The 107,337-nt window shown below is 39.7% G+C and overlaps 1 protein-coding gene, 1 long non-coding RNA gene and 1 other non-coding gene across 7 annotated transcripts; 2 read left to right on the top strand and 1 right to left on the bottom strand.

Moving 5' to 3' along the window:
• Positions 1 to 11,081: 11,081 nt before the first annotated feature.
• On the bottom strand, positions 11,082 to 78,890 carry Wapl (WAPL cohesin release factor). 5 transcript variants are annotated; one of them, XM_038348664.1, is made up of 19 exons: positions 78,432 to 78,890; positions 74,992 to 75,512; positions 62,202 to 63,245; positions 58,811 to 58,929; positions 40,409 to 40,504; positions 38,506 to 38,658; positions 38,097 to 38,233; positions 37,318 to 37,429; positions 34,722 to 34,949; positions 29,897 to 30,008; positions 29,161 to 29,258; positions 26,851 to 26,927; positions 23,784 to 23,959; positions 23,061 to 23,176; positions 21,943 to 22,107; positions 20,540 to 20,747; positions 18,489 to 18,577; positions 13,616 to 13,711; positions 11,082 to 13,408 (listed from the first exon to the last, which is right to left on the bottom strand). In XM_038348664.1, exons 2-19 carry the CDS (start codon positions 75,488 to 75,490, stop codon positions 13,343 to 13,345), a joined length of 3,591 nt encoding a protein of 1,196 aa, XP_038204592.1. In that variant the 5' UTR covers positions 75,491 to 75,512; positions 78,432 to 78,890; the 3' UTR covers positions 11,082 to 13,342. The 5 variants fall into 5 exon arrangements, with proteins under 5 accessions (XP_038204592.1, XP_038204594.1, XP_038204596.1 ...); XM_038348666.1 differs by having other exon boundaries at positions 58,811 to 58,911; XM_038348668.1 differs by having other exon boundaries at positions 75,217 to 75,512; positions 78,432 to 78,889.
• On the top strand, positions 33,092 to 33,194 carry LOC119799645. Its single transcript, XR_005282921.1, has one exon. It is a non-coding gene; the product is annotated as a U6 spliceosomal RNA (small nuclear RNA).
• LOC119827232 lies at positions 77,949 to 79,792 on the top strand. Its single transcript, XR_005287567.2, has 2 exons — positions 77,949 to 79,357; positions 79,647 to 79,792. It is a non-coding gene; the product is annotated as an uncharacterized LOC119827232 (long non-coding RNA).
• Positions 79,793 to 107,337: the final 27,545 nt, after the last annotated feature.

Below are 107,337 nucleotides of genomic sequence, written 5' to 3'. Positions count from 1 at the left end.
TAATACAAGTACTGCAATTCATATCTTACAAAACACTCCAATATGAGCTGAGGTGTTTCAGGCAGGTGTTTTGTTTTGGTTTGGTTTGGTTTTGTAGGTTTTTTGTTGTTTTTGTTTGTTTTTGGCATTGCATTCATGAAACATAACCTATGCAAAGTGTGCATGTTGTGTAATCAGAACCAAGACTGCAATAAAGTCAACAGATAGGACACTGGCTAGTCAGAAACACCTAATTTGACATAGCGTGGCAGGAACGTTCAGGTCCCAGTGTCCCAGGGAAAGTCCCTTTGGAAGAATGTGCTCTCCCTTTCCTGGTTAAGTATCAAGTATCACTTTACCACCACCCACCTGCAACTTTTGGTCCACGTAGAAGAGATGGGAAAGCTATGATACCAGCACAGTCAGGAGCCTGTCTCTGAAACAACCATTCAGGGGAAATCCCCTACTTACCAACTTCTGTGCATACATGATAGGTGTGCATATATGTAAAATTATGGAATGTATAACCCAAGCCAGAGCAAATCATCCAAAGTGATGTAACAATCTAATTGTCAATCAGGGTAAGAATCTGCCCAGTTCCTGATCCTTGTATCAGCTCCACCCTCATACCTCAACTCCTAAGAAACACCCTGAAAGGATGTTAGCAGTCATTAAAGGGGGAGGGCATCAGCTCCTTCCCTCACAAGCACCCATGCTCAACTCTGAGGTCCTGCTGGCAACTAGCAACCTCAAGCAGCATGCCCTGTCCCTCCTTCCCAGATGTTTGCTGGAGTAGAAGAGGGCACCAGGCACATTGTCAGGCACTTGGTGTCCCTCCAAATCCAACAGTTGAGTTCAAGTCAGGCATTTATGCTCTGGGATATTTACATTCATAAGTTCACCACATCCTAGAAGAAACTAGGAGGCAAACCAGTAAAGGAAAATGAATTTTTTTTTTAGTTTGACTAAAGTGGGAAGACATAGACTCCCTGGTTGTACCCACTTCCTTAGCAGGGTTACAGTCTCATGGACAGGCTGGGGTTACATGCACGTACAGTTGTCAGAACTGTGTGAAACCCTTTCCCAGGAGGAAGGTCTCTTCTCTGGCTTCTCTGAAGGGATTACCCTTTTTCTTCTAGTGTGAGAACCGAGTCTCCTGTATGGAAAGGCAAGGTAGAGAATACTATGTCTTAAACATTCTACCAGGCTGATTGATTAGAATGCCCATGATTGTGAAGAGGTGGAATGTTATAAGCTGGAGCCAAACTATCTTGAGATAGCTTAATTCCCCAAATAGCCATTTAAATCATGTGTGTGTGTGTGTGTGTGTGTGTGTGTGTGTGTGTGTGTGTGTGTGTGTGACCTAATGTCCTTATGACCATTAGGTAAATTCTTGTGCAATGTAAGACCCCTAGCTTCCACCAACTCAAATGATAATATCTTAACACCTGAGACCTACAGACATCCCCCATTTTGCTGTACATGCCTACCTCATGTGTTTCCACCAGTCTATTTTTAACGTCTTGATGGCCAACAAGATGGCTCAGGGAGTAAAGGTGCCTGCCGCTCAAGCCTTACAATTGACGTTAGATGCCTAGAGCCCATGTAAAGAAGTCAGATGCACACATCTGTAACCCAGCACTCCTGTGATATGGGAGGCAAAAACAGGACTCACAGCTAGCCCAAAGCTCAGTGCAGCAAAACAAATGGAGGGGCACTTAGTATAAAGTGACTTTATGTTCTAATTTTGAAATCAATTTTTGTTAGATATTAGAGCATATGCTTAGAATATCTGTCTTTCTTTTTATTCTGAAGTTACAGCTGTCTCTGAATGTCAGGTGCATTTCTTGGGGCTAAAAACAGCTGAATCATGTTTAATTCAATCTAGCATTCCATCTTTTGTCATTGTTAATTTTTTACCATTCAGTATTTTCCCGTCCTCATTTGCTTAACTATTGTTCATGCATTTTACTTTTTTTCCTCAATGATATGTTTATCTTCTCTTCAGTCTGAAGGATTACTGCAAGTATCTTCTGTATTACTTCTGCTTAGTGGTCATGAATTCCTTTGGTCTACTTTTATCATAAAAAGCTTTTCTTCTTCAGTTATGATAGTTTTGCTGGGTATAGCAGTGTGGGTTGCCAGATACATGTTCTAGAGCTTGAAATACATCATTCCAACCCCTCCTGGCTTTCAAATTTTCTCTTGAGAGGCCAGGTGTTATTCTCATGGTTCTATCTTTACATTTGACTTGGTGCTTTTCTAAGGTTTCACTACTTTGTGTACTTAGTGTTTTCACTATGACATGGAAGGATGGTGTTATAAATGCTTCCTATACCTTAACAGGCATCTCTTTTAGACTTGAAAAAAACTTCAATAAAATTATATTATTGAAAATGTTTTCCATGCCTTCAGCATGAAATTCTCATTTTTCTAGGTCCAGAATTTTTAGATTTGGTCTTTTTATAGTGTCCCATATTGCATATTACCTTATTGCACTTTACCTTAGTCTGAACATTTCATCTACCTTGAATTCTATCCCCAGCATCCCGTCCTACTTTTGGGCCATGCTACTGGTGACTTTTTGAAACCTTTCAACTTAGCACTTTCCAGTTCCAGTGGGTTTTTTAGTCTTGCTAGCTCTATATTGACTTACTTTGTAATGCCTATCAACTTATTTCCGTCAGTCAATTGTATTCTTCCAGTTATTTGTTGTAGAATATTATTTTAAGGTGTTACTTTTGTTTATACTGCATCTGTTTAACTCAGTGAAGCTGTGTTACTCTGCCTGTCTAAAACACCTGATGGTCGTCTAATAAAGAGCACAACAAGCAATATTAAGATAGGAGAGAGGAATAGGAGGGGCTGGAAGGCAGAGAGAATAAATATGAGAAATCTGGGAGAAATGATAGGGAAACCAGAAAGGAAAGGGGTGGGGCTCCAAGGGCCTGCCACCCAGCTACACAGCCAGACATTGAGTAAGGAAAGTAAAGGTATACAGAAACAGAGACAGGTAAGACCCAAGGCTACAGATTCAACGCAATGCCCAGCAAAATCCCAGCAAAATTCTTCACAGACCTCGAAAGAATGGTACTCAACTCCATATGGAAAAGCAAAAAACCCAGGATAGCCAAAACAATCCTGTACAATAAAAGAACTTCTGAAGGCATCACAATCCCTGACTTCAAATTCTACTACAGAGCTACAGTACTGAAAACAGCCTGGTATTGGCATAAAACAGACAGGAGGACCAATGGAACCAAAAAGAAGACCCAGATTTCAATCCACACATCTTCGAACACCCGAGTTTTGACAAAGAAACAAAAAATATCAAGTGGAAAAAAGAAAGCATATTTAACAAGTGGTGCTGGCATAACTGGATATGAACATGTAGAAGAATAAAAACAGACCCTTATCTATCACCATTCACAAAACTCAAGTCCAAATGGATCAAAGACCACATCATAAAGCCAGCCACACTGAACCTTATAGAAGATAAAGTGGGAAGTACACTTGAACGCATTGGCACAAGGAAACCACTTCCTAAATATAACCCCAGCAGCACAGACACTGAGAAAAACAACTAATAAATGGGACCTCCTGAAACTGTAAAGCAAAGGACATGGTCAACAAAACCAAATGACAGCCTACAGAATGAGAAAAGATCTTCACTAACCCCACATCAGACAGAGGTCCCATCTCCAAAATATACAAAGAACTCAAGAAATTGGTCACCAAAAGAACAAATAATCCAATAAAAAAAAAATAGAGTACAGACTTAACAGAGAACTCTCAACAGAGGAATCTAAAATCTTCAACATCCTTAGTCATCAGAGAAATGCAAATCAAAACAACTCTGAGATTCCATCTTACACCTGTAAGAATGGCCAAAACCAAAAACACTGATGACAACTTATGCTGGAGAGGTTGTGGGGTAAAGGGAACATTTACTTCTGCATTGCTGGTGGGAATGCAAGCTGGTACAACCCCTCTGGATGTCAGTGTGGCGATTTCTCAGAAAATTAGGAAACAACCTTTCTCAAGACCCAGTAATACCACTTTTGGGTATATAGCCAAAGGATGCCCAATCATGACACAAGGACATGTGCTCAACTATGTTCATAGCAGCTTTGTCATAGCCAGAAACTGGAAACAACCTAAATTCCCCTCGACCGAAGAATGGATAAGGAAAATGTGGTACATTTACACAATGGAGTACCACACAGCAGGAAAAAACGACATCTTGAATTTTGCAGGAAAATGGATGGAGCTAGAAAACATTATTTTGAGTGAGGTAACCCAGACACAGAAAAACAATTGTCACATGTAGTCACTCATAGGTGGTTTTTAAATATAAAGCAAAGAAAGCCAGCCTACAAACCAGTCCCAGAGAATTTAGACAATAATGTGGACACTAAGAGAGACTTACATAGATCTAATTTACATGGGAAGTAGGAAAAGACAAAATCTCCTAAGTAAATTGGGAGCATGGAAACCTTGGGGGAGGTTTGAAGGGAGGAGGGAAGAGGCAGGGAGGGGAGCAGAGAAAAATGTAGAGCTCAATAAAAATCAATTTTAAAAAAAGTCCCAAGGCCAAAGATAGATGGGATAATTTAAGAAAATTTGACAAGAAACAAGCCAAGTTAAGGCTGAGTGTTTATAAACAGTAATAAGCTGTGTGATTTATTTGGGAGGCGGGTGGTGAACCCCCCCCCCAAAAAAAAGCCCAAAGAGTAATCAACAAATTTGTGCACCTTCTTTTGACTTCATTAAATATACTTATAATCATTCTGATTCTTTGTCTAGGATTTCTTCTCTCACTGGATGACATTTCTGTGGGACTAGTAACTTTTGGGTTATGTTGCCTTGGTTTTTCCATGTTTCTGTCATAATGCATACAAACGCACCTTTTCTTTTTTGACAGGGTCACATATAGCCATCTTGCTAAACACCTCCCACACTTGTCTTTTCTGCCTCCACCTCTCAAATGCCGTGGTTATACATGTATACCATGAACCCTGGCCTCATCTTGTCAGTTTTAAATTTAAAGCTTATCGCTATCTTTTTAACATTTTACTCTTTTGAATATCCATAGACCCTATGTTTCGTCTTCCATTCCTGATATATGGTAGGTTTTTGTTTAGTCCTGACAGCTTAACTTCAAAACAAAACAAAAAACTGGGTTTAAAAAATTTTATATTTTTATTATACTGACTTATGATTTTTTCTTAAAACTTACTTTGTGTTTTAATTATTTCATCTTTTTCATTTCAGGTTTATTACATGATAGCCTTTAACTACTGCTTCAGATGTGGGGGAAAAGACCTCTGATATTTTTTTGGCCAGGTTTTTTTCTTACTGTGATTTTTCACTGTCTGACCCATGTCACCCTGAAGTGTATTGATATCTGAATATTGGTTTTAAGTTTTTGACTGCTGATTTACAGGTATATTCTCTAAGACTTGAGTCATCTGCAATACATCAAAACCTGTTTCATGAGCCCTCAGAATATCTTGACAAAATCTCATGTGCAATAGAAAAATCATGTCCAATGTAATGTTGCATGAATATTAGATTAAGGTAATTCACCCACTCAGACTTCCTGTAGCTTCATACTTAATTACATACTTATTGAGACATGTAATTGTCCAAGTAGACCTTTTAATCCCCACAGCCTGAATATCTAGGATTCTAATTATGTGTCACAGCAACCAGCTTATATTTAAAAGCAAACAAAAAAATCAAAAATAAAAACAATCTGGCTGGAGAGATGGCTTAGCGGTTAAGAGCTCTAGCTGCTCTTTCAGTGGTCCTGGGTTCCATTCCCAGCAACCACATGGTGATTCACAGCCATCTGAAACAGGATCTAATATCCTCTTCTGGCATGCAGGCAAATATATATAAACATGCAAATATATATAAAATACATAATCTAAAAATCTATTAATTGCGGAAGCTGTATTAGAATTTGAAACTATGGTTGTGACCTCATCTACCCATGTTCTCATTAACATACTTATACAAGTTCTGTAGTATTAGAGGTACATTGTTTTCTTTTGATTAGGTACCATGTCTCTTGATTACAATATGCTCTTGGAGAGATAAAACACCATCTGCCTTAAAATATACCTTATATCCATACTTCATTAACATTTCAGTGTATCTTTTTTTTAACATCCATGTTGTATTTAAATTCAGTCTCTTGGTTGTTCAGTTTCATCGTCTCTACCTTGAACTAGTTTTTGGATACCTTCAGTTAATACAATTAATGATAAACGTTTATTGGACATCATTGGCATATTCCTCTTGCACAGAACTATTTGCTATTTGTTTTTGTTACTGTATGTCTTCATTTACTTGTGAGCCAGAGGATAACTGACTAGCCAATTCACTTCTTCCACCAAGTGTGTTCTAGAGATTGAACTCTCTAAAGCGCCTTTACCCAGTGAGCCACCTCATGGTATTGTTTTGTATTTCTTGCTGTTTTTTGCTACTGTTTTTCCTTCTCTGCTTTCTGTTGTACCACTTTGATTACACTACAAACTCAAACTATCCCTGCAGGTTTGCTGGCTGCTCTAGGATTGTGATGAGCATCTTCACCAGACTACTTCAGCACACTAAATGAACAAATCCTGCGGCGCTGTTCCATCTGCTATCTCTGTCGTTCAAATCTCTGCCTTTCGCTCAGTGTTTATAGGGTCTACACTTAATTGTCATTACCACTAGATTTTGTGGACATCTTTGACATATTAACTCTCTGCATTATGATTTTAGTCAGCAAGCTGATACTTAAGAGAATGTAGTATCTAGGTAGAATAAAAATGTGGTTTTCTATTTCTGCTCCTTAAACCAGTACACGGCATTCTGAGTATTCAAACTGCACATATAGAGAGGTTAAGACAGAGAAATAGAGCTCTGACCAAAACATTCAAGAGAATTTATTCAAATTCTGTGTGTTGGGGCAGCTGGCCCAATCCCTGCGTTCAGGGGCGTGGCTGCTCCAGCGGGGTAGCCATGCCCCTTAAATAGGATTGGGGAGCCGGAAGGCCCCCCGTTCGTTTACCCCGCGCTCACTCCGCTGGACCCTTGGTTCTGTAAGTTCCCTTATCTCCCTTTGTATTAAACTTGAATAATTATAAAAGGACTATTTTTGGTTATTTCCAATCTTCGCCGCATCATCTGGCGCCCAACGTGGGGCTCGAACCCACGACCCTGAGATTAAGAGTCTCATGCTCTACCGACTGAGCTAGCCGGTGTAAAGCTAGCCAGCTGCGGGTGGCGGGACGCAGCCCCGCCGTTTCACACTACAGATTGGCGCTCCAACGTGGTGACTAAATCCACTTAAAAACCTTGCCCGCTTGGGATCGGAAAGAAAGTTCTCTGAGACCATGCCAATGGCTCACTGCTCCCTTCCTGCACCTGGGCAGATGGCGGAATCAGGCTTAGGCGAGCGGGACAGCATTTGCGGATTCCTGCCGCCATAGAGAGAGAGGTGTTTTCAGACTGCTCTGTGCGTCAGATTCGGCTGTGACTTGGATTAAAAGAGTTTCTGTGCTGCACGCTCAGTCTCAGAATTAAACTGCTGAGTGCGGCTCCAATGTCGACTGCTGTGTGCCTGGAACTGTGTGCGGCTCAGGGGCACCAAATGACTGAGGCAGGAGCGGCTTTGGCTCTGCTCCGCCATGTTGAACTGTGCTGATCTCAGGCAGGAACTATCGTAATTACCATGATAACAGCGCAGTTAAGGTTTGGACTTGGCTGTAAACAGGCGGTACCATATTACCCCTACCTGGTGCAACTTAGGTTTTTAAGAAGTGGTTAACCTTTTAAGAAGTGCTCCTGGATATTAAAAAATTACAGATTCACAATAGGACAGATTCAGACATAAAAGACTTTTAAATGAGTCACAGTGTTGGATGAATGTATGTAGGCTTGAGAGAGAAGAAGAAAATATAAAAAAATAAGGTTAATGCCTAAAAAAAGGCTAAAGTCTTTAAAGAGACAGAATAAAGTAAAGTGATAGAATGAAAATAAGCCGCATAAAAATGGAAAATTCACAGAGAGTCTGGATTATGTATTTTGTTGTGTTTTCTTTGATTTTTTTGACTGTAAAGGAGCTAAATACAGAGAGACATTTCATTATATGGGCTGCCAGTCTAGACCAAAATGGACATCTTAATGGTATGACTTCAGGATTTGGATCTAAGAACATGATGCTTTGGAAAAGAGTTTCTTCTTTTGTTTTCACAGAGGACGAGACTCTGTGGATTGCTTCTATCCCAATATGGTATGATAGACCACGCCCTCCTGAAAGGTTGCTGTGAACACCCTCAAAAAATTACTTCGCTCAACTGCCGACTGGGATGAACCTAGCAGACAGGTTATACCATGAAAGACCTAAATAACAGCGCCCCCATTCAGCAGGAAGCAGTTTGGAGAGAAAAAACTGCGCCCATTTTCCCAAACATTGTTTATAAATGTTCTTTTACATTTAAAGGGGGAGATGATATAGATATGAATAATTTGCATTGGTATAGATTTTAAGGACAATTTGTTATATGTATATGTATTTCTGATCTTGATTAAGCTATTTTGATTGTGTAGTTCATTTTAAAAACTGTAATGTATAATTAGGAAATATAGGTTGTTAATGGATAATCATTGATAATAGTTAAGCTTGTAGTCATGTTATTAGATTTTCTAGATATGTAGAGATATATTTCAGTTAGATAGACATTCTTCATATCTTTCAAAGACTGCAGAATATGGCATTTAATGTTTTAATAACTTAGGGTTTTTCATGACAATGAGACACGTCTGCTCCTGGCAGCACCAATCTACTTCGAGAGGAAGATGGGCATCGAAGAGGCTACTTATGGAGTTTGTTAGCCATTTGGGCAAGAAAATGCTCTTGCCTGGACTGTTGCATAAACTGGACACAAGGAACCCACAGAAAGAGGACTGCTGAACTTGCCTAAAGGTGAGATGGTCTTTCGGGGTTCCTGATTCAGGAAAGAGTCTGCGAGACGTTCTGCAGGACACAGCAGAAAGTGACTGAACTGTCTTTGGAATTTCCTGCTTCATGAAGAAGTCTGCTGGACACTATGGGCCTGAAGGCTGAAGATGGATGCCTCAACGGTACAGAGGAACTTTGGGTGACTGTCCAGGCAGCGAGTTGTCTCTGTCATTTCTAGAGTTTTATAAGTTACTTATTTCTTATTTACTTAGGTAGCATTATATCCTTCTGGAGTCTTTGATGGAGTTGAAGAATAAATAGATAGTTATAGCTTTCCTTAGTTATGATAAAAGATAAAATAGATTTAAATATTGTAACTGTAATACTTGCTTGATAACTGTTTTGTTATATGTAATTTTGCTATGTTAAAGTTGAAGCCTTTCTTTTTTGTTTAAACAGAAAAAGGGGAAATGATGGAGGAGAGTTATCTATGTTTCTTTCATTGGTTAATTAATAAAGAAAACTGCCTTGGCCCTTTAAGAACAGAAAATTAGGTAGGTGGAGTAGACAGAACAGAATTGTGGGAACAAGGAAGTAGAGTTAGGGAGACGCTTCAGGCAGTCGCGTGGTGAGTCTCCATGCTGCTGCTCTCCGAGATGGACGCAGGTTAAGATCTCTCCTGGTAAGGCACACCTCGTGGTGCTACCCAGATTACTAAATATGGGTTAAAGGAAGATGTGAGAATTAACCAGTAAGAGGCTGAAACTATGGGCCAGGCAGTGTTTAAAAGAATACAGTTTCCGTGTAATTATTTCGGATAAAGCTAGCCGGTTGCTGGGAACTGGGCGGCGGGAACGCAGCCCGCCGCTTCACACTACATCTGTGTTCAATGGCATCCTACAAGAAGTTACTTAGCAATCTATCTACCAGAAAGCCACCAACAGTGAGTTGTTCAAACCTCTTTGGATCATTCTAATTTAAGAAAATTTTAGGGAGCCCTAAAGACTGTTCAATTTCCCCCTGCTTTATGACACTTAGTAGAGGTAAACAAAAGCAAGTTTGGAAATAGTAATGTGGAAAGTCTGGTGTTAAAAACAAAACCCACCTACTCCAGTGACGTGCGGCCCCAGCAGTACAGGTGTCCTTCATGGACACAAGCATTCAAGTTCACCTCCAGAACATTTTTACTTTCCGACAGTGAACACAGTGAAGTGGGGAAAAAAAAAAACCCGCCACTTACTGAACATTAACTTTGGAACAGAATAATAATGTTTCCTATACATCTCATCTTCACAAGAAGAAGGCGGGACTTCCACTTTTCAATTCTAAATTACAGAAACTGAGTAAATGACAGCTTCAAAAACGTGCTCAAGCCGGGCGGTGGTGGCGCACGCCTTTAATCCCAGCACTCGGGAGGCAGAGGCAGGAGGATCTCTGTGAGTTCGAGACCAGCCTGGTCTACAAGAGCTAGTTCCAGGACAGGCTCTAAAGCTGCAGAGAAACCCTGTCTCGAAAAACAAAAACAAAAAAAAAAAAAAACCAAAAAACAAGAAACAACAACAACAAAAAAAAAAAAACGTGCTCAAAGTTAGCAGCAAGTAACAGAGTTGGGATTCAAATTCCACGTGTGTGATTTAGGTCTTTACAAGTCCAGAACCTGCGGAGACCACTCTTATACATGGATGTGTGTGTGTGTTTGTGTGTGTGTAAATGGGGAGAGTGCATGGGAAATTCAGAATAAATCTTGAAATCTTTTGTAACTGAAACAAGCAAGGAAAGGTTGAGGAATCTAGTTTTACACGTGAAAATATTAAGGGATGAAAAGAAAATTTAAAAAGCTAAAAAGTGACTATAAAATCTCAAAAGTAAAGAAATTTGCAGTCATGTCAAAAAAAAAAAAACTAAAAGATTTAAAGCAATATAATAGGTATGCTAAGGATTTAACTATACACTCAGAAAACCACCACCCCTAACCAGCCCAAAGTACTAAGTGTTTTACATCCATTTGTATCAGTACTTAGAAGTACGTAATAAAATATCTAATAAAAACTGGACACTTATGCTCAACTGACAGTGTAGGCCTTATCAAGTTTCTGCGGCTTCTTCCTCCAAAAGAGGTCAATAGACTTATGTTAAAGACAACATGTGTATTTAAAGTAGCAATTTTATTTGAGTTAAAATTATTTACAAAAACCCAAAGACATACTTCATGAAACTGGTACAAACTATTTTTTTTTCCTGCCGTTGGCTTTTGCTCCAAAGATCACAGCTGAGAAATACTGTATAAAATAAAAATAGGATTGGATTCAGAAAAGTATCCTACTGTTCTAATATCCAACTGGTAGTATTTACAGAAATATTTACAATGGAAAAAAAGGTTACCTTAAAACTTTAGTTAATTTGCAAGTCAGCCTCAAGTACCCTAAAATGAGAGTTCTCCAGGGTTAAAGACACACAAACGCACTGCAGGTGGTCAGGCGGGCTCCTCACAGCCCACCCCCAGACCCTGCATCTCTATCAGTGCTTGACAATTAGTTAATATTTTTAAAACAAAACAAACAAAAAAACCTGTTAAACACTGAGGTAAATCAATTATCAAATGATTACCAGTGTAACAGAAAAAAATGTAATTCGCCCTGATTGATCTCACCCAAGTGTTTACTATTCCTTACCATCTGCCACAATCAAAAATCTGCTCCCCAAATCCAATGATTAATAAATATCAATGTATTTTAAAATAATCAAAAAAAGATCTAAGTAAATTTGTGGACATCATTTAGCAGTATGCTTCTTTAAAAAAAAGTTTGCTAAATTAGTTTGGTATTCAGGGCAAATACAGTCTCAATCTTTCCCACATTACACTGGCATACTGTGTTCTTAAACGGTGATGGGTAGGGGTTCGGGTGGGTAGAAGGAAGGAAACAATTTGCCTAGAGTCAGTTACTTCCTTATAGATTTCCCAACAATCTGCATTATCAAAAATAGGAAGACAATAGAAGGCAGCCACTGCATTTAAAAAACATTACAGCTGGCACTGATACAAGAGCCCCGGTTTGTTACTTTATACAAGGAAATAACAAAGTCTAAAATGAGTCAAAATTAGACTTTTAGCTATTTTCCCCAATACACACCAAACTAATATTTTTATGGCTTCAAGTTTTACAAATCCAATGAAGAAACATGATGTAACTATATGAAAGGTAATTAAAAGTATTAATGAAACATCTCTGGAAAGCCTGTGCTCAGGCCAATCAATGAAAAAGGGGAAAAAACCACAACCAGTGGTCTAACAAAACAAAACCTTATGAAATTAAACCTATAAACCATGTTCTGTGTGTTCCACAACTGTTTTTAAACAACTGTTCTATGAACAAAGAATCTGAATAAAAAAAGGGTCTTCTCTACACCAGCAATTTTAAGGCTTTGCGCTTATGCAATTGATCCTGTCACTCCATAGAAGAATATACACGCTATCTGGAAAAACGAATTCCACATTGGTGTTTTAGCTTCCTTATATTTACTGTACTGAACATTAGAAAATATATCTAGAGAACGTCCCTCAAAACGTAACAATGTTTCAAGAGCCTCTCTAGCATTAAGTGTAAACTACCCTGGGTTTGTCTATTTTTGCTTAATCCTGTAACAGGGCACATTATCTTATATAATATAATATTCCCTCAAACTGCTACTTGTTTTCTTGTGCCTATAGCTATGACACATTATGGTATGATATTGAATATGGTCATGGTCTCAGAAGTGAAAAATAGTTCAACACCCAAACCTAATCAAGAATAAAAAAATATACTATTAATCCCTTGTATCTTTGGATTCCATCTAATTTTAAATATAGACAGTAGTTCAGGGAACAACAACAAAAAAAATTCACAAAATTATTAAAAGCTTTATTTACGATTGGAATCATTCAACAAAAAGCAAAAGCAAATGAGCCTGAAAAAGGAACTAAGCTGTTGTCTAGAATGTCCTCAGAACATTCAATACCTCAGTAGCTAAGCTGCCTTTGCACCTGACTGGCATGACAACAGTGGCTCAACATACACAGCAGTTGCACTAACAGCAGCACAAATTTTCCCCTTTAAACCTTGCCCAAAATAAAGCAAGGCAACTAGGGGAGGGTATAGACTCTGCCAAGTAAGTGTATTTAAATACTGCATGGGATTGTTAACAGCCTGAACCTTTTCCCTCATTTTTGATAGCTGCAGATTGATGTAGTAACTGTCATTTAGCAAATGCAGAATGCATGATGAAGAAATCGGGTGGTCATAAAAATCCAAACACGAATGATACTGATGAATGTTCTTGGTTTATCTTCAAGGACTTCTTTCATGACTTTTCTTTGTCTAAGGATAGCTCCAGCATTACCAAGCACCTGAAGCAAAGGTAAAGCAGCTAGCAATGTTCCAAATACTCGATCACTCTAGAGATAGACTTCTGGCCTGTTGTTCCAACAGCACACTAAAAGGGGAAGGAAGGAAATGATGGTTATAATAACATACATTAGATTAGCCAGGTCCCACTATTAACACCTATTAATTTTAGTACTTGAAAGGCTGAAGCAGGAGGAGGATTGCCAGCTGGAGATAGTGAAAGATTTTTGTCTGAAAAATAATAATAACAAAAAAAAACTCAAATAAACTGCAATATGCAACAGAAGTTACTTACAGTAAGATTCATGAAGCTTAAGAATTTTTTAAGCATCTCTGTCATTATGGAGAAATCTCCGTCAGGAAGGTATTCCCTCACTGTAGTTACATTGATCTGAGGAAACAGATAAAAAACAGTCAGTTGGCAGAAAAAGATACTATAACCCACTCAATGCTGTTGGCCTGCTATATATCTTGTGGTAAATGTCTACAAGAACCTGAGAACTCCCGGGTTACTTCCATTCCACACTCAATTAACTATGTGCAAGAACATTTGGGTTCATCTCCCCACTCTATACCACCCCACCCACAGGAAGAAAGGGTAAAGGGCAAACTAACAAAAGCTACAAAGGAGTATCTGTGAATATTTATTTTTGGAAATGCAAAGAGAAATATCTGAAATAAACTGAACTGTCAGATGTGTAAACAGACTATACCACAGAGCTGTTTATAAAACAGATCAAAAATTCTCCATGCTACAAAGGTAAATTAGAAGAATTAACTATTTTTTATATACATCGCTTATAAATTGATAAATTATGGGCCAGTTCCCAGAGAGGTGTTTCCCTTGATTATTAGCAAAAAGCTAAAAAATATAAACAATCCTGTAAGAGGAAACTATTGCATATTCTAATTTAAAACTTCCATTTCATTATGTTTAAAAATGCTTAATTTAGATCAGTAGTGTTGGTGCATGCCTTTAACCCCAGTTACTCAGGAGGCAGAGGCTGGAAGACTCGGAGTTTAAACTCCTGAACAGGGACTACAAGAAGGCTCAGCAGTTAAAAACACTGCCTGTTTTTTTCCAGAAAACCTGGGCTTCACTCCCAGCACCCATCTAATGGCTCATAATTGTCTGTAACTCCAGTTCCACTGATCTGGCCTCCAAGCAACAGGCAAATATATGATGCATAGACATATATATATGTAGACTGTACTGGTTAGTTTTCTGTCAACTTGCCACAAACTAGAGTCATCTTGGAAGAGAAAACAGCAATTGAGAATTGCTTCCAGCTGACTGACCCGTTGACAAGTCTATGGGGTATTTTCTTGACTGATAGGGCAGGGCCCAACCCAAGCATGGGCAGCATCACCCCTACTCAGGTGGTCTTGAGTTGTGTAAGAAAGAAAACTAAGCAAGCCAGTAAAGCAGCATTCCTTTATGGCTTCTGCCGACTTCCCTTCATGGACAACTGTAAGCTGTAAGATGAAATAAACCCTTTCATCCCCAAGTTATTTTGGTCATGGTGTTTTACAATAGAAAGAAAACTACAATACAGGTGAAATATTCATTCACATAAAAATATTTTAAAGTAAAAAACACAAATAGTATCAATCACTACATTTAAACAAGCCTCCAAAATGGTTGTGGTAACTCTGAAGGATTGCTCAATAAAAAGTATACCTCTAAAATAATAAATAGCTACCATGACGGGGATGAAAGCCCTTCATTAGTTCAAATCCTTCTTTACCAACACACTATATAACTAAACATTTATAGTAACTATGGGAAGGATAGTTGCAACATTGATAGTACTAGAAGTAAAAAAGGAACATAGCATGGACTATTTGAAAAACTTAATAGCTGGGGGCTGGAGAGGTGGCTCAAAGCCTAAGAGCACTGGCAGCTCTTCCAGAGATCCTGAATTCAATTCCCAGCAACCACATAGTGGCTCACAAACCATCTGTCATGAGATCTGGTGCCCTCTTCTGGCATGGAGGTGTACATGCAGGAGGAGCATTATATGCTTAAGAAATAAATAAATCAAAAACAAACAACAACAACAACAAAAAAAAACTTAATAGCTATCCAAGACGGAGGCGGGGTTTGGTAACAGAAGAGCCAGGTTTAAAAAGTAGTGGGCTTGGGCTGGAGAGATGGCTCAGCGGTTAAGAGCACTGCCTGCTCTTCCAAAGGTCCTGAGTTCAATTCCCAGCAACCACATGGTGGCTCACAACCATCTTTAGTGAGGTCTGGTGCCCTCTTCTGGCCTTCAGACATATACACAGACAGAATATGGTATACATAATAAATAAATAAATAAATAAATAAATAAATAAATAAATAAATAAATAAATAAAAAAGTAGCGGGCTTTTAAAGTAGTAAGTATATCCATCATTCCATTGCTGTTGACAAGCCAGAGAGAGAGAAGATACATGATTAGCAAGAGCTCTGAAAAAAGCTAGACCTTGTGGCACTGTGCAAGAGTCAAAGAATGGAGAGGAGCAAGAACCTCCAAGAACAGTGAGGAGACTCACCACTGCCAAATACCAGGTGCAAACTGGTAGAGTGGTCAACAGAAAATGAGACCAGACTTTATTGGGTTTCTTAAGCATGGGGCCACAGAACACAGGCAGTTCTTACTGTACATGACTACATGCTTGCTTTATCTCTTCTACTTTCATAATGAGAAAAGCCAATTCACTTCATACTGTGGTGGCATCTTGTTTTCTAATTATAAAGATCACCAAGGAAACATATATAGATATAAAATCACATCTGTGGTTCTAAGAATCCACAATATTGTCCATAAATTGAGAACCTTCTTTTTAGGAACAAGAAAGCCATTGACACCCATAATCATGGCCATTTATCAGACTAACAGAACCTCAAGATCTATTATTCAATACAGTTATACAATACTAATATATTTTATCACGGCAAGTGGGAAAAAAATTAAGGTAACTATGAGCTTTCATTTTATCCACCTGTGTCACATATTTCAAAGGGAACACTCACAATGACTCCAAGATCCAATTGACAAGGTATTTTTACTGTTCATATTTCTTTTTCCAATGGCAACACACTATCCAATTACTATAACCTCCACTTCTGTGAAACAGTCTAATTATATAGACACTTGTATTTCTCACAGAAATTGTATTTCTCATAGATCCACTAATAGTAATCCCATTTTCCTAGTCTGAAATTGGTTCAGAGGGAAGCATGTAGTCCAATGTTCAACCACACAGAAGCTATGAAGTCTAAGAATGCTCTCTTAAAAAGAAAATGAGGAGGAGAAGGTTCTGGTAGTAATTACACCAAAAGGGACCTTTGGTATGATCATCTTCCCGTCTCCCCACCCCCTAAAATAGAGTTTCTCTGTAACTTTGGAACCTGTTCTGGAACTCATTCTATAGACCAGGACGGCCTTGAACTCGCAGAGATCCGCCTGCTTCTGCCTTCCTAGTGCTGGGATTAATGGCGTGTGCCACCACTGTCCAACTAGGAATGGTCATCTTATAGCCATGGCAAGTGCTTTCTACACACTTAAAAATATTTTGTTTTAGCCAGGCGGTGGTGGCTGGCATACATACACCTTTAATTACAGTACCCAAGTTACAGAAGTAGAAGGATTTCTGTGAGGCCAGTCTGGTCTACAGAGCAAGTGAGTACCGGGACAGCTAAGACTGTTTCATTGAAAAACCCTGTTTTGAAAAATAAAACAAAATTTATTTTGATGATTTTTAATTAGGTATATATGTGTTCATGCGGGTTTGTGCACAGAGTACAGGTGCTAGAGGAGGTCAGAGGCATTAGAGACCTTGGAGCTGGACTGTTGAGACACCTGACATGGCTGTCAAGAACTAAGTTTCCAGTCCTCAGAAAAGCAGCAAGTGCTCTTAACACCCAAGCCATCTCTTTTAACCAAGGAAAAGGACATCAACACATGTATGGGAGAAGTTACCCCTCCTGAGTCACTAAAATGGTCCAAATTTGACTTGGCCAGCTGAGCCCAGGTTTTACACTTGTCCTTCTTTTACTTCAACTACAGCAGGGACTCATTTATCCATACCCAGAACTCTGTTATATCTAATGCATTCTTAGTTTAGAATGTAAGCTTCAACAAATATCTTAAATAAAGCCTGATGGAGGAGTGAGTGTCTATGTTAATTTTATTGGTTAATAAAGAAACTGCCTTGGCCCTTTAATAGGACAGAAAATTAGGTAGGCGGAGTAAACAGAACAGAATGCTGGGTAGAAGGCAGTGACGCAGACGCTTCAGGCAGTCGCCATGCCTCTCCTCTCCGAGATGGACACAGGTTAAGATCTCTCCTAGTAAGCGACCACTTTGTGGTGCTACACAGATTACTAAATATGGGTTAGTCAAGATGTGAGTAAGAGGCTGAAACTAATGGGTCAGGCAGTGTTTAAAAGAATATAGTTTCCGTGTAATTATTTTGGGACACAGCCCGTCGTTCCATCTACAAAAGCCTTTAACAGCCCACATAATTTTAACTTCTAGTATATAAACCTTCCTTTTTTATGACATTAAGAGCATTCCCATTAGGTTTTTTTTTTGTTTTTTTGTTTTTTTGTCTGTTTTGAGGTTCTAATCTCAGGCTGGCCTCCCAAACTCACTAGTTAGGATGACTTTTACCTTCTTGATCCTCCTGCCTTCATCTCCCAAGTACTGGGATTCTAGGCATACACTGCCATGACCAGTTTAGGTAGCACTAGGGACTACAGCAGGGCTTCATGTATACTAAGCAAGCACTTTAGTAACTGAGCTTTATCTTGAGCGCACTAGCTTGCTTTTTAGTATCTTAAAATTTTACTCTGACAGGAATATATCGGTTTTTAAAAGAGCAAGAAGACCCCATCTCAAATGAAAGCCTGTATTAGAAAGAAAATTAAGATGTTCATTGTATTAAAAATAATTTAAGGTAAACCACTAGAAAGTTAGACATAGCCTTGGCATTTTCTTACACGGGGAATTAAATAAAATTGTTTAAATAAACTTATGATCAGCCAAAAGATCTTCTGAAATAAAAAGTATGTATGAATGGGGAAATTTTTTTAAAGTAAATAAATACATCAGTAATGGCATGAAGCTGTTAAAAACAATCTTTTAAAGATACATAAAACATTTCTGAACTATTTACTTACAGGACTTTCCTGGCAGAGACATCCAAGAAGCAGGGCTGTGTAGGAGGCCACGATGCAATCCTCCATGTGTTTGCCAGCATGTTGAAGGGCTGAGAACAGTTGAACAAGGAGTTTTAAGCACTGTACCAACTTCAACAATCGTTATCATCTTAAAAGCTATTATATGAACAACTCGGTACCCCAAATTAATAAAAACTAACTCAAAATAAATAGGGACCCAAATATAAGAACGAAACTCTAACAAACTTAAGGATACTACTAACAAAGTGAAAGTATGCAACCATTTATCTCATAAGATGTATAGAATATATAAAGAATTCTTTCAATTTAATAGCAACAAGACCTGACTAAAAACTAGGCAAGAGAACTAGTACACTATTTCTTCAAAGACACAAAAAGACCATAAACATTCCAAATGTCTTTAGAGAGCTGCAAATAAATCAAAAACTTTTCCATCAACCAAAATAGTTAAGAACACCTTCAAGGTAATCTTGAAGGTATAAATAACCTTGAACCCTCATAAAATGCCCTCAATACATCTAAATGAAATAAGTTTCTTAAAGTAAAAAAAAAAAAATGTACGATTCTTTTTACATGAAATGCCTGAAATAGGTAAATCATTAGAGAGACTAAGTAGATCGACTGTTGCCAGTGGCTAGAGGAGGAGGAAATGGAGATGCTGACTGCCAAATGATATACAGTTATTTTAGGGCTAAAGAAAACATGTTCAACGTTATATAATTGGAATGAATACACAATTCTGTGAACATACTAAGCTATAGCATTACTCACTTTAAAAGGGTAATATTACAGTACATGAATTATATATTATATCTCAATAAGCAGTTCTTTTTTTTTTGGTTTTAGCAGTTCTTTTTTAACAAGACCATAAAACAAAACTATTATCATAATATGCACAAAACTATCAAGACTTATCTGGATTGACCTGCAGGCCTCCAAGTAAGAGACAAATCCTAGTAGCTAAGTTTCTTGGAAGCAAAATTTTCTTAAGAGTATCAGAACTTAGGGGAGGAGTAGCCTAACAGAAAGAGAAGAGGCTCAGCATAAGTCTCCTAAGTAGAAAAGGTTGGACATACTACATTTCAAAACCTTAGCTGGGAGGTAGTGGTGCACTCCTTTAATCCCAGTGTGCAGAAGGCAGAGGAAGGGTAATCTCTAAGGTCATCCTGGTCTACAGACAGTCCCAGGACAGCCAGGGTTACACAGAGAAACCCTGTCTGGAAAAACAAAACAACAACAAAAAACAAAACCTTAGGGACACAGTTACAAATAACTATTTTGCAGAATTTGTATATAAAGCAAGTATCATAATTCCTGGAAATAGTAGATGGTCAATACATAGTTCATTAGTAAAAACAGTGCCTCTAGCTTGGTATGTATTCCTCTTCTTTACCTAGAAAGTTCAGAGAACTTTGTAAATTTCAACAAAATACCTCAGTTTAAGGTGAGGCTGAAAAAAGAAATCTGAAAATCCATCCCCTCCCCCTTAGTTATATGGTCTCATATAACCAATGCTGGTCTGCAACTCATGTTCCTTTGGCCTCAGCCTATCAAGGGCTGGAATTACAGATGTGCACTATCATGGCCAGTTCAGCTGCTACTCTTTTTTTTAAATTAATTAACTAATTAATTAATTTGGTATGCAGTGTTAGTTTCCATGTCTACCTACATGCCAGAAGAGGGCATCAGATATCATTTTAGCTAGCTGTGAGCCACTATGTGGTTGCTGGGAATTGAACTCAGGGTCTCTGGAAGAACAGTCAGTGTTCTTAACCTCTGAGCCATCTCTCCAGCCCTCAGCTGCTACTCTTTAAAGAGTGAAGGAGGGAAGGATCAAGAAAGAAAGGTGACCAACCTCCCAATGACAACACCATGCTCACTGATAAGAAGAATTATTCTAAGTAATGAAATACCAAGCTTAACTAGACATACTATAAAAACATTGTTAAATTATAACACTGTGAATCAAAATGTTTCGAAGAACAACAACATTCTCACTGTGAAAATACTACTACTCAAGATAAACATGCCTTTATTGAGGTCAAGTTCTTCATCATCCTCCTCCTTCTTATGTTTCTCCTCTGTACCATCAGTCTTTTCAGTTGACACCCACTGTATTTCTCCACTTGTTTCTTGCCATTCTCCACTCTTATCATGCTGAGTGGTGGGAGCATCTTTGATCAACTCATCTGTTTTACTCTCTGCCAACTGGGCTGCTCGTTCCCGTTCAAGAAATAGCTGATAAAAATTGTTTTTGAAAATCATTAAAAAGACATCAGTAAGTTAGTCAATCCAAAGGTCAGCACTAAATACATATAAGCAATACTAAATGATTTCAAATGATTGTATTTATAATGTAGTTATAAAGAAGTGGGAAGGGGGGCTGGAGAGATGGCTCAGCGGTTAAGAGCACTGCCTGCTCTTCCAAAGGTCCTGAGTTCAATTCCCAGCAACCACATGGTGGCTCACAACCATCTGTAATGAGGCCTGCAAGAAGAATACTGTATACTTAATAAAAAAATAAATGAATATTAAAAAAAGAAGAAGAAGTGGGAAGGACCCGGGAGGCTCGGGAGGAAGAAGAGGTACGGAAATTCTTAAAAAAATTAATCAAGTATCAACATGTACATATTCTAATATTTTGCTCTAAATAAGAATATCTTATTTTTAAAAAAAGCTTGTTCTATATTTTACCAAAAGACAAAACTAAAGTATAAATGCTGCTGAAATTTAAGTAATCTAGTTTATGTACTGTTTCCAATAATAAAAGACTCAATAATTGTTCTTAACCCAGTGAATTCTACCTAAAAATTTTTTTAAAACTACCATTTTTTTAAAATTAAAAGAAAAATCAACAAACATATGCACATATTGGATAAATTAGCCAGTAGGAAAGTCAATAATTACACTAGGAAAAGCAACATGACTTCTTTAAAAAAAATTAAAAGACAAACAATTAGAAAATATAAACGGTCTCAAAAAGAACTAGATTTTAAACATTATTGGCATTTTTATTATTGAAAGTACGTAAGGAAGACTATTAGTAGAGTTTACTATTTATTATGTATCCCATACAGTCAAGAGAAGCCACCAAATTCCTTGTCTTTAGTTTACTTTCCTTTTGTTACTGTATAAAACACCAAAAGCACTTAATATACCCACTCACACCATTTGAGAAATTCAACAAGTTACTATTAAGAATTACCTAGATATCAAATACTAAACAGATCTTAAAAGATGTGTTAAATAAACAGACTCTGAATACAGCATGTGTAAAATAAATAACCTAGAAAAACAAAAGAGCAGTTCTCAAAACCAGTCCAAGAATCCCAGAGGTCCTAGGGAAGCTGAAGACGGAAGAGGGCAGCTGACTGTCCATCTGACGAGTGGACAGAATTGACCTAACATGCAATGTGTCGTCACTGCTTCTCACCTGTACTAATGCCTGCACAGCATGGACTTGTCCAGCTAGCCTTAAACTCTGATCTCCTTCTCCGCTAGAGAAGGAGGAATCAAAAGAACAGGATGTTTCCATGTTGACAAGGCAGTGTCGATTCCGGGCACTATACTCCACCAAATTTATCAGTAGACCCAATCCCTATAATATATTAAAAAAATAAAATTATTACAAACAAGAACTTAATGAATTATATATATGAACTTTTTATTGTCAAACAAAACGTTAAACAGAATTCTTCCATTTGCAAACCTGTTAAAAACACGGTGTAAGACACTGCTCTTTTCAAAGACAGATAGATTCTTTCACCTGGTTTGGGTGGGCAGCAGAGGAACTGTTTAGTGCATTCTATAGTCTAGGCTGGCCTTGACTCACAGCCATCCTCCTACTCCACCATCCAAAGTGCTAGAGTAATGGACACAAGCCACACTTAGCTCCTTAGTTATTAACCACCATCTTCAGTTTAAACCTCTATTTTTATGAAGGAGGTTTCATTTATTTATTAAGAATACAGTATTCTGCCTGCATGTACACCTGCAGGCAAGAAGAAGACACCAAATCTCATCATATGTTGTGAGCAACCACGTGATTGCTGGGAATTGAACTCAGGACCTCTGAAAGAGAAGTCAGTACTCTTAACCTATAAGCCATCTAACTCCAGCCCTATGAAGGTTTTTAAGACAGAAATATATGGAGAAGTATGTTCATGAGGATCCATCAAAAAAAAAAAAAAAAAAACAAAAAAAACAAAAAACCCAGAATCTCAGAACCTCTGGAAGAGTAGTCAGTGCTCTAAATCATCACTCTAACCCAAACCAGACTATGTTAAACAACTGGTTTCTTTCTTTCTTTCTTTTTTTTTTTTTGAAACAAGGTTTGCCTGTAGCTTTGGAGCCTGTCCTGGAGCTAGCTCTTGTAGACCAGGCTGGTCTCGAACTCACAGAGATCCACCTGCCTCTGCCTCCTGAGTGCTGGAATTAAAGGTGTGGACCACCACCACCAGGCTAAACAACTGAGTCTTAAATCCAAACTAAAACAAAGGTTCATCATCTAAAGATAAGATACAATACCAAGTGGCACTTCAACTCACTCACCAGCACCCGAATATCAAATCTCTGCTCCTGAGGTAGGTACTTTGGAACCTGAAGGACACAGTTCATTGCTGTGCCTATGAGTCCATCTTGTTCTCCTGTCTTCGTGCTGCCCCACTCTGAAATAAACATAGAAACAAAAATCTTCCTTATGACACCAATAACCACATTTAGAATGATTTTCTTTGTTGGTTTTTGTTTTCTTTTCCCGAGTCCTGGTTTTACTCTGTAATACTGACTGACCTGGTAAGCAGCCCAAGCTGGCCTCCATCTCACGGCACACCTCTTGCCTTAGCCTCCCCCAAAGCTAGGATTATAGGTATCCACACCATACGCAGTTATTAAAATTAAGTGTTAATTTTTGCCGGGCAGTGGTGGCACACACCTTTAATCCCAGCACTTGGGAGGCAGAGTTTGAGTTTGAGTTTGAGGCCAGCCTGGTCTACAAGAGCTAGTTCCAGGACAGACTCTAAAACTACAGCGAAACCCTGTCTCAAAAACTTTTTTTAAAAAGTATTAATTTTAAATTGTGTTTCACTCCTTTACTGAAATATGTGCTTTTGATATTTCAAGGCTTATTTACTAGGCAGTTCTAAAAGAAACAATTCCTAAAAGTAGCTTATGACTATGGAAGTAGTTATGTATGGAATATTGTAAATTATTACATCAAATATAGAATATTTTTATGTGCAATATATAATTTTTCAATAAGAAAATATTACTTACCATTATCATTAGTTAAATTGAGCAACACCCCAATGATAGCTCTCATGCAGTCCTCCACTGCTTTGCCCACATGGTTAGTGACATTCTGGTAAGGCAAAGGTTTACTGTCTGCTATGCATATGCTGTTCTCAGCGCGGTTATACTGCTGGATCAGTTCTTCACAATGCTGTAATGCTCTTAAGAGAAAATAAAATGCATACTATAAACAGTCAAGGTTCTTGGTTTTGTTGTTTTTCTATTTTGGAAGTTATGTTTAATGTCTAATAAGGTACCATATGCCTAATAATCTCACTAGTTGTTAAATTTTTGATAAACTCTTTCTAAAGAAAATTAAAAGTTCATTCCATGATGAGCATGATGGTTCAGGTCTATAGTCCCCATACAGAGGAGGCTGACACAGAAGGACTGCTTTAGCCCAGGAGTGAGATCCCATTTCAAATCAAACAACTACCACCACAACCACCACCACCACCACAACAACAACAACAAAAAATCTCACAAGAAAAAACTCCTGTTACTTGCAGGAGCTGTCGTATTTTATTCCTATCTCAAACACAAAAAAATTCACAATGCATGCCCACCCCGCCGCCACAAAAGCCTTTAAGGAACAATGACAGGTCTGTTTCAATTTTACTTAGCTGTTTTTCACTTAGTAAATAAGGAAAAGAATGTTTTAGCAGTAAAGATGAGTATTATTAAATGCTTGATATACATTAAGGCAAATCATTAGTTTTAATTGTACATGATTCAAATTAACAGGTCTCCTGGCAGTTATACCCAGTAAGTCCCAAGACTGGACACATACTAACAAGGACACATAATATGTATATAGTCTATTTCTAAAGAATCTGTAGATTGTATTTGTTTATTATTACTATGTGTGTATGATGTGTATGGGGGTGAAGGTACCACGTCACTCATGTGGGGGTCAACTTTGTGGAGTCGATGTGCTCCTTCCACCTATGCATGAGTTCTACACATTAAACAAAGGTCAAGTCTACACTCCCAAGTACCTTTACCTGCTGAGTCATCCACTCCAGCCCCCCAAGGCCTCTTTAAACCATTAATTCCATTAGTTGTTTCCCTCCAAGTCTGACATGTATCAAGTAAGCTGATTTTGTCAATTTAATTTTTCAAGAATTACATACCATACAAAACCCTTAAAGAAAAATGTAGCATATTTAAGCTATTCCTGGTTTCTTCTTAATACATGATGAGGAAATTCTCTATATAAAATTTCTAGTATTCTACAATTCTTGGTTAGGAAGATGTTCTTATAAGGCCAAACCCAAATAACTTGTTCTTCTGATGTTTGAGGATATTGACAGAATTTCCCTGTTGTCATTAGTAGCTAAACTGTCTGTCTGAAGGATTACTGAGTATCTATGATGGTTTCCAGGTGAGTGCTACTTCCCATTCAATTCTGACTTTTATCATCACTTCGAAAGATGAAAATCCTACACAAGAGATGAAATCTGTCATACTAAACATTTCTTTACAAAGGCAATTCTCAGAGATTAGTCCCTTTTTAGGGGGTGGGAAGTTCGAGACAGGGTTTCTCTGTAGCTTTGGAATCTGTTCTGGAACTCACTCTGTAGACCAGGCTGGCCTCAGTCACAGAGATCTGCCTGCCTCGGCCTCCCAAGTGCTGGGATTAAAGGCATGCACCACCACTATCCAGCAGAAAGGACTTTTAAAATCAGAAATATAAATTTTGTTAATCAAAAAAATAATAAAACAAAATAAATAAAAACAAAACAGCAACTTGGACTGAATGATAAGAGTACTTGCCTGGTATATGTAAAAGTATAGGTTCAATCCCTGCTATTACACAACAATAAACCCATCAACCACCCACAACAAAAGCACAACTACCACCCACCAAATAAAATGGAATCAGAAAAAGATTTAACTTTCAAGAAAATTCTTTGGTAAGGAAGAATCACATGCTTTAAGGATAATAATGTCCTATAAACATAGTGTAGAGAACCCTGATGGCTGTTTGGCCTCAAGAGGGAGGGAGTGGGGGTGGGGGTGGAGGGGAGGGGAGGGAAGGGGGAGGAGGAGGGGAGGAGATGGCAACTTTTAATAAAAAAAATAAACTGAAAAAAAATAAAAAAATAATAAAAAAATAATGTCCTATAAAACTCACAAAAGCAACACAAAACATGCTATGGAAATGATACAAGATAGTATTTAAACTAAGGTCATCACACCACTATGTCTACAGTTCTTTCCAATTAAGAGGTTAAAACAGTTACACTGGACCATTCACATTGAAACATTTGTTCCTTTCATACGGAAATTTACAAAGAAAATAGAGGGTCATATAGAATTGCAATTCAAGATTAATTTTTCACAGCAGAGACCCAGAGAAAGTTAAATCCCGGTGGCACAATGCTTGCTAAGATCAAGGCCAGAGAACTAGGGCAGAGATAGCAAAAACTAGGACAGTGATACCAAGAAGCTGCTGTAATCAGACAGAACCAGGACTGGAGACACAGCAGACACTGAGGTGACAGCACTAGCCTAATTGTGATGAAGGGTAGACAAGGAGAGATGATACACAAAGATCTGGAAAATGTAAATAAAAGGCAGAAATGGAGTTACAATCCACTTCGAACAAAAGGACTAATATATTTACCATTCACTGTATGCTAAGCAATGTTCTAGGAGGCCTTACAAATAGAAAAACTTGACTGATTAACATATATTGTACATAAACCTTTAAATGTCTTATCAAACATTTGTTATCTAGACATATATTATATACCTTGGGAAAATATATCTATGATATATGTTAAGATATATTTACCTGATTGTGAAAACTACACTAGTAGCTAGGTACAATTCTTCCTTCCCCATAAGAACTTGCAACAACACAGTGACTTGTCCAGGATTATAGCTACCATGAAGGAGCTGAAATTCTCACCAAACTCAAGAATCTGTACTCCTAACTTTTGCTCAACAACGTACTTATTCACAAACCTAACAGACAACACATTTTAAGGAAGAATAGAATACAACTTTAATTCCTTTGTTAATAAGAGCGTTTATAAAAACTTACTTAGCTGATGAAATAATGAGTTGTGAATCTTTATATGCGATCAGGTAGCTTTGATTCTCTGGATTATGCACTGTTACCTAAAAGGAAAGGATATACAATGACTGTGACAATCTATAACTTTCATTTACATAAATAATACCACACTTTACCTGATGCTTTAAAATATATAAAGATGAAACCAATTTTGCCATCTAAGCATGCAACTACTCTAGTTGTGACCCACAAAGTTGTAATTAAAGGTGGGGCTGCAAAACCAACATAGATATTTCTCAATGTACCAACAACTAAAAACTAATTAAAAGTCAAATGCAGAATAAATCCAAAGTGTTTCTAGAAATGATTACCCATGACTCATTTCATGAATTCACTTGAACATGAGCATTTTGCATCATGTCTATTGTCATGCCACAAACTAACAAATGTTTCTCAAACAGTTAAGATTATTATAATTATGTTTTATGCTACAAATTATAATATACACAAAAATTTCTGGTCTTATACAGAGTCATTTGCTTAAACATAACAAAAACTTTTAATGGTTCCCTTGGTGTATATCAAATTAGTATACCTTTGAATCGTACATTTGTTAGAATGACTGACTTTAAAAATTGCTGTGTAATTGCTGGGCATAGTGATACACACCTTTAATCCTAGCATTCCTAAGGCAGAGGCAGGAGGATCTCTGTAAGTCTGAGGCCAGCCCGGTCTATGACACAAGTTCTAGGGCAGTCTCAAAACAACAAAGCAAAAATAAACTGTTGTTTAAGATTCTGTCTTTATTTTAATTTTAAAACCTTTTGTACTATGTACCCATTTAATATTGCAAATATATTGAGGGTCACATTAAAATTGACTGGGCAAAACCAGGTGCTGAGTGGCAAAGTTTATGAAGCCCTAACAGGGAATTATCTCTACAACCTGTGGGTGTAACCTATAAGGCCAGTATTTAAAATAAGAAAACTGCTACCCATAATAGAGCACACATCTTTAATTTCAGCATTCAGGAGACAGAGGAAGTCTTGTCTTTGAGTACAAGACCATCCTGGTCTACACAGTGATCATCCAGGTCAACTAAAGTTACATAGTGAGATCCCAACTAAAGACTATTGATTTATCATAAAATTAAGACACCACTGCCATTACTAATAATTAACATAGTTATCACAATTCATTTGCTACAATTAACTGCCAAATACTTTGAAATGCAGACAAAAAAATCAACATACAAACTTGATACTTTAAAACTCAAATATATTTTAAATATTTTACTTTTAAATTTCATGTCCTTATTTGTTTAGTATATACATATATATATGCACTTATATATGTGTGTGTGTGTGTGTGAGTGAGAGAGTGAGAGAGAGAAAGAGAGAGAGAGAGAAAGAGAGAAAGAGAGACGGGGGGAGAGGCAGACAGACAGAGAGACAGAGTCTCTACAATGCCGTGGCCATCCTAGAACTCACTATGAAGCTCAGACTGGCCTTGAACTCATAGAAATCGGCCTGTCTCTGCCCAAGTGCTGAGATTAAAGGTATACACCACCATACTCAGCCATTTAAAATATTTTAAATAAAGAAATAACATGTTACCTAGTAAGCAACACTCTAGAAGGAACAATTTCAATTTTATGAATGCCTAAAGCTCCTCCATGTTTTTAAAAGCTCCTGGTCAATCCACTTCATCAGCAATTATACATCCTAAAATTTACTAGCAGTAAAATTGTAGCCTACACTGAACTAGGTTAAGTCATTCATAACCAAAGAAAAAAATATAGTAACTATCGCCCAGCAGTATTATTTTCCAAAATCAAATATGTTTAGCTATGTTTACTGACTCATAATCTAAACAGACAAAAGCATACTAACTAAAGACAGAAAGAAAGACTATATCTTCTGTTTTCTACAAACAAGTATTTTTACCAGAAACAGAATTCTGTAATAAGAAAACTAGTTAGTTTATATACATATAAACAAACCTGTGTGCACCTTTCATTTGAAGCAATAATACACAAAGAGTCTTTTTGTTTTGAGAAAGGTTTTTATGTAGCTCATGCTGGGCTCTAAATCATAACCATTCCTCCTTAGTCTCCCAAAATTTTAGGATCCCAGCATCTATCATCATGTCCAGCAACCCAACACATTCTTAAAATGTAAGATGCTCACTTACTGACAATTGGTTGTGAAAAGAGCCCTTGCAACTTTAATTCAGAGAAACAAAGGTACAACTCCAGGGTATATAAAACATCAGGTGGTTATAAGTACATATAATCACAATTAGAAATAATTCCCTCATGCAGTTGTCCATACTTACACTCTCTAAAACTCGTAAACATCTCTCTGCTCCCCATAAAGAGGCTACTAGTTTCTCTTCATCCTCATCTCTACTTAAATGATCCACACACTCTTTTACTAGGCAAAAAGAAATGGACAAGTTAGTATATAAAACTTCAATAATTATTCCTTTGCTAACATCAAAATACACCCACACACATGCTATAAATATGCTGGAATGTGAACATCATTTTATGCTGGATACTAAGTGTAGTGGTTTGAATGATAATGGCTCTCATAGACTCAAACATTTGGATGCTTGGTCTTTAGGAAGAATTAGGAGGTCTCGGCTTGTCAGAGAAGGCCTATACTCAGGATGGGCTTTGAGGTTTCAAAAAACCTCAGGCCGCTCCCAGCTAGTTCCTCTCTCCCTCCCCTTCTCTGCTCAGTACTTATATATATTAAGATGTGAACTCTAGCTACTGCTCCAGCCCCACATCTGTCTGCATTACGCTCCCTCCATGATGGTCATGGACTTACCCTCTTAAACTGTAAGCCCTCAATAAACTCCTTCTTTTATAAGCTGCCTTGGTTATGGTGTCTTCTCTTTGTTGTTGTTTTCGTGAGATTTAGGTTTCTCCTGTGTAGCCCTGGCTATCCTAGAACTGGCTCTGTAGAACAGACTAGTCTTAAACTCAGAGATCCACCTGCCTCTGCCACCCAAGTGTTGGTACTTAACACGTGTGCCACTCTGTGTGTGTGTATTGTATACAGACCTTTATCTACAATATGATCCAGACCACCCAGAAGCCGGAGCTCTTCTTTAAACCAATCTCCTGCTCGCTTGGAAGTGAGGGACAGCAATGTCTCCATAGCTAAATGACCAGTCTAAAAAAAATCAAAAATAATTAACGAATACTGAGGTGATGAATATTTTCTTTTTTCTTTTTCTCTTAAAACAGGACTTCAGCCAAGCAGTGGTGGTGCACACCTTTAATCCCAGTACTCAGGAGGCAGAGGCAGGTGGATCTCTGTGAGTTCAAGACCAGTCTGGTCTACAAGAACTAGTTTCAGGATAGGCTCCAAAGCCACAAAGAAACCCTGTCTCGAAAAACCAAAACAGGGTTTCTTCTCTATGTAACTCTGGCTGTCCCAGAACTCAGAGAGATCCACTTGACTCTGCCTTCTCAGTGCTGGGATTAAAGGTGTATGCTGCCACCTCCCAGCTAGAATAAAATAATTCTCAAGAAATAATTTTAGAAATATTTTTATTAAAATGTATTTAAGTCAAACACAGTACAATAAATGTTTTCTTTTTTTAAAGATTTATTTATTTATTATGTATACAACATTCTGCCTCCATGTATGCCCGCCCGCCAGAAGAGGGCGCCAGATCTCTTAAAAATGGTTGTGAGCCACCATGTGGTTGCTGGGAATTGAACTCAGGACCTTTGGAAGAGCAGGCGGTGCTCTTAACCACTGAGCCATCTCTCCAGCCCCAATAAATGTTTTCATAGGTGAATTAACTTCCAATTTTATCAGAATAGTCTATACTGAAGAGTCTGTGCCTCAAATATATTGCTTGCTTTTAAGGAAAAAATTAAAAAGTAATCTAGTTCTTGTTAGTTTCAATAATATACAATGTCAGAATAGAGGCTCCAACGTGGCATTTTGAATCAAATCATCTATTCTTTACTATAAATAAATATATTGGATTAACCAAAAAGGATGTAGTAATATACATTTCAAGGAAGCAAGTATGAGAATGTCGGTGACCCTAAATGTTCAAATTCAACAGTCACTAATTTCAACAGCCTGAAGGTACAAAGTGGTAACAAACAATTTTGGTTTATACTTTTTCTGATTAAGTAAACATGAGCATTTTTCCATATATTTATCAGTGAACCATTTTATTCTTCAAGTTCTTTGCTCACCATTTTTTTATTTTCCAACAAAGTATTATCGTACTGTGTATTTAACTGTATTCTTTAAAGCTATTTAGCAGCTAGAAAATTCCATGTAGTCACAACGCTATATATTCAAAACCACCACTATATGGTGCACAAATAAGAATCACATTTACAACTAGGTTAGCATTTTTGTGAATCTATGGTTTTAAAGCCTAAAGTTACCTTCCAACAGAGTAGTCTAGTTCTTGGTGTAATAAAGGTAGTTTAGCCTAAAAGAAGTAATCAGCAGGATGGGAGGCAGTGATCTAATTACTCTTCAGCATACTAACCCCTGGTAACATACCAATGAACTACTCATTTAAAAAGAGAGATAGAGAGAGTATGAGGAACAATTAGCAAAGACCAGTAAGACTTTTTTGTACAGACACCAACCTGAACCAGAACTTACATACTTCAAAAGGGAAAACTTTTTACCTTGGCATGTATTATATTTAAAACTGAAGGGTTGGAGAGATGGCTCAGAGGTTAAGAGCACTGACTGCTCTTCCAGAGGTCCTGAGTTCAATTCCCAGCAACCACATGGTGGCTCACAACCATCTATAATGAGATCTGGTGCCCTCTTCTGGCATGCAAGCATACAGGGAAGGAATGTTGTATACATAATAAATAAATAAATCTTTAAAAAAAATAAAACTGAATATATACATATGTACAAAATGAAACAAGACTTACCATTGAGAATCTTAGTATTACCAATTTAGAAGGAGCTAAATACTATTTAAAATTTCTTCAGAAAGGAAATTTATGCTAGGGTAAATACAGAATTAGAATCCAATACAACAAAAGCATTGAATTGGGTTCATTCCTCATTCTAGGTTCTCCAAGAAATAATTTAATGACCAAATTTATTAGTTCATGAGTCTTAACAATGATGCTAAGACCTAATGCTATACAATCTTTGAGTATAAAAAATTTCTATTAGTAAAAACTATTTATTTTAGGTTATATGTAGCACATGATAAGCTACCATTGAAAAATAGCCTATAATTTTAAGCATTTTTATTTGAAAACTAAAATAATCATCTAAAGCAAAATTACTAATAAGACTTCTGTTAACTATTAGCATTCAGTTGTCTGCTGTTTAAATCTCTATTACTACTGTTATCTTATGTCTTATCAACAAAACAAATATATATATATAAAAGAATTTTTTTTTTAAATTTTATGACCTCTTTTTTGGGGGGGCAGGGGACAGGCCTTCAAGCTGGCTTTGAACTCAGAGATCCACCTGCCTCTGCCTCCCAGGTGCCGTGATTAAAAGTGTGTATCATCATACCTGGCTATAAATTTTATTATTTAAAAAAATTAATCAAAAAACTTTAAAATTAGTCAGGCAATGGTGGTACATGCCATTAATCCCAGCACTCGGGAGGCAGAGGCAGGTGGATCTCTGTGAGTTCCAGAAGATGGTGGTTACACACAGAAATCCTGTCTCAAAACAGAAACAAAAAAACAAACCCCATTTTAAAATATACAAAAACATCACACAAGAAAATTAAGCCAGACCCAAACAATTAATATAACAAAACCAGTGTGTGCAACTATTCTTTAAATAATTAAAGCAACTTTTTTGTTTTGGTTTGGTTTTTCAAGACAGTTTCTCTGTAGCTTTGGGGGCTGTCCTGAACTAGCTCTTGTAGACCAGGCTGGCCTCGAACTCACATAAACCCACCTGCCTCTGCCTCCCAAATGCTGGGAGTAAAGGTGTGCACCACCACTGCCCGGCTTTAAACAAAGCAATTTTTAAGCCTATTGTACAATATAAAAACAACTACATTTAAGAACAGTTGACACTGAGTTGAAGGAGCAAAGGCACCCTAACTTAGTCCTGTTTTCTGGTTTCAACTATGTAAATTATTTAAAATATTGTGAGCATTTTTCATACTGATACTTACTTACCCTAACAAACCAAACATATATTTCAAACTAAAATGCTGAATGGATGACAAAAAAGATTGGAAGAAAAAATTATAGGTTCAATTTAAATTAATTTTTCCTCGCTCGCTTTGGCAGCACATATACTAAAACTGGAACGATACAGAGAAGATTAGCATGGCCCTTGTACAAGGATGACATGCAAATTCATGAAGCGTTCCATATTTTTTTATCCAAGCAATTAAAATGAGAAGGAATAATTTAAAAATTTTTCTTTTATGGATATGTAAAATTCCACATCTACAGATAGGACACATTTTTATTTATTCATCTGTTCTTGGAGATCTAGGCTAGGTCTATTTCTTGGCTATCAACAGTGCAGCAGTAAACAGACACCCAAGTATTTCTGTGGTTGACTGAGAGTTGTAACTCTCAGTGTTGACAACACTGGGAAAGATGTTATATTAAAACAAAGAATGGAAGAAAATACCATGATGAAGCCTATACTCTGAATGTAAATTTAATAATTATTCTAAAAATTGGATGTAAAATTGTGGAGTGAATGAAAATTACTGGTTTTAAATGTATAATACTGTCCTACTTCCAAACCAAACTATAGGCAATACACAAACTGCAGTGATTTTCCACTTCTAGAAAATACAGAACACATATGAGTTTTGAACCTAACCTGTGTTTAAAATTGGCTGGCTTTCCTATTTGCTATCTTTTCCAGAAACCATTAATCCCTTAGTGAGTCTAGTATAATTAAATGGATTGACACTTCGGTTACTGAGACTAGCATAAGAGTCTAAATTTTTGCGGCAAATGTTGCAGTCCTTTCAGTTAAGTACGCAATAGAAAAAAGAAGTTTTATCTTATAAAATCAAGTTATACAACAATTATCTTTTCTCCTCTCTTCAAAACCATAGGTCAATTATCTTACCGGTCTTGTACCCATTAGACTATCATCATCAATTGAGGAATTGTGCTCAGAATAAAGATAAAAACTGTCCATAATCCTACAGTGAGTAGGGGAACTACTCCATAAAGGGCACGTGACTAGGGAATTTCCCCTATTACCTTCTAGAAACCCTGAGATAGTCTAGAAGAAGCAAATGTTTGCTTACAAATCCTTTACAAATCCTAATTCTTATTTCAGAAATGGAGAAAATAAAAATTCCAGTTGCAAATTAACAGCTTAAATGCAGAGGGAAGGAAAAGAAAAAGATTAGGCAAAATGTAACAACAGTTAAAATTTACTAGCAAAATCAAAACCAAGAAAGGCTCAAATACAGATAACCTAATTTAGTGAGTCCAGAAACATGCTGGTTAATATAATGCTAACTTGACACAAGCTACAGCTATCTGAAAGGGGACTTCAATTAAGAAAATTGCCTCCATAAGATCTGGCTGTAGGGCATTTTCTTAATTAGTGACTGATGTGGGGGAGGCCCAGTCCACTTTGACAGTCCTGGGCTCTATAAGAAAGCAGGCCTAGGAAGCCAGTAAGCAGCATCCCTCCATGGCCTCTGCAGCAGCTCCTACCTCCAGGTTCCTGCTGTGACTTCCCTTAGTGATGCACCTGTAAGTGTAAGCTGAAATAAACCTTTCCTCCCCAATTTGCTCTGGTGTTTCATCACAGTAATAACCCTACTTAGGACAGGAAATGATGTTCAGAGCTAAACCTTAATAGCCACTGCGACTAATCAGACTTTCTGAGCATAATCTTTATTTGTTATAGAAACAAACAACCTACCGTTATATTTTCTAGATCAAGATGCTTATTGTGCACAGTTTCACAGAGTCTTCGGATTTTTTCTTTGATCTTGTTCATGTCTTTTTCATTCAGTAGCTTAGCTGAAGAAGCATCCTGTTCCAGTTCCAAGAGTCGAATCATGAGATCTAGGCTGGCCCTATCAAGATCCATGTTCAAACGATCTCTACTCAATATGTACATGAGAGCAGCTGTACAGAGGGACAAATTCTTCAACAGATCCCAAAAGAGAAATAATCATGAAAGCAATTACTAACAATTTTAGAAACCAAGGGCATTACTAACATTTATAAGTTAAAATGTCTAAAATTCCTACTCTTTGATTCACTGTTCTTCCAAAATATTCTAGGAAAATGAATCTATTTGATAAATACATCCCTGATTAAAAACTGTTTTCTCCAGCTGGGCAGTGTTGTTGGCAGATACCTTTAATGGAAGCAGAGGGACGTGGATCTCTGGGAGTTCAAGGCCAGCCTGGTCTACAGACTGAATTCTAGGACAGTTAGGACTGGAACATAGAGAAACCCTGTCTCAAAAAACAAGCAAACAAACAAAAAAGTGTGTGTGGGGGGGGTGTTTTATTTTTCTCTCTCCATCATCCTTCTCTAATGAATATTCAACTAGAATATGAAGTCAACTACCCATTTCTTTGGGGAGCTTATAGAACATTTTTATGTATTATACAATATATAAATATTTCCTTTTACAATATACCTTTAACTGCTTTGCAACATAAAGACATGCCAATTTTTGGTTCAAATATAGTAACAAATGTGTTTATAATTCATATCAAAACACATTTTTCCCTCTGTAGAGTACAGACAACTGAGCTTACAACAATATACTGGGGACTGAAATAAATTTAATTAGGGGGGCTGAAGAGATGACTCAACAGTTAAAAGGCAAGCACCTGAGTTCTATTCCCAGCATACATATGGTAGTGGTAGCTCATCCACTATGGTCTGTAACTTTAGTTCTAGGGAATCCAATGCTATCTTTTGGCCTCTACAAGCACCAGGCATACACAGACAAGCAAGGAAATAATTTTTTAAAGGAAACAAATGTAACTGAACTAATTTCTTTTCTAAATATTTTATTCCAGTAACTTATTTTTTTTTTAGATAGTCTTATTATGTAGTTCTAATTGGTCTGGAACTCACTATAGAGACTGGAGACCCACTTGCCTTTGCCTCCTGAGTACAGGGGTCAAACAGAAGTGCCACCAGGCCTGAAAAGTCTTTGTCAGTTTGGTGTGTTTTTAGTATTATATTTTGAGACATGGTCTCATCATGTAGCCTGGAACTCACATGTAAAACTAGGTAGATCAGGGTAGTCTTGAACACACAGGGTTAAGCCTGATTCTGCATCCCAAATGCTAGGATTAAAGTTGTTTCATTATTTTTGTTTTGTGTTTTGATAGGATCTCATATAACCCAGGCTGGCCCTGAACTCATTATATAGGTGAGGATAACCTTGAACTTTTGGTCTTCCTGATTCTCTTCCCTAAATGCCAAAGTTACAGGCCTGCATAATACCTGGTTTATGTAGTGCTAGGGGTCAAACCAAGGGCCTCAGGTTTCCTAAGCAAGCACACTAGCAACTGAGCTACATACTTAGCACCTAGTAACTGTTTCTAATAAAGCATCAACAAAATGTGTTCTTCAAATACTCAAGGTGGTATGTTTTAGATTAACGTTAACAAAGTCAGTCTTTGGTAGACAAATGCCCTAAGAATACATGGATAGAAACCAAACTCAGATCCTTTACTGCTGAACCATATCTTCAGGTCCCTTGATTAAATGCTTACAAAGCATTTTTGGAAATTTGGATGCCAGAGTAAAGACCTGAGGGACTCATGAAGAAAAGAATGTCTTATGGCTATGCCTAACTGGATAATAAAGCAAACTATGCATTTCTTGTCTTTCTGTCCTCGTTATTCTGTGTCCAGTACAACCTGGGTACAGAGGAATGTTCACACACTTTAATTACATTTCTTTTGGTTTTAGAAAAACTACTATTAATTTTGTGTCACTCAATTTATATTTATAAAGTAATTTTCTTTCATACAAGGCCACCTCAATATATCACTGTGAAGTTTGGTGATGACGATTTTGATGACACTGGAACTAACTTTGGTTAGGTAACCTTTATTTATTCCTTTTCACAACACACCTATTCTCCAGATCCAACAATGAACCAAATTATTTTAAAATCATGGACATATTTCAAAACCCCTTTTCATACCACCAATATCAAACAGTATTAACAGATTCTTCTGAATAAAGGAAATAGGTTTTATAGCATAAAATATACAGCATAGTATGTTAACTAACAGATGAGTGAGATTTTAATAATATAAACCTTTATATTACAAACATAACAAAAACTTTTTTAAGAAAAATGTCTCCAGAAAATGCGATTTATGAAGCAAAATCATATGGCTATCATCTCTACTTATCAAGCAAATAAATTCAATTTTTAATTCACTTATATGGATATCCAGTGAAGGTATTTTCTGATATAGTGAAAGACTAATTTTTTAGTAATATCTCTCAACCTCAAACACTTAAAAAAATACCTGATGGTGCTGGGAATCATCCAAGGTTTTAAAGACCATCGCAACCATCCCATGTGCTCTCAGGTGCATTCGGAAACTGGGCATAGCACATTTAGTAGCTAAGCTAATAACACTAGAAGGAAACAGAGTACGTTAGAACAGCTTAAAATTGCTAGGACATTAGCTGTAGTTTGCGTAATTCCAAATAAGCAAATGAGAAGGAAGCAGGTTTAAAGTACAGACAACACAAAATATAAAAAAAAAATAACAAAACCAAAATTTTAAAATATGTACCAAGGTTTAGAGTGTGATTGAGCATACTACCTTTATAAAAATGAACAGCATGATATCTGTAGTGTATTCCTCAGGTCACTACAACCATTAAAATTGTAAAATTCTAGTTATCTTTCATAATACCACTATTATATGAAAACTAGAAGTGGTTACATTTGATTGGATATGTTCCAACTGACTATAGAAATTCAAGCCAATTCAAGGTGTACAATCTATTATCATACATAAAAGATGACCCAAGTCTGCTCAAATCAATCTATCACTTGAAGTCTGAAACCTTGAGGTAATTTTAAAAAACAAAACCTCAGATTTCTTAGTACACTTTTATTCTTTTAGCATCTGGAAACTGAAGCCTATACTATATTTAAAAGGGAACATTTAACACATCACTGATTAGCAACACACAATTTTTTAAATGCCTAGCTTTACTAACAAATTTAAAGCCACATAGGTGAAAAAAATTAATGACATAACACACACAACATAATGTAAAATTAAGATCTTACCTAAGGCAACGTGTGTTTAGAGGCTGAGTACTCTTTAAGCCACTTAACAAGTATTCAATGTCATCAGTGAACTCTTGATTTTCACCAAATTCCACCACATCATTGAAGTGCTTCACGTGCTGAACAACAGTATATAACTGCCAAGAAAAAAATAAGCCCACCTCTTTTTTAACTATAAACTAGAATATTTAAATCTATAGGCTTACTGTACTTAATAAAAAAAAAGCCTATACAATCATTCATTTGATGTCCACAAAAATGTTTTTAAATCACCAGTACTAGTAGGTCAAGGTACGTTTGTGGTTCAAAACTCTGACTATCAGTGTAGTGATATTTGTTTAAGACAAAAGGCTATATGTTACACATAGAAATCTATCCACGTGCAGTAAAACTGTATATGGCCGCTTACTTCTTTGTCTTCTTTTCTGCATTTCAGTGCAGTAACTATATCTTGGTAGGGCTGAGTAGGTATTGTCACAGTTTTTATCACTTTGAGTGGTGGTGCAGGAGCCTTAAAAACTCCATCATCTTTTTGATTTGGTTCCTTTGAAGACAGCCTCACCTATTGATAAAGGTATTAAATTAGTTGTTCTAAGCAAATATTTTAAAAGGTAACATCTTGTCTATGTGACAAATTTAGCTTTTAAAAAGTAAATGAAATTTTTTTCTTTTTTTTTCCAGAGGGAGAAGAGGGAGGCTGCTGAAAGGCCCTAAAAGGTAATTTAAACTCCATGCAATACTAAGACTTAAATTCTTCACACACAAAAGAACCACTTGAGAAATACTTCTAGCTTTTTTAAACTTCACATTTCACATTATCTGTTGCTTCCAGGACTGTTAAAAAAAAAAATAAAGAACCACAATTGCATGCATAAGTAGCCTTGATAAGCAGTTAGACAGAGCTTCAGAAAAACTATGGCAAAAGAATCATAAAAGCAAAGGAAACTAAAAGCAACATAAATCAAAAAATACTGTATGATGGTGACATCACAGTCAATTTAAGGAAAAGAAATATTTCTATTCTTGGAAATGAGAATGAATATTTGTGTATGCATGAAGGCCTTATTTAAAACTCTATCCCCAAATTTTTGTTAATGTTGTAATTCATTCCTTTGATAACTCCAGATGATGAAGGCTTCACTATTAAGCTAAGAGTTTTAATGTATAATACTACAAATCCCTTTACTGAAAATACATTTTTTTCAAGGAGTGAGGGGTCCTCACTATGTACATGCAGGCCTTCAATTTGAGATCTGAGCCTCCTGGTTGCCTTTTGGGTTTGTCACTATACCTAGGCAAGAATATTTTACAAAAATTTTGATTTGGAAAGTATTAATGCAATGTAATATCATCTCTATGAAAAGCAAATTAAGAAATAAAAGTCACTTAAGGATATACAAAGATTCAGATAAAACACATAAAGATAAAATAATTATTTTTAAAAAAGAGGCACCAAACTTTTTTTTAAAAATCCACTTTTTGTAGAATATAGCTTTTGGGAAAGGAATTAGACTGGGTCTTGCTATGTAGCTCTCGTTGGCAATGAACTGGTGATGATTCTCCTACCTTCTTTCAACTGCTGGGATTACAGGTCTGGACTATCATGCCTAGCTTTAAATTCTAAGGATCAAGAGGCTGGGGACAATGCTCATTTGGTAAAGTGCCTGCCATGCAAGCATAAAGACCTGAGTTTGAATCCTCGGTATATATGCATAAAAATAAATAAACCAATAGCTAATACAGCAGCAAAGCAGAAACACCACCGCAGCAGTTTAGGGTGAAAATCAGTGGATCCTTGAAGCTCACTAGTCTAGCGGTACTAGCCAAACTCAATGAGACCCTTTCTCAAAAAATTAGGAAGAGAGGGCCAGTGAGATTACTTAGCAGGTTAAAGGTATTTAACAAGCAAGTCTGACAACCTGAGCTTGATTCCCAGAACCCACATGACAGAGGACTCTTACAAGTTGTACACACACCTGTACACACATCCACACAAATACATGCATAATACCACACAAACAAAGGATCAATACTAATACTTCATATAAGGAATAAGTTTTCTTAAACCCTAAAAACTATAAATTCTATGAAACATCAGTCATGATTAAATGCTTTGCTTTAGTTTTTTCTTGTTGTTTTGTTTCTGAAATAGGGTCTCAGTATGAAGCCTAGCTTGGCCCTGAACTCTTCCTACAAAGTTTTAATTTGTAAGGCTTTTCAATTATAACCTTGAAAGAACAAAAATTAAGATAGTAACTATCTAGATTAACTTAAAATTGTTTTAAGAGAAAAAAATAAAAAGCTTTACTTACTGTGACACTCTGAGGTTTTACTACCGGTGGTCCAGGCAATTCTTCTGAGTCTGGATGATTCCAATGCCTGGCATTATACACAGCTTTTGTAGGTGACTAGTGAAATGAGAAAAAGATCAACTGCTTCCATCTCACTTTGTATCCCTTACAAAAAGGTGTCAATTTATACAGAATAACTGAAATGCATAAACAAACATCTTAGACCAAAAAAGATGCTTTTGTCAGTCTATGTCAGACATAATCACTTTGGTATTTCCATAGAATTGGCAATTGCTCTTCTGTGCAACCAATCAATCATAAGAAGAAAGCATGTGAAACTCTAACAAGCACATAGATTATACAGTGGTTGTCTAAGAAGAATATAAAGCACAGAGACCTAGTTTGTGCTTCATCTACTCTGTGCACATGGATCAGGTCATTGTGTGAGCTTATAAATTACTTAGAAATAATAAGAAATGAGTTATCACTTAATGCAAATCGACTTCCTAAAACTAATAGATATAGGAAATATTGGCAACGTGCTTTATTAGGGGTGAAGAAAATGCTCACTGATTTCAAGTTCTAGCAGTGCCAGAATGACAACTGGAGTTAAGTCTATGGAACCCACATAAAAAGCTGCATGTGGGAAGCATGCATCTGGAGTCCTAGCACTTCTACGATGAGACAGAACTGCCCAGAACCTTTGAATCGGCTAGCCTAGAGTATGTGGCATTGCAGTAGCAGGAAGAAGACCTGTTTCAACAAGGTAGAAAGCAAGAACCAACTCATAAAAATTGTACCCATGACATCCACAAATACACCTTGGTATGTATGTGCCTACACTCTCACATTCTCATATAGGAAAGATAGGTAAATGAATGTTTTTTAAAGTAAATGTTTTAAAAGTCTAGTTTTTAATATATTTAATTCAACATACTAATTAGCAAAACTTTATTCCTCATACTAGTCATTCTTGCTTAATAATTTTCTAACAACAGAAATTGAGCAGTTTGTGACAGGCAGAAAGAAGTTCTATACTCATTTCAGTGAAACCACTAGAGCCAAATGTATACCATAACATTGAAAACTGATCAGATTTTATAAAGGGAGCTGTGTACTACCTCAAAGATACAATAGAGTCTAAAGAAGTTCAGGGAACTAACAATTGTGAATTCTGTAGCAAAAATATACAAAATATTCAATGTTTCATAAAGATATATTTGTCCTGAATACAGGCCAGTGTGCTGCTCAATCAATTTATTTAAAATGAGAAGTCTCTTAGTTTTAACACTCTGAGTTTCAGAACCATGAATAACGAAACCAGTAAATGCAAACCCGTAAGATTAAATCTGTATTCGTACAGAAGGAACAAAACCTTTACTTACAAAGGGAAAACTGATTAAACAAAGAATGACAAGACAGAACATACCATTTTACCTTCAATCTGACACCAATTTTTGTCATTTCAAACCTCAAATTTCTGATCTGACTAGGGATTCTGTTTATGACTGCAATCTTTCTACATTTTAGTGCAATACACACAAAATTTGTATTTGTACAAAACCTACTTCAAGAATGGCCAAATATTCCTGTTCCCATTACTCTTATGAACTAGATTTTTATGAAGTACTGATTCATAATGATATCTAAAGAAGTTATAAACTCATGCAGTGACATCAGGTTTTCTGGGTCACATGTGCACAAAGTGGATTTAATATCAATTCTAAAAACTAGTCGTCTGTTCATGTTCATCTTAGACAACCACTGTTCAATCTGTGTACCTGTTAATTATTAAATAGCTGATTCTAGCAACCTCTAAAGTACAAGTACACTCAAGACCCAAGCTATGATTACAGGCTTTGGTGTAAACCTGTGTCCTGGGTTGGAAGGGTGGCTGGCAGAGTACCTGCCCAGCATGCACAAGGCCCCTTGTTCCATATCTAGCATTGTAATAAAGTTAGAAACCTAAAAAAGTGTTTTAAAACGCAAGCATTCTACTTATTTTGATTTGCTTTTAAATTCTTTTATTTTATGAATATTGGTGTTTTGCCTGCTTATAGATCTGGGTACCACAATTGTGAGTTTGAGAGTTGTGAGCTGCCTTCTGGGTGCTGGGAATTGAACCCAGGTTTTTTTGAGGAGCAATTAGTGTTCTTAACCACTAAGCCATCTTTCCAGGCCTGAATTCTATTTCTTTTAAAAATGCAGTGATTCTAGCTAATAATCTTAGGGTTAAGAAAAGGGTTAACTCTCCACAGAACAAAACAGGGTAATGCAAGGTTCTTAACTAAAACACTGTAAGAGCAGGCAAAACACTAATTACTATGTTAAGTACTAAATATTATCGATAGATATTTAATGTTGGCCTATACCCGCACCTTCAAATAAATAAATAAACAAACAAATAGAAGGAGGGAAGGGGGGAGTAGTTTATCAACTATACAGGGACTCAACCAATAAAAGGAAAGCTGGCATTGAAACATTCTATAATAACAGTTTGAAGGAACCAGGCAGTGGTGGCACACACCTTTAATTCCAGCACTAGAGGCAGACAGATCGCTGAGTTCGAGACCAGCCTGGTCTACAGAGTCAGTTCCAGAGCAGCCAAAGTTGTTTTACAGAGAAACCGTGTTTTGAAAACCCAGATTATTTATATATAGATAAACGTGATGGCTGCTATTATCAACTTGGAAAGATCCAGGATCAGCAGGGAAACAAGCCTCTATGCATGTCTATCTATGGGGGATTATCCAATTAGAGGTGAAAAGACCCACCTTGAATATGAGCAGCACAATTCCAAGGGTCAAGGATTGCATAAAAAGGAGAGGGTGAGCTGAGCACTGGCACCTAATCTCTGCTTCCTGAATGGGTATGCAGTGTGGCCAGCTGCCTGCTGCTAGGACTTCCCCATCATGATGGATTGATTGATTATACATTCAAAGTTGCTTCTTGTTGGAGATTTTCTCACAATGAGAAAAGTCACTAATACACTATATTTAGCATGCAATTTGATGAGTCTAATTTTAAAGATTTTGTATATGTTTACAATTTTAATGTAAATAGTGTAAAGAAAAATCTTATCAGAACTTTCCCCTGACATTTACAAATCTTAGAGTTATAAGGCTTTACAATTTTTAGATTTATGTGTGTGTATTAATGTTTTGCCTAGTGCCCAAGGAGGGCAGAAGAGAACAAATGTCCTAAAATTGGATGGCTGTGAGCCACTATGAAACTACTAAGCCATCATCTCTCTGACGAGTTACAGGGCTTATTACAGGGGAAGACAGCTACTAAAATTACATCTACTTAAATAACATATAGCTGATAGGGAAGGAGGGAGGGAAGGAGAAAGGAAAGAACACTAAATTGATCCTGAGCTCAAAAGGGCATTCGAAAAATGATACAAGAAATAAATGCCGGGCAGTAGTGGCACACGCCTTTAATCCCAGCACTCGGGAGGCAGAGGCAGATGGATCTCTGTGAGTTTGAGGCCAGCCTGGGCTACAAGAGCTAGTTCCAGGACATGCTCCAAAAGCTACAGAGAAAACCTGTCTCAAAAATGGAAGAAAAAAAAAGATACAAGAATACTATTTGTGCCGGGCAGTGGTGGCGTACGCCTTTAATCCCAGCACTCGGGAGGCAGAGGCAGGCGGATCTCTGAGTTCGAGGCCAGCCTGGTCTACAAGAGCTAGCTCCAGGACAGGCTCTAGAAACTACAGGGAAAACCTGTCTCGAAAAACCAAAATAGAATACTACTTGCTCGAATGTGAATGGTGTATATAAACAACGTATCATCTGATGTCACATTCTAATTTTACATAATAAGAGTGACTTGCAGAATAACTAAAAATGGGTTTCAAAAAGAACAGCTACAGAGCAATCAGCTTTTCATAAAAAATAAAAATCACGAATATCACGTAAAAATCTAGCTAAGTCTTAATTAGATTATTCATACTGTACAACCAGGGTTATTGTTAATCTCTTTTCTTTTTTTCAAATTCTAAAAGCAGATACACAGCACATTATCAAAATTCTTTTTTTAAAATTAGTTCTTACTGAGCTATATTTTTCCTTTACTGCCTTCTCCCATGATCCTCACTCTCTGAATTTACTCAGGAGATCTTGTCTTTCTCTACTTCCATGTAGATTAGATCCATGTATGTCTCATGTAGGCTCCTCTTTGTTATCTAAATTCTCTGGGATTATGAATTGTAAGCTGGTTTTTTCTTGCTTTATGTCTAAAAGCCACTTATGAGAGAGACCACATTATTAGATTTCATAACTTTACTCTTTGTTAAACAATTTATAGCTTCTGTTTGCTCTGCAACTTAAAGAGAAGAAAACTTAGAACAAATAGAGAAGGTTCTCATGAATATGCTAACATCCTAAAGATCTGGAACCAGGTAGTCATGGTTCAGAGAGTCATCTTACAATATCCTATATTCGTTCTTATTTAGTTCTCCAGGAGTATATGCAACAAAAATTCTACATGCAATAACTAACTACACTTAAGGAAAAACTAACCCAACATCTAACCCATTTATTTATACATGAGTGACAGTTTCAATGAAAACATAAAGAAAACTTTTTTATGATGACAATGTCAAGAGTGTAATTTAACACACGGTTTCACTGAGTTACAATTATAAATTATAAAAAAGTAAAGTTGAGGGGTTGAAGAGATGCCTCAGCAGTTAAGAGAATTAGACCTGAGTTTAATTCCCAACACCCACATGGCAGCTCACAACTGTCTGTTATTCCAGTTCCAGGGGATCCAACACACAGATAAACACATGAAGGCAAAACATCAATGCACATAAAATCAAATCGTTTACAAAAGAAGAAAGTATAGTTCCTTCCTGAAGAGCAAAGAATAAGAGTATTTTGCTATTTTCTATTGAGTTGACTTCTAAAAGTGTTGGGGGGGGGGGTCACTATTTTTATAGCATGACCTTTATTTTAACAAGACTAAATTCATGAGTTCTAAATAATTCTATAGTAAACACTAAAGCAGAAGCTATACTTCACCCAGATTTACCCACAAAGATTTTATGAACACAGCAATATATTCCCACCAGTAATTCAATCAGCATGAGTCCATTTAATAAATGTTCAAAGTGCTGAAATATATAACTGTGTCTGTCTGGGTATAATGCCTTAGTAGCAAAGAAAAGAAGAAGAAAAACAAAGCCAACACATTAGGGGATGTCTAGATCAACAGAAACTTGTGGGGGGCGGGCTGAAGAAATGGCTCAAGGGTAAAGATCTTACTGGCTTCTCTTCCTAACAACCCAGGTTTGATTCCTAGCACACACAACAGCTCCCAGCAGTCTGCCAACACCAATTCTAGGAGATCCAAGGCCCTCTTCTAGCCTCAATAGGACCTAGGCTTGCAGTGCACAGACTTACATACAGGCAAAACAACCATACACATAAAATACAAATTTTAAAAAATGTTTTTAAAGTAGTTTAAATATAAATGCTCAGCATATGAAAGAATGCAACTAAAGTAAAAAAGCAATCTAAAGCCAAGTTCTTACATTATTACTATTTGGAAGAATTAGCAAATGCTAAATGATTTCCAAGAGAGTTTACTAAGCAAAATAAGCAAAGTACAAAAGAATCTCTCTTATAACCCAGGCATGGTGACACCCACCCTTTACCCAGCACTCTGAGGCCGAGGCTGGCAGATCTCCAATGTGGGATGCTTTGAATAGGTCTTATTACCACTGGTAAATAAAGAAGCTGATTTAGCTAATAGCCAGGCAGGAAATCCAAGAAAAAAATAAAGGGAGAAAGAAAGCAGAGTCAGGGAGATGCCAGCAGTTGCTGGGGAAGCAAGATGTGAGGTAACAAGCCATGACCCTTGCAGTAAAATACGGAATAGAAATGGGTTAATTTAAGTTGTAAGAGCTAGTTAATAATAAGCATGAGCTAGTAGGCCAAACAGTTTGTAATAAATGTTAAGCCTCAGAACGGTTATTCAGGAACTAGCAGGCAGGAGAGGAGAAACCTTCAGTTACAAATGGCACCCAATGCAGGGCTCTCAAATTTCCACAGGGCCAGAGAAAGTTTAAAAACAAAAAGTTCTGAATGCACAGAAATGAGCTTCCTAGTCTCACAGTCTCACATCAGCAACAGTACAGAGATGCATCTCCCAACGGCGGATTGCAAGATAGAGCTGGATGCCAGCCACCATGAGCTAAACGTGTGAAAGGTTTCCACAGTCTCACACAGGCCTCTAGTTAGAGAGAGGCACACTGTGCGACAGATTTAGCTGCTGCTACCAGGGATGCTACACAGAGAAACCCATCTCGAAAAACAAAACAAAAATACTTTTCCACAGACAGCAGGAAGCAGTTTGGCGAAAACAATGTCCACATTCCCAAGAGTTTTGGATGCTTTTTGGTTATTTGGTAGGTTATGAATATTTGCTATATTTAGGGGAATATAGGATAAAAAGACAACTATTAATGGCAGATATTTTGCTTTGATATGGATTTTGGTATAGTGATACAAAATTTAAGGTTAATTTTGTTACACCATATATTTTTCTATTCTTTTCTCTTTTTTTTTGGTTTTGTTTTGTTTTTGTTTTTGTTTTTCAAGACAGGGTTTCCCTGTGTAACAGTCCTAGCTGTCCTGGAACTAGCTCAAGGCTGGCCTTGAACTCACAGGGATTCACCTGCCTATACCTCCTGTGCTGGGATCAAAGGAGTGTGCCACCACCTCCTGGCATTTTTCTATTCTTGTTTAAAGGACTTTTGTATACTGATACAAATTTAAGGTCAATTTTATGATACTATATGTATATTTCTAGTCTTGCTTAAGGTAAAATGTTTTATGTAGCTCATTTAAAAATATAATGTATCATTAAGAAATACAAATTAATAGTCATCTATAATAGTCAAACTTATAGTCATGTTAGTTTTCTAGAGATGCGGGCCTATTTCAGATGGATAGGTCATCTTCAAACACTTCAAAGACCTACAGAATATGGCATTTAAAATGTTTTAAGAACTTAAGACTTTTCTCGACAATGAGACACGTCTGCTTCTGGAAGCACTAATTACTTCAAAAGGACGATGGGCATTGAAGAAGCTCCTTATGAAGTTTGCTTTCAATGTGGGAAGGCTAGTCATTTGGGTAAGAAACTGTTCTGCCTGGACTGCTTGACTGCATGCTGTATGAAATGGACATGCATGACCCACAAAAACAGTCCTTCAGGGTTCCTGCTTCATGAGTCTGTCAGACATTCTGCAGGACACAAAGGAAAGTGACAAATTTTGCCAAAATAAGCAGGATAGTCCTTCAAATTTTCTGCTTCACTGAGAAATCTGCCAGATACTCTAGGCCTGTAGGCTGAATATGGATACCCCAAGATTACAGAAGAATTTTGGGTGACTGTTCAGGCAGCCAGATGTCTCTGTCATTTCTAGTTTTGAAAGTAATTTACAAAATATTTCCTATTTACTTAGGTAATATTATATCCTTCTGGGATCTTTGATGGAGTTGAAGATTAGATAGTTATGATTAGTTTCCCTTAGTTATAATAAAAGATAAATTAGATATAAAACTCACAAAATTTAGATGAGACTACTTTAATTTTGCCAAATACAAACAAACAAAATATTATAACTGTGATTCTTGCTTGATATCTGTTTTGTTATATGTAATTTTACTTTGTTCAAGTTAAAACCTTTCTTTTTTAACTAGACAGAAAAGGGGAGATGATGTGAGATGCCTCTCTGTATTCTGTGAATGTTTTATCATTGTTGGTTAATAAAGAAGCTTCTTTGGCCTATGGCAAGGTAGAATATAGCTAGGCAGGAAATGCAAGCAGAGATAGAGGGAGAAAGAAGGCAGAGTCAGAGAGATGCTAGCAGCTGCCAGGGAAGCAAGATGTAAGATAACAAGCCACGAGCCTTGTGGTAAAATATAGAATAATAAAAAATAGGTTAATTTAAGTTATAAGAGTTAGTTAATAATAAGCCAGAGGTAATAGGTCAAACAGTTTGTAATTAATATTAAGCTTCTGACTGGTTATTCAAGAACTGACGGGTGGGAGAGAAACCTCTACTTAGAGATCTCTATGAGCTCAAAACCAGTATGGTCTAGATACCAAGCTCTGGGGTAATCAAGACTACCTAGTAAGGCCCTGTCTCAAAAACAAACCACCACCAATAAAAAGACCATATAAGTAGGGTGTGGTAGCATGAGCCTATAATGTGAGCTCTTTGGAGATTGAGGTAGGAAGATTTGGGGGATATACAAGGTTTCAGTTCAACCTAGGACACAATCAGTAAGACCCTTTCTTAAAACAAATACAAACAAAAAACCAAAACAAAAAAAAAAAACCCTAAAACAAAAACTAACTTTTACTTTTTAGTAAAAAGTTAGTAAGAAAGCATCTGGTTGTTTTTATAAAAAGGAAAACAGAAAATAAAGCAGGGTCCCTACAAGTGCTAAGGAGGGTGGAACAAATCTCAAATGAAGTGACAAATATTATTTAAGGTGTGTTGCTTTTGTTTTTTCTCCATTTGTTTAACTCTTGTGAAGCTGTGATTCTTTGCCTGTCTAAAACACCTGATGGTCTAACAAAGTGCTGAACCACCAAGAGCAAAGCAAGAGAAAGGATAGGCGGGGCTGGCAGGCAGAGAGTTTAAACAGAAGGAGAAATCTGAAGAAAGGAAGGAGCAAGATAGAACAAGGAAGGGAGAAATCAGCGGCCAGAGTGAAAGTAAGAATTACAGAAGAGAAAAGTAAAAGCCCAGAGGCAAAAGGTAGATAAGATAATTTAAGATAAGAAAAGCTGGCTAGAAAGGAGCAAAGCTAAGGCCTGGCATTTATAAGAAAGAATAAACTTCAGTGTGTGATTTATTCGGGAGCTCAGCGGCAGGCCCCCCCAAAAAGCCAAAAGAATGAAACAACCAACTATAGTGACTCTTAACTAAATTTACTATATATATACATATATATATATACATATTTATGTATTTTACTTTTGTTAAAATGTTAATGTTCTACATACCATTCAATAAGAATGGAAAGAGCGTGTAAAAGACTAAAATTTAAAGAAACCAGAACCAAGAAACCTACTCATATTTCAAATAAATGAGGAAAGATAGACCAACTGACCAAGAGGCAAGCAGACAGAACTATGTATGTAACTCAAGTAATATGTGAAAATAGCAATCGACTTTACACTTTTGATCTTGGTGGGCAAGGTAAACAGATTCTGAACAACTTGTGTCTGTATGCCTACAGAGAACACAAACCAATGTTACTTTTTGAGACAGGGTCTTTGACTGAACCTGGAGCTCACCAATTGACTAGACTGGAGGGTAAATGAATTCCTGGGATCCATCCAACTCCTAACTCCACAATGCTAGGATTATAGGCACTACCATGAATGTTTTTAACATGGGTGCTGGGAATCTAAAACCTCATCCTTATAGTTGCCCAGAATGTATTTACCCATTGAGCCATCACCTCAATCCCAAACCCTGAGTATCTTAATGGCTTTACTGCAGTAAAATAAGCAAATAGCTTTTTTAGAACTGTTGTTACAAGTTGCTTATGCCAGGTGATTTATTTTACAAGGTGCTAATGCTTGCTGACAACAAAAGGCATGAAAAAATCGTGGGGATGGGTTGATACTGAAGATATCTGTGTGAACTCAAGATGTGTATGAATCTACATGAGTAGCTATATGTTACTGTATATAAGCATGTTTCCTACCTATGTCAAAAGAGCCAAAAATTAATGAGAGCATACCTAGTGCACAAAATTTTGTCTCTGGGGGTCTCTTGAACTAATTTCCAGTACCAAACCTTAGCAGATAGTACAAGATGAAACTGTATTATTCTGAAAGTGAGGACTTTCTCCAGAAAGACAGAAACATGGCACAGTGACCAAACAACCAGCACCTGGTATCCTAGAAGCCATAAGAGGGTCATGGAACTGGAGTCACAGGTAGCTGTGAGCTTCCATGTGGGTGTTCCAAAAGAAAAGCAGGTCTTCTGAAAGAGCAGCCAGTGTTCTTCGCTGCTGAGCCATCACTCTGGAGAGGCCTCATTTTTTTAATTTTAAAAGAACTTGAACTAGGGCTGGAGAGATGCCCTAGCAGTTGAAGTCACTGGCTGCAATTTCAAAAGACTGTATTCCATTCCTAGCACCCACGTGGTGGCTCATAACCATCTGTAACTCCCAGTTCCAGAGGCTCTAGCACTCCCTTTGGCCTCTGTAGGTATCAGACATGTACAAAATGCCTTTATATGCATGTAGGCAAAACACTCATATACACTTTTCTAAAACAGCACCCAAACAAAGGAAAACTAAGAGTAGTAGTACTTTAGTAGCATTTAAAATAAAACATAAAAAAGGGCTTATATAGAAAAATATTTTTCTTCATTATTTACATATTTTTACCTCATTATTTACATAGATCAACAACGAAGAATGATTAGTTTGATATTCAAATGGTATTTCTATAAGAGAAAGATAATGATAAAACTATTTAAAATTCTAGTCTGGAAAAAAAATTCCAGCAAACATTAAAACACATCCTTTTTATTTCTTCTGGCATCCCTGATCAACTAGCACAAAGATCATAAATTGAATAAAGCAACAAGGAAGAAAAGCCAAAAGAACTGACCTTCTTCAACGCTCAGAGTCAACCAGAACCCACTTGACTCTTATTAAACTACTCTGGACTGTCAAGCTGCCAATTATAAATAGATGGCCATGACTTTTAATTTTTTTTTAATTTTTATTTTTTGAGACAGGGTTTCTCTGTGTAGTTCTGGCAGTCCTGGAACTCATTCTATAGACTGGCCAGTCTTGAATTCATAACTCTGCCTCCTGAGTGCAGGAATTAAAGGCATGTGCCTCCATATCTGGATGGCTTGTAACTTTATACTCTGCAAGCATTTCCCACCATCACACTAGTTCCAGTCTATCTTTAATTCAGGCTTCATATGCATTAATATCTCAGGTTTCTAGTTTTTAGAAATCACCACCACCTACATGTCTGAATCCTAAAATGGTAGGTAAATCCCAAATACAGGACAAAAGCAAAACTCAGTAAATACACTGGACCCCCTCCCCCAAAAAAAAGGAAGGAAAAAAAGCTGTTTTGGGAAAGTGAGTTCTAACTGCTAAAACCAGCACTGTGTGAAGAAACATTTGTTCTTGGGTGGGATGTGGGAGGAGTTGTCCTTTAAAATCTCCTCAGTTAACAATATTCTGTTTTTAAATTGAGAACTTATATAAATTAATTTCAGCAAACATAAAAGAATCTATAAAATATAAAGCTATATATAACTCTAAAATTGCAGGCTCAAATACAATTGCAATTTTCTAATACAAATTAGTATGTACTCGTGATTTATAATGAGAAGTAAATTTTAATCCAATTGCCCAGAAGCTTACTATCTAGTATCATATTGAATGACAGAAGGAAAGAAAAATTTAAGTCCAAAATGTTCCTTAGAAAGTCAGACCAAAGATAGGGCCAGATGGGCCTGGTATTAAACTAGAGAGAAACACTGAAAAGTAGTGGTAGAAATATTTGAAAATTGAAACAATTGATCTCATATTAGTTTTTAAAAATGCAGAAGCAGTCTTAATTATAAACAAGATAACCTCAACATCCCAGGAAAAACGCAACTTTCTAAGCACAAGGTGATTCTGGCTAATTATAAAAACATTGCCCTAAAAGCGGACAGGAGTAAGGAAAAGTTGAATTTAAAGTGGGCAGAGCAAGCAAAAGAAATGATCTCTGTGACAGCTCCAAGTAAAGAAGTTAGGGAAATGGTAGCCAGAAATCAGAAACTGCTTAACATTTCATGAACAAAAAGGACCAGAATTTCCAATGATCACCAATAAGACCTAACCAAGGTTAAATACAGTTATGTTCAAATTCAATTCCTAAAGCCCTTTTATTTTTCTAACTACAAATGACTCTTTGTTTTCTTTTTGGGTTTATTTTTTAACATGTGTATGAATGTTTTACATCCATATATGTATATATCTCACATACATGTCTGGAGCCTGCAGAGGTCAAAAGAGTTTCAGATGCTGAACGAATGGTATGAACTATCATGTGGGTGCTGGAGATCAAACCTGGGTCCTCTAGAAGAGCAAGAATGCTCTTAACCACGAAGCCAATTCTCAAGTCCGGCAAATGACTTTTTAAAGCCATTACTTCAATCAGTTTTTTAACCAGTTTTCTTTACCCTTCTTGTTTTTCTGTAGCATGTAACCTCCAAGCAACCCTAAATCCTAATATAACAAGTCCTTCCTACACTCCTGGTAAGGCAAAAACTGCAATAATGATGAACTTAATAAAATTTATGTGGGGCTGGAGAAGATGGGTCAGCCGTTGAGAGCGCTTACAGAGGACCTGGGTTTGGTTCCCAGCAACCATATGGTGGTTCATAGTCATCTATAACTCCAATATCAAGGAATCTGACAAACTCCTCTGACCTTAGAGAACCAGGCATACACATCTGTGCATATACATGTATGTACGCATATTTAAACACAAAATAGTAAGTTTCTAAAAATGGTTCATTTTGTAAAGAAAGTTAATGTTTCTAATATGAGAAGGTGGAGAAAGGTTTAAGACCATAGTCATTAACAACAGAAAGAGTGTACATTTTTTACATGTTTCATAGCTCTGTGTACTTAACAGGGTTTCAAAGCAATGACAACACAGTATCTGCTCTAGCATTCCTACCAAAAGCATGGCAACTAAATTGAATCAGAGGAAGCACTAGACAAATGCAAATTGAAGCCATTCTACAACTGCCGAGAACATTGCCCACATCCATTCACACTCCCTTCTCTCTATGGTATCTGAAAGATAGTCTACATAAAATTTACTTGAAAAATTTAGTTTTCTATTAATCCTAATTACTCATACAAAAGGAGGGAGTATTTCTTTAAATTCTTCAGGGAATAAAATATTGAAAATACTATGTTATGACAAGGTTTTCTTTCAAGTATGATGAATCCCATAATTTTTTTTCCTTTCTTTCTTTCCTTTTTTTTTTTTTTTTTTGGTTTTTCAAGACAGGGTTTCTCTTTGTAAATCACACTGGCCTTGAACTCACAGAGATCCACCTACCTCTGCCTCCCAGGTGCTGGGATTGAGGGCTTCCATCAACAACACACATCTTTTAATCCCATAGCTTCTTAAATTAAAAAAATAAAATCAGCAGTAATTTCCTTAATTTTTCTGACACTGTAATATTGTGTCCATATACCTGCAAACAGGTCGCTGCTGACTTGTTTTCCATGGCCTGATTTACTTTAGGCCGCATAAATTACTCCAAAATCAGGTCAAGTGCATGTACACCATAAACTTTTTAAGTTGTGTGAATAGCAAAGCACAATCTCTCAATATTAAATTTAAAACTAAATTTAAAAACTGAACACAAGGCTGCAGTGTATAGTGCTTGTCTAAAATGTATGAAGCCTTGAGTTAGATCACTAACAAAAGCAAAACAATACCAAAAATTAAATATAAATAAGAAAGAAAAAAAAAGAGGAGGGAAATTCCAATTATATGGTCCCAATTGGCCTAGAACTCTCTTTGGAGACCAACTGGCCTTGAGCAAACCAGAGATCCACCCGCCTGTCTCTGCTGGAATTAAAGGTCTGTGGCACTCTGCCTGACTTTTAAAAAGATTTCAGATTAAATCTTTTAAAAAGATTTCTGCTATGTAGCCCTGGCTGGCTTCAAACTCCCCACAAGTTTCCTGTCTCGGCTCCCCGAGTGTTAATTATTACAGGTGTGTGCTGCCACACCCAGCTTCTGGCCAGTCACCCTCAGTAAAACACTAAGGGCAAAAAGAACTGCAAAGTTTAAAAATCACTGCTTTTCCCAGTAATTATCATTAGTAACAATATAATATGGTTATTATGTGTACACAGGATGCTACAGCAAGCCAAATACAAAATTCTGTCACATCAGGGTTCCCAAAGTGACTCAGCAGGAAAAAACATTTACTATGCACATCTGATAACCTGAGTTCAATCCCTAGATCACATAATAGGAGAACTGACTCCAGAGGTTTGCCCTCTGGCCTCCATACAAGTACTATGGCATGTAAGTGGCCTCTCCCCCAACCCACTAATAATAATAAAAAATAATTTTTAAATTATGTTATGCTAAATTTAAAGTTATCCATATAAACTTATAAATTATTTTCCTGACTGTCCAATGACAGTGCCCATCAGCAATGAACATAGTTAAAACTAAGGTAGTCTAAGAGAACATAAGAGAAATGTATTATTTGATTTATTTTAGTTTAATTCTTTAAAGTACACAATGAATCTCAGTCACTTTACTGTGCAGAAAACAAAGTGCTCAAAAATGTTGGGTTTACATAAGAGGAACAAAAGAGCTAGAAACAGTTCCCAATAGTCAAATCTAAAATAACTAGGGAATATGAAGAAAAGTCAAAACCTATCATACTACATTTAACAGGCTTTTAAAATTATTATACATATTTAAGGAATACAAAATGTTTTGATAAGCAAATTAATATTTCCATACCTTCCATAATTATTTTTTGTAGTGTGGTTAAGAGGGTCTAAAATCTACTCATTTAGCAAATTTCCAATATACAATATTAACTATATTTCTGGGGCTGGAGAGATGGCTCAGAGGTTAAGAGCATTGCCTGCTCTTCCAAAGGTCCTGAGTTCGATTCCCAGCAACCACATGGTGGCTCACAACCATCTGTAATGGGGTCTGGTGCCCTCTTCTGGCTTGCAGACATACACACAGACAGAATATTGTATACAAAATAAATAAATAAATAAATAAATAAATTATTTAAAAAAAAAAAAAAAAAAAAAAAAAAAAAAAACTATATTTCTGTTACATACTGACTTAAGATTTACTAATTCTACTTCACTGTACCTTTTACACCAACATCTCCATTGCCTTTGCCTCTGTGCCATTACCTATTTCTTGACATTTTGCTTCTTTTAGATTTGCCAGAAAAGTGGTGTCATGCATGACTTACTTTACTATGAACAATACTAGTAAGTAATAATTATTTAATGCATCAATGAGGAGAGACTATTATACTATTCCATTTACTAAGTGTAGATGAAACAATTTGAAAATATTCACCAGTCAGCAACTGTTAGTGTAACAAAAGATGGTGATACGGTTTGTGATGGTTTAAGAATGGTACCAACAGCTTCATATACTTGGACATGTGAGTCACCAGGAACAGAACGGTTTAGGAAGAATCAGGAAGAATGGCCTTGTTGGAGTAGGTATGACCTTAGAAAAGGTGTGTGACTGGGAGTGAGCTTTGAAGATTCAAGTTTGTGTGTGTCTCCTTCTCTTCCCCTCCCCTTTTTTAAGCCTGCAACTTGTGGATCAGATATGAGATCTTAGCTTCCACACATCATTCCCACGCACCTGCTGCCACCCTGCCAGTCACAATGATAATGAACTAACCCTTGAAACTGTAAGCAAGTTCCCAGTTCAATGCTTCCTTTCTGTAAGTTGTCTTAGTAAGGTGTCTCTTCACAGCAATAAACCGTAACTAAGACAACATTCAATACTAGATTCAAACAAGTTAAAACATACAATGCAGAATAAGATACAAAGTGTCAGAAAAGACCTAATTAGATTATAAAAGGAAAAAAAATGTGTCTTTGTTTTGAACAAAGCTCATGATTCCAACTTTTGCTGGTTGTTTAAACAATATTAAAGGCCAAGAATGCATATACGGGGCCCTAGATTCAATCCCCCATACTGTGGAAAAGTAGGTGGAGGTATAAATGAAAATACATTAAAAGTGGAATAACCAGAAAATATACAACTTCAAATGCAAACAAAGACAATTATCATCAACCAAGGTCTGCAAAATGAAAAAGAGTTAACCTAAATCTAATCCAGAATATAGATGTATTAATTTACAGACTCCTAAGCCAATAGTGAAGCAAATTAAATATCAGGGAGATCATAGAGAACTTCTAAACGTAGAAAAGCCCTAAAGACAAATATCACAGTCACTTAATAAGTGAAAGGGATTATTTTAAATAAGAATCTATTTAAATAAGGTATACTTAAGAACTAAATATACCAAGTTGATAAAAGGCTCTAGTTGGAAGGTGTGGGGAAAGGAATTAAAAGACATTCTGAGAACTTCTGATAAAAACAGAATATGAATTAGACATTTACATGAGATTGTATGACCTCAGCTAATATTACACATTCTAATCTAAAGCCATCCATTTTCCTGCAAATTTTTATTACGTTTTTCTCTACAGCTGAATAGTATTCCACCACACACACACACACACACACACACACACACCAAACATCCATTCATCTTTTGATGGACAACCAGGCTTATTCCAAATCCTTTGCTTCAGTAAATAAAGCAGACTATGGGGTACTTCGTGTATACGCAGGAGTGAGACAAGTAGGTCATATGGTGGTTCTACTTTTAATTTTTTGAGAAATCTAATGAACTACAACTAAACATTAAAAAAAAAACCCTCAATTCTTAAAAAAGGACAAAAGACTCAATTAGACATTTCTCAAAACACAGACAAGTGGAGCTAGGGAAATAGCCATATGAGTGTAACCACCTAAGATCAATTCCAGCATCTACATAAAAGCTGACAGGCAATACATGCTTGTAATCCTAGCACTGGAAAAGTAGAGAAAGGAGGATTCCTGAACCTTGCTGGCCAGTAGAAGTTTAGCTGGATCTGAGAACTCCAGGTTGAGTAAGCTACGGTCTCAAAAAAAAACAAGGTAGGGAACAACAGAGAAGATACCTAATACAATCTTCAGGCATCCATAGGTACATGCATACACACCCACATGAAAACAAATACATGATACACACACACACACACACACACACACACAACTAGTAAGCATATGCAGAGAGTTTTCTAATTCAGTAGTAATTATAGAAATGAAGATTAAAGCATAACTATTCCATAGCTATTATGGTAACTTTTTTTTTAAATGCCATTAATTTCGGAGGGACACACTGTATTTTTTTTAAATATTTTTATGGCTTATTTAATTTTATATTATATGTATTGGTGTAAAGGTGTCAGATCCCCTGCAACTGGATCTTCAGACAGTTGTGAGCTGCCATGTGGGTGCTGGGAATTGATCCTCTGGAAGAGAAGTCAGTGTTCTTAAGCACTGAGCCATCCCTCCAGTCCCTATTATGGTAACTTTTTTTTTTTTGAAACAGGATCTCACTATGTATCCTTGACTGGCTTTCAACTCACTATGTAGACCAGGCTGGCCTCAAATTCACAGAGATTTGCCAACCTCTGCCTCTCAGCTGCTGGGATTAAAGGCATGCGCCACCACACCTAGCCTACAGAAGCTTCTGTCTAATTAGTAAATGGGGGAAATCAATACAGCCTGCACTGCTACTAAGAATCTAGAATGGAATGCAAAATAGTTTGCTATGGACAATGGTCTGACTGTAAGTAAGAACTGGGGAAAAAGGAGAAAGAGATTCAAAAAGACAGGCTCACAGAAGAATCCCTGACTTTAAAATGTTCCATCTGAGGATGCCATGAAAGCAACTGGAACTTAGTATTTTGCATGTTGGTCTTTATTTGGGCTAGCAATATGTGGCAGAAGACTATTATAAGGCAGAACAGCAACACGTCTCAGCTCGCAAACAACCTCTCAATTGTAAGTTTGAACAACCAATATTCTAGAGCATAGAAAAGTGATTTTTAATTATATATAGATATATATATAGCTATACATACTTTTCTTAAGATGGTATATTAAAAAAGATTTACAGGTATCATGTGAGAAACACTGCTACAATGGCTTGTTGATAACTTCTCAATACAAAAAAAGATTGAGTGGTGATTTGAAAAAAAAAAGGGGGGGTCCCAAAAGAGGTACTATTAAGACGTGTGTTTCCTGCTCCCCTCCACAACATTTCTTTGTATGTAGCCCTGGCTGTCCTGAAACTTGCTCCATAGACCAGTGCTGGTCTTAAACTCAGAGATCCACCTGCCTCTGCCTCTGTGCGCCACTACCACTTTAGGCTTTAGGAGGTGTGGCTTTGTTGGAGCAGGTATGGCCCAGATGGATGAAGTGTATCACGGTGGGGGTGGGTTTTGAGGTCTCATATATGTTCAAGCCAAGTGCAGTGTCTCAGACCACTTCTTGTTACCTGCACAAGATGTATTAACTCTCAGCTACCTCAGCAGCACCATTTCTGCCTGTACACTACCATCCTCTCTATGATAATTGACTGAACCTCTGAACTGTAAGTTAGCCCCAATTAAATGTTGTCATGGTGTCTCTTCATAGCAACAGAAACCCTAAGACATGAGCCCTCTAATATAAATGAATGATAAAATAATCACCAAGAGTAGAGCTTTACTTACCCGTTTGGGGCCACTAAAAATCTTTCTGGTATTTTCCTTGGATTTATCTCCTTGTTTATTTATGGGCTTCTTCACACTCTCAGGCACACCAGGCAAGTCCTCTGTAAAATCCAAGTTTTCTGAAATGGTAATCAAAACTAGCTAGCTTTCCAGTATTTCAAGTTATCAGAACACTTAAGGCCATTTTTTTAAACGTAATATTGGGGGTAGAGGTATGAATGAAAGAGTAAAAGGAATAATGGCTGGAAAAGTACTCTAACCCTCACCCTCTACTTCAAAACTACCTGTTACACATGTATTCTAGTTTTATTTTGTGTTAAAAGAAAAGCCAAATATTTTCTCTTTTACTAAGAATGGTCCTTTGTAGCTAGCCCAGGCTGGTCTACATCCCAAACTGGCCTCAAACTCATGGCAATACTCCTGCTTCATTCAGACTCCCAAATACTGAAATTATAGTCATGCAACACCACGCCTGGCTTAAAATTTTTTCCAAAATAAAATTTGAACTTCACAGATCACAACTGCATGATATATACAGATGCTAGATATATAATTTATACAAACTCATATAAATATCAAATATTATCTAAGTTTTACATTTTTCTATATTTTAAGTTCATGAAATTATGTTGCCTTAAAACAATGCCTGCTGGAAGCCAATTAGGTGGATGTAACAGAGCCAGAATCTAAATCCAGGTGGTCTGCCCTCAACGCTGCATGCTTCCAATACCCACTGTAATAGTTCCAGGGCCCATTTGTAATAGTTGGGGGTAGAGAGTGCTTTGATGCAAGATAAGTAACTTTTGGTGTGGCTCTCAAAAGTCAAGGACATTATTCAAGCTGTGTAAGAGGCTGCTGGCTTCTACATAGATAACCAATTTTAAAATTTTTTAGATTAATTTTATGCATTTCAGTGTTTTGCGTACATGCATGGATGTGAACCACATGCTTGCTTGGGAGCCTGCAGAAATGAAAAGGCATCAGATTCCCCTGTGAACCACAAAATGGGTGCTGGGAATTGAAACCAGGCCCTCTGCAAGAACAACAAACACACTTAACTAGTAAGCCATCTCTCTAGTCCCATAAAGGAATAAATTTTAAAATGCAAAATCTCTGGGTGTGGTGCAACAGGCCTATAATCCCAGCACTTGGAGGGTTGAGTCAGGAGGAAAACAAATAACAAATATTCCTGGCTAGTACAATGCAATTCAATGACTTATGAGTCTTCACATGAAACTACTAAAGAATTAGATTACTTCCTAAAAGTTAGGTTATAAACATTTTCTTCTAACATAGAATAAAGGGAAGACATTTCTCCACCTCAACTTTCTTTTTTAAAGATTTATTAATCATGCATACAGCATTCTGTCTGCATGTATGCTGCAGGCCAGAAGAGGTCACCAGATCTTATTATAGATGGTTGTGACCCACCATGTGGTTACTGGGAATTGAACTCAGGACCTCAGGAAGGGCAGTCAGTGTTCTTAACCTCTGAGCTATCTCTCCAGCCCCTCCACCTCAACTTTTAAAATTGATTACTGGTTCACACATTATATCAATATTCAATTGCAACTTGGTATTTCTCATCCAAGTGGTCTCTAGTTTTAAAACATTCAATGCCAACTTCATTTCTCAAAGTAAGCCTATTTTTCACATTTCAGAATTAAAGTTGTATTATTCCAAGATGTAAAAACAGATTCTAAACTGCAAATAAGAAAAATTACTTCCTATACAACTGAGCCTAAATATCAAATAAACTGCAGCAGGACCTGAGAGCAGGTACTGCACAGCATTGTCTCCGATCTAGTAAAACTGCTGCAAACTGCGATCTTCTCAAGAGGCTGATAACAACACTGGATAAACGTTGACTATACTTCTTTGGAGGGTAAAGAGGCTCTAGAAGCTCCTGCTTTAATTCCAGTTTAAAACAAAGGGTGAATCTCATCCGGATGAGGGTGTAATTCAGTGGTAGAACCTATCTCTCCTGTACAAATCACCCCCAACAACAGAAATAGTAATTTTAATCAAACTATTTCTAAGTCAAAAAAAGCTAAGTAGCAGGTAATGTCAAATATGACATACTGTATTTAAGAATCTAAACTCACAAATACAATGGAAATTCTAATTCACCACAATTACAAACTTAGGACAAAGATTTTTTTTAAAACAATTGAACCAATATAGAAAAGATTTATTTGATTGAAAAGACCAGTAGCTTTCACAAGTTCTTCCTCACTAAACAGTGAATCCTCTACACATAGCCCTTGTCAAATAAAGGCTTAATTATCGCAGAGCTACCTAGTGTATTTGTATCTATCTCTCACTAGAGATTCAACTCCTCAGAGAACCTTATCATTGGGCCTACAATCTAAAGAGACAAATTTTCATTATTAAAAGAGAATATTTACCTAGTACTTTTCAATCTTCTGTTTTGTTTTTCCCAGACAAGATTCCTATGTAGCCCTGGCTGTCCTGGAACTCACTCTGTACACCAGGCTGGCCTCCAACTAACAGAGTCACCTGCCCAGCGTACTTCTCAATCTTATGAAACCACAATTTAAGAGTGTTTGAGAATGTTTCAAAAAAAAAAAATGGTTTTTTTTTTTTTTAGTTTTGTGCCACTTACAAAGGGTTTAATTTCTTTTGAGTATTTCCCTTATTAAAACCATCTGTTACCAGTACAGTTCTAAATGTCCAAAATCTATCCTTATGTCTCCACTACATTTGGATTTTCAAACCTAAACCAAGATGTTTGATATCTCTGTCCCAAAGACTGAACAGTTTAAAATTCTCACATAAATTTAAAGGTGCAGGCCCAGGGTTATATTTCAGTGGGAGAACTTGCCTATTATGTGTGAGGCCCTAGTTTGGAACCCAATCTGAAATCAAAAACCTTAAATGCTAGTCACTGATGCAAAACATGTAAGACTCCCAGTCTACCATAATTTAAGATCTAAAAATTTACATGTAAAATACTATAGCTTTGCATAACGCAATGTACAGGTTCTAAAAAGATGCTTCTACTTAAGTGTAACATAACACTAAGGCTAGAGAGATGGCTCAGTGGTAAGAGAATCTGCAGCTCTCCCAAAGGATCTGAGTTCGGTTTTTTGGCACCAAAATCAGACAGCGCACATCCCTAACTCCAGCTCTAGGGTACCCATGTCTCTCTGGTCTCAGAGGGTATTTGCATTCACATGCATATACACACTCATGTAGGCATACACCTACATATAATTAAAAATAAATCTCATATATATATATATATATATATATATATATCAAACTAATACTAAGATCTAGGGAAGAATTAGACTTTGATTAAAGCCTGAAAAGAAATCATCTATTAAGTACATATTATCCTATTATATACACATCTTACAGTTCTTACCTGCATTAATAGTACTAGGCTGACTATCCTGGGAATTGTCGCTGCTTTCAGGGGGAGGCTGCAGGGAAAGCGATGGGGTTGCTTTAGTTCTTTTTTTGTCTTTCTTTCTTTCCATTTGACAGTCATCATCATCTTCTTCTTCACTTTCACTGAGATCGTCAAAGCCAAAATATTTAATTTTGTAATTAGAACTTCCAGAACCACCTTCATCACCTCCTGTCTCATCATGATCTTCAAAACCAAAAAATTCAAGTTTAACATCCTTTTTGGATTTAGTATTACTAGGTCGAAATCTAGTAGTGGTCTTGGAAGTCGCTATGTCTGCCTTTTTCCTGAGCCGGCCAGCCTCTCCTAAGTCTGCAGGAGTGGATGTCGTGAACTCATCCATACTCCGCTCCATTGTATCCTGGATGGTAACATTACAAACTGACAAGCAAGATGGATGTAAAACAGTGTAATCTCTAGTCCGTCCGACTGCTCCTCTAAAGCTGGTCCCACAACTTACACCACCTTTCTTTGCCTGATTCAGGCCATCTTTACTTGATTCACTGTTTGCTTTGGCTAAGGCCTGACTGGTGCCATCCATTAGCTTATCGAAATTTGATGCTCCCTGTGAGGATTTCGCTTTATTGGCCCTACAGTACGTCCTACAGTTGCTTGGCCTAAGAACACTTTGTATGATATCTTCTTCAATGGCTTCATTTATATTTTCCAATCGGTTTTTTAAATCCTCATCCTTCACCTCCAAAAGAGAATCACTATCCAAATTCATAATACAGTCTTCTGATCTGATATCTTCAAAATCATTATCCCACTCATATAAACCAGTTCTTACAGGTCCTTTGACTGGGCAACTTTCAGTCGGAGACTCTGATCTTTTCCCAGACTGGACATTCCAAGTATCATTTGTTTCCTTAATTTCATCAGCTTTATATTCAGAAGCCACTGCCATTTCTGTGTTGGGTTTCTTAGTACTATCTTCAGCATTTTTATGAAAATGGTGACTATTTTTCTCATGTTCTTCACTAAAATTTTCCACTTTATCTATAAAAATAAAAAATGTCAGGTTAAAAACATAAATGTCATCAGTTATGCAAATTAACAAGGCTCTCTGTACAATCTTCAAATAGCTGCAACAATTTCAAATAGTAAAAAAAAAAGGTTTACACACATGACATTTGCTCTCCTACTGTCAATATGTTAGCAGTGGTGGCACAAGCTTTTAATCCCAGCACTTGGGAAGCAGAGGCAGGCAGATCTTGGAGTTCAAGGTCAGCCTGGTTTACAAAATTCCAGGAAAGCCAATGCTACACTGAGAAACCCTGTCAGATGAAGAAGGAGGAGGTGGAGGAGGAAGGGGGGGGGGGGGAAGAGAAGGAAAAATAAACTAAATCATGTAAATCATGTGAGGATGACGGATGACATAAGAAGGCATTTAAGCTTTCAAGTAACTATGTTTAACTTAGAAAGTGTTTAGTAGAACCTAAAATTCATGTAACAATGAATGAAGACCTTTCAGGGGCATTTGCTTACCTGGAATAGGATTATATATACAGTACAGTATTTTTGCCTAGAAACCTGCTTGCAGGAAGCTTCTCTATCTTTTTCTATATTTCTTCTAGTCCTAAAAGTCACGTAACAATATGTCTATTTTTAACAGTGGCTCTGGTATTTATGACCCTATAGTGCCTATTTATGCATTATCAGCCAGCACTGCAAACTCAACATGACTGTTTTTTAAGGTTTACTTACTTATTTTATGTATATGAGTACTCTATCTGCATGTAAACCTGCACACCAGAAGATGGCATCAGATCCCACTATAGATGGCTATGAGCCACCTTTTGGGTGCTGGGAATTGAACTCAGGACCTCTGGGAGAGCAGCCAGTGCTCTTAACTGCTGAGCCATCACTCTAGCCTTTAACATGACTATTTCATATGTGGGAATTTATTTTTATCAGAAACTATATTTTTAACCTTCCAAGTAAAAGATGATAATGTGATTCAAATTAATATGATGATTCCCTAAGCATTTATCAACAGGTAAACACTGGCAAATATTTACTCTATGCCAAACAATAAAACTGCCACATTAAAAATACATCTACATAAGCTGGGCGGTGGTGGCGCACGCCTTTAATCCCAGCACTCGGGAGGCAGAGGCAGGCGGATCTCTGAGTTCGAGGCCAGCCTGGTCTACAAGAGCTAGCTCCAGGACAGGCTCTAGAAACTATAGGGAAACCCTGTCTCGAAAAACAAAAAAAAAAAAAAAAAAAAAAAATACATCTACATTTAAGAAAAACTATTTATAAATCTTTTGTTTTGTTTTGCTTCACCAAGGTCTCACTATGTAGCTTTGGCTATCCTGGAACTCATGATGTAGACAAAGCAGTTCTCAAACTCACAGCATAGAGCACCGCCTCTGCCTCACAAGTACAGGAATTAAAGGCATGCACCAGGATTTTACATTTTACATTGTATTTACAAATTTTAGTAAATACACTTTCAAAAACAGTCAAAAGGAATGTTTTACATGAATAAATTCACTATGTATCTTTGATGCTACTTAATGAGTTTAAATATAATTTAACTGTATCACAGGCCTTTAATCCTAGCAAGAGTATTCCAAGTTCATGGCAAGCCTGGGAAACTTAGACACTGGTTCAAAAATATAGAGTACTAATTTAACTCAGTAGTAGAGTACCTGCCTAACATGCATGAGGCCCTAAGTTCAATCACTAACAATCAATTAATCATTTAGCTAAGATTTGTATTTGCTTACCTTTAGGATAAATCTAATAAATAAGGTACTTGTTTTATTTTTATATACTTTCCTCACTAGGGACAATAAACTATAGTGTAGATGGAGCACCACCCGGCTAGCTTTACCCAAAATAATTACACGGAAACTGTATTCTTTTAAACACTGGCTGGCCCATTAGTTTCAGCCTCTTATTGCCTAATTAACCCGTATTTAGTAATCCGTGTAGCACCACGAGGTGGTCACTTACCAGGAGAGATCTTAACCTATGTCCATCTCGGAGAGGAGAGGCATGGCAACTGCCTATGGCGACTGCCTGAAGCATCTGCTCACTGCCTTCTACCCAGCATTCTGTTCTGTTTACTCTGCCTACCTAATTTTCTGTCCTATTAAAGGACCGAGGCAGTTTCTTTATTAACCAATGAAATTAACATAGACACTCCTCCATCGCTATAGTTTTCTTACAATTCAGAAATACCAATTAGTAGTCCTAAAAAAAAAACAACTGGGCATAGTGGCATATCTATAATGCCAGCACTGGGATCCTAAACTGATTAGGAAGATCTTGTATAACAATGAGAAGCAGCACCACAACCACCACTTAGCAGGCTCACGACACAAAACAGCCGAAATTAAATTAACTTCCTATCATTTCCATCAACAAAAAAGCCTTATCCTTAGGCTTACACATGGTTCTACCCGCAGAAGCTGCTGCTCCCAGCAGGACAACAGAATTCTGTTAAAGCTGGGCTTCCTTTGTCCATGCCCTCTACTGCTCCTCTTAAAGTAGGCCTCTTCTGCATGGCTCACGTAACTCCTAATCCATTTGGGTCAGGGTGATAATAGCTTCACTGTAAAGAACCAAGGTTGGGGCCCCGTGCTCGTGACTTTCCTACACCCCTCCTATCTCTTTGTAAATAATTCCTCCTAATATTACCTAATTTGGGCATGGCATCTGTTTCCAGCTGTCCTAGGGTCTTCTCTTTAAAACATATACAAATCTTCTCACTCTTCAGGCCACTACAACCACTCTATGAAATCCTCATTTAGTTAACTATTGCATCAGCAATCCATTTCAATTCAGTTGACAAATCTTTCATGAAGCCTTCTGAAGCACGTCACCAGCTATATTTCCTTCATAGCTCAGACTATTTCATATTAGCTTTCTTTTTCAGTCTCTCCCTTTTTCTCTCCACACTTTAAGTATAGGAATTTCTTCACAGCTCAATTCCAATACTTAATGACTTCATATAATTCTGCATTTTCAAATATTTATATACTTAATCTCACATTTATTATTTCTAATCAAGGATACTTATTTAAGTTCAATCCTAGATGTCCCTCTCAAAAGTGATGACTCATGCTTTTAAACGGACTCTACGTACTAAGAGTAGAGAATACATGAGGGAGAAAAATGTTCTGTGAAGTACTATAAATATTTATCTCGGGGATGGAGAGGTGGTTTAGAGGTGAAAAATACTGGCTGCCCTTCCAGAGGGACCAAGTTCAATTCCCAGCATCCACATGACAGCTCACAACTGTCTATACTCCATGCTAGGGGATTTGGCTCCTTCACATGGACATACCTGCAGGCAAAACACCAATGCACATAAAAGATAATAAATTATTCTAAAAATAAAATGTATATATGTATATCATTGTGTTGAAAGCAGTAATTCATCATAACCAGCACAAATTAACAGCACACCTCCTGAAGAGCACCCAGGACAGTAGGTTTACTGCTTTTATTTATTACCACACAGCTGGTAGGCTCCTGCATCTGATGGGAAACTTGCTAGTGGCCTACTGCACTCTTGCTAACTCTTAATTTTGAGAATACTGAGTTTCTAGGGGGCAGGGGGAGGATAAAAGTGTGACTGCACATGCTGTAACCCTTGCACTTGGGAGGTGGAGGCAGGGAGGAATCATCAGCTGTATCTTGAATGGGAGGACAGCCTGTGCTTATCTCCAGACAGAAATAGAGACAAGATCAAAATCTACCTAATAAACGAAGGCTGGGGATGTGGTAGGATGTACAAGGTCCTGCGGTACAATCGCCATTAACTACAACAACAAAAACAGCACTTAAAAATCTGTCTCAAAATTTGCACATTGCTGAGTTTTTCTTTATATACAACACAAAAAATTAAAATGTATTACCTACAAAAATAAGGTCTACTTTATTCAGTATGTATTAAAAACTCTTATTATTTTTGTCAAAAAGGTAATTATAAATAGAAACAAAGAGGAATTTGTAATTTGCTTCAACATCAAGATAAAACTGATCTTATGACAGTTTTAACTTTAAGATCATATTATCAATTATTTATTAAGTTCATTCCTACCAGAATACAACAACATCACAAAAAAAAAAAAAGAACACTTCAGATGTTTCATAGCTATTCCATCTAATTCAAGTTATCCAACTTAGCTATCCTGGAACTTGCTCTGTAGACTACACTGGCCTCAAACTAACAGAGATATGCCTGCCTCTGCCTCCAGAGTGTAGGACTAAAGGTGTGTGCCATCACCACCCAGCTGTTATCCAACTCCTGAATGATGCTTTATCCTTTATATAATGGGAATTAAGCCAGTTTTACAAGGTTATGACTGCTATATATAAGGCTTAGCACAAAACTGGAACTGAACAAAAGATTTCTTACCCACTTTTCTTGAAACTTGAGATGTCATGTTTTATACAAAAAAAAAAATTACTATCTAAAGGCAAATAACTTCCCTATACTAATTAGGTTAGGATTATCTAACAATCCTCACTAATTTGTTCTTTATCCAATAAACACAATATCTCAGGTAAGTTTCTAGATCACTTTTTTAAAGTATTTTAAGTATGTTCATGTGTGGACCTGCCTGCACATGAGTATATGAGCAAGAACACAGGTGCACTTGGAGGTCAGAGTTGTTGGACCCCTACAACTGTAGTTACTGGTGAGTGTTGGAAAGTCAGGTCTTCTCCAAGAGTCATATGCATTCTTAACCACTGAGCCATCTCTCCAGCCCCATTTGTAGCCCACTTTAAACTGTCAAGAGTAGAACTATGCACTTCACTTTCTGAAAAATCACCTTTGGTTCTAAAATCAAAGTTCATGTCCTGGTAATACCCCTCAACAAGCTCACACATTGACTACAGCTTTAAGCAAAGGAAAAAAATGTATTGGCTATGAAACCAGCCATGCAAATTAAGAGCCCATGCTATAGTTATCTCAATATTTGGCAGAATATGTAGACTGAATCCCAGCTGGCTGGCAAGGAAAGTGTGCCAAAGAGAAATTAAGTCTCTACATACTCTTTTTCACGAGTCCAGACTAACAAAGAGGAAATTGGAAATAATCTCATATAAAAAAAAAGCAACCTTTTTCAAAAGTCCTGGGGGGTGCCAGGGGCTGAAAAGATGGTTCAGTGGTTAAGAGCACTAGCTACTATTCCAAAGAATCTGAGTTCAATTCCCAGGACCCACAAGGCAGTTTCTAATTCCAGTTCAAGGGTCCACACCCTTACACATATATGCAGGTAAAACACTAATGCATGTTTTTTAAAAAAATGGAAGGAGAGAACCCACTTCATAAAGGTGTACTCTGCCTTCTACATGTGCACCCTATCATGTGATGCACAAGGAAGGAACTCAGTAAGTCAATCAGTCAGTACTGGGGCTGAGATAGCTCAGAGGTACTATCTGCTCTTCCAGAGGACCCAACTCCCACCTGGTGGCTTATAACTGAAGAACCCCCTATTCTGGTCTCTACAGACACTGCACACATATGGTGCATAGGTTACATGTGCAGGTTAAAACACCCATACAAAGATAAATGGTAGGCCGGGCGGTGGTGGCGCACGCCTTTAATCCCAGCACTCGGGAGGCAGAGGCAGGCGGATCTCTGTGAGTTCGAGGCCAGCCTGGTCTACAAGAGCTAGTTCCAGGACAGGCTCCAAAGCCACAGAGAAACCCTGTCTCGAAAAACCAAAAAAAAAAAAAAAAAAAAAAAAAAAAAAAAAAAAAAAAAAAGATAAATGGTTTTTTGTTTGTTTGTTTGAAGGGGGTTGTTCTGAGACAGAGTTTCTTTGCAGAGCACTTGATGTCCTAGGACTAGCTAAGTAGACCAGGGTGGCCTCAAACTCCGCGATCCGCCTGCCTCTGCCTCTGGAATACCGGTATTAAAGACGTGGGCCACCTCTTGTATGTATAGTCCTGGATTCCAAATTTTAAAGACTACCGGTTATTGATAGAATGCTTGCCTGCCATGCAAAAAGTCCTGGATTCCATCTCCAACACCATGTAAGCCAGGTATGGTGTCAAATGCCATATCCTTGCATTCGGGAAGTGGAGGCTGGAGAATCTGAAGTTCAAGGTCATCTTTGTTCACATAGTAACCTCAAAACCAACCCAGGATACACAAGATGATGTTTCAACAAAACAAAACCTCCACAGGGTGGGTGAGATGAGTTAGCTGGTAAAAGTGCTTGTCAAGCAAGTCTGACAGTGATTTGCTGGAACCCAAGGTAAGAGAACTGACCCCAAAATATTGTCCAATATATGTCCAACCATGCTCATACACACGAATTTCTTTAATTAACAACAACGAAAGAGTATGGAGAGGTGGCTCATTGGTTAAGAGTAAAGAATAAATACTACTCCCACAGAAGATATGACAGAGTTCAGTTCCCAGTATCCATGTTAGATAGTTCACAACAGCTTCTAATGCCTCTGGCACCTGCACTCATGTGCACATAACACACACATATACACACATTAAAGATAAATCTCTCTCTGTCTCTCTGTCTCTCACTCTGAGACTGGCTGGCCTCAAACTTGGAGATGTGCCTGCTTCTGTATCCTGAGTGCTGGGATTAAAGACAAATGCCACCACCGACCAGCTTAAAGATAAATCTTAAACCAAACATGGAGATGCATGTCTTTAACTCCAACACTCACAAGGCAGGGGGCATCTTTGGTCTGTCTACACAGCGTGTTCTAGGACAGCCAAGGCTACTGGTCAAAGTCAAGTAAAATGATTCTTAATAGACTATTATAGATGTCTTACTTAGAAAGATGAACTCTAGCTCCTGCTCAGTCATTTTAGTGCCACGCCTAAGAATTGACTAGTTTTAAAAGCCAAATAAAATCAGAATGTTTTGTTTATAAAATTAAAGATACAGAAGAATTTGCAAATAAAAACAGAACTTCTGAATTTATTTGAAAATACACAGTGGAGGTAGAGAGTGTACTATGTCATACATGCACTAAGGTAAACTCAGTGGTGGATGACTACCCAGCATGTGCAGAGTTCACAAGAGGAGAAAGATGCCTTGCAAATAAACTGACTAGTGAGTACCTAAAATGCTTTCACTATTCTATTTTTGTGTGCTGTCTTCTTTTTGTTCTTTTCAATTAAAGGCTAGAGTATTTTATGAACTCAAAACTTTCCCTGGAGTTCTTAGGCAGTCTGTAATTCTTTCTGCTCTTGTCCTTATCTATTAGGCATCTGTTTAGAAAATGGCAACCATTTTTTAAAATTATTAATGTACTCACTTTTATTTAGTGCATGAGTATGTGCATATGAGTGTAACAAGGTCAGAAGACAACTTGGAGTTAGTTCTCTCCTTCCACTACGTGGTTCCCAGAGATCAAACTCAGGTTTTTAGGCATTTCCCACTAGGCTCTCTCTCTAGCCCAACCACCACTCTGTTTTATCATGACTTTATCATTTCCTCTTTAAAGAGGTGTGGAACAATCATCTATATTCTGTCAATTATATTTTAAATAAACACTAATTGGTCAGTAGCCAGGCAGGAAGTATAGGCGGGACAACCAGACAGGAAGTAGAGGCGGGTCAATGAGAACAGGAGAATTCTGGGAAGGAGGAAGCCCATTTCTCTGCAGTCCTGCCCAGACACAGAAGATGTGATTGCCTCACCGAAAAAGGTACGAAGCCATGTCGCTAATATAGATGTCTACATTAATCATAAACTGATTGGCCCATTAGCTCAGGCTTCTTATTAACTCTTATAACTTATATTAACCCATTATTTTTATCTATGTGTTTAAGTTTTTGATATTATAATTCTTTGTTTTAAATATTTTTTAATGAGCAATTCTTTCTGCTCTTTTCCTTATCTATTAGGCATCTGTGTAGAAAACGGCAACCACTTTTTAAAATTATTAATATACTCACTTTTATTTAGTGCATGAGTATGTGCACTAAATCAGTCAATACATAATTTTCAAAAGTAGTACTCATTAAAAAATATTTAAAACGAATTATAATATCAAAAACTTAATCACATAGTTTTATACAGACAAAAAGATGCACTTAATATTAGAAAAAAATAATAAAACCCTAAGAATGCATAAGCTTTTCTCACTAGTGTGATATAATTCCACAGCAGAAAATGGTGTGACTGAACAGCTATCTCACTGAAAGATAATACAGAACTTGAACTTTCGCACTTTGAACTATTGATAAAACATTTAATTGCTTTCTGAGTGAAAGTAAAGGCACTGACAATAAGACAAGGAGATGCAAAAAAAACAGAAAATCCTAAAAGTCTAGACAAAGAAGCAATGAAAAGAAAATCTATAAAGCTCAGTATATTAACTTATACATCATTTATAAAAATAATTTATCTACACATGTAGGATAGGTTAAGACCACCAAAAAATTAAAAGACTTCCTCAAAAAATTAAAAGACTTCCTCAAAGTTTGCTTCCTACCCTATAGGAGTTGCCAGAGTTTACAGCTTCAGAAAGTCAATGAAAAAAAAATTGGGCTGGAGAGATGGCTCAGAGGTTAAGAGCACTGACTACTCTTCCAGAGGTCCTGAGTTCAATTCCCAGCAATCACATGGTGGCTCACAACCATCTATGATGAAATCTGGTGCCCTCTTCTGGTGTGCAGGCATACATGCAGACAGAATGCTGTATAAATAATAAATAAATCTTTTAAAAAAAAGAAAAAATCATACTGCTATATTTTTCCCTTCACACTAAGTGTGTTTTTGCTTTTTTGTTGTTGCTTTTTGAGACAGGGATTCTCTGTAACAGTATTGCACAGAAATCAATGTGCCCCTGCCTCTTAACTGATGGGATTAAAGTGTGTATCACCACCCAGGTAGGTGTGCCTTTGTAACAAGAAAAACAAAGTAAGATTTTTCTTCCTCAATATCTGTTTATCTGTATTTTAGTATATAGTTTCTCCTCAAAATTCATTATAATGGAATGTGGATACAGGGTCAATACAAGCACTACAACTTAGCAACACTGGAGTGGGAAGCTTTATCAACCCACAGAAAACTGCACTAGCTAGTTTCTATCTAGCAACTTCCAACAGTAATATGGACATATGTAAAGACACATCATCACCAAAGGGTCATAAGCAATTAATTCCTATAAATGCTCCTACCCCCTTATTAAACATTTATGTTTTTCTCAACCCTCTACCACCAAGGCCTTTTCCACCATTGGGTGCCCCATATTCCAAAACAGTATCCTTTGGTCTTCCATGACAACTTTAACAACTTGCCACCTTCCTCTTCCATCTCCAGGCTACCTGCCTCATATGTAAAACCACTATCAGAAATCCACAAGAAATGACAGTGAGAATACCACATACTTCAAAATGAACAGTATTCTCAGAGCCCAGGCCAAATCTGAACAAATAGTAGGGTCAGCAACATACTGATAAATCTCATTTGGTGGTTAAGAGCACTGGCTGCTCTTGAAGAGGACCTGGGTTCAATTTCCAGCACACACACGGTGGCTCCCAACTGTCTGTAACTCCCAATTCTAGGGGTTCAGATGCCCTCTTCTGGCTTTGGTGGGCAGCAGGAATGCATGTGGTATGCATACATAAATGCTGGCAAAACCATTTTAAAAAAATTTTTAAAAATGAGTATTTTAAAAATCTCATTCTGATTTTGCTACTAGCTTATCTTTTAAAATTTTTTAAAGCTAACCTGGAAGCCGGGCAATGGTGGCGCACGCCTTTAATCCCAGCACTCAGGAGGCAGAGGCAGGCAGATCTCTGTGAGTTCGAGACCAGCCTGGTCTACAGAGCTAGTTCCAGGACAGGCTCCAAAGCCACAGAGAAAGCCTATCTCCAAAAACAAACAAACAAACAAAAAAAAAACCAAAAGCTAACCTGGAAACAGTTTTAGGCTGCTTTTGTCTTGCTTATTTATCTTTTTAATGATAATCTAAGCTTAAGAACAATGCTTCAGGAGAAATATGAAGAAAGCAACAACAACCAAATGAGTATTAACCCAGAGATCAAGGGAATGACAACAGCTGGCTCACCAAAGGTGAGAAAAAGTGGGGAAAATGTTAAGCATTTTTAGCATAACTATGCAAGTCACCCTCCATTATACTACTTGATGTGCCTTACACTAAATCTATCAAATTCATTGTGGATCATAGTACCAGCATTTCTATTTATTTCCTTCAAAATAGGACAGTTATGTGGCCATCACAAAAATCTGTGAAGACGATAAAGACCTAAGGACAATTTTGAACTGTAATAGCCATCCTTAACCTATTGTTGACAGAATGCCTGCACGATTCAAATCATATCACTTTCACCACATCTTAAATATTCATTTAAGTAACTCCATCTATATCATTCACTAAGTCTCAAACATCTCACAGAAGACTGATGTAATATTGACCCAAATACAAAAAGTTAATCTCAGTTTATGTAACACTCCATGTCTCTATTCAATAATTTTGGAACTACTTTTAAGAGAAAACTAATTATCCTCAATGTAAATTACCATCTTGTTATTATCAGTAGCCAACCAATCTACAATACAAAACACTAACAAATACAAGGTAAGAAAGACTTCTCAAAATACACCAGGTCTGGCTGTAGGATTTACTACAGCACTACCACAGGCATCTAGTTTGAACTTCTGACCTGCAAAACTGAGTCAGGACTAGGAATATAGTCTAGTGGAAGAGTGTGTGCCTAGCATGCATGAGTCTCTGGATTCAATTCCCCAAATCACAAATGAGCTTTGGAGAATAATAAAGGTATATCGTTCCAAGCCACTAAGGAAAAAAAAAAAAAAAATACACCAGGTCAAGTCTCTAAGAAGTTATTTGAATGAAAAATTCAACCCAATTGAGTTCTTTAAAGTTTTAAAAATCTTTGTAAGGGGGACTGGAGAGATGGCTCAATAGTTAAGAGCACTCACTGGCTGCTCTTCCAGAGGACCCAGGTTCAGTTCCCGGTACCCACATGGCAACTCACAACTGTCTGTAACTCCAGTTCCCTGGGATCTAACACCTTCACACCAATGCACATAAAATAAAGTTAAAATAAATTCTTTTAAAAAAAAATTTTAACAGCCGTGCAGTGGTGGCGCATACCTTTAATCCCAACACTTGGGAGGCATAGACAGGTGGACCTCTGTGAGTTCAAGAGCTAGTATAAAAGAGCTAGTTCGAGGACAAGCACCAAATCTACAGAGAAACCTTGTCTCAAAAAACCCAAAGGGTTTTTTGGGTTTTTTTTTTAAGGGGGCTTTTAACGGGGCTGGAGAGAGGGACGAGCACAGCTGCTCTTCCAGAGGACCTGGGTTCAGTTCCCAGCACCACAGTGACAGCTAACTCCAGCAGCTCCCCTTCTATCTAGCCTGAGGGCATCAAGCGTGCACAGTAAAGATATATTATGCAGGCAATACATCCATACATATGAAATAAAAATAAATTTAAAAAAACCTTACCAATAGCCCCTATTGATCATAAATGAAGGGTAGAAAACAAGTAATAATACACGAGTGTGCATGCACATGCACCTTGTAAGGTGCCAGTAACATGTCTCAGCAGGGGTGCTTACCATGCAGGCCTGGCAACCTGAGTTTGATCTCTGGAACCCACAGAAACAAGGAAAGAAACAACTATACAAATTGTCCTCTAATTTCCAAACACATGCATACACACACAAATAATAAAATTTTATTATCACATAATGGTTTATAAAAAGCTCTCTTGGCTTATAAAGAACATCAAAACTTACCTGAAGTTATTAATTTAGAACAACTACTCTTGTTTGCATGGTCTTCCGAGATTCTATTTGTGCTCTTTTCTTTCCCAATCAAAGTATCCTCCATAAGTAAGCATCTATCAGAAGCAAAACTGTCTTCACCCACCACATGACTAAATTTGCTATTAGTTTCAAGTACAGAAGTGACTTCGTCGAGCTGAGCAGCGTCACTAGATTCTGAGTAAGAGGAGCCCTTACCCTGGGGTAAATTTTTGGAAGAAACAGGTAGAGACTCGTCATCACTATCAAAACCAAAAGGATCTCCAGTATCTTCTTCTTCTACTTTAGGTTTCTTCGGAATTTCTTGGATATCTGGTTTAAAATTGGGCCTCTTCTGCCCTAATTTAGCCATAAATGTGGTCTCTCCCCATTTTGTACTAAGAGTAGTCCGTTTGTTGGAAAAAACTTCATCAAATTTTGAACTGCCATTTCCTCCTTTCCTACTGTAAGTTTTTCCAAATCTGGATGTCATTTTGACACCTGTTTCATATTCCCTGTGGAAAAGAGATTTAAGAAAATATAATCAACAATCTCTTAACAAGTTTTAAGCATTTTATAAAAATAAGATCCTAGGTCTTGCTTTTAAACTAGTTTAAACGAGTAAGTCAAAGAGGCTTGTTTTCCATCCTATACTTCCATCCATCAGGCTTGGTGGTGTTTTGGTTTGTTTTATAATAAATTCATACTCATATGAAACTTAGAGTAAAAAAGTTTACTAACCAACTTGTAATGCAGTATCTACAAATCTAACTTAAGACATTTTTCATGTTCCAAATGAACTATTCTAAATACACAATTTAACCAGAAAAAAAAATAATCTCAATAGAGTACCCAAATACAAAATCATTAACCACAACATATTAAGTTTTCCAGGCTCTAAATGATGTCAAATGACTAATTTTAGTTCTTTGAAATTTTACTGCTCTTCATATAAAGGGTCAGAAAACTGCTATTTTCTCATATAGTACAATCTGTAACTTCTACCTCACCTTAAAGACTGATTTTTAGACTAAAGTCATTTGAACTGACTTTTAAAAACGTTCCTTTAGTGATCATCTCATCTTCCTTATCGCTATAGTGCTGCACTCATTTGCTGAGTGACAATTTTCTGAAGTTGATGAACTCCATTTTACAAAGGTACACGATTTATTAATATAAAAATAGAAATAAACCGGGTGGTGGTGGCATACCCCTTTAATCCCAGCACTTGGGAGGCAGGCGGATCTCTGAATCTGAGGTCAGCCTGGTCTACAAAGTGAGTTCCAGGATAGCCAGAGCTACACAGAGGAACCCTGTCTAAAAAACCAAAATAAATAAATAAAAATAAAAAATAAAAAAATAGAAACACATAGCCTTTATTTTCCTATTCAATTTACAAACAAATCAATCTACTTGATTTACCTAAAAATATACTGGAAAAAAAATTTCCAAGTGAAGTCAAAGGTCAAACATTTTAAAACTACAAGTTATGGTACTTTTACAGCACAATCAATCCTTATCCATTTCTTAACACTTTGACCTGCAGTTTAAATATCAATTTATCAATTCTGGGGGGTGGTAAGCAATGCTTAAGTTCTTGAAAAATCTTCATTACTTTGAAACTTACAATGGGAATATTTAACTTATGCTTTCAAATGTTTTCCATCTACACTTTTTGTATTTTTATTAAGTTCTTACAACTTAATGAATCACTATTCAATTTAGTTCAGCAAATATTCATAAAAACTCACCCCCACTGCACAACTAATGGTTGAAACCAATTCTGATTGGACAAAATAATAATTTAGTCATCCTACACATCTGGGCTAAGAGAAAATTTAGCTTTCCTCAGAGAGTTTCCATTTTATAATTTGGAACACTAACAAGCTTTATTGTCTTTCTTGTTAAGTATAGCCTATTAAACAAAACAAAGTATAATAATTGGGCAGCTACCAAAGACAGGAAAATAAAGTCATTTCTTGAAGCTGTGATCTGCAGTCCTACATTTATATATTCCAACAAAGCTGGAATGTTTTAGACACACATACATGGCAATCATCTAAAAATGCTGACTAAAGGTCAAACCAAAAATCTAGACTTGATCTCCTCTATGGCAACATCTGAAAACTCTCCGTAAAAACAGTCAAAACCACAAAGCATTCATTCACTGTTCAAAGTTTAAGGTCTGCAAATGAATATTTGATACTGAGTCAAGTGATAAAGACAACTGAGCTTTTTAAGAGATCGTGTCTCACAAATACACACTGATGTATTATAACATCATTAAATACTGAAGAAATAGTGTCGGGCGGTGGTGGCACACACCTTTAATCCCAGCACTCGGGAGGCAGAGGCAGGTGGATCTCTGTGAGTTCGAGGCCAGCCTAGTCTACAAGAGCTAGTTCCAGGGCAGGTTCCAAAGCTACAGAGAAACCCTGCCTCGAAAAACCGAAAAAAAAAAAAAAAAAAAAAATAACATCAGTGGCCTTTTAATATTAAGCACTGGGAAACGTGTACATGAGGCAAATATGATTGAGTTACTGTCCACTGAATCCAGTAGAGATGAATACAAGAGAGTTCATTGTATGATTGTTTTTACTGTTTTCTATAACGCCCATTTAAAAAAAAAAAAAAGTCAGCAGACTCCTGCGATGGCATTATCTAAGCATAGCACATGTACAAATTCCGGAATGGACATATATCTGGTATGACATTTTACACAAATTTCAGACACACAACCTTGTTCAGGCTCCAAACTTCACCAACAGTCCTAACTAAATAGCAAAGAAGGGGTCACAAGTGTTTTCCGATCTTTGGGCCTCTGCCCAAAGCCCAGTCGACTTCTGAGGGAAGGGTGCAGGGATTTAAATTAGGGAAGGAGGGGGGAATCCTCACACTTAAACTGCACAGAAACCTAGCCTCTCCCACGCCCCCAAAGTGCATTAGGGGCTTCCATTAAGGGAGGAACGTGGAAGGGGGAAATAGACGGAAGCAGGAATTCTCACCTGGGGCGGCGAGTACGCCCGGAGGCTGGAACCCAGACACCCCTCCGGCTGGACGCTCCCGCAACTTTTCTCCTCCCAACCCCCACCGCCCAGGAAAGGGATGTCGCTTCGGACGCCCCGGAAGCTTGTGCCACCGAGTCCCCTAAGCAAGGCCTCGGTGACGGCTAGAGGCGGTGGAAAACTACGGGGCAAAGAATTCGGCACTGAAACCAACTGGACCGCGTTCGGAAGACAGAAGTCAACCAGCCGGCCGCCCGGAAAAAGAACTCAAACGGGAAATTAAGAGGTGGAGGGGGAAAGAGTTCTTCAGATCGGTCAGTGCCCAACTTCCTTAGAAGCCAGGTGAGCAGCGAGACTCGCACCGCCCCTGCCTCCTCCACCCAGCCCGGCTCACTCCGGGCCTAGGCAGCCGCCCGAGACCTCACTTACCCTCGGCGCCTGGCGGGTGCTTTGGCCTCGGGCCGCCTCCGCCTCCCCCGCTCCCAACGGCCCACGGGCGGGCGCGGGAGCCCCGCGCGGGAGAACAGTGCCGACCGGTGCGCCCAGAGAGACGAGGGGGCTCTGCTGCCGTCTCCGCCAGCGGCTCCGCTTCGGTAAATAGGAAGCCCGGTCGAGGAGGGGGGGGGGGAGGAGCGGCGGCTCCGCAACTTCCCTCCCCAGCTTAGGCGCGCCGGCCGGGCAAAGCCTAGGCCTCCCTGACGGCCGCCGCCGGTGCCGAGCCTGCTACGTGCCCCCGCTGGGCCGCCGCCGCCTCCTGCGCCGCCGCCTCCGCCGGTGAATGGTCAGCGCTGGAGTTTGAACAGGGCCCTGAACCATCTCAACGCCATTTGCGCTCCCGGCCCCCACCTCCTTCCTCCAACAGCCGCTCGCTCCGTCACTCCGCTTCCCACAGGCCCCGCGCGGCCACCCGACCCCGCAGCCAATCGTACGGCCGCTTACTCAAACCGCCGCGCAGGCGCCGCGCCCCGCACGCACCGGCTACCACCATTGGTCGGGTCGCGAAGCCCGACGGGAGTTGTAGTTCTCTCCCGCGAGGTCCTGGTGTCTGAAGCCGGGTTCCGGAGCAGAGTTCTGGCTGCGGGCCTGAGTTCTGGCTGCGGGCCTACTGGACCTCACCGGCTCGGGAGCCAGTTCTAGTTCCTGGCCACGCGACAAGACGCAGGTGCGGCGCGGGAAGGCACGGGGCCCAGTGCAGGCAGCTGTGTCAATCGTTTCCCCTCCAGGGACCCTCGGGTGTCTGGGGACAGTGGATTGTGCAGCTGCGCCGAGTCTGCTGGGCCACCGCCCGGACCTTGGAGGCAGGGAGCTTGGGGCCGCCCTTGACCCAGTCTGGTGGTGCGAGCGGGCCTACGCAGGTAACGAGGACCGAAACCAGGAGGAGCCGGGTGCCGGTCTCTTCACGGCCACGATCCGCTTCAGCCCGGCCGTTCATCCTCTTCCCCTCTACTCGTCCCTACTCCAAAGTCTGTCTCCTGTCCCCCACCTGTTAGCAGTGGCACCCCCCCCACACACACCCGGGGTGTTGTATGTTACTAAGGAATTATCGTCATCTTTATTGAATGTGCTTACGGTAATGTGACTTTAAATAAAAAAACATACTGAAGTGTGGACGGGTAAAATGATCCGTTGTTTATTTTGCTTTAGACTACGCCTGTGAAAACTGGAAAGAGGGAATAAATAAACCGAGGATGTTCTTCGTTGTTGGAGCTGCGGGATGTGTACACACACACGCTGTCCTACCAGTATTTATATCTAAAGTTGTTCATAATAAAGTTCTTTTGTTTGGTTGATTTGGAGGAGTTGCTTGTTTTTAACTAACTAGTCGGGGCAGGAAGGTAGTGGATGATGGGCGGAAGTATTATTTTAAATTTTCCAGTCTACCGAGACTTTTTTCCATGACAGTGTATTACCTAATTGAGAAATTTGGAGAAGCTTCATTTTAAGCCTTCCATGGGGAAATAGCTTTCTAAAACTTAGCACAATCAGTTTCCCCTGGGAAAAATTTGTGTGTGAGTCATCAGACTTGGTGTTTGATGGAGACTCACCTGAGAAGTTAGAAAAGTACTAAATGTGTTTAGGGAGAAGGGCACCTCTTCTGCCAGATTTACCTTTAAAGTTCTCTCAAGTTGCAAGACCCCTCCAGTGTAGTCAGGAAAATCCTAGAGGGAAAATAAAAACTTGAGGTTGGGCAGATAAATAAGTGGCAGAGTGCTTCTCCAGCATGGCCTTGGTTAGATCCCTGGCACTCCCTTCTACCAACCTGGGGGGTGGGGAGGTAAATGTGCCCCAGTAGGTGGGGATTTTAGGTGGATTTTAAACACACTTGAATTGTTTTCATTTTGATGCCAAGTCCCATAATTTACATCTTTGCGTCTGCAGTTTCCCTGATACTGTGTATTTACATTCTCATCCTGCTTAACTTCCCCTAAGGAACCTGTTAACACTACATATGGTCTTGCACTATATATGGTATACATAAATGACTTATTTGAGTCAATTTTGTCCTTTTTTTTAACCAGCAGCTTGGGATCTTGTTTTGTCATTTGTTTGAAGATGACTGGCAGTGGTGCAGACTGCATTTAGTTTAATTATTTAGATGGCATGGTGGTGGGTGCTAATTAAAGGGTAATTATCATCAGAGGCAAAGGTAAGATCAAACAGCCAAAAGAGGTAGCGAGAGGCAGTTGCAAGATCTTCCCGGACTCCGATACCAAGGGAAGTATCCTTCTGGCCTAACCCTGCTGGTGTTGGGCATTTGGCAGGCCTTGATGCTAAATGAAACTAAAGTGGAAAGGCTAACTATTTAAAGAAATGGTCTTCGGCACCTTTTTATGGGTTTTGTGTCCTTGTATTAAATTATGGAACTTAGGTGTGTTGAATTCCTGCTACTGAAAGAATGACCCATAGTCAGCATTTAGGCATAATCCTTGACCTTGTTGGGAAGGGGTAATTCCTGTCCCCAACCCAGCTCCAGCCATCAGAATAAGCAGGTTAGTTTGATTCCCCCAGGCAATTGGTTCACATATCAAAGTTTGACAAGCACTGGTTTATAATATAGCCACAGCATTTAGCAACAATATAATCCACCGAGTTTGTGTGAGGAAGAGGGAAATCAAGGGCGTGCACCTATAATGCCAATCCTGAGGCTGAGGCGGGAGCGTTGAGCATGCCAGGTCAGTCTGAACTGAGATATGAAAGGAGAATGGGGTTTGGCATATATAATTAGTGACAGATCACTCGCATGTCATATGCAAGCCCTGGGTTCTATTCCCAGCTCAGAAGAGCAGAGAACCTAATACATATGAAGAATGAGGCTAGGGATTTTAGAGAACTCATTTATACCCTAGACTCTTCTCCCTAATGTCCAGAAGAGGAAACAGAAAGGCTGGCACTTGCTTAAGATACTGCAACAAGGGAATATCAACTTTATTGGATGTGCATGGATAGTCCTAAATGTAGCAGAGTTACACATGAAACCAAGTATGGTTGCCCACACCTATGGCCCCTACGCTAAGGAGGCTGAAGAAGAGGGTTTCAGATCAGCCTGGGGTTGGGGAAGTGGGGAAAGAAGTACATGGTTTGGTTTGGTTTTTTGCGACAGGGTCTTGCCAGGTAGTTCTTGACTGTCCTGGAACTCACTCTGTAGACCAGGCTGGCCTCAAACTCAGAGATCAGCCTGCCTCTGCCTCCCAAGTGATGTGATTAAAGACGTGCGCCACTACTACCCAGCAGTTGTTATGTGAATTTTGAAGGGAAATAGCGAGCCTGGGTCCGAGGAGGTTAGATGCATGAATACCCAGCTGTGGTGAGCGAGGGCTCTCCACCTTCCTAGCCCTGTATCAGGACTGATAGAGATTGTGTCATATCCAGGGCTTATCTTGAGGGGAGTTGAGACTCTTCTGGACCCAAAGACTACAACCTTAATGTCTTTAGCTCTGTGGAAGATAAATGCTTTGTAAAAACCCTTGCCACGGTCCTGAGTGCCACACCTGAAGGGGATAATGAGTGGATGACATACAGGCCGCAAGCTGCCTATTGTATTCGCTTGAGTCCTGACCTATTTCTTGATTCATTTGTTTGGTTGCTTTTGAGACACGGTCCTACAGTACTCAGTATGACCTTGGACTCTTTAACCTTCTGCCTCTACTCCCAAGTCCTGAAATTACAGATGTGTACTGCTATACCTGCTAACGTTTATCTCAGAAACAGCCCTTTTCTCCTCCACAGTTCTCACCCCCGATGTCACCTGATCAAAAACCCAGGCATTTCCTTCATCTGATGCTCTGTTTCCCCTCGTATGTCTAAAGGTTTCCCACCACTGTCCTAGTTACATGGCTATAATCCTGGATCTGAACCCAGTCTGTGCCCCTTGATGCTACAGGCTGCCCTTCTGTGTGCTGTCTAGGGAAGGCAAGACCCCCACTACCTGGAACTCCCCCTGAGTGGGCTTATACTCTCTCCTGTAAAGAAAACTAGCAGGGTGCCTTTCTTCTGTTGTTCCTGTTCCCTAGTTCTAACTCAGGCATGAGCTGTGGCAGAACTAGCTTTTCTAAATAGACCCTCAGTTCTTTTCTGAAAAATGTGTCATAAAATATAACTTAAAATTCAGGTCAAGCACTCAGGAGGCAGAGGCAGGCAGGTCTCTGTGAGTTTAAGGCCAGCCTGGCCTACAGAGTGAGTTCCAGGACAGTCAGAGCTGTTACACAGAGAAACCCTGTCTTGGAAGAAAAAAAAGAGCCCAGTACCATGAAACCAGACGTGAACAACATTTTTTTTCCTTTGTACTAAGATGTGGGGAATAAATTATAGAGTGTACATTTGCATATTGTAGTGGTTGGTTACAAAGCACTACAAGATGTGTGCTAGACCCTGCCCTTTCCTGCTGACAAAGCAGCCCCTCCTCTTTCCTGTCCTACTGCTGCTGTTCTACCTTCTCCCTCCCCCTATGTGTGGCTCCTCTCAGAGGCCAGGCTGTTTCCATCCATTTAGATGGAATGAATGTTTAGGTTTTGATGAATCTCTCCCAGAGAGAGAGAGAGAGAGAGAGAGGAGAAAGAGCTGCTTGGGATTGAGTCAAGGTCCAGCAAATGGACCAGCACGTTCTCTGTCTGCGAGCTTGTACCCCAGCCCTGAGTAGCCTATTTTAACTGTTGTAGTACCTCACTCCCAAATATCACTGCCCCATTTTATTTTATTTCTCAAGGATGTCTCTCTCCACATCTAGCATACCCTATTTCACATATCTTGCATGTTTGTTTTCTCTGGGAAGAGAGGGCAAGAATCTTGTTTTAGCTCTTGTTAGGCTTGGTTTTAGAAACTCTTGTTTCCTGCTCTGTCCCTTGAAGGGCCCACACACAGTAGGTACTCATTAAATAACTGTCGACTAAAGCTACTCCTTGTTTCAGTCTCTTGTGTAGGACTATGCCGTGAAAGGAAAGTGGCAAGACACTAACGGTAGTTTCAGATAACTTCGTGGCTCCATAAATTAAGGTTGCCCCTGTGTCAGGGACCATTTTCCTAAGGATAGATTTGTCAGGGACCATCATCCTTACAGGGATAGCAGAGGTCATTGCCCTAAGGATGTTTACGGAGATCCCACCCCTCATCCCAAACTATCTTGAGAGCTATCCGTTAACGGAACCCACCCCTTACTCCAATGCTAATGGATCACATCTGCTAACGGAACCTACCCCTTACTCCAATGTTAATGAATCACATGCTTCGGCTTACACCAGGTGCTGGCTGATGACCTTCAGTTACCCCCGGCAGAGTTCCTGCCTACCCCTACCTCCACCCCATTCAAGGGTATATAAGCTGTAACTTTCACCCCAATAAACGGAGACCTTGACAATAGAATCTTGCTTGGTCTCCATTCCTCTTCTTCAGCCCATGTCTTGCAGGTTAGCGCCCCTTCAGAGGACCCTGAATAGCTGACCCTGCCGGCGGGGTTACACCCCTGGAAGGGGGAGACTGAGCTATCTAGCGTTACCTTTGGTCCTTGTGGTTTTTCATCGTGAGAACTGACAAGATGAGTACAATCACAGTTCCAATTACCTTGTTTTCCAGGATAATTGGAATATATTCTCTGGAGATGGTGATATCCCTTGGGGAATAAACTACCCTCTAGGTATTTAAAAAAAAAAAAAAAAAAAAACAAAGCAAGGGGGATTACCTGGACTGTGCTGTCTAACAAGGCTTGGTATCCAGCAACCTCTAAGAGGTCTTGATTTCTGACTTTTGCCTCTGAAAATGGCCTTTCCCTGAGGTCCTCACCACTAAAGCTGCATGATACCTTGTCAAAAAAAAATCTAGATGCTTCCCCATCACTAAGACAACCTCCCAAATCCTTATCATGGCCCAAGGACCCTTCATGATGGGCCCCTGACAACCACCAATTTCTCCCACTTTGCCAAGCCTGCCTTCTGTTTGCTAGCTTTGAGCTGGTTTTTGCTTCAGGCCTTCATGCTAACTGTAGCCTCTGCAGCTCTCCAGACACGTATGACTCTCTCCACCTCTACTGGCCCTTCTGCCAGCGTTCTCTAATTCCTTTCCTGTCATTTTTCTCCGTGATTATCATTGTGTTTTTCTTACATATTAACTTAGCATGCTTTCTTTCACTACAGCATAAGGAGGGAAGAGACACACAGACACAGTGCCACACACACAGATATAAACATAAATATTTGCTAACCAAGCACTAGCATTACATTATTTCTAATTCTGCTCAGCTTCTATAACTTGACTAACTTGTTTGTCTGTTTGGTCAATCAATAATTGCAAAAGATACATTAAAATCTTTGGCTTGGAATTTTTTTTCAGACCATCCTGTTAGTTTCGGGTTTGCCTTTATTTTCCGAGGTTATCTTGTTGGACACAGAAGTTTAGCGGTTTATGTGTGTGGCACTAGAACTCCAACCTTCCATGAGCCGGGCAAGCACTCCACCACTGAGCTGACATGCCCAGCCCTGGCTGGATTAGGATTTTCACAGCTAGGGGAGTTGAAAGCTTTTCTCATAATTGAAGTGATTGATAACAAATATTGCCGGGATTTGTTGCCCATTTCTGTTGTCACACTTTTTGTAACGTGACTGCCTCTACAGTTCCTCTTGAGAATCAAAGCAGGCCCTGTAAGTCCCCTTGTCAAAAGAAAGGGGCAGAAGTGATACATTTCACATTGGAGGCTTAAGAAACCTAAAGCTTTCCTTTTGCGGATCTGCTGCCTCTGCCCAGAGAACAGGTCCAGGCTCGCTTGTTATTGGTGAGAAGCCACATGGAAAAGAGCTGAAGTCATCCTGTTCCAGTCAACAGACAGCAGGCCCCAGAGCTGTCCTACAGAGCCACAGAGCTGACCTGCAGCTGTCCTGGTACATGCATGAGCCCACCTCGGGCTAAGAGCCGCCCCACTGACTTGTAGTCTCACATGCAATAATGACTATTTGTGCTAAGCTGAATTTTGGAGTGGCTTGTTACCTAGCACCAGTTTGATCCAGCTGTGATTTCCCCCGTATTTAATTTGAAGTCTCGGCATCCACAGAGCTCTCTGGATTACTCAGGCAGTCTTCAGCTACCTTCAGATCTCTGTGGCAATATTCCCATATTCTTTTCTTAATAAAGTTCTCCATAAGTATTTGCTTGCTCTTTTGTTCCACACCAGAATGTCACTATGAAAGTGAGATTCCTGTCCCTTTTGATCTCTGCTGTGTCCTCAGCACCCAGCACAAAACTGCATCTCCCTTGTCCAGTGTGGCAGTCACAAGCTGAGTGTTGGATGTGGCCAGTCTACCCTGAGGTGTGCTAGATTTCAAGGGCTTGGTACAAAAAAATATATAATTATTTAAAGTTGCTCCCTGATTAAATGTTAAAATGATATTGTATGCATTGGGAGAAATAGAATATGCTGTTAAAGTTAATTTCACATTTATTCATTTTTTGAGGTATGCTGTCATAAACTTGAGGCCAGCCTGGGCTATTAGAGAAGCTCTGGCTATATAGGAAATCTATGAAATGAGAGAGCAGAGTCTTAAATGCAACCAACGCAGTGCAAAAACCCAATCTAAAGGCTGAATGCTTTATGATTTTCTGGAAAAGACAAAACTACAAAGACAGAATTTTTTAAAACTCAAGGGCTAGAAGTGAGAGAGTAGAGGCAGGGTGAGTATGTGATACACAGGAGACTGAGGAGGGTGACATTTTTCTATAGTGCTGTGACCATTCACATCTGTCAAAACTGTAGGACTATGTGCCCATAGTGTGATGCTAGTGTTCACTATAGACTTAGTATTGCCTCATTAAAAACAAGCATAGCTGGCCAGGCGGTGGTGGTGCACACCTTTAGTCCCAGCACTCAGGAGGCAGAGATAATAGGTGGATCTCTGTGAGTCCGAAACCAGAGTAAGTCTACAGAGTGAGTTCCAGGACAGCCAAGGCTACACTGACAAACCCTGTCTCAAAAAACAAACAAACAAACAAAAAAAGCATATCACACTGATTGATTCATAATAGGAGCATTTGGGATGGGGTTAGGAGAGGGAGGTTTGTGGAGACTCTGTATACTATGTGCTTAATTTTTCTGTGAGTCTAAAACTGTTGTAACTGGGAACATCCTAAGTGAAATATGCAAGGCACAGAAAGACAAATGCCTCATGTTCTCATTTCATAGGGATGTGGCTCAATAGTAAGAGGACAGATTGCTCTTGTGAAGTCCAATTCCCGGCACCCATGTTGGGGGACTCACAACCACCTGTAACTCCAAGCTTTTTTTGAAAACCACTGAATTCCTAGAATAGAAAGGGGCCAAGAGAAGATTGGATGCCAGGTCGATACCTGCAGTTGGATAAAAAAGCCTGTGCTCGGAAGAACAATTTGTGGCCATTGTTTACAGTAATTTCTCTATAGAAAGAACTAGAGGAGAGAAGATTGAAATTTCCCGACCTAAGTAAATGTTAGATATTTGAAGAGAGTTCGGAATGTTAATTACCTTTGTTTGATCATTGCATATTTCATACATATATCAAATTGTCACACTGTGCTCTATAAACCTTTCAGATTATTGTGTGTCAATATAAAGAAGTCTGTGACTAAATATATAACCTTCCTATCTTCTCATGTGACTGATGGTCATGAACCTGAAGAGAACGGTGAAAAAAATTTGATTGGAAGAAAATAAATAAAACAAATTAAACTCTTCTAAGAAAAGCCTTTTTTTCCCCCTTTTGCCCCAACAGGGAGGGTCCTGCTATATAACCCTGGCTGGCCTCAAATTTGCCCTAGTCCTTCTGACTTTGCCTGCTAGGTGCTGGGATTACAGGTATGTGCCACTAACCTGATTAAAAATAGCCTATTTAGGGCTGGAGAGATGGCTCAGTGGTTAAGAGCATTGCTTGCTATTCCAAAGGTCCTGAGTTCAATTCCCAGCAACCACATGGTGGCTCACAACCATCTGTAATGAGGTCTGGTGCCCTCTTCTTGCTTGCAGGCATATATTGTATACATAATAAATAAATAAATATAAAAAATAGCCTATTTAAAAAAATGAATTCACCCTTCCTTAGCCCCCACAATGATACTTCAAAGTCATACATTTGCTAAATCACTTCCCTCTGCTTCCAAATCTTTAATGACTTTTGGCTGTGCCCAGAAATAACTCCATATGGTTGCTTGTTACCTTAAACACCTTCATTTCCCTGCGCCACACTCCAGACAGTAAGACAGTGCTCAGGTATCAAGACACCATGCCTGGATGCCTGCAGCTCCCTCTGCCTGGAGCACCACTCTCCCTCTGCACTTAGGATGCCTTTTCCTAGATCACACAGCATACTCCATGTGAACCAATCATCCTATAGACTTGCTCCCCATATGATCTCTATTTTAAAACCCAGGCACACGGCATCGCTGTCACGTGTGGCTCTTTCTAGAAAGCATTTGGGAAAATGGATATGATAGATCTATGTATGCATAAATCTTGAAAATGTGGAAGAAGCGATTAATAACCTTCAGGTGGCAATATCAGACAAGGCAACTAAATGACCTCAATGCTCTGCTTGGAGCAGGAGCCCAGCAGGGAGGGTGAATCAGCTGACTCCAGATAGAGGCCTCTGGGGTGTCACCCGTTCCAGAAGTCAAGCTGCCTCTGCCGGCTTCCCTTACCCCCATGTCACAGTGGGACTTCAGAGAGCCTGTGAGAAGGCCAGCCACTTGCGCTGTTCTCAAAAGAGAAGCCCCGTTTTGTTGAGTCCTCTTTGCCATCTACAATGCAATCCCTGCATTGTCTCGGACACTGTCACCAGCATCTCATCGCCGTTTAGGGCTCAGTGTATTATCCTACCATTTCACTAAGGGGTACCTAAAGAAAGCTGTTCCGAGTAGCTGACTTTCCCAGGGCAGCAAGGTAACAACTCGGCAAGAGAGCCAGAGTTTTAAACCATGTCTGTCTGTCTCCCAAGATCAGAAGTGTGAAGCCTGCTGTCCCAGGCTGTGAGGTTTAAGCCAGGAGAAGGAACCCATCTTTCTGTCCCTTCCAAGTCACAGGCTTGAGTCTGCACGGAGAAACAAGGGTCAGGGGTTGAGACTTTCCTGCTTGTTTAAAGAGAACGGTCAGAGCTTTGTTAATCCCTGCAGCCTCATGGTAGGAGATTACCAACTGGCGCGTGTTGTTTTCCGACCTCCACAGGCACAGTAAAGACTGAAGAGGTCAAGTTGAGTCTGACTTGGAAGCCAGTTTATTTGTAAGCAGCAAGGATAGGGAAACAAACAGTCTACATCATGTTTCTCAACTGTTGGTCGCGACCCCATGGCACTCAAACGACCCTTTCATATAGGTCAGATGTCAGATATCTTGCATATCATATATTTACATTACGATTCGTTAACAGTAGCAAAGCTACAGTTCTGAAGTAGCAACAAAAATAATTTTATGGTTGGGGGGTCACCAGGACATGAGGAAATGTATTAAAGGGTCGCATCATTAGGAAGGTTGAGAACCGCTGGTCTACTAAAGCCAGGCTTTTGAGTTTGAGGCCACAGTCCTCTGTCTTACTTAGTCAATACTGCTGTCCCACCTGGCGTCTTGAGTCCTCCAACAGCACCAGGACAACTTAGTGCCACCGGCTTCCCACCCTAGCCAGTTCTCTCTGTGCCCAGAGCAAAAACAGAAAGGAACTGGGACCCTGAAAGGCTTATGAATATCCCGGTTTGGAGTTTCTTCCAGTGTGAAACTCCAGCCTTCGGGTGGTAAAAAAGCTCTTCTCTAGGTCCCCATCCCTCTGCCTGCACCCCCAGCTCAAGTCGTCCTGTAAAGTTCCTGAGCCTCTCCCAGGAGAGTGGGAAAGAACTCCGTCGTTTCTGTTATTCATGCCATCGTGTATGGGGGGTTGACTGCACAAGGTGAAAAATGACCATGCCTCTATTGGGTTTTCCCAGCTTGAGCCAAAACTTTTGAAAGATGAGGGTGTGATTTTGCTTGGAAAATTGAGTGGGTTAGAGAACACAGACGTTGGAGAATTGTGGGGAGCCTGGAAATGTTCCAGAACCAGGATGAAGCCTGCTCCTGTGCCACCCTCTCCAGCACCCAGAAACTCAGGGCCCTTGGCGGTCTAGCTGAGAAATTCCGATCCCATATCTAACCAGTAAGTGTGCCCCAATTTATTCTTATCCCGTGAGGCAAGTGAGAAACAAGTGTTAGAGCGCTTCTAGAAAGCCACCAGACGCGACGTTCGTCTCCTCCTGCAGAGCTAATATCTTTGAAAGGGTTGGGACAGGGCCTGGCGGAGTGTCAAAGCTCCCAAGGTGTTCCTGGGTACTGTTACCATCGCTAGCAGCTGGGCTGGGCAAAGAATCCGACTTGATAATTTTTGGCAATAACTCGACAAACTATCGAATGTGGACAAAGAAACACAGGCCAAAACTGGAGAGAGAGGGAGGGAGGGAAGTAGGGGGGAGCCGCTGTGTGACTTATCTGTTCTCCAAGGCGCTGTGGCTTCAACCCAACTCCGCGCTGGGAGGCGGGACCGCCTATCAGCACCTAGAATAGGCCGGCTACTTGGGCGGGACTTGAATTTGGATCACCCCATCCACCCTCCACCGGCGACCAGCTTTCTATCCTTCTGCGCAGAGGCTGGAGACCAAATGGCCGCCTGTCCCGGCCGAGCCAGTGGCAGGGACCCGTGCGAAGAAGGGTCGGCGGAGTTAGAAAACTTCAACTTTGAAATCAGTGCTCAAAGGAGACATTAAAGCGAGTGGTCTGGGCTATGGGCTCTGCAATAATTTACCCTCATTTGTCTACAAACACCTGCCTCGCTCCTTTAGGTCAACAAATGTTTACCGCTTCCTGCCCAAGCCCAAGGCGGTGCGTTCTTTAATCTCACGAAAGCTTTAGCCCGCTTTCAGGAAGACCCGCGGGGTCGGGGAGAAGAGAGGTGATTCAAAATATTAGCATTTCAAATGAATGCACCCCAGGTTGCCGGAATGGGCGGGGTGGAAGACCAGTGCTGGGTCGCTTCTCCCCGGGGAATCTGCTTTGCACAAGGGACCTGACCTAGAATTTACAAGAAAAAGGTGCCAAGTAAGGCCTCCTTTGTAGCGCCGATGACCTCGAGGACACTTCCTGGTCAGAGCAGAGGCCTAGCTGCTTTGCTGGGTAGTCTCGGCCTTGGCCAAAGCTGTGAAAGCGGTGCGGTAAGACAAGGCAGGCGCGTCGGTTCAGGACGCAGGCTCCACCAACCTGCTGGGTCCGGAGCCGCCAGGGTCCGGCAAGCCGTGGCAAAAGTAGCCCTCCCGCCCCACCTGGGCTCTGAACCCCTGACCTGAGGCCTTTGAGGCGAGAAGGGCTTAGCAGAGTTGGGGTTCCTCCATTTGGGAGAAAATGGGCGCCAGCTCAGCAGTCTCACGGCGAGCATTAGGTGGTGGCCTTTGCGAGGTCTCTACACTCGCAATAAAGTTGATCCACCAAGCAAACCCTAGGCCCTGAAGGCAGTGGTTTCATATTCATTCTCTCTCCCTCAATCCGTCTCTCCCTCTCTCTCCTACCTCCACCCTCTCAGCGGGACGGGGTGGGCGGGGGGGACATCGAAGTGCAAAGTTATGGTAATTGCTCCAAGTTTGGCTTTTCTTGAGGGCAGTATCCAGTGCTCCCCGGCGGGCTTCAGCGCTTAAGATATTTTACTTGAATGGTTGAACATTTTCATTCAGTGCTTTCCCCACCCGAACTCGGGCGGTGTACCCCTTTAATCTGACTGTATTTAGTTTGTTCCAGAAAGCCCTGGATATTATGCAAAAAGGGGGCGTCATGTTAGGTGATAAGAACAATTATAATGGATCTTCTCTCCACAAGGGCTTTGGGGACACAAGTGAGTAGAGGCCTGGGGACTTAGGGCAGAGTTGATAAGCTGCAAGGTCGGATTCCCCAGGCAGCCTTTGTACTATCTGGAGCTGCCAGAAGCCTAAGTGGTGACAGTCTCGACCTTCGGCAAACAACCATATATCTCTATTAACTCTGTGTCTAGAAAAACGTTCAGAGCCTTCCAATTTTGCACTGTTTAAGACTCCACGCGAACTCTATACAGGCCCAGCTTTAGAGAGACAGGCTCATCAAGCCAACCTCCTGGCTTTATTCTCCTTGAACCCGTTAAGGTGCCCTCGTTGCCATCCCTCAGCAAGCAGTGAAGATGCATTTTCGCTGAAAGTGAATTTGTGCACTGGAGTGCTCCTTTGCTCGTCTCATTACTCACCTCTTCCCCTTCCGTCTGCCCCTCTTGCAGCCACAGCTGCCCCAGCAACTCCTGAGCCTTCTGTCGCGTTTTTTCACTCGTTTATCTGAGTGCCTGCGGCTGACAGGATCTTTTCTGACCCTTTCCCTACTTCTTTAGCTCAGGTAATGAATGCATTCTCAGAATAGATTGCAATCACACTGACGATGAGGTCCCTAGGTGTGTGTGTATGTGTGTGTGTGTGTGTGTGTGTGTGTGTGTGTGTGTGTGAGAGAGAGAGAGAGAGAGAGAGAGAGAGAGAGAGAGAGAGAGAGAGAGATTTGCTTTCTTTCCAACCCCCTTTTCCTTTTCCCTTTTATTTTTTTATTTTTCGAGACAGGGTTTCTCTGTAGCTTTGGAGCCTGTCCTGGAACTAGCTCTTGTAGACCAGGCTGGCCTCAAACTCACAGAGATCCACCTGCCTCTCTCTGCCTCCTGAGTGCTGGGATTAAAGGCGTGCACCACCATGACCCGGCATTCCCCCACTCCACCCCTTTTTCATCCCTCCCCAATCTCCTTTTTTTCTATGGGCATTTTGCTTTGTTTGGAGACAAACTCCATCTAATAACCCAGGGATTCTCCTGTCTCTACCTCCTGAGTGCCGAAATTATGGGATGCTATCACCACTCCAGGCCCAAACATTCCTTTGAATGACAGTGTCTTCAAATATGGCTCAGAATCTTCAGATCCTGGAAGGCACTCAGAACAAATCCTCGTGGTCCATATACTTTACACGGGATAAGCAGCGTGGCTGGAGACTCTTTGGGCTGCCCACACCGAGGGCTCTACTATCTGGTGAGCTGTGTAGATACAAAAACATAGCTCTCATCTCAACACAAGTAAGAGTTTAGGGCCAAATATGAATAATCATGACCCTGCAACACAGATTCGGCTTACCCCAAATAACATGTTCCGATGTGCTAACCGTTTCACGACGTTTTTAGTTACAGAACAAAAGAAAGTCCTGAACTGGCCTAGCGAGATGGCTCAGCAGTTAAAGGCACTTGCTGTCAAGCCTGATGCCCTAGATTTGATCTCACAGGACCCATATGATGGAAAGGAAGAGTTAACTAGCAAAAGTACTCCCAAGCAGGCACCCTCGGCTATAAATAAATTTTAAAAATTAAAATAATAAACCAGGGTACCTTTCTTTCCTCCTTTCTTTCTTTTTTTCTTTCTTTTTGTTTTGTGTTTTATTTGTATTTTTTGTTTGTTTGTTTTTTGAGACAGGGTTTCTCTGTAGCTTTGGAGTCTGTCCTGGAACTAGCTCTTGTAGACCAGGCTGGCCTCGAACTCACAGAGCTCTGCCTACCTCTGCCTCCTGTGTGCTGGGATTAAAAGTGTGCACCACCACCACCCAGGACCAGAGTACTTTTCAAATATGTTGGTGGGTAACAGCAAAGTGGGGAAATCTCTGCCGCTATAGGTTTTAGACATCATCTGATTCTATCCTTAATTTGGGAGTTATTAGAAGCTTATCATCCTTAGTTTGAAGGCTATTGGAAGCTAATGGTCTGCTAATACATCCCCAATGCTGTCACTTGATAGTCACAAGAATGTTTGGTCAGACACCAGGGTAGGCAAAGAAAGACCAAGATAATTTAGCCCCAGATCTCCAACTTTCCAACTCTCCTGAATCTCAGAAGTTCTAATCAATCAGTCTTGTAGTATCTTTAACAAAAACATGACTTTTTTTTTTTACTTGCTCTCCAGTTCATAGCTGTCCCATAGCCACAGAGTGAGAGAGAGAGAGAGACCCTCTCAGTTGGCTGCAAGTTGGGAGTTGAGGCTCCAAAGAGCCTGACCTATAAAACAAAGATAGCATTCAATGTGCTGACCCTCCAGAACTTTCTTTGTTTCTGAACTGCTCCCAAGGCCTGGCGTTTCTTTCAGCTCCTTCACAGTCTTAGTGTCTCCTTTCTTTGTGTATCTGTACCTTTCTTTTTCTGTCTTTTTTTGTCTTTGAGCATTTGACATATTGTTTCATCAGTGTCTACCTGACCTAGCCTGGTAGTCAGCCTAGTGGTCAGTGTGACCACCTCCAAAGAATAGGAAGAAAAGGATTAGAGGATCTGCCATGTGTTTGGGTGACAGAATCTTGCAACATAGTTCAGGTTCACCTTGAACTTGGCAATCTTCCTGAACCAAATGCAGGTACTACAGGTGTGAGCCTCCATGGCCCGACCGTGGGTTCGCGCAATGGTTTGTTCCTGGTGCTGGGAATCGCATCCAGGACTTTACAGATGCACGGCAGCATTCTACCACTGCTACAAGTCCAGGCCTTTTTATTTTACCAAAATGTGAAGTTTTTTTTTTTTAAAAAAATTTATTTATTTAACTTTATGTACATTGGTGTGAAGGTGTCAGACAGTTGTGAGCTGCCATGTGGGTGCTGGGAATTGCTCTTAACCGCTGAGCCATCTCTCCATCTCTCCAGCCCCAAAATGTGAAGGTTTTATCCAGCTCTAGGATCTTAGTTGTTTTTTTTTTTGTTTTTTTGTTTTTTTTTTTGGTTTTTGGGTTTTTTTTTTTTTTATTGTTGTTGTTGTTTTGAGTCAGGGTTTCTCTGTGTTGCTTTGGAGTCAGTCCTGAAACTAGCTCTTGTAGACCAGGCTGGCCTCGAACTCACAGAGATCCGCCTGCCTCTGCCTCCCAAGTGCTGTGATTAAAAAGCATGCACCACCACTGCCCTGCAGGATCTTAGTTTTTCACACAAAGTGCATTGCATACCCTTCTCCTGGCTGTGACAAAACTCCTGACAAAAGTCTTTTGAGGGAGGAAGGGCTTATTCTGAGTCCGAGTTTCAGAGGCTACAGCTAGTGACATTCAGGCAGAGTAGTTCCATGGGTGGGAAGCAGTGCTCAGAGAAGGAAGCAGAGGCTACACCAGAAACAAAGAGGGCTGTAACCCTTTAACATCCACCCTCAGCCATCCATCCCCACCACCCAGGTGCCACCACCTAAAAGGCCCACAACATACCCAAACAGTATTGCCAGCCTGGGACAATCAGTTAAAATGCACGAGTCTTGGACCAGGTGGTGGTGGTGCACACCTTTCATCCCAGCACTCAGGAGGCAAAGGCAGGCAGATCTCTGAGTTTGAAGCCAGTCTAGTCTACAGAGCAAGTTCCAGGACAGGCTCCAAAACAGAGAAACCCTGTCTCAAAAAAACAAAAACAAAAAAAAACAACAATAAAAAAAACCAAACAAATGAATAAACAAGACAGGAGTCTTTAGGGGATGTTTCAGTTTTAAACTATAGTATGCAGCAAAAGGGCAAACCATCCCTAGAAGAATGGTTGATGCCAGGCCTGACAGGAAATAAATAGGATAAGCCTGAAGCATCTTAAGGTACCAGAAAAAATGACATTGCTTAGACAAAAGAAACAACAACAATGGAGACGTGTCCAAAAAATTTTTTAAAAAGACACAGAGGTTCACTATAAAAGGGCTCCCAGTCCCCAGAGCTAGGTCCATCTGAGCAACACAATAAAGCACTATTGAGTAAAAGTAAATGCCCATGGTTGCACACTAATATCAAGAAATGACTGAACAAATAAATGGGGAACTAAAGTCAAATTTCTCACACAGAAGAATTCCAAATAATTGACGTAGATAATGCACACACCCCCACCAGGGTGAACTTAGTGACATCCTCCTGAGACTACCTGTAGTAAGAGAGGGACCACAGCAAGGAAGCCCTGTGCTCACCTGAGGGCCAGGTGATGATGGAATGAAAAGCCACACTGAGAGAGATCTATCTACTCTTGATATAGGATGAGAGAAGGGGCTTTACCACAGTGATCATATTCCTAAGAATCCACCGGCCCTGCCTACAAATGAAAAAAATCAAATTTCCATAGAGGCGCATTCTACAGAACGCCTATGCTTTCTGATGGATTTTAAGGAGTGCTTAAAATTGCTGTGGTCGGCAAAACAAGGAAAAGTCAGAGAAACTAAGAGGAACCTAAAGCAGTATATGAGTTCCTCTCTCACTGCAGTGGCCAGATAGCTGACAAAAACAAGTGGGGAAAGGAAGGATTTGTTTATTTGGGGTTACAGTATGAAGGTACACCCCACTGTGGCAGAGAAGGCATGGCGGCAGGAACAGGTCGTTGGTCCCATTTGCAGCAGCGGAGCTAAGAAAGCTGACGGCTGGAAGCCAGCCTGCTTTCTCCTCTTTCCTTCATCTTGTCTCCAGAACCTCAGCCCACAACACGGTATCACTCATATTCAGAGCGGGGCTTCCTAATGCAGCTACATTCATCTAGAAACACCCCTACAGATACTACCCAGAGGTGTGTCTTCAAGGTAATTGAGCCCAGTCGTTATGACGACGAAGATTAATGTTCGCGCAGGAGGTGTAATGATTAATGTAAAATGCTATCCTGGAGGTAGGGGTGGGAGGGTGGAGTGGGGGAACACACCTGTAATCTCAGTCCATAAGAGGCAGATATTCCACGTTTGAATTTGAGGTCAGCTTGGGCCGTAGGGTGAGTTTAGGCCAGCCTTGGTTACGTAGTGAAACCGTGGTTGAAGTAAAAAAATCCAAACCTAACCAAACCAAAACAAAAAAGAAAGAAAAAAGGAGAGGAAGAGGGGGCAGGGAGATGATGTCCAGGATGGGATCTTGAAACAGGATAAAGAAAGTAGATAAAAATTAAGGAAATCTGAGTGAAATATGAACTTGAGGTACTGACAGTGTGCCATTATTGGTTCGTTGATCTTTAAAAATGTACAGTAAGCTTATAGTTCAGATATGGAAGGTCCCCAAAAGGATTGGCACTGTGAAGAGACCATGAAACCATAAAAAGCAGAACCCAGGGGAAAGTTTTGCAGTTACTGAGGGGTGTGTGTGTGTGTGTGTGTGTGTGTGTGTGTGTGTGTGTGTGTGTTTACTTACTTATCTGTTTGCTGGGGAGAGCACACCACAGTTCATGAATGGAAGTCAGAGTCAAAGTCAGGCTCTGCTTCTACTCTCTGGGTCCTGGGGATTGAACTTGGGTTCTCAGGCTTGGCAGCAAGCAGCTTTACCTCCTGTGTCACCTCACCAGCCCTGCTTAGAAGAATTTTCTGTACTACTGTGTCAGTTTTTCTGCAGGCCTAAAAATATTCTTTAAAACAGTGTTACATTTTTGAAATGACGTGTTTTGGCAAATAGCAAGAACGGAGATGGGCTAAGTAGGGCATGGCAGGCTAAAACATCAGCGACCCCCCCTCCACCGCTGTCACTGTATTTAATATTCCTGTCCGAGAAAGGTTCTCACGGAAAAAGACATACAGCCTCTCTTTAAATGACCGGTAGTTAGGATTGCTTTGCTTTTGGCATCCACAGAAGGGCAAACTCACCCATACGGTTTGCAGCCATGGGAACTGATCATGAGCTAAGCTGGGTTCATCCCTCAGTAGTAGAGGGGTGGAGGGGGCCTCTGGGGAGCTGGAAAAGTTCAGGATCTGCTGAAGGAGACAGCAAATGTTCCTGCTCAACTGACTATAGCCATAGGGAGGAAGGACCCAGGACTCCCATATCTTTCCATATTTCAAAGAAAGAATTCATCTAGGTTTTCATGGGACATCTGATTTTAAAATGTTGCTAAGTAATTCTAACTTTTTTGAAAGGTTGACCTGTCTGTAAATAGGGAGAGAGAGAGAGAGAGAGAGAGAGAGAGAGAGAGAGAGAGAGAGAGAGAGAGAGGGAGGGAGGGAGAGGGAGAGAGCGCTTACTATATAAAACACACGTCTGGGCCATATCTAATCTGAGTTATCCTAATCTGATTTACTCAAGGTCAGGACCATCCTGGTTTATTTCTGCATGTTTGCATGCTTTATGTAATACATGTTTATATGTGCTATATAATTGCTGCTCTAAAATGTACACAGAATAAGTGAAAAGGACGACGCAATTAGGAACCCGAGATGCACACACTGATAGTTGCTGGCTACAGAGCTGGAAGGGAAAGCTGTGTGGGACGGACAGGTTGATTTATGTTTAGAACTTTGGGGTGGGGAATTAGCTCTAGCTGCAAGTCTGCACTCTACGGACCAAGGAGCTATTGGGAGAATTTGCCCAGGGGCTAAGAATAGCTCTTCAAGAGCAGGGGGATAACTACAGGACAGATGTGGCTTATGTATCACTCAGTTTAGGCAGAGCTAGACAAATAACCCCAGATTCCAGTGACTTGTAACAACACCCAGGGTTTCTTTCTCTTGTATATGGTTCTTGGGTGATTCTAGGTCTTCTCTGGGGGGAGGTGTACCCAGGCCAACTAAGCGAATCCATCTAGGTGTTGCTTGGAAAACAGGCAAGGCAAAGTATCTTGGCTCTTCAAAATCCCTGTTCCCCCAACCCCATCAGATGATATGGAGCACTCATACATTGCGTCGGCCGAAATAAGGATCTCCTCTAGGGAGCGATATGCGCTGCCTTCACAGGACGTAACAGTATAGTCCAGGTGGCCTTCTAGTTTGATTGTTGGCCTATTTCCTGGATGAATATCACTAAAGATGGCTTGACGAAGTGGGTCAGAATTAAGCTAAACTATCATTTATTACCTGAGGGCAGGCCCATTTCCTAATGGGAGATGAAAGAAACACTCTGGGTCCCCAGTGAATAGACTGATTACTTAGAACCTGTGTCCAGCATCTCAGCTAAAATCATCTTCTCCCTCCACTGCACATTAATCTGGGGAAGACCTGTGTGCCTATGATTGTTTTGTAGCAACTTGGCTGAGCCCAGATATTTATTTGTGCTCTTCATTTAAACAGCAAAAGAAGGAAGAACAGAGTAGCGTGAACCTGAAATCCCAGCACCTAGGGCTGTGGGTTCAAGGACAGCCTGCACTACATACCAAAACCTGGTCTCAGAGAGACAGAAAGAGTAATTTGAACAATTATTATTCTGTATCCCATAAGTAGCATCATTACACATGGAAGGAAATTTCATTTTTATTACTATGGGTGTTTTAGGCTCTTAGGGCCTAATAATTCTATCATGAAGCATAAGCCTGTTTGTGTTTCCTTTGAAGAATCAACACACACCAGGGTCAGGAAATGAACATCAACGATTAATCCTCAATCACCATTCAACTTCTGGCAAATGTTCAACAAGTCCTTTATTGGAAGAGGATCCAGTTCAAAACAGCATTCTGCATTTAGTTTTCAGGGTGTGTGTGTGTGTGTGTGTGTGTGTGTGTGTGTGTGTTCCTGAACTATGGTGCATGTGTGCAGGCTAGAGGAAAACATTAGGCGTCGGTCCTTATCTTCACTTTGTTGAGCTAGGGCCACCTCTGACTCTGGGTCTCTCGCTCTCTATTTACTTATTTTATGTGTACGCCTAAGTTCCTTGTGTGAGTTTATGTGCACCAAGTGTGTGCAGGTTTCCATTATGGTAGCAAGAAATGGCAGTGGGTCCCCCTGGAACTAGAGTTTCTTATAGCCCGGGTTGGCCTCAAACTTACCATGTAGTTGAGGATGCCCTTGAACCTCTGATACTCCTTTCTCTATGTCCTAAGTACTGGAATTGCACGTGTGCACTGCTATCCCGGATTTATTTGGTACTAGGGATCAAAGCCAGGGTTTTAAGCATGCTATACAAGCTTTCTACCCACTGAGCCACATGCCCAGCCCTTTACAATTTATTCTGGATGACACAAATTTCCTCAGATTTGGCAAATGGAAGTACCTTCATGCTGGCTCATAGGTGGATTTTTTTATTCCACTTTTGTTCCCTTTCTTCCAATGAGTGGAGTCTCACCATGCTGGCTCCAAGCACTCAGACTCAAGCAATCCTCCAGCTTCAGTGTCCTATGTATTTGGGACTACAGACAAAACTTTGAACCCATCTCAAAAGTCCTTAGGATGTGTCCTTCACCTTCTTAGAGAAAGTACTTGTCTTTCTAATGCATGAAGATATTTTGGGCCTCTTATTATGTATTCCCAGCTCCAACCCTTGAACCCATCATTTCTGTAAGTAGCTTTTGTTCTTGGGGGGGTGTATTTGTGGGTGATAAGTATACTCAAACTATGATTTAAGCACTTATTACTATTAGGATTCTGCTCTTCTCAAGGCCTCTTAGCGAACTGCAATAGTGAATAGCTTATAACACCCAAAGTATGCTGGAAAACACACACGCGCACGCACGCACCTATATCTTCCTATTTCCATATCTTATAAACCTTGAGTTTACTCCTCTATCACAGGGATTGTTAATTTTCTCCTTTTGCGTATTCATCTCACTCTTTTGGTGAGATGCTGCAAAACATGGTTTCAATTCTTGTTGTTGTTGTTGTATATCTTTTTATATGTTCTAAAGACTGAACCCAGGGCCTTGACCAAGCTTAGCACCCATTCTACCAAACAGCTACATCCCCAGTCCCCAGTTATTCATTTTTATATGTTCTAAAGACTGAACCCAGGGCCTTGACCAAGCTAAGCACCCATTCTACCAAACAGCTACATCCCCAGTACCCAGTTATTCATTTTTGTTTTGTTTTGTTTGTTTTGATGCATGTGTCTCCATTGTGGGGTAGTACATGTGTGTGCACGCACCTGTGCCTGTAGAAGACAGGAGACAACCTTAGCTATCGTCCCATAGGAGCCTAGCATTTTCTTTTTGAGACAGGGTCTTTTGTTGCCCTGAAGCTCATGTGCCAAGTAGACTAGGCTGTCTGGCAGCAAGCCCGGAGACATTCCCGTTCCTATTTCTCCAGAGCTGGCATCACAAACCATGACTGGCTTTATTATTTTAAGCGTTGATTCTGGAGGTTGAATTCAGGTCCTCATTCTTTCAAGGCAAGCACACTACTAACTGAGCTCTTACCAGCTATCCCTACCCAAATTATTCTTAATGTGTTTACTCATATGTTCAATCCCCTGTGTATAATCCATCATCCAGCACTGCTGTCACTCTGGTGAGAGCTTAGATGTCCTCATCAAATACAGTTGAGATCCAGATCCCGTGTCAGTGTATCTGTCCCCCATGAATGCCTTCCACCTTATCCTTTGGCTCTGAAAGCCCACACCAGGCTACCTCTCCATGTGATGCGCTCTGCCGTGGTCTTGAAATAGTCCACAAATTCAACGAGAGTTCTTCCTCCGGCAGGTGCAATCTAATCCCACTCCCCCTCTTCAGCCTGGGTTGGATTTAGTGACTCACTTCCAATGAATAAAATATGACGGGAGTGATGCTATCTGCACGTCTAGCTGACTGCAAAGGAGACAGCCTCCTCTTGGCTCACCCTCCGGGATCACTCACTCCAGGAGGCACCACCTCCCCTGTTGCGAGAACACTCAGCTCACTTTTGAAGGCCCCGAGTGGAGGAGAAGCCCACGTGGAAAGAAATCGATTTTCTAGGCCCAGATTCCCAGGGACAGGTGAAAAAGAAACAAAAGAGAGAGTCACCTTGGAGAGGGATCAACAACTTCCATCCTAACTTCAGATAATGGCAGCCCTCCAGGCCCAGGCACTGTAGAACAGAGCAAGCCGTCCATGCTAGGCCGTCTTGATTCTCCTTTCTTTTTCATTTTTTTTTTTAAATATATACAATTAAAAGTAGATTGATTTTACTTTTGATTGTGTGTTCGTGTGTCTGTCCCTCTGTGGGAATCCTCTCACCTGATGAGCCATCCCTTTTCTGAGTTTTGATTCACAGACATGTGAGATACTAAAAGGTTGTCATAAGTGGGGTAGAGGTGGCCCATGCCTTTGATCCCAACGCTCAGTAGGCACAGGCAAGAGGATCTCTGCGAGTTCAAGGCCAGTCTGGTCTACAAATCAAGTTTCAGGACAGCCAGAGCTGTTAAGCAGAGAAACACTATCTTGGAAAAAAAGAAGAGAGAGAGAGAGAGAGAGAGAGAGAGAGAGAGAGAGAGAGAGAGAGAGAGAGAGAGAGAGAGAGAGAGAGAGAGAGAGAACTAAAAAGTTGTTGTTGTTTGAACCTTTTACATGTTCAGGTAATTTCTTCTGAAACATGAAATAATGAACACACTTTCACTTTCTTGTCCAGGTTATTATTTTCTCAGTGTTTCCCAAAGACTGGTATATTGAGACTTAACACAGTGCCACGGTGTTAGAAATGGCATCTTCTGGGAAGTACTGAGGTTGTGAATCTCCACCCTCATGAGAGAATTAACGTAATTATAAAAGCATTTGGGGCCTGGGCTCCTTATCTCCATGCCATGTGAAGGTGCAGGAAGGGCACCTTTCAGATACTATCTGAATCCAGAACTTTCTGCAATCCAGAACCATGAGAAACAAATTTTTATACATAACTCTGCTTCAGGAGTATAGAACAGACAGACTAAGCCAGGCTTCGCTTGCCTACTTCTTTGAACAACACCATCTAGCTCTTCCCAGCTGTGTGTACCCTGTGCTAGGACAGTCTGTGAAGATGTTCTCCACATCCAGATCTCCCAGGCAGGCTGCCCTACTAACCTAAATGCCCCTTTTAGCCCAGCCGGCTTCAGGACTCCACCGTGTGTCACTGTTCCCTCCTTCTGGTCACACATGCCTTCTTCTTTTCACTGTTCTACTTAACACCTTCAAGTTTGAGTTTTGCAGGGAAGGAAGAGACCAAAGAGAAAGAGGAATGAATGGCAATAGTCAAAGGAAATGGAAGAAGAAAAAGAATGGACGGCCTCATGCCCATCCAACTTGTTCCTTTAATTGCCCAGGAGAGTTCAGAGCAAGGCCATCATCCACGGTACTTGAGTTGCTCATTCCCTAAAATTTGTTTTCTTGTGACAGTCACTGTGTCTTCTAGAATGTTCCCTTAGTAGAAAGCTCATCAATGGCAGTTGCAAGCAATGGTAAAATTGTTTATTTCATTGCCGCATGCTATCATTTGCAAGCTTCCATCCCCAAATGATTATCATGTTAGTTATATATTGGTGCATAGCAAATTTCCTACCCCTTGGGGACTTGGAGGAACTTGTCATCTGTGCCAGGGTCCTTTATAAGGTGATGCTCAAAGTATCAGCTGTGACAGTGATCTCATCTGAGCACTTGACTGAGAAAGGAACCTTATTCAAGTACAGTTCTTGACAGAGTTCACCTGCTTATGAAGTGTTGGTCAACAATCACTCTCAGGATGTGAAGCCAGGGGACTTCCGTTGATGGTGGGAGTGCAAACTTTTTTTTTTTTTTTTTTTTTGTTTTTCGAGACAGGGTTTCTCTGCAGCTTTTTTTAGAGCCTGTCCTGGAACTAGCTCTTGTAGACCAGGCTGGCCTCGAACTCACAGAGATCCGCCTGCCTCTGCCTCCCGAGTGCTGGGATTAAAGGCGTGCACCACCACCGCCCAGTGGGAGTGCAAACTTGTACAGCCATTATGGAAATCAATATGACCATTACTCAGAAAATTGGAAATGTTCTACCCAGCTATACCCAAACGATGCTTCATCATATGAGAAGAACACTTGCTCAATCATGTTCATTGTGGCTGCATTCATAATAGCCGTAATAGTCCCTCCACAGAAGACTGCATAAACAAAATGTGGTTCATTTACACAATGAAGCATTACTTGGCTGTTAAAAAATGACATGATGAAATGCTCAGGCAAATGGATGGAACTAGATAAAAGTCATCCAGAGTGAGGTAACCCAGACCCAGAAAGACAAACTTGGGTATGCATTCACTTGTAAGTGAATATTGGCTGTTAAATAAATGATAACCAAGCTACAACTGGTAGACCCAGAGAGGGTAGGTAAAGAGGAATGGCCTAGGGGGAATACATGGGTCTCTCTGGGTCAGGGAAATAGAGTAGATTTTACAGGGGACTGGGGCAGATGGGGACAGAAGCAGAAGTGACCAGGTGGGGGGGGTGGAGGGAGAGAGTGCAGGGAGAGATGGCTGGAATTGGGGGGCATTTGTTGGGTGGTGTGGAAACCTGGTCAGTGGAAACTTCCTGGAATCTGTGAAAGTGATCCTAATGAGGACTTCTAGTAATAGAAGATATGGAGTCTTAACTGCCCCCCCTCTTGTTTGCTTTTTTTTTTTTTTTTTTCGAGACAGGGTTTCCCTGTAGTTTCTAGAGCCTGTCCTGGATCTAGCTCTTGTAGACCAGGCTGGCCTCGAACTCAGTCTCTCTTGGTTTTTCAAGACAGCATTTCTCTGTGTATAGTCCTGGCTGTCTTGAAACTCACTCTGTAGACCTCCAACTCACAGAGATCCGCCTGCTTCTACCTCCCGAGTGCTGGGATTAAAGGTGTGCGCCTCCACCGCCTGGCAACTGGCCATCTCTGACAACCAAGCAAGGCTTAGTGGTGGGTCTTGGTTGCATTCAGTTAAATTGTTGGCCAAGGGGGGGTCTCATGGAAATCCTCAAACGGCCCAGGCTGATGCTAAAACAAGGGGTTGCTCTCTGCAAACTGATAGTAGGGCCCTATTGCCAAGACCAACACCCACACAACTCATGGAACATAGAGAAGTCGAGCTGGTGCCTACACGGTACATGGAGCCTTCACACCTAAGCTGTAGTCTCTTTGGTGCAGGAAGGTACTCTACAGACTGCTGAGAGAGAAATGTGGATACCAATCCAGCCACAAAACCTAATCTGTCCTGCCCACAAAATATGCTAGGGCAGTGGTGGCACAGAACTTGTGGGAGTAGCCAACCAATGTCTGATTTGACTTAAGGCTTACTCCACAAGAAGGAATCCATACCTGACACTGCATGTGAAATTACCTTGTGCGAGTGAGAAGGAAACACGGAACATGCAACAAACCTGCTAGAGTGGACGTGTACAGGCCTGGGGAAGTCAGTGTGCTGAGAGAGACAGAGAGAGACAAAGCGAGAGAGAGACACACACACACAGAGAGAGAGAGAGAGAGAGAGAGAGAGAGAGAGAGAGAGAGAGAGAGAGAGAGAGAGAGAGAGAGAGCATCCAGCCTTTAAAGGCTGGTGGCTCATGCGCACAGGGGGTTGATGTGATTACGTCGTACGCAGATGACAGGGCTCACACATGTGCTCAAGGGCTTAGCTGAGTCATACATGGATGATGCAACCACACCATATGTGGGTCACCATGGGGCCCTTTAACATCCCTGGGGCCATTAAGGCACTTCTGCCTGAGGGCTTGTTCGCACATGCATGGCCCTAGAACCCGGAACTGTCAACCTTATTGTGGCTGAAATCATAACAGCATGGGTAACCAAGAACCAGAGACAAGATAGCCCAAGGAGTCTGGGGAGCTGGGCTGTGGTGGTACTTGCCTTTAATTCCAGCACTTGGAAGGCAGAGGCAGGCAGATCTTGGAGTTTAATACCAGCCTGGTCTACAGAGTGAGTTCCAGAATGACAAGGGCTACACAGAGAAACCCTGTCTCGAAAAACAAAAACAAGCAGAAAAACAATGAAGGTGATTCCTAATGATATTCTGCTGTACTCAGATCAGTGCCTCCGCCAGCTGTCATCAGAGAGGCTTCCTCTGGCAGCAAACGGGAACAGGTGCAGAGACTCACAGACAGACACTAGGCGGAGAGAGTCTAAAGTGTACATAATCAAATTCCTTCCCTCGTTGTTCAGGGAATCCTGTGGAAGAAGAGGGAAAAATGTAAGAGTCAGAGAGGATACAGGGCACCAGGAGAACATGACCCCTTGAATCAACATGTGAGCTCACAGAGACCGAAGCAGCAAGCACTGGTCGGTCCTACATGGGTCTGAACCAGGTCTTCTACATATGTGTTATGGCCATTAGCTTTAGTGTTTTTATGGGACTCCTGACTGCAAGAACGAGTGGATCTCTGACTCTTCTACTGCTCTTGGGACTCTTTTTCTCTGTGAATTTGCTATTTCCAACTCTGATATGAAAGTATTTGCTTCATCTTATATTTTATTTTGTCGTGTTTGACTGTTATCTCTTAGAAGTCTGTTCTTTTCTAATGAGAGGCAGAAAGGTAGTGGATCCAGAGGGCAGGGGAAATAGGGAGGAACTGTGAGGAGTGGAGGGAGGAGAAGGTAGAAAATAGTCTATTTTTAACAAAAAAAATTCATAATCGCTCTCAGTTCCTTGACATCTGGAAATTTTCAGTACGTCACTGTTTTGTCAACATGGGCAAGCAGCCAGTAGTGATGGCTCAGGCCTTTATTCCCAGTACTTGGGAAGTGGAGGCAACAGAATCAAGAGTTCAAGGCCAGCCTGAACTATATGAGACCCCCGTCTCTAAAGTGGGGAGGGGCAGAGGAACAAGATTGTGCAAACATAAAAAACAGAAGAGGAAGACAAAGCCATTATATTTTGTAACCTTGTCTGGAAGTGATACTTTATCATGTCTGGTCCTAGTCAATAGCACGTCAGGAGCGAGTTACTAGGTATGAATTACAGAAGAACATGAGGACCAAGAGGCAGAGATCTTAAGAGGCATGGAGAAAGCTCCCAACATCCACATTACTCTCCACCCTTCCTAGAGGAGATGATTTCCCCCTCAAGGCTTCATATAAACTGCTGTTATAGTCAAAGTTCTTTTTTTTTTTTTTCCCGAGACAGGGTTTCTTTGTAGCTTTCGAGCCTGTCCTGGAACTAGCTCTTGTAGACCAGGCTGGCCTCGAACTCACAGAAATCCACCTGTCTCTGCCTCCCGAGTGCTAGGATTAAAGGCCATGGTGATGGCCCAGCTATTCAAAGTTCTTGTTTGCAAAATTCAAAACTAGCTCTAATTAATGTAAGCAAAAATACTGTATAAAATAAGGCTTGGAGTTCTAAAAAGTTCTTTTTAAGATTTGTTTTTATAGCTGGGTAGTGGTGGCACAGGTTTTTAAATGCAGCACCTGGGAGGCAGAGGCAGGTGGATCTCTGTGAGTTGGAAGCCAGCCTGGTCTACAAAGTGAGAGAGTTCTAGGACAGCCAGGACTGTTTCACAGAGAAACCCTGTCTCAAAAACCAAACCGAAACAGAACAATGACGACAACAAACAGAATAAAAATAAAAAGAAACTCTTGAATGTTGGAGGCCATTACTATGAAGCTGTTTTTTAAAAGCAGGACATTGCGTAGGAGACAGCAGAGGACACAAAGGGCCTGCCTGGTAAGCATGAAGGTCCTGAGTTTGATCCCCAAACCCAAGTTTTTTAGTGTGTGTTTGATTGTTTGGCTGGTTGACTAAAAAAATAAAGCCAGGCATGCTGGCATACTTTTGATCCTAGGCTGGGAAAACAGTCAGGCAGATACTTAGGTCTTTTTTTTTTTTTTTTTTTTTTTTTTTTTTTTTTTTTTTTTTTTTTTTTTTTTTCGAGACAGGGATTCTCTGTGGCTTTGGAGCCTGTCCTGGAACTAGCTCTTGTAGACCAGGCTGATCTCGAACTCACAGAGATCCACCTGCCTCTGCCTCCCGAGTGCTGGGATTAAAGGCGTGCGCCACCACCGCCCGGCGATACTTAGGTCTTGTTGTCCAGCTAGCCTACTTGGTAAGCTCTATGCCAGAGAGACCTTGTCTCAAAAACAAACAAACAAAAGCTAGGTGGCTCCTAGTTGTCCCTTGCCCTCCACATGCTCATGCAAATGTGTGCATGCTTGCAGGTGCGCGCGCGCGCACACACACACACACACACACACAACCCTTCTTACTATTTGCACACACATAAACAGGACTGTTAATCAATT

Source organism: Arvicola amphibius, chromosome 12 (genome assembly GCF_903992535.2).
Source record: "Arvicola amphibius chromosome 12, mArvAmp1.2, whole genome shotgun sequence".
Classification (NCBI taxonomy): domain Eukaryota; kingdom Metazoa; phylum Chordata; class Mammalia; order Rodentia; family Cricetidae; genus Arvicola; species Arvicola amphibius.
The sequence above is the reverse complement of the archived record's forward strand: the minus strand, read 5'-3'. Positions and strand labels throughout refer to the sequence as shown.

Excerpts from the sequence above, each read along its gene's own strand:
- Wapl (XM_038348664.1), bottom strand. The coding sequence starts at position 75,490 with ATGACATCCAGATTTGGAAAAACTTACAGTAGGAAAGGAGGAAATGGC. Across the intron at positions 40,505-58,810 it reads TTTTTAGTGGCCCCAAACGG|TCACCTACAAAAGCTGTGTA; the intron begins GTAAGTAAAGCT and ends TCATTTCACTAG. Across the intron at positions 38,234-38,505 it reads GCAGAAAAGAAGACAAAGAA|TTATATACTGTTGTTCAGCA; the intron begins GTAAGCGGCCAT and ends TTTTCTTGGCAG.